Source organism: Bactrocera dorsalis, chromosome 2 (genome assembly GCF_023373825.1).
Source record: "Bactrocera dorsalis isolate Fly_Bdor chromosome 2, ASM2337382v1, whole genome shotgun sequence".
NCBI classification, from domain to species: Eukaryota; Metazoa; Arthropoda; class Insecta; order Diptera; family Tephritidae; genus Bactrocera; species Bactrocera dorsalis.
The window spans coordinates 24,408,984-24,552,533 of record NC_064304.1 but is presented as its reverse complement, the minus strand read 5'-3'; the positions used below and the strand labels follow the sequence as shown (position 1 = coordinate 24,552,533).

The following is a 143,550-nucleotide window of genomic DNA, read 5'->3' as shown; positions in this document are numbered from 1 at the left end:
TAAATTTTTTATAATTTAAAACAATGATTTTGATTATTTCCAGCGGGTTCACATGGAGAATGATATCATCACATGGTTAAAGGGGTTTTACAAACAATAAATATCTGAATTTCTTTAACAAAAACATGTACATATATTCATGAAAGTATTGCTCACCTGAAGCTGGAATACTTTTCTATGTTTCTGGCAAAGTGTGGAAAGAATCAAATACATTTTTGATTCCCTTTTCGGATGTGAACCTTATTAAGGATGTTAGTGAGGACCAGAATAAATTGTAAAACTTCCTGACCGCTGTTATCCAAATCGTTTCTAACCGATCTTGCAGCACAAGGCCGAGCGTTATCAAGATGGAAATTTTTTCCCACGTATCTAGTCACAAAATTCCGTGTATGGGCCATCGCTCGCTTCAGTTTTATGAGTTGTTAACGGTAGCGTTTCCCATTAATGGTTTCACCAGGTATTCATAATGCAGTAATCCGTTTCATCCTCTTAAGTACGGAGCATTACTTTGTCGTCATTAAAATCTGCTTTGTGGTTGAGTTGGTTGGTTGACCAGGTTTCACATATGACTGACTTTAACGTTTTATGTTGTCGAAATGGTTCGATTTTTTATTGTCAGTTACAATCTGATGCAAACGGGACTCCTTTTTGCATTCAAGCAGCATTTCTTACATGCAAAAACGGCTGTTCATTCATTCAATTCATATCCAGTTTCTTATCTTTTCAATGTATTCGGCTGTTTTTAAAAATTTGGAAATGGTTTATGATTCACAACAATCTTCTTCGAGTAAAAGTTCCAGTTGCTCATCTTTAATCTTGTTTGATCGCGCAGAACTTTTTTCATATTCTATGTCGGCAAAAAACCCCGTGAGCAGTATCTACGCCAGTAAAGAAGAAGAAGAAATCAAAATCACCACTTTTAAAAAGTGTAAACAAAAACACGGTTGCTCAGATATCATAGATAATGTTCACCATAAACTTTCACCAAAATTCGATGACTTTCAGCTAAGACTTTATTCATATTAAGATAGTGAAAAAAAAAACTCTAGGAAATAACACTTCTAAGCCTAATTCGCTTAAAAATTTATAACTTTTGAAAATTATTCAGGTGATTTTATTAAAAAACGTTAGCTTCGGCTGCACCGAAGCTAATTTACCCTTCACAGTTGTTCAGTTTGTATGGAAGCTATATGCTATAGTTAACCGATCTGAACAATTTCTTTGGAGAGTACATTGTTGTCTTAGAAAATAATCTATACCAAATTTTGTGAATATATCTTGTCAAATGCAAAAGTTTTCTATACAAGAACTTGATTCCGATCGTTCAGTTTATATGGCAGCTATGTATATGTTATAGTGGTCCGATATCGGCAGTTCTGACAAATGAGCAGCTTCTTGAAGAGAAAATGACGTTTGCAAAATTTCAAAACGATATCTTAAAAACTGAGGGAATAGTTCGTATAGTATATGCAGACAGACAGTCGGACAGACAGATATGGCTAAATCGACTCAGCTCAGCATACGGATCATTTGTATATAGTATATACTTTATAGGATCTCCGACGCTTCCTTCTGGCTGTTACAAACTTCGTGACAAACTTAATATACCCTGTTCAGGGTATTACAACTCCTATTCCAAATGTTTAACGTAATTATTAACAAGTATGACCTAATTTTTTAAACTTGCAAGGATTAAAGCCATGGAAATACCAGGCTCCAGATATGTGATTTCACCTAAAAATGCGGTCTGCCACGTACATCGTCCAATTTTGACACCGGCTCCTAAGAAGCCCTCCATACCAGGGAGGTACCTCCCTCTCGAGGGTAAAATTTAATGTATCTGGATGTATTTGATATTTATCGCACTTTTTGTTATTTTTAACAGTAGCTTTATAGGGGGAGTGAGCGGGATTATCATTCGATTTCATCCATTTTCTCACTGTCGGAAGAAGTTCCCATACTATTAGGGCTAAATACAGCAACTAAGTACTTTTAGTGGTTTAAGAGACTTACCTATGTGTATAATAAATACATAGGTACATATTTAGTATGTACCACTCCTGTTCTCATGCTATATCCCAAAACATGAATTTCGTCTAAACATCAATGCCAAATTTCAAAATAGTTTAGGCGAAAAATGGTCCATTTCATACTTTTTTCTGTAAAGCTTACATGAACAAAACATAACACGAACATAAAATCCCCTGTTGTACATAGAAGTTTTAAAGAGATGCCACATATGTTGCTAATACTACCATCTCTAATAGAGACTTCACTACCGCATAATGAAATAGGATTGACGTTTCCGCATTTAGTCACGCAAGCGAACCTCAATGACCTGGTTTGTGATGCAAAAATGGTAAAAGAGAAGAAAGCCAAAATAATTGGTTTTCGTTTGAAAGAATTGATGAATATAACAGTTTCTATTGAACAGCTATTGAACAGCCGCTTGTAGACTTCAAAATATCGAATAAGCTTTTTGCTAGATAGCTTTACTATTGCGATAATTACATACTGTATACTGTCTTTCTGAAAACTGTAAAAATAATACGACAACACTGGAGTTTATAAAATGTAGTCGAAATACTACTTACTGATATTGAAAAAATTATTTTAGTTTTTTTGCATATGGGAAGTAGGAGTATATCTAAATACAAACTGGCTGGGTTTCCATATAATTTTTCCGTTAGATCAGTTCTGACCAGCATTGCCCAAATACTTTAATCTGAATTGAGCAAGACAATTAGTCTCCTCTACACATCGTGCTTCGACTTCCCGCGTGAATTATATCACGTAATTTCAAAAAGGCCAGACATATATAGTTTCTACAAAATATGAGAGGTCGCCACTAAAGTAAGTTGTCTAATTAGACTTAATCCCCAAAACACGTGGGTAAATTTCACTACTATTTTTTGGTATCTATTCAAATTATTGTCGACATTGCACGAATTTTGCTGCATCCAAAGTGAGAAAAGCGGTAACAATGTACTGACAAAGTTATGGCTTCATGGAATTCAAATGAAATAATTTACATCAACAAAGATATACCAATGATTGAGTGATCGGCAGTACCAAAAGCGAAATTTATCTTCTTCTTCTGTAGCAATCCATGCACAGAAAGCAGCTTCCATAAAATTACTACAATTCAGTCCTTCAGGCCGAAGTTTATGGAATAATATGGTTTCTTTTCTAGACAAGCTGGCGCGATTGGGGGCAACAAGCAATGCAGTTGTTTTAATCTTCTCTAGACCAGTTTACTAGTTCCTTCAAGCGTTGCTTGAAACAATAGACTCCAAAGGAATACCTCAGGTCTTGGAATATTAGTAACACAGTGCATACCACAAAAGTACTTTGTGATATTGTTGATCACAGAGAGACCAAAAATCTTCTAATTATAGGTAAAAGAAAGCTAAGCAACATTAAAGGGGTCATCATAGAGAATCTATCTCTAAAATTGCAGAGCACGTCGATAAGACGCTAGAACAATATTTCTTTGAATCTCCAACCTTCAATCGTTTAAGACATGATATTTTGCCACTTAAAAGATATTCCGAAGTTAGGATAAAAATCTGATTTTTTCATATCTATTGTGTTGCTGAACAGAGCCTAATTGCTAACAAATTGGGAGCATCTTGGTCCTAATGATGACCGAAGAGCAGCCGCCTGCAGTTACACGTTCCTGCTTCTTCTTTATAAATCAATGAACTATATTAAAAAGCAATAAAAAACATCCACCACGAATCTTATTAGTGTTCATATATGAGTATATATAGTACATTAAAATAATGTATTTTGCTTCAAATCAATGAAAACGATGACAGAACTGCATGATTCGGGTTTTGATGGGGATTCTAGGTACTTTTCTCTGTCTTGAAGCTTGAATAAAATGATTGCTGGAGGATCCAATGTAATAGTTTTCTGCATTTTTTCAACGAAACACACTTGATGTGAGTAATTTTAGTCAGAGAATCATTCGCTCCATTCATTTTATATAGTACAATGATTGATTTGATCTTGAAACACTAACAAAATATTTTAAACCCTCCTTTTAGAATATACAAGTCTGGCTACTCTGCACAAAGCTTTGTTGCATTATAATAACAGACAGTTGTAAATAACGGCATTTATATTTACTCCCACATTCGTTTCCGCAATTGTCCTTTGGCAACGAGATCTGACAATATCATTTATTCACCTATCGAGTTTCATTTTATTGTCACGTGAAATTTATTGAACACATTCGGCCTCTAATGCCCGCAGAATAATATAAAAAATAAATAAATACTTTATGCAATAAAACTGTTTTTATCTCATGAGACAATGTTATTTCAGCATGATTTGTTGCATTTGCGAACTCCAGTGACGCACAAATTTCATGTCGCTGGCATTTATTGTAAGACTCACTAATCGCAGAGGCCTTTGCAAACATTTCACCACTGAGCCCTGCTCTATTGTCTCACTTTTCGCACACAAAAACCTTGAACTCTAATATTGTGCAGAACAGGAGAAAAAGTGAAAGCTTAAATGCTTTGCGGGAAATTAGTTCCCCCAGCCAACACATATTACACAAATAAAAACATATATATATGTGTGCGTGTGTGTGTGTGTAAGAGATGTCGCCCATCTTTTATTCACACGAATAAGCCTTGTTTGCGGACGTGCTTAATCTAATATTTTACTACCAACAAAAAAATTCGGAAAAACAAAAAGCCAAAAGTGTACTAGAAAAATGCCAGAGCAAACAATGAAAAACACAACAACATACGAGTCACTACTCACAGTTGATACAGCTGAGATAGTGTGCAAAACCCACCTTTACTTAAGTTGAAAAAGAAAAACGAAATACAAATTAAGTTTTCGCCAAATTTTTGGTGCAGACAAAGTGGTGATGGATGAGAGTTATAACGGGTGATTTTTTTGAGGTTAGGATTTTCATGCATTAGTATTTGACAGATCACGTGGGATTTCAGACATGGTGTCAAAGAGAAAGATGCTCAGTATGCTTTGACATTTCATCATGAATAGACTTACTAACGAGCAACGCTTGCAAATCATTGAATTTTATTACCAAAATCAGTGTTCGGTTCGAAATGTGTTTCGCGCGCGTGTTTTGTTCAGCGATGAGGCTCATTTCTGGTTGAATGGCTACGTAAATAAGCAAAATTGCCGCATTTGGGGTGAAGAGCAACCAGAAGCCGTTCAAGAACTGCCCATGCATCCCGAAAAATGCACTGTTTGGTGTGGTTTGTACGCTGGTGGAATCATTGGACCGTATTTTTTCAAAGATGCTGTTGGACGCAACGTTACGGTGAATGGCGATCGCTATCGTTCGATGCTAACAAACTTTTTGTTGCCAAAAATGGAAGAACTGAACTTGGTTGACATGTGGTTTCAACAAGATGGCGCTACATGCCACACAGCTCGCGATTCTATGGCCATTTTGAGGGAAAACTTCGGACAACAATTCATCTCAAGAAATGGACCCGTAAGTTGGCCACCAAGATCATGCGATTTAACGCCTTTAGACTATTTTTTGTGGGGCTACGTCAAGTCTAAAGTCTACAGAAATAAGCCAGCAACTATTCCAGCTTTGGAAGACAACATTTCCGAAGAAATTCGGGCTATTCCGGCCGAAATGCTCGAAAAAGTTGCCCAAAATTGGACTTTCCGAATGGACCACCTAAGACGCAGCCGCGGTCAACATTTAAATGAAATTATCTTCAAAAAGTAAATGTCATGAACCAATCTAACGTTTCAAATAAAGAACCGATGAGATTTTGCAAATTTTATGCGTTTTTTTTTTAAAAAAAAGTTATCAAGCTCTTAAAAAATCACCCTTTAGTTTGATTATATCTCATCCAATCCATTTAGACTAGTACATAACTGGCACTTGTCATGTTTTGTTTCAAGGCCTGAATCGAAGCGGGATTGTCCGCGTAGACTGTAGTCTTTACATATCGCAAGGAGAAGTCTAACGGTGTAGTATCACACGATCTTGGCGGCCCAAAACATGAAATTACCTGCTCAGCGAAATGTTCTCTCAATAAATCCATTGATCGATACGATGTGTGGGAAGTAGTGCCGTTTTATTGAAACCAAATATCGTCGAGATCACGAGCTTTAATTTCAGGCATCAAATAATCGGTTACTATGACGCGATAACGATCGACATTGACGGTTACGTTCTCCCCGGCATCAATTTTGAAGAAATATGTATCGATGATTACACCGGCCCATAAACCATACCAAACCGGTTTTAAAATCTCAGTTTAAAAGGGTGTCGATGTCATAACCTACCCCTTTTTCTACAATTCACCTGAGGGAGAGTGCTTGTTAAAAATTAAAGTCCTTAAAACTCTTAATCTATATATTTTCTACACTCACTTTCAATTAATCCGACTGCCTCTGAGTTTAATTGAATTCTTAATTATTCACAAACTTTCTAGCGTATCGCATTTTATTTGCTTTGTCTTAGAAACAGAGACTTTGATTAACGCTTTGACGCAATCGGATGGCTCTTCCGATGTAGTATACACTCGTGCATGTATATGGGAGAAAATGGTGCGCTACAAAGAGATTTGTTTATATTTTGTTTTGCTCAATTGGCCGGCAAAGTTTCCTTATCAGCAAAAGGGTTCTCACTAGCGTTTTTTGCTCTACTTTCGATGGCACTTTTTGTCTTCTTTGCCTTTATTTTTTCCTGGTAATCCAATCCACTTGAGTCCTGCTGTCGTCTGTTGTTGTTGCCTTTGCGCTTTTGTCTGTTTTTGCAGCACACTCACGACTTTGAAAATGCATCAAAGTTTTCTCAGCTTTTCTCTGGCTTTATTATCTTAAAAGTGTAACGGTTTTATTTACTGCTTCATCCACTTTTGTTGCTTTAACTTCAACTTCAACAGAAAAACTGTGCTTTTGATCTGTGAATTTTCGACTTTTTTTTGCTGATATCCCGTTTTATGATTTCTAAAGTGCGTGTGTGTGTGTGAGGGCCTTGATTCTTTTGTGCGCTCTGTTTTCTCGCTAACTGACTGCCGCATAGGTGCGTATGTGTGCATATATGTATTTGTGTCGTTTCAAAGTTGCTCAAATTGATTAAAAACCTTAAGGAGAAATCACTTGATTTACTCTTATCTGTTGGAACTGAAAAACATAATTAGGCAATTCACAAGCTTTGTTGTATGTCTTATGTCATATTTTAATATTCTTAAAAAATATGACACTTGTGAGCACCCTTAACTGTTGTATGTCATATTTTGTCATATTTCTACACTTAATCAGGTGATTGCATATTGCATACTTTTGGGCGCACTACTTTCCATCCTACCGTCAGCTGCGTGTCTTCGATGAAACGACCATAAAAGCTTTGAGCCGTTGGTTTCTTAAAAAAATAAAATATTTGACTTTGTTTTGTTTTTTTTAATTTTTAAATAAAATCATTTGCAACTACATAAACTTCAAAATATTTTCATATTTCACTTATATTCAACTTAATTTACCTGAATATCGTGGTTTCCTTCCATATTAATAACGAAATTTATTAAATTAATTAATTTCAAACATTAAATGCCAATAATAAGAAAGTAAACAAATACAGCTGACAGAATAGCGAACACAAGAAACATACCACGCCGTGTTGTATCAGTCATATTTTAATTTTGCATGTGAAACAACAACAGTGTTGTTATGACAGTCATAAAAAAATATGACAATATGACGATATGACACAATATGACACCTTGTGAATACCCTAAATATTTATTTTTTCTAGCACTCGGGAGTCAGAGTGGTTAGTTGCTGCAGCATCCAGAAAAATAAAGTTTCTTTTTATACAGCATTTATGTGTCCATGTAGATAAATATACATGCGTGTTGTCTAAAATTCGACCAGCTGTTGCTCTTTATTTGAAGAATAACCATTTTAATTCATTTACTCGTACTTTATTAGATGCGTAGCGAAGGCAAAGAGCTTCTCTAGAGCTCGAAATACGTACATACCAGAGATCTGCAACGGATACACAATTTCCGTGCACACTCGAACACTTACCCGAAACCGGCTTGTATTGCTTTCTTTGAACGAGCAGAAGGATTGCTTGTTAGCGACTGTGCGCAGACGAACGTGTTGATCACAACACTCGAGTGTCGTTCATACGTGTTTGTTTGGGTTCGGGTGTTTTGCGGATCAATATATTCGAGTGTCCGAGTTTAGGCTCGAGTGTGCAAAGCATTTTTTGTTTATGTGTAATCGTCAGTACAGTTGATTAATTTGCTTTGTGAGTGTTAAGAATGTTATATGATACGTATTACATGATATTTATTGAAACTAATGGCCGAAAAAAGAAGATTTTATTGGTTGCAAAATTGCGAATGGCAGTTACAGCTTGTCTGGTCTTATGTTATGGTTATGCAAATATATTTTTAATTTTAAAATGCGTCATTCCTTTGATACATGCATACATATAGTTTAAATGCTGTATTTCAATAATATTGACTGTTAAAGTGTATACAACAATAATAATTTCTCATATTTTTGCTCAGAAAAATTTGATACATTTCTTCTACACCCGTGTTCTGTCCGAGTATCCGTGGCAATAGTTGAACACATTTCGGGTTAGCTGCGGGTGTCGAGTGTGGACACTCGCTTGTGATCGTTTTGAAGAGAGTATGATCAAACAGACTCGAACACTCAGAAAGCAGCTGCCGGGTGTGCCACTCGATCGAACCCATTGCTGCCGAGTGTGGTGCTCGCTCGTGCTCGATTTTTAATGAGGGTGATCGAACAGGCTCGAACATACCCAATGCAGCTCTCTGGTACATACATACTTCATATCTCGGGGCTATTTATTTTACGGAAACCTCTTTAACGAGAATGTTTAGCTAAAATATAAATAACAAAGCTAAGACATTGTATGTATGTAGTTATATATACATAGCTGTGATCGTAAAGAAAGGTGAGAGGATTTCTGTGGTGTGGTGCACTATGAATTCCTTCCGTCGGGCCAAACTGTCAACAGAAAATGTTATTTAATCATTATTTTGCTCCGTCGAGTTATTCGTCTGAAATGGCCGGAATTATGGACGAAACACTCTTGATTACTTCATTAAGAAAATGGTCCATGACATACTGTCATTGGTTCTTTTTAACTTTTTTGCCAATAACGCGACACGTATCGTTCTGCAACCACCGTATTCGGCTGTTTGGGTTCCGTGCGACTTCTGAACATTTACAGAGTCATCAAGGGCCAGTGTTTATAGATGGTATGGTGAATCCAATCGAGGTCGTAAATCGCTCCTAGACGAATTTTATAAAGGTCACCCAAAATCAGTTGTCGCTTCGGAAACTATTGATGCTGTGCGCAAACTGATAGTGCAAAGTCGTCATGTAACCTATAGCGAGATGGAGGCAACCGTAGACATTAGATATATTCCATATTGCATGAAAATTTATTCAATTTATTCGCTCAAAAACAGATTCGTGACATGTATAGATCTTAATGGAAAATATTTTAAAAGGCAATAAAGCGATTTTCGAATATTAAAATTTGATTTTGTTCTCAAATCCCGAAATATAAAAGCAGCCTACGTATTTAGCAAATGTAAAATGTGAACGTGGGTACCCCATTTGGACACGATTGAGGTGATAAAAAACGACGTGAAGAAGGTCATGAAAATTATACCGCGAAAATAATATTCCGACTGTTTCGAGCACTGAGGACTGGAAAAGCGTTGATAAAAAGGTATTTTATTGGATGGAAATATCTTTGAACTGACATTTTTTAATCTAATAGTAACGGGTGATTTTTTTGAGGTTAGGATTTTCATGCATTAGTATTTGACAGATCACGTGGGATTTCAGACATGGTGTCAAAGAGAAAGATGCTCAGTATGCTTTGACATTTCATCATGAATAGACTTACTAACGAGCAACGCTTGCAAATCATTGAATTTTATTACCAAAATCAGTGTTCGGTTCGATCCGTTTTTTTATCGACAAATTTTGTTCAGCGATGAGGCTCATTTCTGGTTGAATGGCTACGTAAATAAGCAAAATTGCCGCATTTGGGGTGAAGAGCAACCAGAAGCCGTTCAAGAACTGCCCATGCATCCCGAAAAATGCACTGTTTGGTGTGGTTTGTACGCTGGTGGAATCATTGGACCGTATTTTTTCAAAGATGCTGTTGGACGCAACGTTACGGTGAATGGCGATCGCTATCGTTCGATGCTAACAAACTTTTTGTTGCCAAAAATGGAAGAACTGAACTTGGTTGACATGTGGTTTCAACAAGATGGCGCTACATGCCACACAGCTCGCGATTCTATGGCCATTTTGAGGGAAAACTTCGGACAACAATTCATCTCAAGAAATGGACCCGTAAGTTGGCCACCAAGATCATGCGATTTAACGCCTTTAGACTATTTTTTGTGGGGCTACGTCAAGTCTAAAGTCTACAGAAATAAGCCAGCAACTATTCCAGCTTTGGAAGACAACATTTCCGAAGAAATTCGGGCTATTCCGGCCGAAATGCTCGAAAAAGTTGCCCAAAATTGGACTTTCCGAATGGACCACCTAAGACGCAGCCGCGGTCAACATTTAAATGAAATTATCTTCAAAAAGTAAATGTCATGAACCAATCTAACGTTTCAAATAAAGAACCGATGAGATTTTGCAAATTTTATGCGTTTTTTTTTTAAAAAAAAGTTATCAAGCTCTTAAAAAATCACCCTTTATAACATGCCCAATAGCAAATATTCATGATTCTGCTGACGTTTGCGTTCGTCAATTCGCTGTCAACGGCAGTGCCCTGGTTGTCTACCGTTAGTAAACTCGCTACGTAACAACACACCTTTGGAAGCCACATACGCATATATGTATGTATGCATTTGGATATTAGACTATTGTTAGGGTGGGCCTAAATCATGATGAGTTCGGGTGATTGCTCTCTCTATCTCTCTCGGTGGACATCGTAATAGAAACTCAGTGGCGTATCTGCAAAAAACGAAATAATCTCTTTACACTTAATTTTCTTTTGAGAGGCCTAGTAGCTATTGCTATCTAACCGCTGAATTACCGTTAGTTTGACAAGTCCTTTTCTCTCCAAGAAGCTGCTCATTTATCGGACCACTATGACATTTGTATAGCTGCCATGTAACTAAAAGCCCAAAATGAAGTCCTTGTTTGGAAAATTTTTTTCGAGATAACGGCGTAAGCTTGGATATGACCTAAATTTTTACCTTCAAAGAAGTGCTCAGCAAGTCAACTAACAGCTAAACTCCACTTTTTTTACCAGAGGATCCTTCTTGAAAACGAGTGATCTTTCTTACTCAGAGAGTTAAGCCTTTTTATATAGGATTTTTCAATAGAGCACTACAAAAGTAGACCGAAGAGACAGCAAAAGTCACCATATTTTTTTCCGCTCTTTTGACATTTCTCTTCAGTAAGGTTTGCCAATTCATCATGGAAAGAAATACATTCCAACAACGAGTCAAAATTATTAGAATTTATTATCGAAAGTCGGAGTCAGTGGCCTTAACTTTTAGAGCGTGTTTTTCAATAAGAGCGCTACAAAAGTTTTTTTTTATAAAACAAAAAATATTTCCTTTGAAAGTACATTCGCTGCCATTATGTATGGAACTCGATTTCTTTTGCATGGCCATCATGAGCACTACTATAGAAGGAAATAATTGCACGAAGCACCCTGTATACACATACTTATATAACAAAAATGCGTAACTATGCTGGTGTCGGCAATTCGACTTTTATGAAATTTCAACTTGCACAATTAACGGCCGCTCTTTGCAGGACAAAAGGTGAGAAGTCAGCACGAAGGACACGTGCACCTCCAAATCTAATTACGCCCAAAACAAAAAGCATTAACCACTTCTCGTCGCACAATGTGACCCCTGCAACACTCTGCACAGGTTGTAGCTGCAACAATTGGCTAAAATGTGAATACTTTGACGCCTTTGTGCGCACCTGAATGTATGTATGTGAAAGCACAGATGCTTTCGCTTGTGTTGGTGAGTGCGCGATTTTGGCGAGTTGTTACCACTACATCTGTAAAAGGAAGTGCGTTGGTTGCATGTAGTGGTTTGGTGGTCGGTGGAGCATATCAGCTCACTATCGTAAATGTCTGCTATTAAACAGACGGAAAAGTTTTAGCAGCAATGCTGTCAAAATTTTGCTGCAGTGTTGCGTAACTTTTTTATTACATGCCACAAAAACATACACAGTAATCATAAAAGAGGATGTATGCTGCTCAGAATGTTTGCATTTTATATTCAAATGTGTTTCATTAGGGTGGGTCGCGTAAGCTACTGATCGGTCATAATATTTACTTCAAAAATTTAAAGTTCTCTCAGTTCGTCTGTATACATGTATTTTTAATATTGTAGAGACAATTTAACTTGAATAAAGATTATAAAAATTATCTGTAAAGATTTGTATCGTTTCGTAAGAAATATTAGTCTCATAGATGTTTTTCGTGAAATATTCGATTAGGGTGCTGCAACATTAAGAGTTTGGCTCGATAAGTACTTAGGTTCAGCGTTGTATGATGCCAATAGCGCAAGATGGCGCTCTATAGTGTACTGAATACAGCCGGTTTCGACTTTTAATTTTGTGGTGGCATCCTGTGGAAGCTGATGTGGCCGCGTATCAAAGAAAAATGGTAAAAGAGCAGCATCGGTCTGAATTCTTCACCTTCGAAAACGAAGACCCAAACGATGATGTTTCAAAATCCGTGTGGGCAGCAGAGGCTGGGAATGTAGTTAATTTTTGTAGAAAAAAAAACTAGAGCATATTGTTCCAAGGTACCGGGCTCCACCGATACCGTTTCCAAATGAGCAGTCAGTATCAGGTAGGAATTTGCTCTCGATCTCCCCCTTATATTCTTTACTGCATGGATCAGGTCCGAAATGAAATATTGGTCATGAGAAAAAGTCAGCATGATTGGTGCCACCTTTGCTCATTATGAAAAACCAGCGCATCCATGAGACTTTGCCAAAGCAGTGCTCTGACGCTTTTTAACTACCTAAGGAGTTGCTGCGTCGTTTTGTGACCGTTGACGATTTAAAAGAAAAAAGTAATTTCCACTAAGGCAGTTCATCAGTTTACACCGTCGGCATACCGCAGCTAATTTGGTCGCACAACTCTAATCACTACTGCTCTATTCACCGTGTTTTCCGAATTTGGTCATGTGCGACTTCTTTTCGATTTTAATCTTGAAACAGTCATTCGCCGTGCAGAAATTTTAGTCGAGGTTACCACGGAGACCTATTTTGTAACCTCATAAAAAACGTATTTTTCAGGCGGATGAATAAAGTTGGAGCGTCGCTAAGTAAAGTGTATCGAGTTAAACGCAATGTTCTAATTTTTCCTAAATTTTTTCCTAAATCGGTCTTCCTTCGTTGGCTAAGTAGTTATTGGATCGCCTTCGTTTGAAGTTCATACTAATTTTACTAAGGAACTCCGAGGCAACCTTATAAGCAAACAAAGAGGCACAACTTGGAACATTAATTATTATGATGAAACTGTTAGGTAGGGAAGTAGCAAATCAATTTAGTTAATAAAGTAGTATACGTTCTTCCCATATCAGTTGTTTAAAGGCATCGTAATCGGATAATAATTGCAAAAAAACCTACCTAAGTTTTGACTCATTAAAGGAGGTCTTAAAGTGAGATTTCGATAGTGTTAACGACTATAAAACCCGTGTGCGAGTTTTTCAGCTTGGGTAGTAAGTAGAGTTGGTTTCAATAATAAACCATAACTGGGGTTACTGGTCTAATGTGCGTTCCTAACATTAAAGCCAGTCGATTTAGGGTACGTAGATATTAAATTTCATTCGGTTTTCTCAAAAACTGACGAAAAAATTTTTATACACCCTAAAAGTTAAAATTCGACTTAAAATTCGCTAGCTTGAAATCAAGTTTAGACCTAGATATAGTTTCTTAAGTTACGTAGCTCACTATAATCGACACAACATTTTCTGCAGATGCGATGTTATAGAAGAAAATCGACCCACTCTAACGTATATACCCAAAAAGATACTCATAACTATAAAATTGTATAATAATTTTGTGCAGCAAGTTTGCGAACCCTTTCGATTCGCTGAAACCATCAAATTTTCAGTTTCTTGGTATTTTTATTTTAGTGGTTTTCATAAAGTTGTGGTTTACCACGCGATTTCAATTTTAACACCGCTCGGTAATTGCTCTTGGTAACGACACGTTTATAGAGATTGATATAAAGTTATGAAAATAAAATTATGTGGTTATGTAGAGGGATAATGCGGAATAAATATTTGTTTGCTGTATAATGGCAATTAGCGACGGTCTGCAGTTTATACAAATTAAAAAGTTTCGTTTCATTTCTGTGGTTTCCCTGTGAATCACAAATGAAAAACGCGTAAGTTGAATTGAACAAATATTTACTCGTTCAACTTAGTGCTTTTAAGAGAGTGATGAAGGTGAATTGACAAGGAAGTTTGGAGTTAAAATAATATTTTTTCCGACTATTGGTAGACCGGCATGTGGAATCTCATGACATCGCCGAGAAGATGGGAGTTAGTCCCCTACCATTTCAAAACATCTGCTGAAGGCTGGATACACAAAAAAACCTTGATGGACCGAATCAACGCATGCGATATGCTGCTGAAACGGAACGAACTCGACCCATTTTTGAAGCGGATGGTAACTGGTGACGAAAAATGAATCACATACGACAATAGCAAGCGAAAACGGTCGTGGTCGAAGGCCAGTGAATCGTCCCAAACAGTGGCCAAGTCTTGATTGACGGCCAGGAAGGTTTTGCTGTGTGTTTGATGAGATTTGGAGGGAATCATCCACTATGAGCTGCTACCAAATGGCCATACGCTTAATTCTCCCATCTACTGCGAACAACTGGACCGCTTGAAGCAGGCGATTGACCAGGAGCGTCCAGAATTGGCCAACAAGATGGGTGTAGTGCTCCACCAGGACAACGTCAGACCACACACTCGACTCGACACACCATGGCTCGTCAGAAGCTGCGGGAGCTAAGATGGGAGGTTTCATCGCATCCACCATATAACCTGAGTTCTTCGCAAATAAGGAGGGGGGCTTCTACGAGGGGGTATTATGAAGTTGCCGACTAGATGGAAACAGATTATCGAACGAAACGGCGCATATTTAAACTAAATCCGATCACTGTAAAACTTTTTATTAAGCATTGCATAAGGAGCAAAAAAGCGTATAATTGACAACCTTATATTCGAGCTCGTAGATTTACAGGGAGCCAAAAAACGAAAAAATTGCATATGTTCTACGGATCATTCTAAGCAACTTTGCCTAAGAGACTATAGGTCTAAAACCGTTTTCGAGCCAGCGATTTTTAATGCGAAGTATTTTACAGAAAAGAAGAAGGTATCTTTGGCACAACGGTCGATAATTCAGCTCCATGAAGAAACATTTACAAAGGGATGAGGCTTATCGACCTCGCCGTGGCCCGAAATATGGTTATTTGTAGTACAAGATTCATTGACTTCAACACCAAAAACAATGTCAGCCTCGAAATCCAACGCAGAATAACTCTTGCCAAGAGGTGCTACTTCGGACTGAATAGGCAATTGAGAAGATAAGTCCTCTTATCATTCCTAACTTGATCACGTATTGAATCACTAAGTTAATTTCGGGAAAATAACTTTGACCCAGACGTTTCACCTTCTTTTACACATACATTGATAGACTTCATGGCAAACTTAATACTTTTCTTCAATACAAAATTTTGCTGAACACTGAGTGAAAATACGCGTCTTATACCCGACTATAGGCTATAAAAATATCTGTTTTAATTGCCCCAGTTACCTCGACGCAGTGCTTTCGATTTCAGTTAATGGCTGTTTAATGTTCATGGCATGTGATGCGAACAGCTGTGACCAAATGAAATATTAATGTTTGAATATATAAATTCACAGCATAGTTACCAACACGTGAATAAATTACATTCTGGATAAATTTTATCGCTTAATTGCATATAATCAATTTATTTAATTGGTATTATATAAATACGGATTATAAGCAGCTGTAGCAAGCTTATGTGTTTTTGTGAATATTTCGACAAAATAAAATAACCAGCGGAAATGACTGAATTTTACTTTAAAATTAAATTTTTAGACATTAAAAATAACTGCAAAAAGAGAAAAACTGTTAATGTTCATACAATAATTTTCGAATTTCATTTAAGGGCGTATGCGTAAATTTAGTTGTTTATTTGTCGAAAAGGGTTTTTAAAATTCAAATGGCTTTCAAAGTTATAGCCGCTTTAGTGTCGTTGACACTTGGCCGGTATAGTTTTAACTTAAAGCTTTAAGCGCGATTTTCTCGAAACTGACTTCTTCAAAATGATACCCACGTTTTCTCAGGTTCTACTGGACCGATATACCTGAAATTTTAAAAAAGTCTTCTCTATAGACTTGTCTATGTTCGGAACTAGTCAAATCACAAAATTTAAAATTTTACTATTTTTAAAAAATTCGAAGCATCAAAGAAAAAAAAAATGGTGAAATTATGGTCTTTTCTTCGTGCAGTCGTCATTTCGTGATTTTTGTTCAGCTTTTCCAAAAATGGTAGTATTGATTTATTTTGTTTATTTTAAAAATTTGTAAACGATTTACACTGAGACAAAAAAATACACGAAAACTGAAATTTAAACTTACCGGGTACATGGCATGCCTCGTTCTGGACGACCTCCGATCTCTTTAACTGATGAAAATTTAAAAAAAAGTGAAGGATGTGGTGCTTGAAAATCGTCACGCAATGGTTATAGAGATTGCAAGAGAGCTCGACATCTCTCGCGAGTACGTTCAAATGATTGTGGTAGAGATTTTGAGTATAAAATGAGTTTTTGCTCGACTCGCCCCGATACAGCTGATTTTTTTTCAAAAAGAATACCCCAAACAGGTTTCTTTGTACATGCTTGATCATGCGAATTCCGATCTGACATTCATGAAGAGCACCACAACTGCTGTTGAGGCATGAATTTATGAGTTTGACATGCAAACAAGTCAAAAATCATCGGAGTGGAACCCGTTTTCATTCAAACGAAGACAAAAACAAATTTGTTTAATGCACTGAAAGCCATCCCAAAAGTGCTTAGGAAAAGTGTTTCGAGGACTGGAAAAATCATTGGCATGAGAATATTAAATCTGATGGGGATTGCCTTGAAGGCGACGAAATAAATGTCAGTTATCTTATTGATTCAGTTCTATAAAAAATCGGTGGCAACGCTTGTCAAGGCAGTATGTGTCTTGTCAATTTACTTTTATGGCACTTTAAAATTTCAAATATAAGGCAAGCTATTTTTTTTGTAATAAACTACTATTACTATTATTAAGAATTATTCAACTTATGATAATAAACGCAAAGATTTAACTATTTTCTCACTTTTAATCTAATTGCAGAAATATTTAAGTTCGAGGATTTGCCGATAAGACCGAAGATGTCCCTTTTCGGCGGCAACAGTCACTCCATTTCCGAGGAAGAGATCGATGAGTGAGTCCATATTACGCTTAACACATTTTTTTAAAACACAGCTATGCAAAGTTTTTTTGGTAGTCGAATTGGCATGTGCAAGAGCAAAATTATTTAGTGTTAGGGTTACCACTTTATGAATGATCTTTTTATTATACTATGGAACTTTTTCATATTATACATATTTGCATACTTCCAATACAAATAAACATATACACATACATCAATACCTACTTAATTACAAATATGCTGCGGAAACAGGTAATGGATTCATGCATTTCATTATGTGTTAAATTACTTATTTTTAGTTATTTTTGCAAGTAATTAATATGCAACTCTTTTGGTGCCTAAAAGCTTTTTACGGCAGAAATAAGTTCATAATTTTAGTTAGTTACTAACTGCTTGAACTATGAGTATAATATTTGTATATAGAAAAACTGTAGCTACCTTGGACCAGCTTGTGTTTAAAGTTGTTTATGAAAGTGTGCGTAATCAATCATATTATTTGTTTAAGTCGTGTTCATATTTTTTGATTGTTTGCGCTCTATCTTTATTTCTATACATGTTCTTTTATTTAGTACATTTTTAGTTGCCAAGGATCATTAGAATTACCACGACTTTGCAGGGTATGATTTTTATAATAGTGATTTTATAATAGTAATAACAAATTGTGTTCGAAAGCTAAACATTTAACAATCAATTTACCAACTAAATGCAATCACGCTGTCAATAAATCCAATACATACACATATAATATATATACAATATCCCACACAGAACATTGAAATCAAATACTGGAAAAAGTGAACAATACCAAATTGAATTGCAAATAAATAAAACTTAAAAGGAAATGAAAGAAATTACGCTACAGGTGGCTACATAGAACCTGCACAGTGCAAATTATTAAATTGAATAGCATATATTTAGGCGCGCACACAGGAGGACGACATTGCGTCGCCTATAAATGCCCTTCACATAGACTAACCTTCATAGATCGCTGATTTCCCTCGTCAACATATCCGCCCGCGTAATTGTGGTAATGCTATCAGAGAAACGCAGTCAGGCTGCTGCAACATTTACCCACTACACAAGTAGTCTCAGACACAGCCTGGTAAATATTGTCATGTTGGCATATGCAGTTCTTTGGTGTTTGTTTGGCGCAGCCTATGGGGATGCTTAACAGTTTGTAAACCTGTCAAGTACTCAGTCAATTGTTAAATTGAGTTCCGATCGAAAACAGAAAACAAAAGCGCACACGCTATATACATATGTATGTATACACACACGTGTGTACACACTCGGATGTTCATATATATGAGCTAATGCTTGCACATTGGATCCGCCTTTCAGACTTTTTCCTAGCATAATTTGCAGTTCCTGCTCGTAATACAACAAGCATAGAATAATGAGATTCGCCCACAGTATACAGCAGTGTGAGAAAAAAATATGTTGGCATTAAGGAAAATTGTGATCCTATTTTTTATTAATTAATAATAATATAAATCTAAAAATTTATAATAATAAAGAAAAAAATAGAAAATTACATTCAATTACTGATTGTTACCCCTGAACAGGACAGTTTATATCGTGACTTGTGGATACGGAATTCGCACGATCACGCATGTCTAAACAGACCTGTTTACGGTACTCTTTTGAAAAAAAAATGTAGCTTTATCGGTACCAGTCGAGCAAGAACACATTTCATACCTAAAATAACCACCAAAATCGGTCGAATGAACTCGCGAGAGCTGTCTTGCCATCTCTCTAACACTTCCTTTTTAAGTACCATATTCTTTCCTTTTTTTAATATTTTCATCTGTTCTGGAGGTCGAAGGTCGTCCAGAGCGAGGCATGTATTCAACGATCTCTCGTCCTTTTTTGAAGTCCCTGCATCACCCGTCGAAATACAAAATTTGAGAAAAATTATTTGTTCGACATTTTTATTCATTGTAAAAATCGCAACGCACTGCTGAGGTGTACTGACTCAAGCAACTGCTGTAAACAAATTGGTTAACAAATCGCGCTCATATTTGGCTTAGTGATTAAGAACAGTTCTACCAGCATAAAATAATTATACCCTGAACAGGGTATATTAACTTTGTCACGATGTTTGTAACACCCAGAAGGAAGCGTCGGAGACCCTATAAAGTATATATATAAATGATCAGTATGTTGAGCTGAGTCGATTTAGTCATGTCCGTCTGTCTGTCCGTCCGTCTGTCTGTCTGTATATATACGAACTAGTCCCTCAGTTTTTAAGATATCCTTTTGAAATTTTGCAAACGTCATTTTCTCTTCAAGAAGCTGCTCATTTGTCGGAACGGCCGATATCGGACCACTATAACATATAGCTGCCATATAAACTGAACGATCGGAATCAAGTTCTTATATGGAAAACTTTCACATTTGACAATGTATCTTCACCAAATTTGGTGAAGATTATTTTCTAGGGCAAAAATGTAATCTCCGAGAAAATTGTTCAGATCGGTTAACTATAGCATATAGCTACCATACAAACTGAGCGATCGGAATAAAGTTCTTGTATGGAAAACTTTCACATTTGACGAGATATATTCACGAAATTTGGTATAGATTCTTTTTTAAGGCAACAATGTAATCTCCGAAGAAATTGTTCCGATCGGATTACTATAGCATATAGCTGCCATACAAACTGAACGATCGGAATAAAGTTCTTGTATGGAAAACTTTTACATTTGACGAGATATATTCACGAAATTTGGTATAGATTCTTTTTTAAGGCAACAATGTAATCTCCGAAGAAATTGTTCCGATCGGATTACTATAGCATATAGCTGCCATACAAACTGAACACATAGTTACTAACAGAAATGCACCTGTGAAGGGTATTTAGCTTCGGTGCAACCGAAGTTAACATTTTTTCTTGTTTTTGAAATATCATTAAACCGGGGAATATAATTACAATTTCAGGCTACTTTTCTACAATTTATATCAAACACCTCATAAGTTAAGTGAACCTATTATATTAGACATAGTTCTTAAATTCATTTCGCATACTACTTTTTGTAACACATTGGGTGCATATTTTTGGTATGTACTGTATTCAGATATATATATATGTATGTATACTTATACGTATGACGAAGTGTTCCTCATATTGCTTTTATAAAGCCAGCCTCTGTTGGTAAATGAGTGCATGCACCTATTTCTATCGCGGACTTCTAAATAAGTGGTTATGTGTTTGTAGTCATACGTTCATACGCAGATGTCTATTTACACAATTTCCTCCTTATATTTTTAATACACTTTACATACATACACATTTGCGTGCCTTACTTGATGCATATAGGCTTAAATAAGTAAGTACGTAAGTAAGTAGGCTTCATATGCGCTTTAAAAATGCAGATGTGCACATGCTCCGGCCTTTTTATGCGAGGGCAAATATTGACCTGGTAAGGTGAGATGCACACAGAAACTGTACACATTGAAATTTAATACTTTATATTGCCAGTGACGTTCATTACAACAAAATTAATCAAATACAGTGTTGATAGTATAAATCAGAAATCTGTATGAAACGGATCTAAACAAAGTAAAATTTTAATTTAATTTTCAGTATTTTCATCAGCGGTTGGCAACTCTGTTATATAATATATCTAAATTGAAGACTTCTCCATGAGTTTCTTGAAAAAGTTTTAATCGCCTTACATGTGGCAACAATATCCAAATCCTTTTTTTTCAATTCATGAAAATTATATATTTCTCAAAAATTGCCAGACTAGTCACTTATTAGCCTGGTTTCGTTTTTTCTTTGGTGGGTGGCAACTTTATTTCAAAATATATTTAATTAGATGACTTCTTCAATAGTTCTTCGAAAGAATTTTTAAATGCCTTACATTTTGTATATACTTTGTAATATTTTTTAAAGATGGTAATAATTTCAAAGATTTTTTTTTTTAATTGAGGACAGTTAAACATTTCTGAAAAACTTGTTCGACGATTAGTTTAAATATTAATTTTTTTGATCGGCGGGTGGCAACTCTATTCCAATACATATATAATAGTATACTCAAACATGCTCTGAAAGTTCTTCTTTAAAGCTCTATACTTCAATATTACTGCTTTGTATGTGCATTATAGTACTTCCCTGGATATTAAGATATCTGAAATTAAAGCTCTCCGCAGCATCTTCCGTTTTATAACAGCTTTCAACAAATTTGTCCAAAATGGTTATTAGGGATTGAGATGCCCAAGTTTAAAAAACAATAGAAAAGACGTAGAAAAGTGTTAGATTAAGAAATAGTAAGGTTTATAGGTATCTTTATATTGGCTTTCTACTATACATATGTACATATGTATATCACTTACTCATTTGTTCGTCCCCCAGTACCTATAAAGGCAGCATAAAACCATTACGCAAAAGCTTTTAATAAGAGAAGTCATCAATCGACATTTAATGAAGAGTCATATGATTAATATCTAATTAAACGAATTACATTTCTTCTCTCTGTTGCTTGTCGTTTCATTTTTCTTATCGTCTTTTAAAATCATTGAAGCATGAAAGCTTTTGTATTTGGTTCTAGGAAGAAATGCGAATTTAAGTTTATTTTAATTAGGCCAATTAGCCTCAGTAAAGAGTATGATTGAAGATTCTTTCTTCATAATTACATATTGAGTGTTAGGGGTATTTCGCAGAACAATGAAAGTGGAAATGTCTGTAAAGTGGATTTACTTATGCTTGTACAGGGTGAGACACTATGATAAAGGAAAATATTAAGATTTAATTGTGATTTGGGTTTAAGGGGAGTAAAAATTGTATGTGCTTAAAAATTTCAAATAATAGCGAATTTCTTCATTATTTTCACCCATTTTTGAACAACAGTAACCTTTTTTCAACTTCCCTAATTTAATTACAATGTAATTGGTAGCACTAGAGATATACGATTGCAACGACATCTATTGACAAAATACGAAAAGACTTTTTCGACTATCTAATATATTGTTCAAGTGCCAATAAAACGAAGAACCGCTCGAAGTAATGAAAATATTGTTGCCGTTCAGGCAAGTGTTGCTGAAGACCGCAATTTGTCGTTTCTAGGGCGTTCTGAAGAATTAGGACTGTCTCTAACCACCACTTGGCAGATTTTGAAAAAGGATTTGGGCTTGCATCCGTATAAAATTGTTCTCACTCAAGAACTGAAGCCATTAGACCACCGTAAACGTCGTGAAACTTCTGATTTTGCCTTGGAACAACTTAAAAATTTATAATAAAATAACAATTTGAAAAAAATCATCTTCTACGATGAGACTACTTTCATCTGAGTGGTGCGGTAAATAAAAAAAAAAACTGTTGATTCTGGTGCGAAGAAAATCCATGAATAATTTATAAACAACCATTACATTCACCTAAATTGACAGCTTTCTATCTTTTTGCTGTGGTGGAATCATCGCTCCGCACTTCTTTCGAAATGAAGCTGTTGACACCGTTACTGTCAATGGAGAGCGGTATAGATCGATGATAATCAAAATTTTATAGGCACAATTAGAAGAAGTTGATCTTGACAACATCTGTTTCCAGCAAGACGTGGCTACGTGCCACACAGCACGTGCAACAAATGAATTTTTGCAAGAAAAGTTTTGAGATTCGATTATTTCCAGAAAATATGCCATTGAATGGCCTCCAAGAAATTGTGATTTAACGTCATTAGACTGTTTATTGTTGAGTTATTTGAAGTCCTTGGTTTTTAGCAATAAACCAGACTCTATTCAAGCTTTAGAAGTCAATATGGAACGTGATATTCATGCTACACGATTTGATTTAGTGGAAAAGGTACTCGAAAATTGGGTTCATTGAATCCGTTACTGCAAAAGAAGTCGTGAATGCTGATAGATTCAGAACTTAATTGTATTGATTGTACTTTACATAAAAGAAAAAAATGAATTTCCTTAGCAATTAGTGTGTTTTTTAAGAAATCATATCACTCTAGGATTGGAAACCCCTGTATATAAAGCATGCACTGCTGAAATTATTTGCTTTCAGCTTTGTTTATTTAAATTCATGCAAACTTGTTTATTTACACGAAAGCGTTCGTTATCAAATGGGTTTGTTTTTGAGATATTATATATAAGGCCCATTAAACATCCGTAGGAAGCAAGGGAATTCCCATTTAGTGGATTGCACGTCAACAATCTGCTTCTGCTTATGTCCATATATACATGTGATTGTACTCAAACAAAATTCAGTATAATATAAGCAACTCATTTATTTTAATTTATAAGGTCCATTAAAGATCCGTTGGAAAAAGGGGAATTTCCTTTTAGTGGAGTGCACTTATGCACTTATCTACTTCTATTTATGTCCATATATATAAGCTTTTTTTTTAGTATAAACCTTCAGGTCTGCTATAATTTCACATCCCCAGTTTATAAAAAAATATCTTTTTGATGGAAATGGCAAGCGAAAGACAAAGCAAGAATAAATATACACACATGAATATGTATGAAATTATGACCTATATACATACATAAATACCTTTGCTTATGTAAATATCATACCGCACTCATGGATTATGTACCTTACTTGGAAAATCCTGCGGTGCGCCATGAGGACACTGACGTTTTTTTCATTTGCATATTTTAATTGATTCCCCTTCATTTTGTTGCTTTATATCTTCATCCGCAGCTGCGTTGAATGACTTGATGAATAAAATTATGGAACTGGGAAATAAGACAAATATTGCTTGATGAATTTTCAATGTTGAACTTAGTAATACATACATACATACATACATACATATACATGATAGGGAATGTTAATGTTTCCGATTTTTACGATTCGGTGGTTTTCGATACTCGGAACGGAATTGTGGAGAATAACATTAATATGCCATTACTTGTTCTCAACTCAATATTTTTTATTTTCTCCATTGTTAACCACGTTGAGAACTAAAATTTTAGAAATGCAATAATTTTTCATACTTCATCGATATAAATCTCCATTATTATACACATAAGAAATATTTTTTATAATTGTCTTAAGTGGCGACAACTGAATTCATTAACAAAGTCAATTCAGATTAAAATTCCATTAACTACACGTTTACAAAAATAAACAAGCTGGTTGGATAACCCTATAGAAGATATAGATATAAATAACGAAATATCTGGCTAAACATGGAGAGGAAGGAAATTTGCATGGTCAGAGTTTAAAATGGTTAAAGTGACGAAGCTATTGCAAGATAACCTCACTTCGTGACTAAAGCATAAACACAGAAATTAATCAACGAAAATCGCTTTATCACTTTTAAAATTATTGTCCTTTAAGAACTAAGCACTTCGGCATGCGTTTGAACCAATTAACGAAGCAATTTTACCACTCTGATTGAGGTATCTCCAAAACATGTGTTCTGAACGCATCAACTGCCTCTTCAGGTGTCCAAAAGCATTGACATTTTAGTGTATTTTTTTAGGAACGGTGATAAAAAGAAGTCATTCGGTTCTAAGTCCGACCTATACAGTGGATGACTCATCAAACTGATGGTTTAAATGCTGGAAATTGCAGTTGTTTCTGTCGATGTGTCAGAGCTCGCATCGTCGTGGTGAAGTGATCCGTCGTAGGCGGTTGCTTTTCCAGATTTCTTGAAAGACAACTGGCGAACAAATGGTTGTATATCACTCAGAATTTACTGTACTGCGTTGTTCGGATTGTATGGTTGCGACATTTTTAGTTTTTCCAGTTTTCGCTTCGTACGCGAACAGCTGTGGTTGGATTCGGCTCATCCAAAACATCCATACAATCGACTGCTTTTACTTAGGTGTGCATATGCGTAAATCCACCTGTCACGATGTCATAGGAATTGTATGGGATCCAACGTGAACAAATTTTTTTACAGCCAAATATTCATGCGATATTTAATGTATGCTAGTCAAATTAATTTTTATAGTTGCCTGTATCGATAGGTCACATGACGAGCTTGCGCACATTATTAGTAGTTTCCCAATCAAAAACTGATTATTCGCAACCTTCACGAAATTCGTCTTGGAGTGATCCACGATCTCGATTTTATTCATCATATAAACATTGGTCGTTGATGGAGCTTCATCGTAAAACTTTTATTGCAATCTTGATGGGTTAATCCACCTAGAGAGTTGTTAAAAATAATGGTGCAAAAATTTTCCTGATTTAACTCCATTTTTTGGCTGAAATGAATATTTTAAGTAACTGTAAGCAATACAAATAGCGTTATGTAATGTCAAAATATTCTGAATGTGTTCTTCTTCTTCTTTATTGGCAGAGACACCACTTACGTGGTTATAGCCGAGTTCTGAGTTCCGAGAACCAACCAGATCAAATATATAGCTCATATGCAGTAGTTATCGTATTACGAACCAAATCTTTATATACTCGTACATACTTTTCTCAAAAACATGCTCATCTAACATCTCTCTTCTTATGGGCGGACCCCGTAGAAACAACTCGTTTTACGTTGAACACATAAGACTAGCCTAGTTGTAGGAGTTTTTAACAGACCATAGCCTTATTGGCGTCCATGCTGTAGGGTTGGAATCTTACCCGACGCCATCTGCAAAACTTGGGAACGCATACGTTCAGACATCCCACCAAACTGGCGAGAGTGGAAATTAAATGTGTGTGCAAATTTTTATTGGTTTCTAAACGTTTTACTAATTTATTAGTTCGAATACAACAGTGCTTGTTTTCTATGGCTTCACATAGGACTACATACAGCAGTCCACGTGCGATCTCTTTAGAACAGCAATATAACCTAACCTTACGTTGAATTCATAAGTTCTCTCCGCAACAAACCAATCTAAAACTCATTATGTGTTAAAAGATATCACCTTAATTTAAAACCTTTGTCTTAGAGACATAACCTTAACTAGAATACTGTCATCGGATCTTTTAAAATGAAACACTATGCCCAAAAAGGTCACAAGAGATCGTAACGTCAGTACCCATCACGAAAATCTGTGAATATTTTGTGGGTGACTGCAAAATAAAATTGAGTTTTTAAATTAACATCATTGGTATCTGAAAAGAACACGTGCATCTTACCAATCACAACTTTTTGCAAAGCAAAAGGTTTTGCCACGTTCAAAGAGCGATGTGGTATTGATCAATCGCAATACAAAGGAATATCTGCGGCGACTAGTGGCAATGATACATGACTGGTGACAATGATACATGAAACCACCTGATTTCAATCGGCAGTGATGGTGGTTTTCCGATGAAATTCGTACCGAAAACATAATAGTCGCCTAATAAGGTTTTAGAAAGTATGTATTTATTGGGACTATACAGTAATATTTTCTTAACTCGAATATGTTCACTTTCATAGAGTTCAGAGTCATAGGTAACAAATTCTTCAGATCAAGATTTTTTTTTTCATTTGAAGAAAGGTAGAGATAGAGCAAGTATGACATTAAACAACTTACTACTGGGTAGTCAGTAATTGAACATGGCTTCATTAATAAGTGAAATAAGCATACAATAATAATTGAATATTGAGAGAAAATTATGAAGCTTTCAAATTAATAGAGTAGCGTTCGGACCTTCATACAAACTGACATTTAAGATTGAGCACAAGTTACTTTATATGAGTCAATTGGCAATGAGCGTATGCAACAGATACTATATTTATATCTAAACTTGTAACAGGTCTACAGAGAAACGAGCGCTGTTGAAAGGACTGTCTCGTTCATAAGAAGAGCAATTTCATCATTTTCGAACCAGAATCTGGTAGTTTAAAGCGCCCATTGTTAATTATTACTGATGAAATTTCAACTTCAGTTCGGAATTAAAGAAAAGGGAGGGCTTATAATTCAATGAAATAACTTTGTGGGATTTGCAATGTTAAATTCGCCAACTGTTCACGCGGAAAAGAGCAAAACCAAAAACTAGTTGTGATGCATAGTGAATCAGAATCTAACCAGTTTTGAACTAACGTATTTCCCTGCCGGGCAGTTGAATTGCAATCGTACGCAACAGTAAATGGGTGTACTTAATAAAAAAGTACGTCACTATGACGTTTGCAGAAATGTAAGAAAATTGAATCGTGCTGATTTAATCAGTTTTTTCTTCATTTGCAATATCAGGGATGTTTGTCGGGCAACTATGCGACTCAATTAATCATATTGTATCGGTATATACATAAATGTTATGAATGAAGGAATGTATGCAACCGCACGTGTATTCAGTATTACATAAGATCTATGACATTAACCAATGGAAAGTGCATATCTTCGACTATTCAAGTAGAGTGTAAAGACAAGGCGATGTTTAGACGTTATGTAAGACATTGACATTCATAAGACATTGATGCAATAAATAGAAATCTTCATAATACATACATATGATATGTATGTACATATAGATGGATGTTTGTAATTGAAATTATAACTGTGTAAAAGTAATGACTATTCTTAATTAAAATTATTTATAATTTTACGTTTACACATGCATCTTCATCTTATCAAGCTGACTAATGATTTCTAAGAAATTATTATTGTATAATGCTGATATTTAATATTGCGCCAAAGCACGTCTTTGCAGCCACCTATGAATAAGAATCGGTGTATCAATGTATTTACGTTCATAAGTAAAAGAGCATAAGGCGATTTACAGTTTTCTTATGACATATAATGTCAGCTAATATGTATTATATGTATTTGTAAGCAATTTAGATTACGACAAAAAAATCATCGACTTCGGCTGCAATCCTCACAAGTGTATTTCTTTTAGCATAAAAGAGCAAAAGATCTTTGTTCTGATTTTCATCCGTCAGTTTGTATGGCAACTATATGCTACGGTAAGCCGTTCTGAACAATATGTTCGGACATTGTAGCGTTGCCTAGCACAAAAACTAATGCCATTTTTGAGGAAAGTATCAAATAAAAAAATTTCCATACAAGAACTTGATTGGGATCTTTGTCCCATCGTTGGGGGCATTTTTTTACATGACCGGTCCCAAGTCCAGCGCACAATCCTGTTGGGGAATGTTTCGCATTCTCACTTCAGCTCGCCTTCAAACGGATGTTTTTTGACTACCGAAAGGATACTTGTTCGAAGACCGGAAGTCGTGGGCTGCTTGAGCCATGTGTAAAATAATCGTTTCTGGCCAGTCCTAAGTGAATGGCGCTCAAAGTACTTTCCTCACTTGCGTGAACTTCTACACACAGCTCGATCCTTTAAACTAACTATCTACTTATTTTCGACTAGTATGTTATGGAACTGACATATTTTTATTTTTAATGTAAATTTGAACGAAATCTGGCAAGGCGAAATTTAGTCAATCAATAATTTGCATGAGCAAAAGACCGAGAAGACCGGCTGATTAGTTCGGTTTTGTTTCATACTAGTTGTAAATTAGTTATCAAGTAGTTAATTAATGACAAGCTTTATACTTCAGCGTATAAAATATGATAAATGAAGCAAAAAACGTAAACAATGCATTATGCCAACATTTCTTCGGTACTTTATCTACTCTTCAAGTTTGCTGAAAGAGCTGACTCATGAATTTTAACAGTTAACAGTAAAAATTATGAATGAGTAGCGACACGTACACATTATGTATAATACATACATATAAATATATGTATATTGTATATATGGAAGAGACGTGCAAAATATGATATATGTATGTGTATATATTTAAGCCAATTCCAATAAAAATGTTTATATATGTACATCTGAGGTATATATGAATACAAATTTGTATACCTTTTTGCTTTCATGCTGATATACATACAAGTATACATACTTATGTATAAGTACATGTGTATATGCAAGTAAACAAAAGCAATTTGTGAAACTTTTTCACAAACCATCATATGTAGTATAAATACAAACATATGTACATACATAGGTATGTGAGTTGTTAGCAGAGTCGAGCCCCTCTGTTTGATATTCACAGGTTTCGTGTTACCTGCTAATAAAAAGCGGAGAGCGAGAGATTATGTACTTTTGAAATCAAATAACGTTTAGCTCTTATCTGGTATACCCTCTAAGGAAGATTTTATACTTTATTTTTTAAATTATATGTATATTATTAAATGTATGTTAATATATTTTTGAACATACTTTTTTGAAAATTTATTATTAGTACAAAATTAATTTTGAAATGCAAAAACAAAAAAGAAGTTCTTTATTATTATATAAAAAATTAATAATATATAAAGTTGAAAAGTGAAGTTAGTTAAGAATAATGTGTGCTCTACTTGCACTCAAATTTGACACAAAGGTGTACCCAGTCCGAACCGATTTGATAACGTTTTATTAGCAAATATTGCCACAAAGTTCAGTACTTTGAATGGCAAAGAATTGTGTGCTATAATGAGGTAGACTTAACTGTATTCAATAATTCTATCGGCTTTTTTATAATAGAGTGACTAAACAAGTTTTAACTTTTTAAAAATAAAATAAAAATAAAAAAAAAAAATAAAAAAAAAATAAAAAAAATTAAAAACCGTTTCTGCTACCTATTAAGTGTGTGTTGTTCGTGTGTAGTTCTTAGGCTTGAAAATGCTCATCATTATGATTAAAACCAGTAGCGGTTAAATTGACAGACTCAAAGAAACTTGATTGCGAAAAGAGATACATTATTGAGCAAATAAGTGTACATATGTGTATGTATGAAATTACACACTACTACATGCATTTATACGTGTATATTCGGCCTCCTTTTAGAAGAAATAATAAGTTCTATATTGCAAGTTAACTGGTTTTCTTGTGGAATGCCGAAATAAAACCAGTTGGTGGCTAACAATTTCAGAATAAATGTTAATTATATAATTTGAGCAAAAAAATATTCAAACAAATACATATGTACATACATACATACATATGTAGCTAAGCTTCAATCAACATTGACGTAAATGAACGCGTAAAAAAATACACTGAAAATAAATAAAAGAAACAAGAAAAAAGGGAATAAAAATATATTTAACTTGATTTTGATCGGCCAGATTGTTATGCTATATGCTATAGTAATTCGATCTGAACAATAGCTCGTCAAATACGAAGTTTTCCATACGAGGACTGAATTTGGTTCATCAGTTTGCATAGCAGCTACATCTATGTTATAGTAAAGGGATCTGAACAATTTCTTCGGATATTATAGTGTTGCCTTGAAAAAAAGTCCTTCCAAATTTCGTCACGATATCTCGTCAAATAAAAATGTTTTCCGAACAATCTCATATGGGTGGTTCCGACAAATGAGCAGCTTCTTGGGAAGAAAACGATGTGAGCGAAATTTCAGCTTGATATATCAAAAACTTAGGAACCAGTCCGCGTACCGTCACACGAGATTTTGACAAACAGCGCAGTTCAAGCACAACGAGTAGAGAAGTGGCGAATCGAAAACGGCTAATGACTCGGCGTTCGCCAACAACAAACTGATTGAACCACAGCTTTACGTCTCTAGCACCAAAGTAGTTTTCCATATATGAACAGCTGGGGTTTTCCTACATTACTAACAATATCGGCATAATTTAAAAACGATTTTCGAAAAATCGATATTTTTTCCAAAAAAAAATTATTAAAAAGTTTGGGCTATTAAACAATGTTTTGCGAGAAAAACTGATTTAATTATACTGGAGCATAACGATTTTCTGTGGTGTACATGGGTCAAAACCCCCCTTTATGCACTGTACGTACATATAGAATTAATACAAAAGAGGTCACGAAAAAGCGAAGAAACATAATTCTAAAACCGTATTCGCAACTATAAGGGCATTCGAAGTGAGTAATTTTTTCTTCATGCAACCCCTAAAATACAAATTAGAAGTAGTTAAGTAACAATACAGCTGTTTTCAAGTGAATAGAGAACAGAAAATCTGCACAGCTGTTTGCCGGCTCAAAGTAATTGCGATTATTCAACTACCTATACCACCATACAATTGTCCGAACCAATACAAACAAAGGTAATCAAAACCGATAGTGGTAAGACGACAAATTGTTCGAAAAGAACCAGTTCTAGTCTGGTTGCCATTTGAGTAGTTAGAATTGGACTCCTTAAATTAATGAAAATCTGCAAAGCAAAAAACATCGATTGGATTACTTTATTGAGATTAAAGAGATTAATTCAAAAATTAACAAAAAAATAAACATCCTAGAAAAATTCTATAGAAATTTCGAACAACTCTGACCAACTTTACACGAAATTCTTAAAAACCTTTCCTACCGTAAGGCATTTCTCTTAACTTCTTTATTTTGGTATGATTTTCTAACCTAGAAATATATATAGATATGTATTAACAGACAAATTCCTGTCAGTATTTTGAAGATCCTCTGCGACATTTTAATTCAGTGCATTGTTCGTTTCGTACTCGCTTACAAACTTACCGGATAATTATGATAAATCGGCTTGTTGATTAAGTTCTTGTGTTGAATAGACCTTACAAAATGCAATTCCAATATTATATGACAGATACAACCATTGATAGGGTTATAATGACGGACCAACACCGGTTACGGTGCGAAATACATGATGACAAAACCAGGGTGACTTTTATATATTGCAGAGAGGCGACTACAGTGGTGATGCGGTGGAACCAAATACGAACCTCTTCTCACTGTCTGCGTATGTATATAACAAATACATGATTGATTTCTTTTTGGCTCTTTTGTAGACCCACCGCATTGTTGATCTATGTACAATGCACACATATACGTTTTAATAAAAAAGTTTTGCCGCGGCGAAAACTAATCAGTCGAGTTTGAGCGTTTGAAGCGTTTAAGTCGCTTATAGTATTGTGTTGCTTTCGGTAGTAATCGTGTACCTAGTTTGTGTTTTATATTTGATTTGAAGCAAATATTGCAGAAATTGATATTCTGTACAAAGTGTCCTGTTGCTTAAAAATATATCCTGAAAAGTGATTTTCAAAAAAAATAATAGTTTTGTAAAAACAACAATAGTTTTGTAAAAACAATTGAAAGAGACTGTGAAATATTAAAAAAAAAAATGCCACCAACTGGTCTAATTGCTGTAAATAGCGAGGATTGTGAGCGCTGCAATGAAGACTACGAGGAGGAGTATGAATTTCACGCTAGTGTTTGTGTTTGGACCAGGTAGAAATTATGTATTTGGTAGATGCTTGCGTATATTGGATAATTATAAAAAGAACTAACCGCTCTTATTTGGCGCGAATTATACCAGTTGTTGCCGAATTGAAATTGAAACGTATGCAAAATGAAAATATGATTTTTTTTTTTTTGAAATTTTTGGCAGCTTGCTGTTGTAGTAACCTAACTAATGATATTATGTATGTAGTTATGTGTTTAAGTAAACAGATCTGAAGTTTGTTTGCTTAAGCTTGCCTTTAAATGCTAGCCAAAGTCAGCGTCAACGAGGTAATGAAAAGCGCAACATTTTTTAGTGCTTTTAGAGAAAGAAACAAATTCCAAAAAGCATAAAACTTTACAATTTTTTTTTTGAAATGAAGTTTCGACAAAAACCTCAATTATGTGCAAAAATAGGGTTTTTCAATAGAGCACTACGAAATTAGACCCATAGGGACAGCAAACGACGTCGCATTTTTTCTCGCTCTTTTGACATTTCTCTTCAGTAAGGTTTGCCATTTTATCATGGAAAAATATACGATCCAACAACGCGTCGAAATTATTAAAATTTACTACCTATCCTTTTATCCTTATCCCTTAACTTTATCAAATTGCTACGAGGAAAACATTACAGTGATTATTTGATTAAAAAAAAAAACAAAAATTAATTTTATTTTGACTGAGGACATTATTTCTTAACGAAATGTCTATTAAAACAAAGATATCTTCTCACAATTTAGAATCGATTATTGTCTAAGGAATATTCTTGGCAGAAACTATTCAAATTTCATGACAATAATATATAGTTTCCAAACAAACTGAACCATCGGAATTAAGTGCTTGTATGAAAACCTTTTTCATTCGACAAGATATCTTCTCGAATTTTGGCATGAGCATTCTATTGATTGTTCTGAACCGATCACTATAAAAAATAACTACCACGCAATTTAAAAGATAGAAATCAGGTGCCCCGTATACCAGTTTTAGACCTTTTACTGTATATAAATAAACCTATATTTTATAATAAAATTTTTCTTTAGAACATGTCAAAGTAACGCTCCGTTCCCACCGATAGTAATTATTGCCAAGGTTTACTTACTAAATAAAACTACTATTATTGGGTATATTCTCGTAGTATATCTGGTTGACATTACTTATCTTGTTGAATTCATTTTTGCCACGGCGTCTAGCAGGTATTCTGCTGCTAAGAAAATATCAATTATTTTACGAGGGGTCCGCCTTAGTGAGGAAAATCTAATATAAAATCTTAATTTCTATAGCGAATGTATTGTTGAAACTTATAGAACTATTTATGGTATATGATTTTCTGCGATAACACTATAGTAATTTTTTCAAATTGTTGATTAAGATGTAAAAAAATATCTGGATATTTCGTAGAAATAAAAACTTAGCTGTACAGTAACAACGCTTGCCCCTAACATCAGCAAATCACAGTTGCTTGCTGTAGAAAACAAGTGATTTTTATTGTAACATGAGTAATATCTGCCAATAAGTTACGGGTATTTCCCTCTTTTTGTTTTTTCAGTAGCTCATTTGTTTTGAAAAAGTAATTTCGAGGCATCTTATTACTCGAAATTCGTGGAATTGATGCTGGTCGCTCATTATTAAAGCTTATCAGTTTATTTAAGAAGAAATTTTGCCTTAAATGCCCATTATTTAGGTCAACACTCTTTAAAAGAAATGTAGTTGGAAAAAACTGAAGAATTTGTAAATAAGAAATTTGCAGAAACAAACGAATTTCATCCGATTATTTGAATGCAAAACTATAGCGAGAATTTTATTTGTTAATAATTTGAATTTTATAAATTTAGTGTGCAATTTTTTCATGTTTTATCGCTATAATTATATTTATCTTTGCTATGCTTATGTTATAAGGCGAAAACAAAAATCGATCAGTGACCTAAATCTATGCTCCATTTGCTGGGGAAGGTTAGGTTAGGTTAGTCTGGTAGGTCAATGAGCAACGCGTGGACCAGTTTTGGTCCTTTGCGATACCAGATGGAGCTCTGTTACTAGGTCCATGAGGAGTAGTCATCCTTTAGAATGCCTGCGCTTGACGCAAATTTCAACATACTTTGTGGCTTCCCTATCGATACCTCTTCCAGTTCATCACACCGTGAGAACCGCAGATGCTTTTAGAATAGTCTTGCCAATGCGGGACACAAGACATAATCCATTGTTTCCCTAGTGCCTTGCTTGCATTTCCTGCAGTCTTCTCAATCCGTCAGCCCCATTCACTCGTCACCAGACAGTGACCAGTTAGTATTCCGATCATGTTCTTACAGTCCCTTCAATCGAGTGCCAATTGGAATTTTGAGCACATGCGATCTACCGTTTTACATATGACTTCTGCAGTTTTGCACCCACGTAGCTCGTTCTATTGGGTTTTGATTTTCTTTACCATGCTTCTGTCCAGATCGTCGTATAGACAATGTATGGCTTGATCACGTTTTCGGGTGTTTACCGAACGCCATTCATGCCTCTTGACTTGGCACCAAGTGAAGTTGCTTGCTTTTGGCAACACTTTCCACTGCAGCCCTGCTTCCCAAGACACTTCTGACCGATATGCGATAGGAAATTACTACTGTCTCGACTGCTGCTTGGCTGTCTACGTAGATGTTGACTCTGGAATTGCTCGCAGTTCCACGCTTTAGGCAATAGCAAAGACCTCAGCTGGAAATATAGTATACTGCACTGCTCCGGAAACTTAAAAGGCTACCTTATGCCTAACTGTGGACAGTATATCCCCACTCCAGCTCCATCCTCCATTTTCGAGCCATTTGTTGAAATGTTTACAGTGTTGCGCGCAGCTAACATACCTTGTTCTATGTTTACTTGGAACCTTCTTTCCCAGTTCAAAAGTGGGATCATGTAGTCGGCGTTTGTTATTATCCGTTATCCGAGCTATGTTCGAAGGTATCTAAAGACCCATTATCATTTACAAATGTGCATAAGTACTTAATTATCATAAATCGAAAAAAAAATGTTACGGATGTGACGTTTGATACCGTTATTCATACGCACATAAAAAATCGCACGTTTACTGTTATCGAATGTGTGACCTGTTTGCTGCCCCGCGTCATCATTGCCCATTTCCAGTACATATACATATGTATGTATGTACATATAAGTATGTTTGTTTATCGCGTTGCCATTAAATAAAAATAATTTACGCTTTCTTATCTTTTAATTGAACATATTCGCTTTTTAGCATACTTATGTATGTCAGCAAGCAATCGCTAAGGGGGGTGTGTCGCCCTAATTAACTGATAAGTAATTGAAAGGCCAAGGGCAATTAATAAAATTAACATTAACATTTTTAAAAGCGTCATTAATATGATTAGATATCTAAATAAAATAAGTACTGAAAATCTTGACAAGCGCATTTTTTTGACTTGGTGTTCATGTTCTAGTATTAATTTCTAGCCCCTATATGAAACAGTGAAAGCCTAGCAATTAAGAGATTTAGGTTTTTCATTAAATTTTTTTTTTTTTTACCACCCTAATGTGCATATAAGTCTATATACATATGTATGTGCAAATTTGGCAGTAGTTTGTATGTAGCATTTCTCACATTTCCGTTTGCACTTTCGTTTTTATCAATTTCGAATTGTTTATTGCCTAGAGCAATAGTTGCCGCTTTTGGAAATTTTCGTATGTCATAAATTTTGTTGCTTCAATGACCTTGCTGATGTTTGCCGCCGATTATTGAATGAGTTTGGATGTGAATGAGTGTTTTGAAATACTACACATTATCAATGACAAGTTTATGAAATGAAAAGGAACTGTTGCTCAAGCAATAAATATTTTATTATTTACATATTTTTATTTGTATATACATACATACATACATATATTTGCACATATATACAGTATGTCTTATCAGCTGTTTTTTGTTGGATTTCACACAACGTTTTTGCAAAAATATTTTCGTTTTGATTGAACAACTGTTCAATAATAATTTTATAATAAGTTTTGTTAGTTGAACTCTACAAATAAACAAATAAATATTATGAAAATTCTATAGTTTATATATACTCGTAAATAAATATTAAATGAGAATTGCGTAACAACTACGTATTTGGTAATGTAAAGTTTTCTGTAACACACAAATAAGATCTGTGATGATTAATAGCATACATTGTGACTAAAAAGCACCCGAAAATTGTAATTAAAATATTGAAAAGGCTCCCGGTGGGCTACATACTTTTATCAATAACGCAAGCCTACGTGTGGTATAAAGCCTTCAAAGATGGTCGAGAGATCGTTGAAACATGCCACGTTCTGGTCGAGCCGAAACCAAAAAAAAAAACACGCCAAAGCCGCTCAAAAATCAAGGATATGATCATTGTTTATATTCGTGGTTTGGTGCATCTTGAACTTGTTCCGGAGGGACAGACGGTCAATAAGGAGTTCTATTTGATCGTATTGTGGCGCTTGCTCGAAAACATCCGTCGAAAACGACCGAATTAAGGAAGAAAAATTCATGGAGTTTACACAATAATAATGCACCAAAGCATCGAGTCTCGATTGTGACCGAATATAAAACCCAAAACGCAATGAATACCATCGATCAACCGCCGTATTCACCAGATTTGGCTTCGTGTGATTTTTTCTTGTTTCCCAAACCGAAATTGCCGCTCTGAGAAAGCCGTCAGTTCATCAGATAAATCCCAAAAAGTGCTTATGAATAGTATTTCGGACTGAAAAATTCGTTGACGTAAGCGTATTACATGTGGTGGGGATTAGTGTGAAGGCGACAAAAAACTATTGATGAATAATTACAATTTCCGTATTTGTTCGTCACAATTTATGTTTCTGTATATTGAAATAATAGTGAAATTTTAAAAAGATTTTATTTCTATTTTTTGCATATTTCGATAGTCTACACCCTTAAAAATACTATATTCAAATTTCAAATGTATATCTCAAATACTTTTTCAGTTACAGGTTTGTAATGTTCAGCCACTCAGTTCACTCAGTGCATCATTAAATTGTTTTGGCAGACAAAAAACCACCAAAATTAATTATTTTTTAAACGCCGTCATTTTGTTAATTTTTTCGACACTGTTGTACAGACAATGTCTTCTAGAAACATTTTTTTTACGTTTCTTCCATGGAGGAGTTTGTAATCGCTACAGCAGGAGAGCACCTTTTGTTGAATGCGTGTACGAGTATATCGAAAAATATTGATTTTTTTTATAAAATTAATAAAAAAATTAATAAAAAAATATATATATTTTCATGAATAAATTTTATAAAAGTTTTTTATAAAACAAAAAAACTAATTTACCCTTAAAATATTAAAAGAATTGATACAATCGATTTTTTTAGTTTCACAAAATCGGCTTTTTTGTACTGTCATACTAGGCACGCCTTCTAAATAAGTTTTAAATTTTTATTTAGTATGTTTCCTAAATTTTAATGCTCTAATTTTCTTTAAATAGTAGTTTTAAAATATATCAAATAAGTCATATTTGACAAGCTGTAAGACATGAACTTAGCTATATAGAAAGGTCCTTGCACACTTTGAAATCAATTTAAATTTTAAGTACGGCATGTAAATGATTTTACTTTTTGTTATAATATTAGTATTGGCAGAACCACTTAATAGCTGATTTATTTGCATTTTTAATTTTTTTGCTTTTAGTTAAATTGTTGCACCGTTAATTTTTAATGTAAACCCTTTTCTAATTAATAGATATACCATATAATATTACTATATATAGTATACTTTATTGCTTTGAGTGTTCCTAAATAAGCTTACATAATACCAAGTACTGACAAGTATTAACATTTCAATGTGGCCTGATTATCTACTAACACATCTATGTAGAGAAAATAGTTTCAAAATTTTAATAACTTTTTTTATTTTTTTTACTCGCTTAGATATTCCGATGGCACCGTAAAGCTGCGTAATTCGAACATCGAACTGATGGATCAAGATATTCTCTACCATCTTGCTCTGGGCAGTGAAAGTCATGATTTGCACGAAATGTTCGGTGATGTTAAAGTAAGTAAAGAGATTTTTATAAAAAAAAATATTATTATATATATAATACTCTTGCTAACGTACAGAAGTTAAATTTATAGAGGACTTTATAGGGTCAATTGAGATTTCTCATACATTAATTCACTTGAAGTCTACCTGTTCGCTAAGTATGAACTTTAAACTTGTTTAGACAAATTTATATATTATAATATTTATATTAAGAGCAGCACCAAATTCACGGAAATGAGTTCAATGCTAGGGATTATTAGGGCTTCTCATGATAATGGTATAACCGCGTAATATTTTAAATTTCTTTAATTATGTCAAACTATTTTATTTATACCAGTTATTTGTTCGAATCGCATCATTTTTTTTTGAATCCGATAAATATTATCAGTACTTTAGCGACCAAACAGTTTTCCATTTATTTATGGATCAAAGAGAGAGTGGTTGGAGAACACTTTCACAATAGAGTTAAACAGATTACATATATTTTTTACTTTAACTGCAATATATACAACCAAGGCATCGCTCACTTCTAAGTTATATTTTAAATCTCCTCCCCTGCTTGACCAATTTGTACCAGATAAATAGATTAGATAAGTAAATGACGATTGTACCCCACCGACCTATTGATAAATTCTAATATACTGCTCGGTGCTATTGAAGCGATGTGATCCCCATTTGGAAACATCGATCCAAGGATAAATTGCGCCTACAGACTACAGACGGCTGCGCAGTCAATTAGCAGGTGTTCTGGAGTTTCAGGATCGGTCGCAGAACGGGCAAGTTAAATATATAAGTACTTCATGAGCTTAGGATGGCCAGTGTAGAAGGCGACAAAAAGCCTGAGTTTGTCACTTGAGAGTTTGATTCTATATTTAAACCTTGTGAGGTTGTAACCACCCATTATCAACTTGTCACGCCGCATGTCTGGAGTTGCTTTCAATGCCCCTCCCTGCATACTCCTTCATCTTGGCAAAGCAGCTCCTTTAAGGTATGGGAATCAAGCGCAATGAAAGGTTTTGGTCTTCGTTGCAGGTTTCTCTTTACGCACCGACTTATAGCAAAGACCTCTGATTGCTCGGAAAACTTCCCATATGTTGGAGAGTTTAGTGCTTGGTCTTGCGACTACTCCGTCAATTCCCTCCGACGTTTTTGAGCCGTTGGTGTACCATTTGATTGTTTTATCTCTAAGCAGTAGCTCGATCGCTCTATTCGGTTTCCTGATAAGGATAACCTTGAACTTCTTAAAGAAGTTTATACTTTTTGTAATGCTGTAACTTGCGAGAAACGTCAGTGGTATTTCTCCACTTAAGTCCTTCATGCGCTGGTCATTTGAAGCAGTGAGTGTTTGGCTATCTGATCGATTATTAGGTGAAGCGGTATAAGATCCAGCATGACTTCAAGTACCGGCTTCAAACGTGTGCGCATGGCACCCGACACGCTGATGAGTATAGATGAAGTTCTACCGGTGTCTGCGATGCTTTCGTCTAAGCCACTGCTCCATATGTGATAATCGGTTGCACGATCATGGTGTACAGCCACCTGACAATCCTTGGCTTGCAGCCCTATGATTTATCAGCTCGCCGATTGGCTGCTATGTCTAGCACAAGATATTTCTTTAGTTGGATTTAAAATTAAAACTATATAACGCGATTTGAAATCCCAACAGCCTATTTGACTTCGCATTAGTTCATTGAAGCGTCAATAAATATTTCGAAAAAAAAATTAAAATTTTATTTGTACTATAGTTTATATTCGTCAACAGATATCTTAATAAAATTAGCTAATTTTTTAAGTCGCATATTTACAGTTATATAACAGTATTTTTTGTATAAGTAGCAGCATTTCTTGTTTGCAAATAAATTAAAAGTCAAGTAACACATTTTCCTAGAAGCTTGTTAAGCAGGTCATGGATTTGAACCTTCATCATTAACATTGCACAATGTTGTTCTATAAATTTGCTACACTATAAATATATAATTAATAAATATGCAAGTATAATTATAGTAAACAAATATGTATGTGAATATATGTATAAGAACATTAAATGAACTTGAAAATGCCGCTCAGAGTTATTCTACCGGATCTTTGAAGTGCCTTGTAAATTCTGTGAATTTTGCTTGAAATCGAATCAACTTATGTTTGAAATAATTAATTCGCCTTTTATTAAACTAAAACGTAATTGATGTGATAAGCTATCATTTAAATTAAATACCGCTAATCTCGGCGCTAATATTCACTTACATACACACGCGCATACATATGTACATCTGGGCGTAACATACAATAACTGTGTCACAATTTACAAACAAATTAAAATGATTGCCGCTGATATGTGCATTTATAGTAGATAAGTATGTATATTTTGGCATTAAAGGTCAAAGATGAACAAACATGCCACGAGGAAGAAATATATTGCACTCACATACATATAATAAGAGATATTTTTATTAAATATGTACATTAGATGGCATTGCATATAAATAATGGCGAAGTCAGAGTTTCAAAAATAGAATTTTTCTAGAAATGCAAAATCTACCAACAAGCTTCATTAATAAATAACGCCATAAGCCATAATATTTGAATACTTGTATATATTTGTATTAAAATTAGAAACATTTCGCTGTACTGCCTCACCTTCAACTTGACCACTTTCACACTTGGCTCAAATATGCATAAATTGTTCGGCTATTTTGGGCAAGAACAAGTTTGAAATTCTGCAGTTGTGTATAAATTGTTTGCTAAGTGCAAATTTAAAGTTTGTATGTGTGTGCCAACAACTCATTACTCAAAAGAATCAAAGCAAATAGCTGATGTGAGTAGTCGGTTGGAAATTGTGCAATTAGAAGAGCGAATAACCATTTTGGCGCCTAAACGTATGCTGCAAATTATAGTTCATTTAATAAACATGTATGATAATACAGTTCACTCCAGCTAAAACGAACACTGTGTATGTTGGATTAGGTTAGGCTATTCAAAAGCAATTGCCTTATTTCTTTCCAAACCTGCAATTGCTACAGTCAAAGCAAATTTTAAGGACTTAGGCTAGTGTATTAGGTAGTAGGAAAACTGTAGATATTTGTTGTTGTAACGGTTACCGGTCATCTAAGTGTATGGTCCAGAAAAGAGCTGTAGGTAAGAACCATATTTTGTATAGAATTTATATATTATTCATGAAACGACTTATTCCGACAGGGTTGTACCGTAAGAGAGGGACGGGTCGTTATATTAGTGAACTTAACTAGAGATTTTGTTCGTTATAGATTCGGATTTTAGTACCCGATAATCATTCTTCTTCTTTCGAATTTACAACAGTGCGCTAGTCGTATTTCCTTATCACTATTTGGCGCCAATTTGAAATTAAAAGTGCAGCCAGGTCCTTCTCTAGCTGGTATTTTTAACGGAGTGGAGCTTTTCCTCTGCTTCTGCCGGCGGGTACTGCGTCGAATACTTTCAGAGCTGGAGTATTTTCATCCATTCGAAGAACATGACCTAGCCGCGTAGCCGCGCTCTCCTTAATCGCTGATCTATGTCAATGGCGACGTATATCTCGTACAGCCCATCGTTCCATCGTTTTCTCTAGAAAACTCGTAAGGCCGACTCATCAGATGTTGTCATCGCCCATGCCTCTACATCTTATAGTAGGACGTAGATGATGATTGACTTGTAGAATTACCCCTCTCAACCAACTTGAAGATCTTCGTACTCACGCGTTTCGGCCTCTTATTTTTTGTCCGCAAATGCATCCCGTTTCCATCTTCAACTCTCGGTATGATTCAATCCTTTAAGTGTTGTGGTTGATTGTAACGTTGCGAGGTAGGCAGTTAGTTTTCTCTCCACTAAAACATGACATCGTATCAGATGTTCTTTTGCCTTTTCGGAAAGCCAATGGTTTCTTTTCCAGCTGTACGTAAGGATATTGAAATGCAGTGCAGTGTTCCCTTATACCGAGTTCCTGATGAGTGCTCTCTGTTGTGATTGCAGCTTCTAGACGTTGACGAAATAGTAGTTCGAGTCAATGCCAGGACTTCGGAGCGTACGCACGCCTAAAACACTGAAGACGTGTCTGCCTTCTATCCCAGCATGATCGATCTGGTTGGTAGCTTTCGATCCGGAGACAGCCAGATGAATTTTCCTATGCTCAAATCTAGTACTACAGATAACCATAATCATACTCGTATACAGTAAGAAAATTAGGACAGACAGAAGGAAATGAAAAGATTAATTGATACAAAATCGTGATTGTAATAGACAGCTTCCTTTGAAAGTTGTGTATAAGGTCGGATATCATTCGAATGTTTTAGGAAATATTTTTGAATACTCTTGGGAGATGAACCGGAGGCGTAATTTTCGTAATATAAGACCTCAACGTTATGTTATCAATTTGATGGTCTACTGACAGCTTTTTCATCCAAGCTCCATAGGAAGAAAGGGAGATAAAGCTACTTAATTAATATAAAGTTTACTACCAGGCAATTGCCTTCTAATCAACAACATTTCTCTGACGCTTTCGCCATGTACAGCTAGATGAGGATCTAAGTTTTCATTTAGCTCTGTTATTTGGATCGTATTTAGAGTATATGGCATAGGTACAAACTTTCAAAAGATCGCATAAATAATCGACGGAATTTTGTACTCCTTCGGCAATTTGTCGAGGTGGTGAAAAGGGGTTACCGTGAGTTGTTGCGAGCCGAATTTTTCTATAAAATTGAATATGTGGGAAATATTCTACGAATTATTCTAAACAGCTTTGCCCAAGAGACTATAGGTCTAAAACCTGTTTCAAGCCAGCGATTTTTATGGCGAAGTTTAAAAAATTTGAAAAATCGTTTTAATGGAGATATGTGATATAGTTGTCGTATCTGGTTGATTCCAACAAATGTTCCATATAATATCAAAATGCATATATTTATGTATTTAATTTCATTCGGATATCTCAAAAACTGACGAAAACATTTAAATAATCTCTAAAAAATGTAAAAATTGTGTTCTTTTTTTCTTTCAGTTTGTTTGCATGGGCGGAACACCAAAGCGTATGGAAAACTTTGCACATTTCATTATGGGTGAAATTGGTTATAAATTACCCGCCGGTACAAAATTGGAAGACATCAGCGCCTATTCATATCGTTACTCAATGTACAAAGTAGGTCCAGTGCTTTGTGTTAGTCACGGCATGGGAACACCCTCTGTCAGCATATTGTTGCACGAATTGATCAAACTCATGTATCACGCCAAGTGTCAAGACCCCATATTTATACGTATTGGCACTTGTGGTGGTGTTGGAGTTGAGGGGGGTACTGTTATCATCACCGAAGAAGCGCTCGATAGCCACATGCGGAATGCGCACGAATTTGTAAGTAAAAATCCCATTGAAAAATTACTTGAAATAACTTGTGCTTACCAAAATTGACTTGCTTTTAGACAATTTTGGGCAAAACTGTTTTGCGACCTGCCAAATTGGATAAGAAACTGGCACGTGAGCTGAAAGCGCTCGCCAGTGAGGATGATCCTTATGACACGATTATCGGCAAAACGCTCTGTACAAATGACTTCTATGAAGGTATGAAGAATTAATTAACAATATAATAAAGGAGTCGAATTTATTTTCTCTCTTAACTTGTGTAGGTCAAGGTCGTTTGGATGGTGCATTCTGCGAATTCACCGAAACCGATAAAATGGAGTATTTGGAGATGTTGAGCAGCAAAGGTGTGGTCAACATCGAAATGGAGAGCACCATTTTCGCTGCACTTACATATCATGCTGGCATTAAAGCGGCAGTCGTATGCGTTGCACTATTAAATCGTCTAAATGGTGATCAGGTGAGTTGCAACGAAATTACTAAGAGATGAAAGTACTTCGTGAACCATTAGTTTCTGGTCCGATATTCTTTATCTCGTGAATACGAAGTGATAAATTAACGAAATACTATATCAAATTAGTTCGGGAGTTGTGATAATCATCGGTTTTTAATATGTTTTAATATGTCAAATTCAATGACAACAAAACTCTTTATGCCAAATTTTATGACAGCAACTCTCTAGAATTCATTGAAAGCAAATAACAAGCTTAAACCTCTCTAAAAATTGTTTAGCTTTCTATACAAAAATTGATAGAAATTTTAGTTGCTATATCAAATAGTGTTCCGAAATCGGCAGTTCTGAGTAATGAGCAGCTTCTTGGGGAAAAAAGGAAAAATCTCTGAGCGATATCTCAAAAACTGAGAGAGTAGTTCGCGTATATATAAACAGAGGGACATTGCTAAATCGGCTCAGCTCGTCACGCTGATCATTATACGATGTTTGCTTTTGGATCAACAGTCATGATCTAGATGGGGGGTTAACTAGAAGTAGCTCTGGTTAATTGGTCTGACCAGAGACCATGAGATGCTCATTTCGGTCGGCTTTTGGCTGAGCTTCATAATAGCTGTGATTTAAACCAAATAAAGGAAAAGAGCAGAACTTGTGTCAGTGCAATTTGGAGTCATATTGTGGCCGGGTGCCGAATCCAAAGTACGGCAGAGGTTTTAGAAAACCCTCCAACCCGATCAAAGTGGAATACATATTCATTCTCTCCAAATTTATATCAAATAATGCTCGCTGATCAGGGCGTTGTTTTAAGCACACTATGGTTAGGCTCTACTTCTACGTGTTTCAAGCTTCGTGACAAACTGTATACACGTTGTTCAAGCTATAAGAAACTAAACTCCAATGAATCCATTTATTTTTAGGTAAACGCACCCAAAGAAGTAATGCATGAATGGCAGAATCGGCCGCAAACGCTCATTTCGCGTTACATATGCAAAACGTTGGCGCAGAAAGGGCAACTGAAGTCACTCTCCCGAGGCTCAATAAAGTCGCCACGACGCTTCAAGCTGGTGCAACAAGAATCACAGGCGCATGAATAAGCATCACAAGTGTTTTATAAATAAAAATATATATAAACGAATATAATTACTTACATACCTAAATACTACATATATTGACGAAGATCATTTGTTGCCAGTTAACTTGCCAGTCATAATGGGCGGTGAAGCGCAACATACGCATTAGATACTATATACCATACATACCCACATATAAACATACACAATATTAAGATTGAAACAAAATACAATTAATTGCATATAGATGTATTTATAAATATGTTAACAAGTAAATTTAATAATAACAAAAACAAAATGTTTAAAGACACTCCATACGAAACATTCCAAAAAAAAAAGCAAAGAGAAAAAACGAAACGTTAAAGACCAAAAACTAATTGTTAGCCAGTGTTGCACATGCAATTTTTTTTAAGAAAATAAAAAACAATGAAACACAGCAATTTATTGTAGAAAAATCAATTTGCTGAAACGTTTAAAATATCGGAATTTATATATATGTATAGCGGTTTGTTTAATACACGCTTTATTGTGAAAGGAAAATGTAATTTTACTTTTTTAATTTTGTATTTATGCTTATTTAAGTTTTTAAGTTATTTATTTACGAAATTATTTTTAAAGTTTTCGAGTTTTTAAGCAAATAAATAAAATTTCTAAACAAAAGCAAGCAACGAACATTTTGCATTAATTCAAATGAAGCGATTGAGACACATAAATACCGTTACGAAAATAGTAAATGGTCATGTTTATGTTTAAAAATTACATATTATAAATATAAATAATTATCTCAAATATTTCTTGAAAAATGTAACCACTCACTTAAACCAGCTTAATCAGTTACCATAAGGTGTAATATGGAGTTAGAGGGTATTAAAAATCCAATTTTTAAAAATTTTTTCTTAGAAAATTTTAAATTTATTGATCCAAAAATTTACACACATACTATGGTATCCTTTAACTGTATTTGAAAACTTAGTATTAGTAAAAAATATTTATTTGAAAAGGAACTACGACGGATCTCTGCGAGCTACTCTCAATATATACGTTTTGCGGCGACCACTATAACTCTGAACTGGATCTTACGGAATTAAAAAATAAACAAAGAGATTTCGTGAAAGTTATGTTAGATCTAGTAGTTAATCGAAGAAGTAAAAAAAAAAAACAATTTGGCGACTTCTCAAAAAAAATATTGATTTCGGGCTTAAATTGCTTATAAATAAATATATAATGGGTTGTCAAAAAAGTCTTGCGGTATTTTCGCTAGTTGGCGCTGAAAGCGCGTAGTTCTAGTTTTATTCGTCGCATTGGGGCATGCTATACCTTTTTGGAAGGCTCATATCACGTGCTAACACGTGTTTGATTGGTTGTCGTTTCTTTTAAGTCGTTCATGAGTTATAGCATGGAGCAAACATGGAGCAAAATAAAGAGAAAATACGGCATATTTTACAGTACTACTACGATAAAGGCAAAAATGCATCTCAAGCCGCCAATAAAATTTGTGCAGTTTATGGACCTGATACAGTTTCCATTTCCACCGCACAACGATGGTTTCAACGTTTTCGTTCTGGTGTAGAGGTGGTCGAAGATGCGCCACGCTCCGGAAGGCCTGTCGTCGAAAATTGCGATAAAATCGCTGAATTGGTCGAAAGAGACCGGCATAGTAGCAGCCGTAGCATCGGTCAAGAGCTGGGCATAAGTCATCAAACCGTTATAAACCATTTGAAGAAGCTTGGAGTCACTAAGAAGCTCGAAAGGCGCAAACGGTCGTGGTCGAAAAGCGGTGAAGCGGCCCAGACGGTGGCCAAGCCTGGATTGACGGCCAGGAGGGGTCTTCTGTGTGGGATTGGCAGGGAATAATCTACTATGAGCTGCTCCCCTATGGCCAAACGCTCAATTCGGACCTGTACGGCCAACAACTGGACCGCTTGAAGGCAGCACTCATGCAGAAGAGGCCATCTTTGATCAACAGGACAAAGCCAGGCCACACACATCTTTAGTGACGCGCCAGAAGCTCCGGGAGCTCGGATGGGAGTTTCTTTTGCATCCACCGTATAGTCCGGATCTCGCACAAAGTGATTACCACCTGTTTCTTTCTATGGCGGATGCGCTTGGTAGTCTGAAGTTGACCACAAGAGAGTCCTGTGAAAATTGGCTCTCCGAGTTTTTTGCCAATAGAGAAGCGAGCTTCTATCAAAGGGGCATTATGAAGTTGGCATCTCGTTGGGAACGCGTCATCGAACAAAACGGCGCATATTTAACTTGAATCGCATTATTGTAACCAATTTTATGAACAATTAAAAATTCAAGCAAGACTGGTTTGACAACCTTATATGTATATCGATGACAAAAAATTAAAAAAAAAAATACATATATTTAAGATGGTCGTGCTAAAATTTGAGACTAATCGGTTTAGTCGTTTTCAAGTAATCTTGGTCACCGACTTTAATAACACTATTTTGAGAATAACGTGTTTAAAGTTTGGAATGCACTTCCAAGCACTCTGCAACGCCTTTCCAAATTAGCGTGTAACTTCGAAAATATACACGGGAACGAAGTGAAATTTGCTGGGTGTATTCTTAAATATATGCACATTAGGGTGATTCAAAAAAATTTTTTTTTACTCGAAAAAATAGGTTCCTAGACACATCTAAGAAAGCCTCTCCAAGCATGAGTTCTTAATTGTAATAGGAAGGTCCTCCTTCTTACAGTTTTTTTTCTTATTATCAGATTGAAAAATTTATATCTCGCTTCCAACTACTTGAAAAAATATCTTGTTCCTTAGATTTTGTAGGAAATTGAATGCTCTACAAAAAAGGTCTTCTATGATTTTTTCGTAAACCCAACCGTTTAAAGGATATTAAAAATCATTATGAATGATGAAACTCATAGGTTTTTGGAGAGGCTTTCTTAGAGGTGTCTAGGAACCTATTTTCTGTGTAAAAAAAAATTTTTTTTTGAATCAAACTAATGTACATTAAGAAAATGAAATTAAAAAAATCAAATTTTTGAAAATTTTAACTGTATATAACCCGAGCGAGTTTTTCTCAGATCAGTACTTTCGAATGTGCTGTAGTGATTACTCGGAGACATTTGATCCGATTACTATATAATGTTCTGGTAAGATTTTTTTCTGGTTTCATCTACGGTGATCCCAAAAATCACCTTTTTTAGGCTGCCACACAGAGTGTGTCCCTTAGTTACGTTTCAAATTAATCGTGCATGCTTGTGTGTCTCGCATAATAATTAAAAAAATTAAATAATAATATACTTAACTATATTTCCATAGTTGTATTAAGTCTATGTATTTGTTAGCAAGTGGCAAAAGAATGCACAGCTCGATTAATATTTCTCTAGACGTGTTTATCAACGGTTTATCAGCTGTTGGTATGTGATTATAAGCTGCAATTGCATAAAATTTTCACAAGAGAGCAACAATTTTATACAAGAGAGTAACACCTCTTCTCAATGGCAAGTTCCTTGCTATTCTAATTGATTTATGCGATTGTTTTTCCGTTTCTCCCGCTCAAAGGTTCTTTTAATAATTATTTCAAGGCGGTGAGCTCGCTTAATTTTTATCAATCTTGCAGAAATCGGAAAAAATTTCGATCTTTTGTTATTGTTCTAAGTTGAATTTTTTATTTTAGCGAGTATTCTTTTGCCGCTGGTGTACAACTATGAGAGCTCGATATTATTATTATTTATTTACTTATTTTTATTATTGTTAATAATATTAATTGATTTATGTATATATAAAAGGAAAGCAAAATTAAATTAATTAAATTAAACTAATAATTTACGTCTATGAATTTATATAGATATATGCATCATACACAGAATATATAATTTTTTGCAAGTTAAATTTGCAACAACAATATAAAAAACAATATTTTAAAATTTATTTTATTGTATTTATATTAAAGTAAATTAAACGAAATAATTGTTAAATAAAAAAATGTTATTTTTCATTTGTTCAAACGAATTTTCAAGAAAGAAAAACATAAAAAACTTGTGTGCTTTTTTTATGCACGTCACTGTAAAATAGCCTAAATGAAAGCAATTCAAATTATGCACAGTTCATATAAAGTTCTAAAATATTTACAATTATACAACATTTGAACATTTACAAGATATAATTATGTAATTGCAAAACAAAAACAATAGAGTAAAGTGTAAACAAATAATAGTATTAAATGAAAATAATTATATTTATAAAAAAAAATTAAATAAATAAATGGAATTGCAAATAATGTTAAGTTTTTAAATGAACTTATCGCTTTTGAACACCCACACATAAGCCTCACTATTTGTACATATGTACTTATGCCTACATACGCATTATATGTATGTGTAATTGATTAATTGTATTGTATTTGTTAGTTGTACCATTTAATTGTGAATTTAAACGTTGCTAATCTTATTAAACCAAATTTCTCTCAAATTATCTTATTCGTATTCTCTAATTGATCGATATGCACTGTTGAAAATACATAATATAAATACTAACTTAAATACATGCATATGTTTATCACAACACTACTAAATATTATATACTATATAATTAATATAATTAATATTGACGAGGAAAAATAAAACGGAAATTCCATAATTGGATAAACTAAATTATATTGAATTTTTATTTACAAAATTTAGTTCTGTAGTATTCTTTTTATGTAGTATCTAGTGACTTATTTTGCCCTCAGATCTCAAGAAAATGTACACTCGAAAGATATTTAGCGACAGTGTAGACAAAATTACAAAGGCTGAGGCTTACTTTGAAGCAAAACACGATTTTTTTCCTTAAAATGGCATCGAAAAGTTGGAAAAGTGGTCAAAACTAAACCCCAGTTTCGGAGTCATTCCATTAACACTTGTGCCAACGGTTTTTGCAATCCTCGAAACAGGTGTTCAAGTCAATTTCTGGAACAGCCTTCAATGCGTGTAGGGATTTACGTTTAATGGCTTCAATTGACTCAAAACTCGGGTTCCCCGAAAAAGAAGTCACACGGAACTAAATCAAAACTGCTACGGTACATTATCGTGGAGTTTTTACCTTGTCCGCCCTTATACAATATCTATCGAAGCCCAGAAAGAGAATTCTACTGATCTTGAGCGGGCCTCGAACGAACAACGCCACGTTTTCTTGATTTGTGGGTATTGTGATGTGTCGGAATTTTGATTGCCGGTATTACGTTATACACCCCAATCGAAGCACAGAAAGAGAATTATTACTACTAAGGGTTATGATCCTGAGCCACGTTTACTTGATTTGTCGGTATTGTGATTTGCCCGTGTTTTGATTTGTTGGTGTTTTGATTTGTCGGTGTTTTGATTGTCGGCATTACGTTAAACACCCGTGTGAGATATGCAACAGAATCCTTTTACTGCAGTGGTAATTTTGTGTATCCAAAATGAGTGGAATCGGGTCAATACTTCATTGAGCTCCCATATACCTGATAGAAAGATTTTCGAACTTCCTGCTGACCTTATGCTGGATATATCGGCCAAGATTTGAGTTATCGCAATGAGAATCTCAGAACGTATTTTATCCACAACAGTATATTATTGTGCCTAAACTGGATATAATTGGGCGAAAACTTAACCTAGCCTCCATATAACCATTACCAGGATTTTCAAACATCCGGCTGATTTTGTATAATGACTATGTATAATGATTTTAGTTTTTCTAACAAATCTTATGCCGAATATATATGTAGGTCAGTGTATAAGTTATATATGGTGTATGTATATATAAAATTGCTTAGATTCCGATCCTCTGGAAGAGTCATTGAAGCCGATGTGGATAAAATAAAGTCGTTGGTCGATGCAAATTATCGAATAACAACTCGAGTTTGCTGACAGTTTATATTTGTCCAAGCGACTGTTCACAAGCACATGAAACGTATGAGATTAATTTCGAAGCTTGATATTTGGGTTCTTCTCATGTGCTTCCATAAGGAAATTTTTGTCGCATTAACCACTGTGATTTGCTTGTCAAACATCAAAGAAGTGACCCATTTTTGAAGCACATTGTTTTTGGTGACTCGAAGTTGGTTGTTTAAAATAATGTAAAGCGCTAGAAATAGTAGTCTAAAAAGGATGAACTAGCTTAAACCACTTCGAAGGTCGATAGTCACCTAAAAAAGTTATGTTGTCTGTTCGGTGGGATTTTAAGGGGATCGTTTATTTTGAGCTTTTGACCGACAATACTACGATTAATTCTGAAGTGTATTGTGATCAGCTGGACAAATTGAGCGATGCACTCAAAAAGAAGAGGCCAGTGTTGATCAATGGAAGAGGTGTAGTGTTCCACCAGGATAATGCGATACCTCATACAATTTTGATATGGCTAATACACCTACCATATTCTCCAGACTTATCACCTTCGGACTATTACTTGTTCCGGTCTATGCAAAATTTTTTAAACAAGAGAATTTTCACTCCAAATCAGGACATCAAAAACCGGTTGGACAGTTTTTCGTCTGCAAGGATCAAAAAGTGTATGGGCGTGGAATCAATTTCTTGTACAAAAGATGGTAAAAGGTATTTGATCAAAATGACTAATATAGTACAATTTCATAAAATGTTATACGCAATAGAAAATCATGTTTAAAATTCACTAAAAAAAAGAACGAAATTACTTGGTGAACGACCGATACTCGTATTATTGGAATGTACACTTTGAATACAAAAGCGCACATATTTTATCTATAACCTTGACTTGGTCTTAACGACGAATCATGGCGACGGCCGAATAAACTTGAAAACCACTAAATTCTAGTAAAAGAGCTTATTGTAGTATAAATGTTTATCGCTCAATGGTGTGTCTTTTTTCTTTTAGGTATTATATGTATTAAAACATTTTAATTTTAAATTCGCTAGCAGTGATAAGGGAATCTGTTATAAAATATATTTATCGTCAAAAATCGTTTGCACTTACAAGTACATTAAACTTTATTTTTATTGTAAAGCAGATATGAAAGTGCATACGAATATGTATGTACATATATATATGTATACGTATAATCAAATTATTTATATAATTTTTGAAGGGATTTGGACGGATGAGTAAACGAGAAGGATGGCTTTTTATTTATAAATTATTATAAATTATTAATTTGATCTCCAGAAACAATGTCCAGCTAATTTAAGTCCACCGAGTAAGAAAAAGACTATCGGACGCCTTCAACTGCTTAACAGTTTTCAGCAAAAGAAACATCGTATTGAAAAAAAATTCTAAAAATATCAATAAATCTTCACAATATTGCTAAAAAATGTATAAAATTTTTATAACCCAAGAATCGTAAAATTGTTTGGTAATATAATGTGTTAAGTCCCTACAGTCAGTTGAACAAAAAATGACCTTTTAAATTGTTGTTACTTGCAATTGTGTTACTCGGGGCTGAAAGCTTAAATTGGTTTCGACCGAAGACAGACTCGTTTTTTAAATATGTTTTAAACATATTTTTTTAAATGTTCTCGTGATTTTGTAACTATTACGAAGCTTTCAATCATTTGTCAGTTACCGGTTAAATAAGATGTTAGAAAATGTTACATTTTAATTGGATCATTGCATTACTGACACTTAATGCCATATCGGAAAGACAAGTGAAAACCATTTTGCAAATCATATGGGCCTAAGAAAAATGAAAACACGATTGGTTCACAATTCTTGGATCTATGCTTGCGATCTGGAATCAGGCGATCAATCAGCCGAATATCGTGACAAAGTTGAAACCGAAAAAACTACGAAAAAGGAGGTCAAAAATCGAGGATATGATGACAGTTTTCTTCGATTGTTAAGGTATGGTGCACTCCGAATTCCTTCCGATCGGCCAAACTGTCAACAAGAAATATCAGTTTAGTGTAATGCGTCGTTTGCTCAAAGCTATTTTTAAAAAGAGGTCCGACTCCACCAACTCTTGGTTTTTGCACCACGGTAATACACCAACGCATGTTGCATTGATTCTTCGTGAGTTTTTCGCCAAATTTTCAACCAATATCGTGCCACAGCCACCATATTCGCCTGATTTAACTCCATGTGACTTCTAGCTATTCAGAAAGCTCAAACGGCCGCTCCGGTGAAATCGTTTTAAGTCAACAAAAGAAATTAAACATGAATCGTTACGCGGATTGAAGGATATTCCCGAAATTGACTTTAACAACTGTATCGAGGATTGGAGAAAACGTAGCCACAAATGTATTGGGATTACTTTGAGGGGACGACATAGAAGAATAAATTGAGAATTTCAAAATTATGAACAAAGTCTTACTTTTTTTTTGCTCATAGTAGTATATACTGTTCAATATGAATCATAAACAATTTCGAAGAGTTGCTGCATAATTTCTGAAATATTTGCTAAAAGATTCGATATGGACCTCTCGGTCCAGGAGACAATTAGTAAAACAAATCCTCTTAAGTTCTTTAATAACCATAGATATATTCGGAACCTAAGCTTAATTTTTAACAATAAATTGAAGATCAACCGACACAACCGGTTCAAAGGCACCCGAAGAAACGGAGTTTTTCTTTTCGGTAGTTAAGGGTCTGAAAATATAATATATATAATATAAGGAATAGGTAGGCTCACGTTGAAAAGAAGAATTAATCTTAATTTTGATCGGTCAGTTTGAAAGAAAGAATGCATGGCAGCTGTATGCTAGGTTGCCCTGATCCGCATATATATTCGAAAATTATAGCATTGTCTTTTACAATAATTCATGCTAACTAGGCGGTACTGACAAATTATCAGCTTGTTGGAAAGAAAAGAACCTGTACAAAATTTCAGACCCATAACTCACAAACTGAGAGACTAGAGGGCGTATATAAATCAACGCAGCCTATCAGGTTAGCCATTTATATATATATATATGTATGTATATACTGAGTCCTGTATATACTGTATCCCGTTTCCTTCGTGGCCAACTTAAAACCCCCATTCTGTGTACTCATACTCACAGTTCTAATAAAGTTTCCTATTGGGTGTGTTCCGTACTAACAAAATGTGCATTAGCACTTTCGCCAATTTTTTTTTCTCTCTGAATTATTTAATAAATGCATCACTCAAGGCACAAAAATAATTTCCTTACGCAAACTTCCTGACAGGCGATAGTGTAATATATCTATCAGTGTGAATGTTCATTCGAATACTAATATTATTAAATGTTATCAATTTGCGTTTTAGTTATTTAATATAATAATTAATCTGCGTGACAAGTAATTGTTGTTCTAAACGGTAGCTACTACGAATCTGTGTCATTATATGTACATATGTATATATAGACATGCTCGCATATAGTAAACATAGTCAGGTTTTTTGGTATGTAGTATGTACTAGATGTCATATAAGCCTTTGTGACACATTTGGTTACTTAATTGGTACATAGGGCAGAATTTTTGACACCGTCATAACAAAAATTTTCTGCTGTTGATATGCGGGTAATGTTGTAAAAACGTACATTGTGACAAAAAAGCACCCGGAAATTTAAATTAAATTCTCGGGTAAATGTTATTTCAAAAAAAGCTATTTTGCTAAGTTGGTTGGTAAGTAGGTAAGTAGTTTGGTGCGGATCGTTGATAAAAAATGTTGAGAAAAGCTTATGGTGATTCAGTTTTATCAAAAAAACAAGTTTAGCAGTGGGACAAAGCCTTTATAGAAGGTAGAGAGATTGTTGAAGATATATAGTACCTTGTTCTGGACGACCTTCGACCTCTTCAACTCATGAAAATATTTAAAAAAAAAGTTCATGATATGTTGCTAGAAAATCCTCAGAAATGTTTTAGCAAGATGGCTAGAGAGCTCGACATTTCTCTCGCGTTATTTTGAATGATTTTGTTGGATATTTTAGGTATGGAAAGACTTTCTGCTCAATTCGTCCCGATAAAGCTCAATAAAAAAAAAAAAAATTAACGTAAAACAGGTCTCTTTGTTCCAAAATGGCAATAAATACCATGGCTATCAACCACCGTGTTCACCAGATTTGGCTCTGTGTGATTTTTCCTTGTTTCCCAAACTGAAATTGCCGCTCCGTGGAACCCGTTTTCAGTCGATCGAAGAGATAAAACAAAATTCGTTGAAGGAGCTGAAGGTCATCCCAAAAAGTGCTTATGAAAAGTGTTTTGAGGACTGGAAAAATTGTTGGCATAAGTGTATGCAACTGGTGGGGATAACTTTGAGGCGATTTCTGGGTACTTTTTTGTCACAATGTATAGTAGGTCAGTAACTAAGAATTTTAATGTTTTAGATGGATTTGAGTGTACACAATTTATGACACTTTATCGACATTTTGGTAACATTGGAACAATTTTGCGACTATTTTGGGTTGTTAAACCCAAAAATTGAATCAAAAATTCGCTCACACGCAGGACTTTTTGTGTTGTAGTCAAGGAGTGTAGGTGTCAAGCTACCACAATTAAAATTCAAATCAATGCAATCAGGATATCTCAACTACCACACAGATTTATTAGCACATCAGTCGCAAATTTTTCCCTCAGATCTGTTGAGTAGTGTAATATTAATTAATCATTAAAAACTATAATTTCTATATTAATTAATTTCTATAATCTGCTTAACCGTAGGTCAAGAGAAATTCATTTAAATTGAATTGTCAAACATTCACAATTGCAATTCAATAATAAAATTAATAAACGTTTCCGATTGCAAAATGCTAATCTGTTAAATTGTTTTCCCATCAATCAGAAGTTGAAGTGCCAACACAGTTAGCACACTTTGTGACATGCTAGATTAGATTCAATTAAATATTCGCAATTATATGCATTTATAAATATAAGTATGTAAATAATTTCAATTTTGCTTAATCTTTGCGCATTTGGCGCTGATTTGGCGAACAAAAGCATATATGCGCCGTTAATTGCAGCTCAGTCGGTTATTGCCGTTGTCGCACATCATTTCGCCAATACAAAGTGGCATCTAAGAAATTTTGAAAATGTTAACTGAAATTTTGTTTTGTATTTGTGCTGTAGTTTGCCTATATTTATCCTATCGCTATGCGGTCGGGCGTCCTGAAGGCTTTCCGCCGGGTGAGTACGCCCATGTGCATGTGTGCGTGTGTAAATTTGTTTTTCTACCGTTATTTAATTAAAATTTTAATTTCGAATTTTTCATTATGTGTTGGAAATTGAATTTGTGTCTTGCCATTGCAGGTCCCCCACGCATACCATTCTTCGGCAGCTATTTATTCATGATGCTGGCGAATGCCAAATATTTGCACAAAGGTGTGTTGAAATTTAGTAAATGGTATAAATCCGACATTGTGGGCTTTCATGTCGGCCCATTTCCAGTGGTGGCGGTGCACAATGTGGAGGGAGTGCGTGAAGTTTTGAACAGAAAGGAGTTCGATGGACGTGCTCAAGTGTATTTGGGTGAAATGCGTGCACCGTGTAAAAAAATTTTGGGTAAGTACGGTCGTTGAGTGCTGAGACCACATTGAAGGTCGATAGTTACCTAAAAAGGTTAAAGTTTATGGTATTACCCAAAAAGGTTATGTTCTATGTTTGGTGGGTTTCCAAGGGCTCGTTTATTTTGAGCTTTTGCCCGACAATACAACGGTTAATTCTGGAGTCGATTGTGAACAGATGGGTAAATTAAGTAATGCACTGAAAGAGAAGAGGCCAGAGTTGTTCAATGGTAAAGGTGTGGAATTCCACCAGTATCATGCGAAACCTCGCATTATTTTGATCGCTCGCAGAAAGTCTTGCAACTTGATTGACTTGTACTAATACACCAACCATATTATCCAGCCTTGGCACTTTTGGACTATTACTTGTTCCGGTCTCTGCTAATTTTTTTGTAAGGGAGAACATTTTTATTTATACTTTTTTTTAGCAAAATATGCCTACAATTTTGACAAGGCATAAACATGCTACACTTATTTGTGTTACAAGAAGATCTACTATTTGTTTCATTTTACAGGCATTTTCTTCCGTGAAGGACCCGTCTGGAAGGAGCAACGTCGCTTCATATTGCGTTATCTACGCGACTATGGCTTCGGTCGCCGTTTCACCGAATTGGAATCAATCATTCAAGAGGAGATCACCGATCTGTTGGATCTCATACGTAAGGGGCCTCAGTATCCGCATGAACATGAACTCTCCAAAGTAGGCGGTCATCGCATTTCTATACCAAATATACTTAGTCCATTCGTGGCCAACTCATTTTTTCACATTCTCATGAATGAGCGCATCCCACGCGCTGAACAAGCGGTATTACTACAGTTGGTCAAGATGGGTATGCAGTTCCAGCGTCATGCTGACGATTATGGCAAAATGCTAAGTATAATGCCATGGATACGTCATGTCTTTCCGAAGGCCAGCTCATACGAAGCACTCATGGAATCGAACGTATTTATTTATGGTTATTTTGAAAAAATCGTTGACTATCACATACGCACCTATGATGAGTGTAGTGAACGCAATTTCATCGATTTATATATTAAACAAATGAAGCAGGAACACGCCAATGGGCATACAGATTGCTACTATCGTGAACAGTTCATTTTGAGTTTGGCCGATTTTTCCTTCCCCTCATTCACAGCTGTCGGTGCACAATTGGGCTTTCTCATACAATATTTCCTAATGTATCCGGAAGTGTTGAAGCGCGTACAAGCGGAAATCGATGCGGTGGTGGGTAAGGGACGTTTGCCAACATTGGAAGATCGCCAAAATTTACACTATACGGAGGCGACTTTGCGCGAAGGCATGCGTATTGAGACTTTAGTGCCATCCGATTTGCCGCACAAAGCTTTGGTGGACACTGAGCTTATGGGCTATAAGATACCAAAGGTAAGGGTTTACTTTGTGATTTATATAGTATAGTTGAACTTCATTTTTATTTTAGGATACTATTGTGATACCTGGTCTCTATGCTTTTCACTCGGATCCACGTCTGTGGGGTGACCCGGAGAACTTTAGGCCGGAACGTTTTTTGGATGACAATGGCAAATTGAGCTTGAAGAAAGATATTACGTTGCCGTTTAGTGCGGGTGAGTTGAATTTCTATCAGCATAACTATTGGGAGGTTGTCATGACTTTCATTTAGGTAAACGTCTCTGTGCTGGCGAAACTTTCGCTCGAAATATAATGTTTTTATTGACGACGGCGTTGTGTCAAAATTTCAACTTTGTTTTGGCACCCGGCGATAAATTGCCTGATATGTCAAAAAATTTTAATGGACTTTCTATAACACCATTGGATTTCTGGGTGCAAGTGGAGGAAAGAAACTGACGTATTGTTTTTGTTATTGTTACTTATATTTGTAAATATGTTGATTAATTCGAAAAGAAAAGGCTGACTGTTGTATTATGAAAGGTTTTAGATATATTCGTAGAGCGTGTTAGAGGAGCTATGTATGATATATAATATATAATAATGATAAATATGCGTATGCTCAGAAATTATAAAATTTATGAAATAAACTTAATATTAGAGGAACTTTGTTCGAATATGTCCATTTACTTAAACCCAATTGGTCTTACATTAAATTTGGTTGAGGCATTTTGCATAAAATGTAAAATTGTTTGTTTTAGAAGTCGACTTTATACTTTACATATCCCCACAGGAAAAAGTCTAACGGTCTGATATTACACGATCTTTATGGTCAATTGACCGCCCCAAAGCATGGAATTTTCTTCTCACGGAAGTCTTCTCTCCATTAATACATTGATTGATGCGATGTGTGGGAAGTGGCGCCGTCTTGTTAAAACCAAATGTTGCCGAGATAACGAGCTTCAATGTCGGCCATCAAATAGTCGGTTATCATGGCGCGATAACGATCGACATTAACGGTTATGTTCTCACAGGCATAATTTTTTGAAGAAATATGGATCATACTCATTGAACCGGTATTAGACCGGCCTTTGTTGAACAAAATTTGACTCGAAAACGTTGGATCTGCATGGAACTTACCAAGAGTACGCAGATCGAACCAATATCGCTTTGGAAGGTCGAGCGGCTTAAGTTCTTGCACAAGCTGTATTTTGTATGCTTTTAATTTAAGATCGCGACGCAAAACGCGGCAAGTCGTTCCATACGTCAGTCCGAGTGGTTACGAATCGACTCTCCACGGTCTTCGTGTACACTTTCAGCCACTGCGTCCAATATTTGGTTGACATAATCGCCTAGCAGAATTGACTCTAGTGGAAAGCCGCCAGACAATACGCACCGAAGACGCTAATGCTGCTGTGAAGCATAGCACCAGAGAAGACGCGAATGAATCCATCTGCCATCTCGCGGAACAGTTGGAGATGTGCCCATTCACTTTATGAAAGCCTTTGCGGCAGGATCATATTTTGCGGGCTTACAAAATCAAACTAGTGCAAGAATAGAAGTCGAACTACAAGCAAGCGCGTCGCACTTACGGTAAATGGATACAATACGTGATGGCCAGAGATCTCGACTATCACAGGACAGGTTCGATCAACGATGACTACTTTTGGTTGTTTTCATACGTTAATAAAGAAAATTGTCGCATTTGGAGTGATAATAATCCACAAGCCATTATATAGACGCCGTTACATCTTCAAAAAGTCACAGTTTGGTATGCTCTACAATAAGCAGAGGAAATCATTGGTCTACCATTGAACTTTCACATTTGACAATGTCACAAAAGTTGGCACAGCTTATTTTCTAAGGCAACAATGTAATCTCCGAAGAAATTGTTCAGATCGGTTAACTATAGCATATAGCTGCCATACAAACTGAATAATCAGAGTCAAATGATTGCATAGGAAACTTCCTCATTGACGATATATCTTCACGAAATTTAATAATAATAAATTTAATAATGATATTCAGCAAATTCACATGACCACTCCGAGGACACCGTTTTGACTCAATTGAGGATATAAAAGCTGAATCGAAGAGGGCTCTGATGGCCATCACGATGGAGGATTTTCCCAAGTGCTACGATGACTGGAAAATTGTCGAAAGTAGTCAGAAATTGGAACACTCGGCTGGAATTGCCCGAATATAGGACTGCCTATACCTACATACATATGTATGTATATATTCATGAGCATTTGAAATGGTGTCAATGTACCTTGTGTACCTTTTCCTTGATGTATTACTACATACAAAATTTGGCACGTGCTCTTTTTTATTTCGTCTCCTTAAAAAATGTTTTGCTGCTGTTAGAAGTCTCGCAGGTCATTAGCAGCAACAATAGCATTTTCAAAGAAATTACATATATATGCGAAGAAATTATATATCGTCACCTGAAATGCAAAATAACGTAACAACATTTTCAGAAATTTACAGTGGCATGAATGAAACACGGAATAAAATGGAACATGAGTGAAACAAAATATTAATATTGGTTAAAACTGGTTTATATATGACCGCAGAACCAGAAAATGATGAACATATTTAATATTATGTATGTAATTTGAAGTAGTGAAGCATAATCAATAAGACACTCAATTTCGAATTTTTTGATGATACGTTATTTTGCATTTCAGGTGACGATATAGAGTATTCTTGGCATGCAATTTGAAATATATACCGTCAGGCATATCTAGCCATGTGCCAATGCATATTCATACATACATTTAATATACATGCATACATATGTATGTATGTAGCAGTTGTACAGAAGTCGATATGTATGTAGGTATGCAATTAAAATTATAAAAAGCGGGTGAACGCGCTGTGTCGCTGCCAATTTCTCGCGTTCGTTAACTCATTTAAATGCTGACATTGCCAATTATTATGATAATTTAATAGGTGAAAGATTATTATCAAATGTAATACCCCTGTAGGAAAATTGTGTATTAGCAATACGAACATCCAGATCACAACGGCAAATTATTGAAAATGTTAAAAAAAATTTTATGGGAAAGACTTAGATAACCGTAATTGATCTATATACGAGATGTTTAGAAAAAAATAACGGGAATTTTCGTTTTTGGAAAAAAAAATAGTTATTCTTTCGTCTACATTAATGTTAATGCCCTCAAAATAGTTCGCATTCGATATTATACACTTATGTCATAACATCTTTCAAGAGCCTTCTCAAAATCGATTTATGGGATATAACAGGTGATCCCAGTAGAGGTACTTTTTTCAATAGCTTTTTTGGACATTAGAGTTGATTCTACGCTGTTCGCAGCAACGCGGACTGACGTACGGAACGTCTTGGCGCTTTTTACGTCGAGATCTTAAATTGAAACCGTACAAAATACAGCGTGTGCAAGGACTGAAGCCGCTCCACCTTCCCAAGCGACATCGATTCGCTCTATGGACTCTATGGACAGCGATGATGCCCATTTCTGGCTCAAAAGGTTTATAAACGAGCAAAATCGCCGCAATTGGGTCGAAGAACAAACTGAAGATATTCAAGAGCTACAATTTTCTCCAGAAAAAGCAACGGTTTGGTGTGGTTTGATGGGTTGGTGGAGTCATCGGCTCTTAGTTCTTCAAAAATGATGCCGGTGCGAACGTAACTGTCACTGGCGACCGTTACCGAGCCTTGATATCCAACTATTTGACGCCAGAAATTGAAGCTCGTGATCTCGGCGGCATTTGGTTTCACAAGACAACGCTACTCTCCACACATCACATCAGTCAAAGAATTTGTCGAAAGAACACTTCAAAAATAAGATCGTGCGATATTTTACCATTAAACTTTTTCCTGTGGGGATATGTAAAGTGTAAAGTCTATGCGGACCATCACGGTTCGCTTCAGGCCTTGGAGCAACACATCATGCGTGTCATTCGCTGGTTACCAGTCGAAATGCTCGAACAAGTCATCGAAAATTGGGCTCAAGGGATGGACCATCTGAGCTGTAGCCACAGTCAACATTTGAAAGAGATAATCTTCAAAAAATAGATGCCAAAGTACATATGTTCTTTCGAATGATAATAAATGTTTTCCATTAAATTTGAAGTTTCTGTGTTCTTTCTTTTAAAAAGTAAGGAACCTCGAAATGGATCAATCTTTATACCTTATTTTCTTAAAATTTATGAAAAAAAAAAATAATTCGAAACTTGAAATGAAGTCCTTCCACTCTTTATAGGAGTGAAATATATGTATATTCCATATAGTACAATGTATGTATACAAGTTTAAATTAATTTCGCATAATTTACTCTGTGAAAATAAGCACATACATACATACATACATACTAATATATACTAATTAGGTTCTTAAGTGTGAATGACCAGAGAGATCATACTTCTTAAAGAAGCGTTATCAGTTTCGCGCGTGGCTATAAATGCAGCTACAGGTATCTACAACCTCATAATGGCAAAATCGAAATGAAAGCAAATAAAAGCTATGAATGCGGCTTACAATAAAAATCAACTGAATTTTAAAGTAGAGTTGAGCTTATTGATGAAGATAACACTGATGGTGAAGATAAGAATGAATGATAGTTCAAATAATTCGTCAATTTAAGTAAATAAATAGAAAAAAAAGAAAAAAAGATGCTTAACCACCCACACGCCGTTGAAATTAAAGAAAAATGTTCCTAAAAATAATTTTTTTTTTTTTTTTTTTTTTTGAAGAACCAATTTTGACCCCGTACAGCATTCATACACGTAAGCTTTACCGAAAAATGGCTTTTTGGCCATTGCAATAAATAGAAAGCGTATATGAGGCAATAGTTTTATTTTTTTTTTTTATTAGGTTACTTGCGATAATTAATAATCATTATTACTATTAAACCTAAATTTCGAATTTCAATGTCAAAAATTGCGATTTTGGAAGCCAACTTCGAAAACAAAAAAAAATATACTTTTTTACTTACATAGGATTAAAGGATTAAATACAATATTTCGAAAAAATTGGGTTCATAGAATACTCAGACGAATGATGTACAACAAAGAGATAGACCAATCTACATTATTCTCAAAAAATTTAGATTTATTTTTACTCAAATGGTGGTTCAGGGTTCTAAAAAACTAAATTTTTTTCTTTACAAGTCCTTTAGTAAAATAAACGTTATCAATATTCCAACAAGTGAATTTCAATAGATAATTAAATTTAAATATTTTATTTAAAAAGCATTTATTGCAGAGTTCGTACATCACAAAGGTAAAAAAAACAAATGCTAAATGAGTTTCTCGCCTTTCTTGGCTGATTAATTGCCAAGAGACCAACACGTGTCAGCGCAAGACAAGCAATAAATGCAGAGAAAACATATGTATGTACGTTATTTACATACAATCATATATTGTATATAGGCCTATCGGTACATGGAATATATGGAAGTGAACTCTGCAGAAAGGAGCTAGATTGCGTCACGATCAGATTATTCTGCGCGCAGTCCGACTGCACTGGAAGCGCTGGCGTACAAAAACAAAGTGTCAACAAGTAGAGCAATTCAGTTGATCTTCAACATTCATTGCTTTGATTCGACGTGTTAATGTCATACAAATCGCGAAGTAGCATTTAGGAAATGTTAACGGAAATACTTTTATGCATTTGTACCGTGTTCTCTCTTTACTTATCCTATCGCTATGCAGTTGGCCGTCCCGAAGGATTTCCGCCGGGTTAGTTTTTTCTTTAAATTTAATTTTCTTTTTGGAAATTAATGTGAAGTTTTTTTTTGTGTTGATGCCACCCTTTAAGGTCCGCCGCGCATACCGCTCTTTGGCAGTTATTTATTCATGATGCTGGCTAATAAGAAATACTTGCATAAAGGTGTTTTGAAGTTCACCAAGTGGTATAAGTCTGATATTGTGGGCTTTCATGTCGGCAGCTTTCCCGTTGTGGCGGTGCATAATTACGAGGGCGTAAGGGAAGTTTTGAATAGGCGAGAATTTGATGGACGTCCAGAAATATTTTTAGCAGAGATGCGTGCACCGAAGGATGAATTGTTGGGTGAGTAGAGAACATATTATGCCATTAAATAAAGGTATCGCCAAAGATAATAAAAAATGGGTAATATTTAATAAGTTTTTCATATAACAATGTAAAAAAAATGAAGCAGTAGACACTTTAACACTTTACGAACACAAATTCTCGATGTTTGAAAAAATTTATTGCAACCTTGATGAATGTATATAACGATAACGTTTTTGTTATTTTTAACATTTTTTTTTTTTTATTATTTATTTCTGAATTTTTTACTTTATAGTTTCTTTGCGTGTATAGATGAAATTTTTGCTTTTTTAATAAAAAATATTTGAACAATTTTCATAAAAATTTTTTTTGGAAACATAAATTTTTTATAATAACCATTTTTCTCTAAATTTTCACATCTAATTTAAAACTTTTAAGCTAAAGTTCTTTTTACTTCATTGTTTTTTTATGATTAAAAATATTTTTAAAATTAAAACACTTTTTACTTTTTTGTTATTTATTTATTTTTTTATTAATAATAATTTTAAATTTATCGCCAAATTTTTTGTAATTGTAATAAATTTTAATAGGTGTCTTACTGTCGTTCTGTAAGCTATAGAAATTTAAACTACACATGAGTCTAAAGTGCATCTCTGCTGAAAATAATGTCAATGGAATGATTGATGGTGACATACGAAAAGATAGGGAGCAGGAATAAACACAACAGAAATTAAACATTTTAAATTAAATATACATATGTATACATGTATGCACATATAACAATATATATTTTAAAATATGTACATATATATTCATATACGTACATATTTTCGCTAATCACTAGAAACCAATTTTGAAATACAATTAGATAATGGGATTATTCATAATTAAATATATAAGCCTTCAAATGTTTGTATATTTTTGCATATACATACATATGTATGTATATATGTATGTGTATATGATCTTTCTAAACGCGAATTAGTTTATTTATGGAGTTTAAATTACAACATACAGACACACTTCTTTAACAGAGCACATAAATAACCAACCAGTAGAGAAACAAATGAAATATTTAAGCATATTATTTATGGCAGTAGCTAGTAAATTAGTAATAGGTTAATATACTTACAGAACTTTATACATATTCCTTTATTTTGTAGGCATCTTCTTCCGTGACGGTCCAGTGTGGAAAGAACAGCGTCGTTTCATTTTACGCTATCTTCGTGATTTCGGTTTTGGTCGACGCTACGCTGAACTTGAATCAGTCATTCAAGAGGAGATAACTGATCTTTTAGATCTTATTCGAAATGGTCCACGTTATACGCATGAACGAGAAATATCAAAGCCCGGCGGCTATAGAGTTTGTGTGCCAAATTTATTTAGCCCGTTCACATACAACTCCTTCTTTCACATCATGATGAATGAGCGACGGCCACGTTCAGAACAGGGCGAGGTATTGCAATTGATTAAAATGGGTATGCAATTTCAGCGCAACGGTGATGATTATGGGAAAATGCTATCTGTAATACCGTGGATTCGCTTTATATTTCCCAAATGGAGCGCCTATGATGTTTTGACGGAGGCGAATAAATTTCTTTATGAGTATTTCGCGAAAATTGTCGATGAACATATTGCCACATATGATGAGTGTAGTGAGCGAAATTTTCTCGATTTATATATAAAACAGATGAAGCTCGAGCATGCGGAGCAGCAAGTGGATGTTTATTATCGCACTCAATTCATAATGGGTTTGATAGATTTTGCTTTCCCTGCGTTTACAGCGCTTGGCGTACAAATGACATTTTTGCTACAACACCTTCTTCTTCAACCGGAAGTGATGAAACGTATACAAGCGGAAATAGATGAGGTTGTAGGTAGAGGGCGTTTGCCCACACTTGAAGATAGAAAGAATTTACACTTTACAGAAGCTGCTGTTCGTGAGGGCTTGAGAATTGAGACGTTAGTGCCATCAGATGTACCACACAAAGCATTGGTGGACACGGAGCTAATGGGCTACAAGATACCAAAGGTATTTCATACATTTTACATTCCATTTCAATAAATTATTTAGTGCATTTCTTACATAAACTTTATTTAGGATACCATTGTTGTGCCTAGCTTGTATGCTTTCCATGCTGATGAACGCACCTGGGGTGATCCACAGACATTTAGACCGGAACGCTTTCTGGATGAAAACGGAAAGCTCTCGCTGAAGAAGGATGTGTCACTTCCTTTCGGCGCGGGTAAGGATCGGCAATTGTTGCTTTTACATTTAATTTTTATAAATGTAACTATTTAACTCTTTTATAGGAAAGCGTCTTTGCGCGGGAGAAACATTTGCACGAAATATGCTATTTCTTTTGACTGCATCACTTTGTCAAAATTTCAATTTTACTTTAGGTCCGGAGGACTCGTTGCCAGATTTATCGAAAAATTTTAACGGTTTAATTACAACTCCCTATGATTTCTGGTTGCAATTAGAAGAAAGAAACTGATTGTTAAATTTCTTTGCTCTATATATTTATGTGTTTATGTAAAAAGATGAAATTAATAATAATAAACGAAAATAAATATAACGGAAAATTGTTTAGCAGACTTCCTTCCTGTGTGTGAATACCCAATTTTTCTCTCCTTTCAATCAGTTTAAGGGTGACAAAAAACATTTTAGAGTAAGGAAAAGAGTTATGCTGGAAGCTAATAAGCAACAACTGATTCCTGAGTAATCCTGCGAAGAATATATTTGTGTAATAAACAGTTTTAGGTCTTTGTGAACTCGCCTAATGGAAAAAAGAAGAAGAAATGCACAGCAAGTGCCGATATAATAGTATCTTGTATTATCACTGTGACTGATAAACGTCTACAGTTGACCGGGAAAACAATCGCTTTTTCGCAATAATGAAAACTGAAAATTTTCTGCAATGAGTGCAAAAAGTGTAACAAAAGCATTAGCAAAGAAATTGTCTGAAAAGGGCCGAGTTGTTCAAGCTGTTAAAGTTCAGGTGAGTATTTGTTTTGTGATTTTAGTTTTACATTTTGCGAATAACGGAATATTTGTTGGCTAAAGGACATAGAAGATGCTGTAAAATCACCGTATTTCTCACCTGTTCAAACCCGACATCAACGTAAAAACAACAAGAGCCAACTAAAAGGATCGGAAGCGCTAATCAAATCGGAAAAACCAACTTCCACCTCAGCGAACAGTAAACCCATTAAAGTAAATGCTTTTACTAATAACATTGAACTTCAAAGCGTTAAAATTAAGGAAAATGTCAGTGAAAGTAAAGAAGCAAATACTAAAACGGAAAGTCAGGACAAGTGGGAACCGCAAAATTGGCGGCTTGTTTTGGAAAATATTAGAGCTATGCGTGCTGACGCTGCAGCACCAGTAGACACAATGGGATGTCACAAATGTTCCGATAATGAGGCAGATGAAAAAGTATATTTACATAAATTTAACATCATTTAAATTTAAAACAAAACACTTTATTTTAATAGACACAACGCTTTCAAAAACTTGTTGCTCTTATGCTTTCAAGTCAAACGAAGGATGAAATTACTTACGAAGCAATGCAGCGGCTAAAAAGTAGTGGTTTAACACCTCAAGCTATTGTAGAAATAGAAACAGGAAAACTTGAAGAACTATTAAAACCAGTTTCATTCTATAAAGTAAAAAATTATTTTATTTAAATTAATTTGTAGAATATTAATTAATTTTTCTTTCAAGAACAAAGCCAAATATTTGCAACTAGCTTCAAGAATGCTTGTAGATAAATACGACAATGACATTCCTAGCACTAGTAAAGAGCTCCAAACTTTGCCCGGTGTAGGACCGAAAATGGCACATATATGCATGGCAACGGCATGGAATCAAGTAACCGGTATTGGCGTTGACGTGCATGTACATCGTATAGCAAATCGTCTTAAGTGGTTACCTAAACCTACAAAAGAACCTGAACAGACTCGTGAGGGACTGGAGTCGTGGCTTCCACGAGACATGTGGCAAGATGTAAATCATTTGCTTGTTGGTTTTGGTCAAACGGTTTGTAAAGCTCTGCGACCGCAGTGTTCTGAATGTTTAAATCGTGAAATATGTCCATCATCGACATATAAAAGTACAACTAAGAAAAAAATCAAATCCGAATCTGCAAACATTGCGACTAAAATATCAAAATTGGAGAATCCGTAAATGTAAATTGCCATAGAATGGAAAGTAAGCTTAAGAACAGATATATTGTTTAGAAAACATATCGCTATTTACTGTATTATTAGATTAGTAAAACATTTAGATATATGTTACATTGAACCTATACAATTTTGCGTTTTTTGTTTTCAAATATACGAGCTTGTGCAAAAAATGGAAATTGAATTTCAACAATTTGCTGGTGAAGGGACTCAACATTTTTCTCTCTCTGAGGAACCCAAAAACTAAGAATCGTTTGATTATACAATAAATTAAAATGACATTTTTAAAAGCTCCTTAAATATAGAAAAGTTAATGGGATTTTTAAATCTCTTAATTTTACAAATAATACATCAGTAATTTTAATAAAACAATATCAAAGATTCTCTTTATGTTACTCGGCATTACTCCAAAAGCCAAACATATATTTTCAAATAAAAATGTGAAGTGTGTATAAATATTACAGCATATTCAAACAAATGGACAAGTATTAGAACATTATCGAGTATATATAGAAGTGTAAATGTCCATAGAAATTTCGTAAAATTAAAATTAATTGACAACATATGTATCAATTATACTTTATTTCTGCTTAGTTTCTTGATCAGTTACATAACGCACATAAATAACAGGATTTGGCACATTGGCAGGTGGTTCCTCAAACTCATCCATATATGAACAGGCAATAGCCAGTGTGCTGCCATCATGACTGAAGTTTAGCGATGAGATAGAGGTGTCATATTGATGGAATTGACAGAGACGCTTTTTGTTAAAACCATCCCATATGTTCACCAAACTATCTGATCCGCCCGTCGCAAAGGTATTATAAACGTTGTGGAAACTAATTGCATTTACTGGATAAATATGTTCAATGCTATCCTCTTTGTTTCGGTGACACTTAAAAGCAAACTTTCGCTTTTGTACTTCTGGATCAGGATCCAAATACTCTACAGCAACGCGTCCTTCAATTGAAGACATCACATACCCTTCTTTATTTGGAAACAGTCGAATGCAACGTGTTTGATATTTGAGCGACGATTCACGTTTCATCATGTATTCCTCCATTTTTCGCAGATCCCAAATAAGAACTTTGCGGTCGGACGTCGCCACAACGATTTTCTCATCATTCACAGACATTGAATACACTTTGCCGTTGCTCTGTTCGAAGGTGCCAACGCAACGTTTCTCCCGCATATCCCACAATTTAATTGTTTTATCCCAACTGCCAGTCAAGATGCCATTTACAGATTCAGCATATTCAACACAGCTTACAGCATCATCGTGCGTACCAACTATGTTTTCGGTATGCGTATTCACATCGTACAAACGTAATTGTTTATCCAGCGAACCACTTACGACATGCACTATGTCCTAAAATTATACGTTACATAAATATTTGTTGGTATCTGAAATTAGCACACTAAATATTTACCATGAAAGCAACATCCATTACGGGCATATCCTCCACAAACTTCTGGCGCATGGCATTGTTTACGACATCGTAAAACCTCACCGTGCCGTCCCAGGCAGATGCGATTAGATATTGGTTAGTTTTTGGACCAAATTTGACTGCAGATATAGCATCCTCAGGCGGGTTGTTTAATTTTACTTCTGTTGGACGCATGCCCTTTATTTGCTCGTTTCTAATAATTTATTTTCTTCTAAATTTCCGCACTCTTACAACTAGCGTCCGAATTTCAGCGTTCTTGTTCTTCTGCTGACGGCAATTCACCATAAGCAGCAAACAGTTGATTTTCAAACTATTCTATCAGGGTTGCTGGGCAATAAAATAAGTTGATGCTGCCATATTGACGTAAGTAAATAGAAATCAGAGTTATTGATAAATGTTAAGAATAAAGATATTGAGGAATATCAATGTGACAAGCGCTTGTCACACGTTATATTATATTATTGTGACTTTTGGATTGTGATACATATTGATGAATTGCGATTGAATGCCACACGTTCAATTTTTATTGCGCTAGAATTTATTCGTAAGAAATGGGGGTTTTAGAAAGAAATATGAAAAAAGGATTTTGTTTTATTAATTATTTAATTATTCGTTTTTTTTTAACACAATATCCTAGAAAACGGAAGAAAAGTGTGTTTGACTTAAAAAAGAAACTCAAAATATTCACTAGAACATTTCTAATATGAATCTAACTATTTTAAATTTTTAACCAAATTAGCTCAACCATCAATATTTATCGCGCGATCTACAATCAGGGATCTTAATTTCAAATTATAAAATAGTTTGTGATTCGGATCACGATCCATCAATAATAAAGGAGTCGTTTTGTTGAAGCCTTTTGGCGCAATGGCAGCTTGAAAAATACTACGGGTTGGGGCTGGAGTCAATGTAAATAGGGATCAGGCGGATGTTGCTCCAATGATATCAAACTTAACCTGAAACTCACGGATCCAAATAGATTCATATCGCAAAAATTACACCTTTTGGTCCGATAAAATACGGGTAAATTTCGGTAACGTAGAAGCGACTGTCGTGGGAACTGTTTGTGGTTGTAACGGGTATCTAATCCCTGTTAGGATGGTAAGGATTAGCTAAGTTGCTGTCGACGTCATCTAACGGGGCTAAAGGATTAGCTAAATTGTCGTCGACGTCATCCAACGGTGTGCCCAAGAAACGTGCTGTTTGGACGGAGTCGGACCAAAGGGAGAGTGGTCTCAGATGTGTAGGGCTAGGGGGGCATGCAAAAAGTTCTTCAGTGTCATGCGGACTCATATATTGGATATGTCGAAGTCTATCCTGGATAATTATGAGTTTAACCTGCTACACTGTCCAGAATAAAGCTGCGCATGGGTCACTCTTGTTTCTCGTGGCAACCAGAGCTCTTCGTCTACAAAGGGTGATGGCTTAACTCAAAGTACCTCAGGAGCCGGTGAAGCTGTTGATGGCTCCACAGTGTTGTATTGTTTGATATCGCCGATATAGTTGAGGAGTCACCTCTTCATGCATCTAGGAGTTGACTGCAGAGATGATTTCTGCGAAAGCACCCCAGCAGGAACTGCTTGGAGAGGAGTCCATTATGCTCCTTAGCTTCGGGCTTTCGGAGTCCGTATTTTGGCAAGTCCGGAGCTCCCTTTTAGATCGGTGCACTAGACTCAGCGATGCTCAAACTCCTTTAGTCCTTTCAAAAAATACGTTTTCTTGCAATTTAGCAATCCGTGGTGGCGATGATCGAATTTCCGTGCACCGAGTGAGTCATCAATTTGGAAAGAAAACAGTCACACAGCGCCAAAACCAGAATACATGGCGGACTTCAAGCTTTTGAACCGTTTTTTTTTCTCGATAATTAATCAAATCAGTCCAGTAATACCGTCCTTTTGACATTGTCTCCCACTCCAGGTCCAGTAAGTCATCGGTGCACAATACTTTTCATGCCGATGGAGTAGTGCCACAGGTATTCGTGCGAAAAGCTATGAAACTTATGACGATTAGTTGGTGCGTACAGCAAGCACTCTATCTAGCGGAGAGACATGGAGGTCTTCTTTTGATTGGACTTTGGCAAACTCGTTTACTTTGTACGAATTCGTAGGTTTTCTATTCTGGAATCAAGTTCCTTCAGAAGGAAACCAAGTAAAAAAAATAAATTGGGCTTTAGTGGTTCTACGGTACTTATGTATAAAGAGTTTATGCTACGAACTCGGATTAATTTACAATAAGATGTTCCTTTATTTCTTGGAAAAAACAACACCAAAATCTAAAACTACCGTTAATTTAACCAACTATTATTTATAAATAAATTGACACATTTATAATACCTAGACTAACAAGATTAAATAAGTTAACATGTATGTATATATATAACATGTATGTGTATACTATGTATAAATACTTGTCGATAGTAAACAGTTGAATGCATGTTTATATGTATCTTATAAGTATGTACTTCCGAAATGCATGTGTGTATGTGTTTGTAGTATATGCTAAAGTAACTCGTTTTCCGCACGAAAATCTCCAGACATTAAAGGTACAATGGAAGTTTTTAGGGCATTTTAGTTCGTTTCGTATTTGTTGTTTTGTTGGTGGTGACTGTTCGGCGTAGGCAACGCAGTTTTACTTATGACAATGTTATTGCTTCGCAACTTGAGCGACACTTTTAATGGAGCGTAAATTGCTCGGTAACTGATCAGTCTTTTGTTTTGACGCGTTGACCTTTATGCGTCGGTTCGCTATTCCCCATATGCTTCCAAGGCCCTGGGCTGTCGTTGGCAGTGCTGAATGCAATGGCGAATTGAGCAGTGTAATACGTGGACATAATGATGATCTGTGAAAAGAATAAAACATAATAAGCTGAATATGAAAGTATTTCGAAAAGTTGCGGAACAGATAGTTCGATAATCTTAGAAAAATTAATATAATAATAATAATTTTTATGTATTTTAATGCGACCAAAGTTTTTTAAATCGAAATTAGTGATGAAATTGGTTTATACTGGGTGATCTATATCGAGGTTCCCTACTTTTTTAAAGAAACGCCACAGAAACTTTAAATTTAATGGGAAATGTTTATCATCTTTCGAAAGAACATTCTTTAGCATTCATTTTTGAAAATTATTTCTTTCAAATGTTGGCCGCGGCCACGTCTAAGATAGTCCACCCGTTGAGTCCAATTTTCGATTTCTCGTTTGAGCATTTCGACTGGTAACTCGACAATGGAAATAGATCATGTAAAATTTTATGAAGATATGTCGTCCACTGAATAAGTTTTCCATTCAGCTATATGCTATAGTGGTGCGATATCGGCAGTTTCGACAGTCTCTTCGAAAAGAAAAGGATGTGTACAAAATTTCAAATTGTTATCTCCAAAATTGCGGCACTAGTTCATTTATAAACAGACAGACGGATATGACTAAATCGACTTAATCTACGCCGCACTAATATGGTCGCCTGGATGCAGTGAAACGCAGACGAGGAAGCTTCAAACTTGTCAGAACACTGCACTTCGAACTACGACAGGATGCCTCTTGAACACCTGCATAGTGAAGCCAGTAAGCTCACAGTTAAGGAGCATAATGAATTCCTCTCCAATCGGTTTCTGCTGGGGTGCATTCGCAGAAATCATCTCTGCAGTCACCTGCATGGAGCATCAATAGTCATTCCTCAACTACGTCCGAAATCAAACAATACGCCGACCAGATTTCAGACGCAACTATCTTCGGACAAGCGCTAACCGCCATTCACAATGGAGCCATCAACACCTTCACCGACTCCCATCTCAGTGAACGACGTACTTACGGCCCTTGTACGCCCCCCACTAACCCCACTCATCAGACACCTCTGCCTTTGGCCCGACCCCGTTGAAACAGCACGTTTATTGAACCTACCATTGGATGACGTCGACGATAACTTATCTAATCCTTCCATCCTTACGGGGATTAGATACCCGTTACGACAACAACAACTAAAGCGACTCAGCTCTTCAAACTGAATATTGGTATACTTCTTGAACATCCCACATTCCTTACCCCCGTACAGGAAATAAAAAGTGTAGAATATGCGAACGGTTCCATTAACCTCTATTTTCTAACGAATTATAAATGGAAATTATCCTCTCGAGAAGAGACGAATCAATCTCAAATTCAGGAATTTAGATGTAATAAAGGTCAAAATAATTTATACTTACTCTTGAATACGGCACTGGTGTCAAGAACATATGAATGCCAATAACCGAATCGGATAGGAGAAACAGTACTGTACCCACAGCACAGAAGTTATTTAAGAAGCTGGAGTTTTGGAGAGCGCGAGCAAGGGCACGCCAACAAGTGGTCGTTAAAAGGGCAGTATAAATTGGAACGCCAATAGCAAGCACACCGTCCAGACGGGTGAAAGCCAACGAAATAGCTGAAATATTTAGAAGTAGAGTAGTTAATATTGTAAAAATGTTAAAAATTAGTAACTTATATAATTTTTTTTTTTTTTTATCCAAAGTGCGGGCTGTATTTTTCGGAGATTTGCGATATTCACGAGTTCAATATCCATAACTTAGTTCCATCTACATCTAGCGTTAATTTCTTTACTAAGTAATGTTAAGTCAGTAATTGGAGCTCACATATTAATATTTAGATGTATGCTAGCTAGGAAAGGAAGGTAAGCTAGGAGGTAAACACACAATTACCCTGTCAGATATGTCAACGGATTGCTCTTTCGAGGTTACCAATTGCTGTTGGTGAGCCTTTCCTTCGAACTTTCACTTGGTATTATCTACATAACTTACCCAAAGCACCGCAAATGTACAATGCCACACCGATTGGCAGTCTCAAAGGTTTCCAACCAAACGCTGATATGTACCAGATATGACCGATAGCAAATGCACCCATGCCTTCCAGGAAGAGATTAATATTGAGCAACGCATCGCCAGCGCATGAGCAAATTAAGCCGAGCAGTATGCGCTGAGAGTAGTTATAACTACGTAAAGTAAGTGTAGAAAAATAAATTAGTGGCAATTTTAAAGCAGAAATATACGGAATTGACTTACGCGGGCGTAAAGGCAAATCCTTTGACCACAACATACAAAATTAACATCACAATCGGCAGACATTTTAGAACTGTTGTCCAGAGTTCCCCGTGTGGATCTTGTACGAAGGCAAAGTAAACAAAAACTGCATTGAAGAATGGCATCAACTTCAATGTTTGCGTTCTTAGCTGAAATTAGAAGACAACAAAATTGTAAGAAGGCATGATATATAACTACATATTAGTTTTAGATATTTGTTTGTTAATTAGAATGACAGAACAGTAGATTTTGCTATAAATAAAACAGTTATTAGCTGTTACTTTTAGAATGTCAAGCCTTTGTTAAGAGTTCAAAGTCAGACCAATCTTTCTAAACCCATGACTCTGGGAATCAATAATCAAGAGAACAAAAAAGCCTTAATCGTAACTATATAAAAAAATATCGACTGACCACGGTTTCACAAGAACTATGGCCTTCCTTACTTCTTTCTATTGTTTTCTTCCTTAACTGTCACTTTATAATGCGCCCGAAATTTCCTTTTCTTATGTTTTTTTTGAAATTCACATTCGCACAAACCAATTAACCGAGAGCTACTCTTTTAAAAGTTAGTGCTAAGTACAACCAGTGGCCGACGACGGGGTTGATCAGGGATATTTCCTCCCAGGCCCGGTATTCTCATGGGGGCCCGGTACTCGACAACTAATGTACAAATTACTTGTTGATTTGCAGCTTTTATGGAACTAATGGCGCGAGATATTGAATGAAGGTCGAATATTTGGCAATGGTGCTTAGCCAACTTTATCGGTCAACAGTAAAAATAACTCCACTGAAGAGATTGAAATTACAAGAAAACTTTCCGTGTTATCATGGTCTCGGTAATCTCGAACAGGTTTTTGTGACTTTGGAAACAGAAGAAGTGGGTATGCTCAAGTTCGCTAAAAATTATCCTACTAACGATATATGTATATATATATTACAGGTATCGTTGGAATAACGAAAAGATCATTGAAACCCATTTTTCAATACCATCTGGGACTAAGGGTAATGAAAGTGAAAGAACGATTTTTTCTAAAATCACTAAATTTTTTCGAAAATTTCGAGTTAACTTAACAATGCTTTCCAATTCGAAGTTTGTCATGAAACAAATTATTACTGGCAACCAGTCTTGGATCTATACTTACGACTCGGAAGCAAACGATCAATCGGCCAAATATCATGGCAAAAGTGAGCTGAAGCCGAAAAAACCACGTTAAATCAGGTCAAAAATCAAGGTTATGTTGACAGTTTTCTTCGATTATCGAGGTGTGGTGCACTCCGAATTCCTTCCGACCGGCCAAACTGTCAACAGGGAATACTATTTGAGTGTTATGCGTCGTTTGCGCGAAGCTATTCGTAAAAAGAGACCGAAATTCTGGGCCGACAACTCTTGGATTTTCTGCCATGACAACGCGCCGTCGCATACTGCACGGATTCTTCGTGAGTTTTCAACCAATACCGTGCCGCAACCACCATTTCGACTGATTTAGCATCGTGTGATTTCTGGCTATTCAGCAAATACAATCAACCGCTCCGGGGAAGCCGTTTTGAGTCAATTGGAACGGAAATTGACTTTAATAACAGTTTCGAAGATTAGAAAAGACTTTGACAAAATTGTATTGACGAGATTACTTTGAGGGGTCGGCATAGATTTCGAAGAATAAATTAAGAATTTTAAAATCATGAACAAAGTCTTACTATGTTTTGCTCATAGTAGAGTATACTATATATAAACATTATGAATTAAAAGTTTGCTAATTATTGACAAAGTGTTTTCTAAAGGTCTAAGTAATAAAAAGATTCTTGTGGATTTCAAAATTTCAATAAACTTAAAACAATATTTAATTTTAGAGTTTTTCAAAAAAGCCTAAAAACTATAGAATATATGAAAGTCCTTTAAGGGTCCAAGAGAAACACGTGGATATTTTATAAAAGGTCGAATATTATAATTTCAATTATCATTGTGAAAAATGTAACCTTTATTATTTCAACTTTACTGTTCTTCACAAAACGCGTGAAGGCACACAAGTACAACATCTAATTATGAATGGTATGTAATACAATATGTATGTATATATGCAAGCACATATGTATGTATGTATATTTGAAGATGTAACAACAATTTCACTGAACAATTCATCCACTGATATGGACGCTTAACGTGAAGCTAAAAAAAAACACAAAAGGTTGCCAACGACTTAATGACAGTCCAGAGCGCTGCGAACGCAAATCAAACTGACGAATTGGTATGGGAAAATACAAAAACGCGCGCACTCACCTGTCACTCAATTCACTGATAATTTATCATGAATGTGCATATAAATGCAAAGTAATTGTATCAATTGTTAGTGAAATTGTCAAACGCAAATACAAATAACGAATCTAGAATAAGTTCTGTGGCAAGCATTGGCTTGTGACGGCGCGAAGGCGGAATAGCCCGCGATCGCTGAAGCGTGTAAATGTGCATGTTAGAGAGGTTTGGTTCTTCACTGCTTGCTTTGTTTGAGCTCTGCTCTCTTGTAGAAAAAAATATATGTGAAAGCAACAACAAAATTATCCATTTGATCACAACATGAAAGCTTACGGGGATATTTCTTTTAAATAAGTAATTATTTCTATTCTATCTCCATTTCATAAAGCTTGTCTATGATTTGATTCACGCCACATGTTCGATTGGCCACTCTCCAAAATATAATGACAACAAGAAAAGACTTCGTTTGCACCGATACCTTAAAACCTTTTACATATTTTATAACATAAAAAGCTATTTATTATGATTTTTATCGGCCCGTTTGGGCTATAAGCTTTGGTAGTATGATCTAAACGATTTGGTCACGGATTCTGACGATGCGTTGGATAATAATCTCTAGTAAAAGTTTTGAAGATACTTCGTTAAATGAAAAAGTTTTCCATAGAAGCATTTGATTCGAATGGTTCAGTTTGTATAGTTGTCCGATATCGGTGGTTTCGACAAACGGGCAAATTCTTGGTGAGAGAAGGACGTGTGCGAAACTTCAGATCAATATCTTAAAAACTGAAAAACTAGTTCATGGATATACAGACGGACAGACCGGCGGATAGGCAGACGGACATGGTTAAATCGCCTCAGCTCGTCACGCTCATCATTTATGTATGGTATATATATTTTGTGGGGTTTCCGACACTTTCTACTGATTTTAACCAGTGGGTAGGATGTCCACAATTTGCCCGCGGTAAAGTATCCCTGTCATAAGAGGCGGCTAAAATCCAATATCCATTATGTCTGATTTTTGGCTTGCTTTGAAATTTCAACATAACTTTGTCCTAAATGGTGCTATATTACTCAGCTTGAACTGATATTAAAGACTTTGACTGACAAATGCCACCAGACATTGAGTTTGATGGGTGATCAACTGGTAGTAACAAGAGCTACAAGGTCTGACCGGAGACTTAAATCTGCTCATTGGGTTTGGTCTTTTGGGGAGATTCTTGGTGGCTGTGGTTTACGCCTAAAGGCAGGTAGAATTGAAAATTCAGTTCAGTGTGGAGTCGCACTGCGGCCGGGTGTTGAACCCATAGCAGGGCAGGGATTTAAGTTTGCCTCGAAACCGACTAAGGTGGAAAAGGTCAACTAGAGTCAATAAAAATATGCAGATCAACTTCCGATATAAATGTAAATATATATATATATAAATGTACTATCTTGTAATACATTTCCGTAGACGACTGCTTATTACAGTATTGACCGCGTCTGGAAAGTGGTGTATACGCGGATTTTAAAAAGAAAAAGGAACAATATGGGAGACTCGATTTTTATTTTTTGGAAGGAAAATGAGAAAGTCAAGTAAAATAGCGCTTGACTCCTGTGTACGGTACTTTTTCTCCTCTGATGGCGACCATCAAAAATTGGTTTCTCGAATTACAACATGGTCGTACATGGGTTTTGATCAGAAAACGACGATTACTGAAGAAGTTAAAGGCAGTCCTATCGGCTGAAAGGATGGTAGCCACCGTTTTCTACTATTTACAGGCTATGATCTACATCGACTACCTGTAGAAGTGCCAAACGGTTACTCGACTCACTATACTGAATTATTGGGCCGATTCAGAAAAATCAATAAACCTACGCTTTCCTCGCGACCGAATCCGCCGGAATATCTAAGATCACCATTTTTCAAAAATGTTCGATATTTGCAAAATTAAAAATAAAAAACAATAAAAAATCTATGAAAATTGCATACACCATTACTTAAAAAGCCGAATATCTCGAGAAGTATTAATGATAGCGATTTTGACCTCCGACCTTTTTTTATAACAAATAAAATATCCTACAAATTTCTCATGAACATTTTTTCTATAGCTTCTGTCATTTACGAGATATATACAAAAAAAAATGCAAATTTCGTGGAAAAATCGGATTTAGAGCCCCGTACTACCTCGCCGGTGTGAGTTGCGACTTTGTTGCACTAGGCACTTTTGTAGAGTGAACGATTCTGAGAAATATGCGTCTAAAGTCAAAGCGATGCCATAAAATACCTCTGAGCTGTAGGAATTTAAAGATAAAAAATCACGATTGTAGTGTATTTTCTATGGAAAATTTTTACATGCCTTGGTCCAGTTCTTAATGTTAATATTAAGGGCTAAAATTTTCAGTGAATTTTATTTAGGGTATTTCCAAGGAAATCTCGTGACCAGATTGAAAAAAATTAATGATTCAAAAAAAAAAACATCCTAATGTACATATATACCTACAAATTCAAAAATATTTATTGATTATTAATTTTAAATAATTATCGAAAATATACAAACATATGTACAGCATGCAAGCTACAAATTCTTATATATACATACATATGTATGTATGTATATTATCAAAAAAGTCCAAATTTCGGTGCATCTCTTTGGCCAACTTTTATTTTCATCTGCTCTCATTCGCTGGAGCAAATAAAAGCTTTATCTCAGCGCAGCATTGAAAATGTTCTCCATAATCTTGACACAATGCACAGCCGAAACAATAACAAACGCCCTTACTCTCAGGTAAACGAAGTTAGGGAGAACGCAGTGACACAGGCCTAAAAGCGAATGTGTGCACTGAGCAAATATAAGAAAAAAAAGACAACAGAAAACGGAAAATCTGTAACGACAAGGTCAAGGACATGAAAAACGCAAGTGGTTGAAACATGTGGCCCTATAGTTGGCAGGAACACAAATATGGCAGTGTGAATGTGTATAAATATTTATGTGCATACATTGCATAACTCTGACAGCAAGTAAAGTGAAACCAATGAAAACTGTAACTTTTTTAGAAAAGAATGTTTTGCATATAATTGGAAAAGTTTTATAATAATTTTTATTAAATCAAAAATAAATGAACAAAATCATACATGTATATAATGGGTGGTCCAAGTAGAGGCACTTTTTTCAATAGCCTTTTTTGACAGATCATGCGTTAATCGTGTCAAGCTGTCATGTTTTATTTGTTCCGTATTGTTTGGCGTTTCATCATGGAAAGACTTACCATTGAACAACGTTTACAAATCGTTCAACTTTTACGAAAATTCATGTTCTGTAAAGTAGTATTCGCAGTAGTACCATCACCCAACTTGGTTTATTATTGGATAATATTCTACCGACTAGCCCACGTCCAGCACCCAGTGACGAAAATATAGCAGCCGTAGCTCAGACACAAAGACTATGGAGAGTTGATTTGACGCCGTTCGTAGCAACTCGGACTGACGTATGGAACGATTTGCCGCATTTTACGTCGAGATCTTAAATAGAAAGCGAACAAAGACACAAAAACTGAGGAGAGCCGATTCGACGCCGTTTGCAGCAACTCGGACTGACGTATGAAACGGTTTGCCGCATTTTAAGTCGAGATCTTAAATTGAAAGCGTACAAAATACAGCCTGTGCAAGAAATGAAGCCGCTTGACCTTCCCAAGCGACATCGCTTCACTCTGTGGGCTCTTGAAAAGTTCCAAAAACATCCTCAAGCCAAATTTTGTTCAGTCATGAGGCCCATTTCTGACGCAAATTGAACCCTTTGGAATGAAGAGCAACCTGAAGAGATTCAACAGCTGTCATTTCATTCAGAAAAAATAACGGTTTGGTGTGGTTTGCGGGCCAGTGGAATCATCGACCCATATTTCTTCAAAAATGATGTCGGCGAGAACGTAACCGTCAATGGCGACCGTTATCGCGCCATGATAACCGATTATTTGATGACTGAAAAAGAAGCTCGTTATCTCGGCGATATTTGGGCTCAACAAGACAGCGCCACTTTCCACATATCGCATCAATTAATTAATTTATTGAGAGAACACTTCTGTGAGCAGATAATTTCACGTTTTGGGCCGGTCGATTGGCCACCAAGATCGAATAGACCTTTTTCGAAGGCTCAATACTTGATTACGGCTTTTTCATATTTCTTTCAGCAAGACATCCCAATTCACAACCGAATTATGCACGGACCACAGATCTACCGTTCTTTGATAGTGAAGAACGTTCACACCGATAACAGGACACTGATTTTAACCTTAAACTCACTTGATATTAGTTAAGGCTGCGTGCCTCATTACCAATTTTATCAAAGAACTGCCAAATGGGGTAAGTAGCGTTGACTGACCACAACGTAAACGTAAAGTATCTGTAAGGAAGGGCTCTCTCTTCTTTTTGGGAAAAGCGTTCCCAAGATGCTTCAGATTCGAGTTAAATCGTTGGAATTCCCATAAACATGTAATCCTTAACAAGCACTGTTCGGCGAGGTGATCTATCTTAAACCGCATTCAACCGTTGATCAATGATGCGATGAAGATCCTTTGTCGGGCTTATATCAATTTTTAAATATTTTCGCATCACAAAACACTTTTCTTTAGTTGTCTTCAAATCTTACAGAACTCGAGAAAAAATTTTACCACATCATTCCAATAATTTTATATACATATGTATGTACATACGTATGTAACCCTATATATCTGTCTTTCATTGGTTTATGACTATGTAACTATAATTATGATTGAAAATTTCATTACATACAATAATAATAAAAACATAAATTAATTTTCGTACAATGACTGCGTCCATTTAACGGTTAACTAAAATCGAAATAGTCCCACAAAAATCATAACCAAGCTAAATTTTTGCATGTTGGATATAAATACTTATGAATGTACATACATATGTATTTACAATACATTTTATGAAAATTACTCGAAATTATTACAATAAATTGACGAATAATAGCTTGCTCCCAACAAGCAAGCTCAATCGTTTAAGAAATGTGTGTGTACTTTTTGGGGTTGTGGGAAGATGACATCGCGCATTCTTTGTAAGGATTTATGCAATCTACACACGAAAGTGGCGCTAAAAAGCGAAAGCGCCAAATAAAGCAATAAATTAGCAAAATTGCTTGCGGTTCCGGTGTGCTTGACTTAACTCATTTGCATAAGAACGCGAGGAAGTGCGTTCACTGAAGTAGTATTTGCTCAGATATTCTTTTTGAGTTGAGCATGTAACCAAAGATTATCGTTTTATTAAATCGAGGCATCCATCAAATAAAATAATTGCGTATGCGCTGTGATAAACACTTGGAAGGTAGATACCAGTGGACTACTAGCTCACGTGTAAGGTCTGTAGTTCGTTGAATGGAGGCATTGCAGGGGATTGGTATGCTATAGGTGTGTCGGAAATAAATTTTTGCTTGTAAATTGGCAAGTCTGCTTATAAGCCCTTTTTAAAGGTGTATATTTCCCGTGTTAAGCCCAGAAAATTCGTTTGGGTCCTTGAATACAATTGAGAAGTGGTAAAGTACATAAGGACTGATAAGTTCTGTTCTTTCATTATCCTGAATCAATACCTACTAACGGGTTCAATATGGAGAGCGAAGTAGACGGAGTAGAATTGCCAAACAACTAAATATCACTAACTCTTTCCTTTGTCCATTTTTACCGGTACCCTGAAAGTACTAAACATTAAAACTTAAAGAAGGTCGAATTAGTCAAGTAGACAAAAACATCTGATATAGTCACTGTGTAACATATTTTTTCAAATATAATTAATTAAATTAAAAGCTGAATGAAATGACTTTTTTAACCATAAAATTGGCACAGTTAAAGTAAAATTCATTAGAAAAGTAATAAAAATATTTTTATAACAACTAGTTTGCATTAGAATATTTCGGGATATCGATTATTTTTCAATATATTGTTCATTTTTTATCGAATTAATACAAGTCTTCAAAGAATAAAACAACAATATAAAAACTACCAATTTTATTATCATATTTTATATTATGGATTTATTTTTAATAATTAAAAAATATCGTTTTATTTTCAACAACTAAACTATCGATTATTTTCTATAAAATTATCAAGAATCTTTAAATAAATAAAATTGGTTAAACAGCCACTAGTTTGTATTAGAGTGTTTTGATATATCGATTATTTTTCAACGAAAACAAAATATCGATTATTTTCTATCGAATTAATAAAAATCTCCAAAAAATGAAAAATATAAAAATCAACCACTTTTAATTATAATATTTCAAATTATCTATTTATTTTTAACAATTGCAAATTATTTTCTATCGAATTAACAAAATAAAATAAAAAGTCCTGAATATTAAATCCACACTGGGATATGTCGGAGGCCCTATAAAGTATATGTATGTATATATGTACATGTATAAATGATCAGCGTGTCGAGCTCAGTTCATTTAGTCAAATCCGTCTATCCACCTTCGTACCTAATGTACACGAACTTGACCCTCAGCTTTTGAGAAATCGATCTAAGATTTTACACACGAACTTTTCTGCTCAAGAAGCCACTCATTTGTTGAAGCCGTCGATATCGTACCACTATATAATATAGCTGCCATACAAACTGACCAATCAAAATCAAGTTCTTATATAAAAAACTATTTTATTTGACAAAATATCTCCGCAACAAAATGTCTCCACTTAAAAAATATTCTCCGAAAAAATTGTTCAGATCGGACCAGTTTAGCATAAAATTTCCATATAAACTAACCGATTCAAGAAGGAAATCGTGTATACCCTTATATGCCATTATAAATGCACCTGGAAAAGGTATTATAGCTTCGTTGCATCGGAAGTTAACGTGTTTTCTTATTGAATCATTCTGCTACCTGAGTAAAAATGTACTGTGTACCAGGATATACATATGTACATAAGTATGTACATATGTGTATGTAATAGGATGAGTGGTCTTCTTGAGCTTTGAACAACGGTTTTCGATATATCTAATGTTCAGCTTAACACTGATCAACTTTAAACTTTCAAACTCTCTGGTCTACTAATAGTAAATTGTTAGTGCTTATTCAATGCCAAAATATACCTTCAAGTTCTTGTCTCTGGTAATACTTGTATGTCACCTACTACTACTTAATTATAGAAAGGCCATGTGAGTAACACTCAAAAATACTAATAACGAAGTTAAATAGAATAATTAATAGACTGTGGAAATTAGTTTTATCAGCGGTTGGCACTGAATGTAACACTCTTTCTGCAACCTCATTTAAAAATAAGGACTAACGGAAAATTTCTCTTTATATTATGACACAGGCTATGTATGAGTACACGCGTATGTGCTTATGTGTGCTAGGTGATTAAAGAGCGAGTCCAAATACTGCAAGTGCAATTGCACGCTTTATAAGTGAACATATGTGCATATCACATTAGTTATGTGACGGCTTATGTGCCAATGCCAGTAATGTATGCAAGTATGTAAGTACGTGTATGTGCATGTTGGTGCATACCTGCACATGTGGCGGATGAAAACTTACAAGATGCATTATATCAGCCATGACGCCTTTTCGGCTAGCAATTACTTCGATAAGCTGCGTGTTGGGTGGCACACCCGCCCCCTCGTTAGAGGTGAGGTGTTGCGCAAGTTCTAAGCGTTTTGTTTACAAGCGTTTTGGTTTTTCACGACTACTCATTTGCGCTGCTTTTGTACAAAACTTCGTTTTCTTTGTTTACTCAAGTGCTGGCACAATTTAATTGTTTTTTTTTTTTTTGTTAGGTGGGTGATATTTTTTATATTATTTATACTTCATTTGTTTTGATTTCAACCGTTTTCGCACTTTGTACATAAATGAAACTCTACACAAAATCAGCGCGTCGTGTGAATATCCGTGAATAAAGAAAGCAAGCAAACGCACATAAATAGACCGAAAAAAAATTATTTATTTACACAAACGTCCAGCCGCCCCGCCAACGTGCGCCGTTTTGCAGTATCCAATTAAAACTGAAACGTGCGAAAGGCAATTGAGTGTCTCCAACAGAGATAAAGAGATCCCCAACTCTCCTGTCACTGGAAATGTGAGAGCCGCTCACCTACCGAACTTTGACAGTTGACTGGATTGGGTAGGTGTTGACGTTTTGCAATTGGAATGACTGGAACGGCCAGATTGAAATTATACCAAAAATATATGTGAACGGAGGAATTTGTTGCCGCTGTTCAAGATCGCTAATAAAAATTTAAAACAATGAAAATCAAAGAAAATGCGAAATTTAAATATATTTCATGAAACGTTTTCTAATTTGATGCATAATAGAATTAATTTTCTATTAAAATTGATTAAAAACATTTATTAATTGAGAGCTAACAGGCTTAATTCACCTTATTAAGTATTGAAGATCGAAAGTCAGTTGTTTTAATACAGTGGATCACAGCCAAAATGATGCAGCACTGATATGTTGTAGCACTTGACAAAAAAAACAATTTCATCTTAAAAAAATGAAAAATTTAGCTATTTTGTTATTTTATATAAGCATGTATTTTCTTGTAAAACACGAAATCAACTCAAATTTAAATTTTTTCGGCAACGGTTAGCAAAAATTCACACACTTGCAGAAAATCAAGCTCACAGCGAAAGTGATGCACTGTAGTTTACCGTTAGTCGCGACGGCTTGGCGGGAATTTCCAAATGTCAGCTATTATGTAACATTAAAATAACTGAATTAGAAACAATATTTGATAGTTTTTGCATTCAAGTGTCGACATTTACACAGTGCAGATCAAAATGGGTCGTCAAACAACAGTTGAAGTGCGCGAGAATTAGTTTTAAAACATTATAAAGATGGCAAAACCCAACGAAAAATCGCAGAAGCAGTGAAATTGAGCCACGGAACTGTTTCAACATATCATTGAACGCTACATTCGTGAAAATCGTGTAGAAAAATAAAACTAAAAAAAGGCCCATAATAAAATTTTTAACGAAGTTGATTCTCGTTGGATAGTTTCGGAAAATACGGGAAAACCCTCATTTAAGTGCTCCAGCATTGACAAAATGATGTGGAAAAATATCTCGGAAAAAGTGCCACCCGGAAACCGTGCGAAGAATCCTTAGGGAAGCCGACTTCAAGGACGCACAGCTCGTAATAAGCCATTATATCAGCGCAAAAAATCGAAGTGCACGACTAAAATTTGCTAAAGAGCATTTATTTAAGGATGAAAGCTTCTGGACTAGCGTAATTTTTGCAGATGAAAAGTAAAATTCAACCTTTTTCGATCAGATGGTAAGAGCTACGTATGGAGAAAGCCAAATACAGAGCTTCATCCACAGAATTTGGCGGAGCACTGTAAAACACGTTGGAGGGCATGTAATGGTGTGGGGTTGCATGTCCTCTGCTGGTGTTGGAAAATTTGGCTTTCATTGACAGTACTATGGATAAAACTATGTATTTTGAATATCTTGAAAGCAAATTTGGTTACAAAGTGCCTCAAAATTAATATTAGAGAAAGTTTTTCGATTCTACCAGGACAACGATCCAAAGCATAAATCGGGCGTTGTCCAAAGTTGCTTATTTGGAACTGCCCACATGTGGTACAACCGCCAGCACAATCTCCAGATTTAAATGCTATTGAGAATCTGTGGTCAGTTTTGGAGCGAGAGATTCGAAAATATGAAATTCGAAATCAGGCTGATCTGAAAACTGCTTTGGAAGCTGAATGGAACAAAATATCCACAAACTACACAAACAAAATGTTAAAATCGATGTCTAGGCGCATGAAAGCTGTCATAGATAACAAAGGTTATCCTACGAAGTATTGATCAACCGAAAATTTAAGTTTTGTCAAAAAAAAATCTATTTATTTATTTATGTATTTGCTTATTTAGAGATTGCATCATTTTCGCTGTGAGGTAAAATTTAAGGCTGAATTCGTTTTTTTGTTTTTATTAAATGAAATAAGTGTAAAATGTGAGTTTTAAAAATAATATTTAAAAAAATACATCTGCCACTAATAATTGGCACTCATAAACAAACAAGTTTTGGCTTTTTATTTTTTATTAAGCATGTTTTAAAATTTCTCAGATGGCTGCATCATTTTGGCTGTGATCCACTGTATACCATAAAATCATAAAAAAGGAATTAAGTAGTTTCGCCATATATTAAAAGTCCAATTTATAATAATTTGCAATCGTAATAAATGTTGGGTATTTTAATTTAAAATGCCCAAAAATTCTTATTTTGTTCGATCTGGCCATAATGGAAAATGTTATAAAAAACGCTTATTTTGAGGCGCTCTCACACTGGAATAAGTTGGGCATCCCATTATCCCTGGTCTCCAAGCTCGCCGAAACAGATGAGCGCCGTGCGGTGCAATATGCTCAACGACACCGAAAAACGTCGTCAGTGCCAATGTTGATACCGATGTCGAAATCAGAGCGGCGACGATGATAAGCGACCGACCGACCGGAGTGCAAATTGCAAAGCAAATGTAACTGACATTGCACTTCATTTCGTTGGTTTACAGCTGGGATTTTGAGCTTATCTACTCGCATATATTCACATATTGCGTTTACGAATCGTTGTGTATAGGGTGTGCCATATGTAAATTCAAATCATTGAACAGGTGATTTTGAGACTTTACCAACGAAACAACAACAACAACAAGTGTTTAAACAAAGTGTTTAAAAAATTCCAGATTTTTTTTTTTTTTAATTATTTTCAGTAAATTTGAAAGTAGGAAAATTAGACAAAAACTAGTGAATATTATAGTTTAAAAAATTACATTTCTTCTGTGGCTCGGTTAAGCAGTTAAAAATATGTTTTGAGGTCTTTTAAGGATAAAGACATACTAGAGCCCTCAAAACGAGAATAATTTTGACAATTTGAAAGCAAAATGTCAAAATGACGGCTACTGCACCAACTTTCGAAATAAAATTTTTTCGAAAGAAGCTCTTATGATATATCTTGGCTTTGACTTCTACTTGTCTGATTTTGGAGTTTCGTCTTTAATAAAAAATATAGCAAATTATCGATAACTCTTTAACAATCACAAAATATCGATTATTTTTTACCGATTAAAATAAAATATTTAAATAGCAGCTAATTTAAATTAAAAATGTCAAATAAATCTGATTATTTTTCAAAACCACAAAATATCTATTATTTTTTATCGAATTAATAAAATTTTTTTAAATACAAAAATACTTAAAAATCAACTGGCTTGAATTAGAATATTTAAAATTATCGATTATTTTCCAACAATTACAAACTATCGATTTATTTCTATCAAAAAAAAATTGTAAAAACCAAAAATAACCTAAAAATTTGCAATAACTTCTTAAGTTTTCATGAAACTTGCATTTGAACCACCCCTTACTCGTTTATGGATATATGAAATTGCATTCGGAAATATTTCCACTCGGCTGCTAAGTGAAAGCTTTTGACAGCTGTTACTGCTCTCCGATGCTCTGTTTTGTTTACACACAATCGATAGGTGGGTGGTGTGTCGGGAAAGCTGCGCGAAATCACTTGCATCGGCACGAAGCTCTGCTTCTTTGTTTTTTATCAATATTGCACACACACAGTTTGCTGCGTTGATATGCAACAGGTTGTTATGATTTGTTACGCTTATCGGTAAGTGGACTGAGGGCGAAAGAACAGATAAGTAATTTATTGCTGTTGTTGTTGTTGTTGCATATTCGCATTTCTTTATGTTGGCGATGACAGTCGAAAGCTTGTTGGTTTCGCAACGATAGTCGATTGTAGTGTATGTGATGAATGTTTACATTATTTTTAGTATATTAAATATCACTTGTTATGAATTGTAGTAGTATTTGATATTATATACTTAAAAATATTTGAAAATGAGTGTTAATAGTGTATAAACTTTCAGCATATCTTTGTTTTGTATATGTTATATAAACTTTCGAACTGGACTTTATAGATAATACTTCACTTAGTATTCACTGTTCTACTAAAATGATCATACAACCAATGCAAGATGGTTGATTGTGAAATAGTTGCATACATTTAGGCAACCACTTAAATTAATTTACTGTATTCTTTCTACCAAAGCGGATATCCTACGCTAATTAGATATTACTTTTATAGTTATATAGTAAATAGTTGGTATAGGCGCGCGAAATCGTCTCTCTGGATGTCAATAGGCGGCATGCTGTCTCGTATTTCGCTTGAGGGGTTACATGGGTTTCAAAGGCTCAAAAAATGGGTATTTTTTAATTTTTTAATAATATTTGTAATGAATTTATTTATTTAACAGTTTGGCATATTTAATAAATACTTTGTGAAATTTTTACACAAAAATATTGAATATTCAGCACTTCAGAGCTCATGTCCCTCGCCCTCTCAAAAAAAGTGCTCTCGCCGTGGACAGGATAACTCACGACTGATTCATCTAAAATTAAAAACCCAAATATTTTTAGTTAGTACATAAATAAAACTCGTACTTGAACGAAGGAAAAAAAATTGAAATTTGAGTTTTTGGCGGAGTTGTTAACACAGAACTACACTTTTTGGTCAAATTTTAGGCACATGTTGTCTCGTATAATAACTTGTAATAAATAAAAAAAATCCTTCGTTCAATTACGAGATAATATTATTTTGAAGAAGTGTGCAAAATTTTAAGAAGATCGGTTCATAACTTTTCGAGAAACCGTGTCCACCGACTTCAAAAATCGAGTTTTGAGAAAAATGCGATTAAAAGTTCAAGGCCAGACTGACTTGGTCTGATGGGCGGAACTGTCGAAGGGTCTAGCTCTTAGAACTTTGATCGGATAAATTTAAAATTTTGGGAGAATATTCTACACATATTATACCTACTATTAAATAAGACGAAAAAAAAATCGATTTTTTGAAATTTTGAAACCCATGTAACCCCTTGATATCGTTCGGACAGAAAGCCAATGCAGCGCCTTTATTGATCTTGCAGGTTGAAGTTGACTTTTTAAAACAGTTGTAGAAGCATACATTAAAAACTTATTGGAATTTTTTTTATAGATATCCGATATTTATTGTTTTTTGTTGCAATAAAAATCAATCTCGATCATTTCACGATTTACGGACTCTCAATAGTCTGCTATCGATTAAGAAAGTAAACATCTTCTAAAGTAAATAAAAAAATAAAAAGACAAGCAAATCTCATGAGCGAACAAAACAACGAGAGAATAAGAAACTGTGCGCCGAAGCAAATTTTAAGTTCACATAAAGCTGCTCAAATGCGCAGCTTTAAAGCTCCAGACAGTAACAGGATACGAATAGGAGTTGGCCAGCGTTTCAGTAGCAGTTACTCCTTCGTCAAATAAACAGCAAGTTGTCGGTGAGCGCATACCTAGTATAACGCCACCATTAACAACGGGTGCGGATGCAGCACCGAATTGCCTTCATATAAAAAGTGCAAGAAATTGCTGCATTTTCGGTAAGCGGCTTTCGAAAATAAATTTTTTGAAAATTTTCCCGTTGCATTGCTAAAAATTTATTCCAAATTCTCGTTTACAAAACTTCGAGCGAAAATGTGTATTCGTTGCAAGTTTTCATTTTGGGATACAGAAAGTGAATCGGCTTAGCGGCCGATTTGTGTTATGGCCCGAGGTCAAGAGAGGCACGACAGAAATAGTTTGAGTGTGTAGAATAATGGCAAATTCATTTAATTGTGCACTTTATTGTGTGTGAATGGAAAGTGTTCAGTAATTTGTAAATTATGGGCTATTTCCATAAAGGATGTTGAAGTTATTTAACTGATCAATTGAGCTTTATTGTGTTCGTGAAATTTTGTAATAAAGAAAATTGCAAGGCGTGGATTAAATTTGATAAGCATTTGAACTGTGAGCTAAAAACGTTATGTTTTAAGTATAATAATATTTTAAGTATAATAATATTTTATAGCGTATTTGTTTGTGAATTATACGTAGGGAAGGGATGAGAACCTTCAGCTTATGAAAATGCCGTTATAAATGTGCTGTGAACAATCTTTCTTGTTTACTGACAAGTTTTGTGATTTTTTCCGAACCATTCTGGAACAATATTTTGCAAATAACAATATCTAAAACATATTTGAAGTCGCTTCCGTAGGCTTGATGCATTTTTCTACTGTTTTCAATTATTATATTTGTATATTTAAAGGAGCGAAAGTGGAAAATATAAATTTACTCGAGATAGGTTTCTATCTGAATCACCAGTTTTATAGCCTGAACAGAGAATTTTAAGTTCAACCTAGGTACCGTATATTTAGTCCCCGATATATATAGTTGAATTTTGATAGAAAATTCCTATATAACTAATATTAGGATTTTCGAAAATCGAGCTGATTTTAATCTATATGATTGGTTTCGCTGGCTTTGATTCCTGCATCAGTTGTATCCGAACTTAGTCCTCCCTTACTTGTTATTAGATAATTTTTTTGGTTATGAACCATAGTAAAGATAGTTAAATAATTCGGGAATTGAATGATAAGCGGAGCAAAATATTCTCATAATAATATCTTAATACCTTTAATATAGCTTTACTACTATAAAATATTGATGACATCGAAAAGCTTGCATTGTTCTGTAAAAATATAGAAAAAAGCTTTCCTAAATACGATATATGCAATATTATTTAAATATCATTGTAACTACATTTATGGCTGTCAAATCAAATTAAGTTCGTTTCACTCTATAAAATCGAATAACTTGCTTTAAACCGCTATTCATGTTGCAATGTAGGCGTGAATGTCGGTGGGTGTGTATATATACTATGTACTATGAACCTATTCAGTCTCACGTGTCCCTGTGTCGTGCCAATGAGGAAAAACCTTCAGTTGTTTGCAGGTCAAATAGATACTTTTACTATTTTTTTTGTTGCAGCTGGCAGAAGCACAGAAAAATGTCATACATTACAACAACTCAAATAGTCATAATCACATTTTGTCACTGGAATATGACCTAAGTGCACATTGAACTTGGTGAGCCGACATCTTAGCGACACTTTAGTCACATAAGCCCATCCACTATGACAAATTGATTGGGAGGCTTTCAAAGTGTCGCAAAGCCGCTGTGGCCTGACTTACCGCCCGCCGTTTGCCTTCGCCGTGGCCTTACAATGTGCGCCGTCATTTATTGTTTTGCACTTTTACTTTTTGTGTGTTTGTCTTTGTTTGCGCTTTTCCGCTTTGCTTTCCCTTTCCAAATGAGCGACAATAGACACTAGCATAATATGTGTGTGTACAATTTTCATTTCAACATTTCAGTGTCAAGTCGTTGCAACCCTACCACGGCTCACTTGTGTGCGGTTAGTCATAATACTTGGCAGCGTACGGCGTGGCGTATACGCAACACAACAAACCTACAGACATAATTGGCGCGCAAACTTGAAGCCTACAGCAGCGCAGTACGCACATATTTCCATTGTAGGACATTGAAAATGGCTTGCCCCTTTTTTCGTCGCAGCGACTCGTTGGCGCGTCAGCCATCGGTTTGTGCGGAAACGAGCAACAACACTTGGCAATTGGAGGATGAAGAGCAGCCGGGCGATGCGTTGACACTGACACATTTGCAAATGGCCATACAGCTGCTCACAGCGCCATCGGTAAGTGAACAGATAAACACACTATACTATACTATACTATATGGTACTAAAAAGTATTGGCAGGTTACTTTGTAATTACGTTAAGTCTCGATGTTTAATAACCAATAATTATTGCAATAGTATAGAAGTTATTTTGGGTCGTCAACGTTTACGTGCTTAATTATTATTACTAGGGTAAATTAAAACTTTTGTATTGGTAACTTCTACTGCATTGTCGCCTTACTCCTTCTCCAATTATCATAAACACTCGGCACGTGGGTTCAAAGAGTTCAAAAAGTGGGCTGAAAGGTCTTTAGTTATAGTTACGAGGTTAGATATGTCAAACAAGTGAATTCATGCCTAAGATCTATTGCTTTATTTCCATAGACGTGAAAATAAGTAATAAGTTTGGAATTATATGTAGAAAGCGAAGCTAAAGGGTCTGAGGGCAAGACGAAATATCACCGGTCATCAGACAAACAGTCGTTGCACTCACGACTCGGCCCCCATGTCACTGTTGGCAATCATAATATCAAAGTCGTAGATAATTTCGTCTATCTTGGAACCAGTATGAACACTAACAACAACGTCGGCGTCAAAATCCAACGCAGAATAACTCTTGCCAACAAGTGCTACTTCGAACTGAGTAGGCAATGGAGAAGTGAAGTCCAAAGTCCTCTCTCGTCCAATAAACACCAAATTCTATAAGTTCCTCATTATTAACGCCCTGCTTTATGGTGCAAAGGCATGAACGATGATAACATCTGATGAGACGGCCTTTAGGATTTTTCGAGAGAAAGGTTCTGCGGAAGATTTATGGTCCTTTGCGCATTGGCAACGTCAAACGATGAGCTGTACGAGATATACGAAGACATTGACATATGTAGTTCGGCTGCGCTGAGTGGATTATGTCGTCCGAATGGATTAAATGACTCCAGCTCTGAGAGTATTCAACGCAGAACCCGCCCAGGGAAGCAGAGGAAGAGGAAGAGCTCCACTCCGTCGGAAATACAAGGTGGAGAAGGACCTGGCTGCATTTAGAATCTACAATTGGCGTCAATAATCAAAAAGGAAGAACGGGTGGCGCGCGGTCATAAAGAAGATGAAGATATGTAGAAAATACCGAAATTTACTTCCTGGTATCTAGTCTATTACTATAAGTAATTTGCAAAACTACATATTATACTCTGTTGCAACATATTGCAAGATTTGAAAAAGTAGATATTTTACTGTGAAGCTACAGTTCAAATTTTCAGTAGTCTAATCTTTTACATATGTTTCTTACAGAATTCCGACCTGAATACCGCTGTTACGTCGCTTATTGCCAAGTACAGTCAAAGTTGGCCGAAGATTTCCAAATTGTGAGTATAAGCAAAACATAAGTAACGGGTTTGTGTTAGTCACAGCAATCTACTCTCTTTCTAATTTCTAATTTTCAGACGCATTGATTTGGACACACTGAAAAGTGTACCCAACTATGATTACTTGGCCGATATACAGGATATACTGCTGGAGATGGACGAATCGAGTGCTAGCGAAATTCTGGTGTTGCTCGGCGAGGAATTGATCACTTCATGCTGCACTGGCATTATCGAGCGCGCCTTTCGTTGCCTCGGCACTGATCTGCAAGAGTTCCTTGGCTCACTAGATGGCGTTTATGATGTGCTAAAGTTGCAGGAGGTAAGAAGAATTGAATTCATTTGCTATATGATTCAAGGACTTGAAAGTTCTTTAAAGCTTTAAATTACAGTGACAGTAAAAATATTTTCTGTTTGTGTAGAATTCAAAAACTTGTAAAACTATACGATTCCATGGGTAAATCCCTCTGCAGAGAAGGTTGAATGCAAAAATAGTGGCAGACAGCGGATTAATCGATTTTTATCTCGAAATGAGTCTCTTCAGCCCTTTTAAATATATTTTAATCTCATATAACAGACTTTATATACTGAGCAATATTCTTCTGAACTCGAACTATGGCCAACTGCCAAAGTGAATCTAACCAAACGCACGATGGTTATGTATTTCTTCCGAAGTTGACGTTAAGACAACACACTCTAGTCTTTCTAAATATTTTTTCCACTAACAACTAGGAAAAAGTTTTTAGCAAGAGCTTGCTACATGCAAAGGTCAGCAATACATCAACAATGCAAAAAATTTTCCCAACTTGCGAATTGGTTTCTCAAATATATTTATTATCAAAAAACATCAATATATATACTTATTGGTTTTTACTCTGTGGCACACGCAAAATATTAATTTATTAATTACCCACATAATTCTTTCAGGAAGACGTCACCGACACCGGTTTCGTGTGCGCAGGCGATGGTGAGCTAATATTCACCTCTGAACGTCCTGTAATCGCTTGGCTGCTACTCGGCTCATTGAAGGCTCTTACCCGAATGCTATACAATGTGCAGGTCAATATTAAAATAGAACCGGTCGAAGGTGATTCGCGTCGCTATCGTTATTTATTTTCGTTGGTTAAGGAGTACACTGGTTCAGCGGTATCGTTGCAGCGCAGTAGCGTCGAGATGGTTAAACCAACCGTTTTGCCAGCGCAGCGGAATAACTCGAGCAAAGCTGCCGATTTGGCGATGAATTCGCACACCTTTTGCAAGGCATTCCCCTGGCATTTCATTATGAATGAGAAACTGGAATTGCTGCAAATGGGTAAGTCCTCGCTTGTAACCCTGATCTATAAATATATATAAAGGAATTTATTTATACTTTGTTATTTCTAGGTCGCGGTTTCAGCAAACTGTACAAGCCACATATAGCCGAACACGGTTGTCAGGCGACCACTTACTTTGATTTTAAACGACCCAAAGGTTTGACCTTGAAATTCCGCGATATCGCTCGTCGTACATATACACCATTTTTGATTGCTTTAAAGAGTCCACCAAACATCAGTGAGTTTCCGGCGAAGGTGAGTTAAAAAACCATTTGAAAATTTACATTTTCGAAAAAAATTAAAAACAGTGAATGCGTGACCAAAACCCGAGGGGTTCTTTTATCAGAACGTTCGGTTCTTTGCTGTCGTCCGTAATGTCATTAAATGAGAGGAAAAGAAAGGTACGGTAGCGATATTTTTAACAATAATCTTGGTCAAATATCTTATTGAATGAAAAATTTTACCTTATAAGAAATTGATTTTGAACGACCAATTTGTACTTCCTCTTCTTTATTGTTGTAGACAATTGGATACTCTAATTGTATCCAGGTCCTTCTCTACCTGTTCTTTCGGACGGAGTGAAGGTCTTCTTCTTTCTCTGCTTCCCTTGTGGAAACTGCGTCGAACACCCTCAGAGCTAAAATGTTTTATCCATTCGAACGACATGACCTAGCCACCGAAGTCGCTGTCTCATAATTCCCTGAACTATGTCAATGTCGTCGTTTATCTCATACAACTCATCGTTCTATCGACTACGGTATTTGCCGTTGCCAATGCGCAAAGGACCATCAATCTTCCACAGAACCTTTCTCTCGAAAACTCGTGGGGACTTTTGAACGACTTGTAAAGCGTGAGCTTTGTTCATCGAGATAGAATTTTAGTTCTCAATTATCTACTCGGTTCGAAGCAGCAACTGTTATTCTGCGTTGTTATTCGCGGCTGACTTTTTTGTTGATGTTAATGCTGGTTCCAAGATAAAGGAAATTATCTACGACTTCGAAGTTATGACTGTCAACAGTGACGTGAGAGCCAAGTCGCAAGTGCGACGACTGTTTGTTTGATGACAGAAGATATTTCGTCTTGTTCTCGTTCACTACCAGACCCATTTGCTTCGCTTTCTTATCCAGTCTGGAGAAAGCAGAACTGACGGCGCGGTTGTTGAGGCCAATGATATCAATGTCAATGGCGTACGCTGGCAGTTGTACACTCTTGTATGAGGTTGAACCTTCACTATTCAGTTCTGCAGCTCGAATTATTTTCTTTAGCAGTAGATTGAAGAAGTCATACAATAGGGAGGCGCCTAGTCTGAAACCTCGTTTAGTATCGAGAGGTTCTTCCCGATCCCGACGGAGTTTTTGCTATTTTTCAACGTAAGTTTACACAGCGGCATTAGTTTTGCGGGGATATAGCAGCTATACGATGAGCTGAAAAAAGACGCTTGAGAGGAAAAGTCATGTGCAAAGTTTCGGATCGATATCTTAAAAACTGAGGGACTATTTCGCGGGTATACAAATGGAATGACAGGCATGATGTATACTCAGCACCCCACGCTGATAATTGATATATATATTTTATAGGATCTTCGACGATTTCTTCAGGGTGTAAGTAGGTAGTTAGAATAGCTGTCTGATGTGGCACGCAGGTCTTTTGGCAGGTCCATTGTGATAACATCGAGACTAATATAGCCTCATTCTATTGTCTCCTCTCAAAACCAACCCGAGCTTCCAATGAAGGTCAATTATATACCTTATACAGAGTATAAAAAGGTGTGGAGAGATTTCAATTTTTTTCAATGAGAGTTTTTTTAAATCCCAGGTGAAATGAGAAGGTCTAAACTATTCTTTAATCTCATATGCTATATTCATGAGGGGTTATCTCAGCCAAATTTGAAGTACACTGCAAGCCTCGTATTAATTACTGAGTTACAACACTTTAAGTAACAATAATACAATGATTTGGGATTATATGGTATAGGATAAAGTGGCATAAGTTTTCTAAACATATTATTTCGAACATAATACTTTTGATAACTTTTCAATAACGTAATTTTATTTTCACCACTCGAGGGTTTGGAAATCAAAGGACAAATGGTACATTGCCCTGAATCCAATTCGTTACTCTTCATGGGCTCACCATTTCTCGATGGTTTGGATGGTCTCACTTGTAATGGACTCTTCATATCGGATATTCCACTACACGATGCTACACGCGAAGTTATTTTGGTCGGCGAACAAGCACGTGCTCAGGATGGTTTGCGTCGTCGCATGGACAAATTGAAAAGCTCAATCGAAGAGGCCAATGCCGCCGTGGCTAAAGAGCGTAAAAAGAATGTCAGTTTATTGCATCTAATATTTCCAGCTGAGATAGCAGAACGCTTATGGTTGGGTGCCAGTATCGATGCCAAAACCTATCCGGATGTAACAATACTGTTCAGTGACATTGTTGGTTTTACCAGTATTTGTTCGCGTGCTACACCCTTCATGGTCATCAGTATGCTCGAGAGCTTGTATAAAGATTTCGATGAGTTCTGTGATCTCTTCGACGTGTACAAAGTGGAGACAATTGGCGATGCTTATTGCGTGGCTAGTGGTTTGCACCGTGCTTCGATCTATGATGCTCACAAGGTAGCATGGATGGCATTGAAGATGATTGTAGCTTGTGGCAAGCACATAACCCATGATGGTGAGTTAAAAATAATTATTAACTAATGTGGATTGCTTTTTAGTATCTTTAATGGCACAGATTTTCTTATCTGTAGCTGTTTGGACACTCGCGAGGTCCGTATGTCCATTGCTACAGCGCAAGGTGACAACGAAGCTCCGACTTGTTCCCGCTCCGATGTGAGCGGGGTAGACGTGCACCCGCATGCTAACTCATCGGCTTTGCGGTTTCCAGCGATTCCGTAACTACCAGTTACCTACATGACAAACAGAGACCCCACGATTAATTTTGGGCGCACAGTTTTCTGTCGGAATAATGCTCACCTCGCTGAAAGAGGCTAGACTCCGAAGCAGTAAATTTACTGCTATCTTAATAGCAGCTACTTCTCCCTGAAAAATACTAGAGTACAGTAAAAGTAAAGCTAAACTTGAGGGAGAACTTCCCTCCAATCTTGCCTCCCAGCTTCGAACCATGCGTGGAAAGGCACATTGCTCCTTTTCTCCAGCGACTTCTGCTAGTCCACATACCCTCGAGGGTATATGAGCGCAGAAAACGTCGCCAAGAGTAACCTCTATAACACAGTTATTCGGTGATAAAATTGAAGAGAAAAAAATTTTTCAGCGAACTCTGTTCTTTCTTCTTTAATATTATTACATCTTCTCTGAGCCTTAGAACGATCTTCGCAGCAATTCACCTGCCGGCTCGAAGTATGTGTAGAATTTTTGGTGATAACGGAGATGCGGGGGTAGCCTTTTCGACCGCCATCCACCAAACGAATACACCATAGAATATTACTGGATTGACTCCGATTTCCCTGAGCCAAAACGGCACCTTTGGTGACAGTTCTCAACTTTTCCTTATAATTTCTTTAAAGAAGCATAAGGCAACCTGTGCCTTTTTACTCTCTCTGCAATATTTGACCTCCCTGAAAGCTTTTTATCAAGGATAAGCCCCGATATTTTACTTTATCAACAAGTTGAAATCGTGAGACTTCGAAAAAGGAGAGCAGAACGTCTATGGTTTTGTGCCTCATGGTAAATAAAACAATTTCAGTTTTCTTGGGTTGACGGCTAAGTCACTTTTATTATCGCCACTTTTTATACCGATCCTTACTAGTCTACTGTAGAAATTGGTATTTTACAACGTATTTATAAAGTTTGTATTTTCAGATCAAGAAATTCAGATGCGCATTGGTCTGCACACCGGCACCGTATTGGCTGGAGTCGTTGGTCGAAAAATGCCGCGTTATTGCCTCTTCGGGCATAATGTCACCATAGCCAATAAGTTTGAGTCCGGCAGCGAGGCTTGCAAAATAAACGTCAGTCCAACAACGAAGGAGTAAGTTTCAATTTCTATAAGCCACTCATATGAAATATCTAATCTTTCTACTTTATACTCGTAGCTGGCTAGTCAAATATCCTGGTTTCGAGTTTGACTTGAAGGCACGAGATCCTTCCTGCTTGCCCAAAGAGTTTCCGGATACAAGCGGTGACAAGACATGCTACTTCCTTGAAGGCTATCGTCATCCAACACTAAGCGCGCATTCGCCCCTAGTGGAGCACATCAGCGAGGCGCTGAAGTCCATTTCGGAGCAATAAAGCAACAAAAACAAAAAAGAAAACAGTCAAAGAGAAACAATATTTACGATAATGTACGTTATTATATCTAATAAAACAAGCAAAGCTGACGAATAAGTGATTGAGGCATGCCACATAACTAACTGTCGACACAATGTCGCACCCTGTAAGCAAAAACCGAAACTTTCAATGTTAAATTTATTGTTGTTTGCTCATAAATATCGCCGATTAAGCACAATCCATTTTGAGCTGTTAAAGGAAGAAATCAAAAACTCAATAAAGCATAAGTGGCCAAAGCCCAAATAACAAGTACCATATAGAAGATGTGATAATTTATTTTGAAGACTATTCGTTTTGGCAACCGTTATTTTACAATTTTATTTAATAATCACTCATTACTTGATTCCAATATTGGAGCACAAATGAGTAATCGTCAGGTATATTCTTCGTCAGACATGTCGTCATTTGTTGTGCCATCTCCTCGCTATTTTCACCCAGGATGTAATGTGCGTTAGCAAGATGTGCGCAGTTCTTTATAATCCGCTCGTTGCGTGCCGTTAAACGGTCCGATCCTGCAAAGCTGTGTATAATTTCCGACACCTAAAACAATGAAGGCAAAGAAAAGAAGAAGTTATTAAACCCTTGCAACATAAATTAATCACTATATTAAAGTCCAGTCAATTAACGGTTATGGGGACTGTAGAACTCGAAATAATCGAGGTATGTATATTGGTATTTATGTGTAACTAAGCGATCGGAGTGATGATAGATAATGATTTCGGGACGTCTGTCAACCCGTCTGTCTGTCAGTGTGTGCCACAACTCGAGTTGGCATATTTTGATGTAATTCCTTAAGAGAACATTTCGGTAATTGCTTTACCTCAGAAAGGAAACTGCAAAGCGAAATCAAGAGCCGCTAGGATGCTGTATACGGCGACACTTTTTCTTCTATGACGACCGTAAAAATTTGGTTGAACAACTTTTCACGGAAGATAACATGACGAGATTTAACTCTAGATTTTCGGAACGCTAATTTGATTGGCGAAATAGAAGAGACGGTAGACAGCATCGCAAAAAACAGGGTGGGAGTCTTGTTCGATCCCATCGGACAACAAGCGGACATGTTAGACCTTTTTACAAAAAAGTATTAAATATAACCGCAATCCGAAGAAGATTGTACATAAAGTCTCGCCAGCGCGAAAAACAGGATCCACTAAAACACAACAGAGACCAATTAGTAGTCGACTCAGTGGACTTCCACCCGGTGTAAATGCTTCAAGAAAGCTAAGAATCGGCCGAAAAGGTGAGATACGCCATTTTATGGGATAGATATGGAGGGCTCTAATGCCCAATTCGAATCCAGGTCGAATTACAAAACAAACGATCCCACTTGATGAAAAAATATTATATGTAGAGGCAATGCACCCCGCTCTCACTCCAACTAAATTTGTAGAATTTAAACGCATTCCATAGAAGATTACACATAAAGTCTCGCACGGCTAGAAAAATTGGATCCACCGAAACACAATAGAGACCAATAAATAGTCAACTGAATGGACTACCAGTTGGTGAAAGCCAAGAAGGTGAAAGATCGACCGAAAAGGTGAGGGCCGCCATTTTATGGGATTTGTGCGATCTATATCTGAAGGGCTCTAATGACCAATGCGAATCGAAGTCGAATTGCAAAAGCAACGATCTAACTTGGTGAAGAAATAATATAAACGGCACCCGCTATCGACCCAAGAAGTAGGCTACGAACTGCAGACCCATATATCGCATTCTCCAGATTTGAAAAAGTCACACGTCGGGCATAAATTTGAGCCAAAAGTGAAAGCCACCTATTTCTGATCTGATTCTAATTTCTAATATAATATATATTGTAAATATATTTGTATTCTATAAAACGGAAAAACTTACATCAATTCGTCCATAACTGTCAATATAGTGTAACTGTAAATATATACAAAGCGTAAACGCTGGTGATTTCATGTCCGCAGAATCTTCCTGTAACACAGCGGAACAAAATCGATATGGTTCAACACCAGGTTCCCGATATAGAGGTAAGGGCTTTGTAGTAATAGAAAAAGAAAAATGTATATATGTATGTACTTAAATAACAAAGGTAAAGCATCGCCTACTTTTTCAAATGGCAACTCCTCTAATCGCACGTCATAGTAAAAGAAGGCATTGAAACCTAATAGACAATCTCGACGGATCTTCATCCACATTTTGTAATATGGTTCACATTTCCCATTCATTTTGCCTGTCTTGTGTAAGGCATCTAAGCAATTCGTTGGCAGGTTTTGATGTCCACGTAAATTCGAAAACATCGCAAGCAATCGGTTAGACTACATACAATAGTACGAAGATAAGTTGGAATTATTAAATGAGTTACCAAACCCAGCGTCTACTTACATACTTACATCCCAACCCAACGTGTCCAGGAGGATGAGTCCCACGCGACGCAGAAAACATTTTACATAGCAATGTGTGTCGTGTGCCTCCGCTTCGTTACTGAAAATTTGCACTCCCCAATTGACATTCGCTCTTGGCAGATCATAGCTGCATCGATACTTTGCATAACGTACAACCTCTGGCATTAGACCCAGAAAGGAACTCGGCTCCTCAGCGCCACTGAAAACTTCATTTTCTGCTTCCGTCGCTAGACTAGCATTCACATAATCCGCTTGTATTTTGCTCAGACCTGCGCTATTGGAGTTCTCACTGCTCATGTGGAGCGCCAAAGCGGTATTGGGTAGGTTTAAAAAAATATCCGAAAGGCAAAAGAAAAGTAACGCGTTCATTTAAGCGACTGATGACGGAAGTGGAGATTTCAGTTTTGTGTCTGTTAAAATTGGAAAACTTCAGAATATTTATTTCATATTTCGGAGTTGACATATGTACATATGTATGGGGTTTGAAAAGCTACTCTTTTCTTAAGTGTGCTTGTAGAAACTATTTCTGATAAATGTTATGTGTTTCATAGTTCATAATTCGTTAGACAATTGGTTCGTCAGTTTTTGGTCTTTTGAATAATAAAAATGGACATGAAAGAGAGGATTGAGAATCAGTCAGCTGGAATAACTACGGCACCAATAATTTCATGTTAATTTTCATCGAATATCTCAAAAAACGGAAAATCAGAAAGAAGTCTATCAACTATGAAGGCGTAACTCACAGAGTAAGGTATATTTTGAAATGGAAAATAATACAAAAACGGCATCGAAAAGTTTGAAGATCGCTATATTTCTTTAATCGCTTAAAAAGCATCTAACGAGTGATCCTATTACAGGTATTTTTTCCATAGCCTCTTTTTGACAGATCACGTGTCAAGCTGTTTGTTATTTTTGTTTGGCATTTCATCATGGAAAGATATACGCCTGAATAACGTTTACAAATCGTTCAACTTTATTACGAAAATTCACGTTCTGTAAAGAATGTGTTTCGCGCTTCATTCAACTTATGTTCGACGTAATTGGCCTACTGAGCGTACTATTCATTATTGGATAAAGAGTACAGCAGCCGTAGCTGAGAGTGTACACGAAACCTGTGGATAGTCGATTCGGCGCCGTTCGAAGCAACACACACTGACGTATGGAACGACTAGGCGCATTTTATGTCGAGATACTAAATTAAAAGCGCACAAAATACAGCTTGTGTAAGAACTGAAGCCGATCGATCTTCCCAAACGACATCCACTTTCACTCCACTATCTTTGGAATCGCTTCTCACTCTCTTTTCAATATTTCGAATAATCTGTCGAATTTTTTTATTTTATGATGCTGTACCTTTCATCAGCTGAGGTTATTGATATGACTTAGATCTGGACTGCAAGATAGACAGTCAAAAACAGTAACCGAATCGTCCCAAAACCATTGCTTAGTGCGTCGACCTGGTTATTTCAAATTGTTATGGTTCTTGTACGTGTTTCGAGTAAGTTATCGTAAGCAAATTGTACTCGTACTATGGCTATTATGACGTCGCTCATAATCGATATGTACTTAAAATGGTACTTAAAAAGATACCACTACCAAGTATAAAATTATCTGGTTTAAATAAAGAAGTGTTTAGGCTATTGGTTGTAATGATTCCAAAATTTTGACATCATGGAAGTTAATGCTCCGATTGAATTTTCGGAGATGTCCTTGACAATTTTTCCTTAAAAAACTACTAAACTACTTCAATATATTCTTTGTATAGTACGTAACACCTTTTTTTACCGATTTTTAGTAACAATTTTAATAATTTCTGAATTTATTAGAACACTTTGAATGTATTAGTTCTTGAAATGAGTTTTTTCCTAAACAGAACTTTTCGCAAAATAATGGTTTCACAGTCACAAGTAACTTATAACTGAAACTTTGGTATGAATTTTAGAATTGTATCCACATTTTATATGAAATATGTTTTAAGATAACAAAGATAACAACATGTAGTGTACTGTCAATAAAATAAAATGTGTTTTGTGTTTATATTTATCTAGGGAGCACTGTGCGAAATGAATAAACACAAGCGTTGAGTAGTTAGAGAACTTGTTTCAAGTCAAACATAAAAACATGGCATTAAATAACAAGTTATTCAATAATTCCAACTCGTGAGATAAAGCTTAATTCAAACGCAGTTGAAGATTAGATGGCCAAATTGTACGAACCTAAAAGTGGACGCATGTTTAATATTACAGAATTAAACGGTTATAAATTATTATTATAAAGGTTCCTAATTTTTTAAATAAAAAAGCACAGAAACTTCAAATTTAATCACGAATGTGTAGTATCATTCAAAGAACATTCTTTGGTATTCATTTCTTGAATATTATCTCTATCAACTAATGGCCGTGGATACGTTGTAGATGGCCCGTCCGATGCCACCATTTCGATGACTCGATCGAGCATTTTGACTGAGAAAATGCGAATGACACGCATGATGTTCTGCTCAAAGATCTGAATCGAGGCGGGATTGTCCGCTAGACTTTAGACTTTACATATTCTCACAGCTAAAAGTATAACGGTGTGAGATCATACGATCTTGGTGACCAATGGACCGGCCAAAAACGTGAAATTATCTGCTCAACGAAGTATTTTCTCAATAAATCCATTGATTGATGTGAAATGGGGAAAGTGGTGCCGTCTTGTTGAAACCAAATGTTACCGAAATCACGAGCTTCGATATCAGGCAAAAAATAGTCGATTATCATGCCGGGATAACGATCGCCATGACAGTTATATTCTCATCGGTATTAATTTTGATGAAATATGGACTGATGATTCCATCAAACCAGATCAAACCGTTGTTTTTTTATTGATGAAATTGCAGCACTTTTTTCTTAGGTCCTTAACATTATGTCACAACGGTAGTTTGCAGCGAGGTACACTTTAGACTGGTTGTCGGCATTCTTTATCGACACTGATAGCAGATACCAATTTCATGCTGGGGAAGTGGGTGAATAATGAGTAAGGAATAGTGCTAAGTGCAAGCTATTGGCCTGATCTCATGAGAATCTTAAATTTTTTTAAGGTCTCATGAGAAATTTAGAATTTTAAGGCCATTCAAAGTTCATTCAGTGACTGTGCCGTGGCTGAAATTATAACTGAACTGTAGCACAGAACTCAAATGTGAGTTCATATATGCTATAGACAGCACATGATACGTTTATGGTTGCTTTTGGGCTTCTATCGCAGGAAGTATAGCCCCTGACGGAATTGAATTCGAGCACAGGACATAAAGTACTAAATTCTAAATTCGATGTAATTAGTTAAATAATTTAAGATTTAAGACTTCTATGAATCTTATAATTTTTTCGAACAGAGAATTCTTGTTTTATCACTCATTATTAATTGATAATAAGTCATTAGTGAGCAATTTATTAAACGTCGTCCGAACTCGGTGATCACTTAGAAATGTATAATGCAAACACAGAAACGTCAGAGCGGATTGATAACATTCTATTTTGTTTCTTAGGTTTTTTTGTTTTTGCAAAAACAAACAAAACAAATAAGTATTATTGTAGTTATAATTCAGGCATAGGTGGTAAAGGTGCACTAATTATAAAGCGAAAAGTAGTTTAATCTCTGTTTGATAATCACTATTTTGCTTCAACACCGTAAACCAAAAAAAAAACAGTTATTTCTGAAAAATTTTCCTATTCTCATAATGATGAGTACATAAAAACGAAATAAATACTTATATATGCTACTAAAATTTATTTTAATATTATATTTATAATTAGTTACTTTAACTCACCTCAGTATTTTGTTGACTGATGCTCCAGCTGATACATTTACAGGGTCGTTGAAAAAGATGTATGTTCCTTTATGCAGAAAAGAAAGCACAAAATTCTTCTATGTACTCGTTCCCTTCGATAAATGGGACTTAACACTCTCTCAAGGAGCGCACCAAGTACTTTGGGGTAGTCTTGGACAGAAAATTGCTGTGGCAGCCGTACGGATATCCACCTACCAGAAGCCAATAGAAAGGGTACAGAGTCTCGCTTCGCTGTGTATAACAGGAGCTTTAAGAACAACTCCAACGGCGTTTCTTGAACTGGTGCTAAAACTGCCACCTAAAGACCTCTTCGTTGAAAACTATTTAGCAGCATCGTCGGTACGACTACTGACTGTAAACAAATTTACATATAGAACCTACGGGCATAGCTCGGTGGGTAATGGCATTTGGGCAAACATGGACTACATGGTCCCACTTTTCAACTGGAAAAGTAGGTTCAAAGTAAACATAGAGAAAGATGACTGGCGTAATGGTATGTTAGCTACGCAAATTTGACCCAAGTTGTATTGGACTTTACTACTGTTGCAAGCGAAAAATTGTACGAGATACGGTAAAATTATTTTTTACTGAGTTTTTCATTGTCTTCTTCCTTTATCTCGGGCGGTATACCGGGAGTTTCGACATGAATATTTACATTGAGCTCGTACATGATCCGAAGAATGCTGGCGCTAACTTTGCCTTTACCTCCACAAATAAGTTGAATCTGGGTATCGGGCTGGATAGTCAATGCAATTTTTTTTTTGCCGTCAGATTATTAGAAATGTTTGCTGTAGTAAAAACTATTAACAATCAAAATCTTTTTCTAGCATTTGTGGTCAGATATTATGAGCAATTAATCTGTAATCTACATGAGTTTCCAACGACTGGTATTGCCTTCTGAAAAAATATGAGGGTTTTGGTCATGTGTCTATTTAATGGCGTTTATGAATCTGGAATCGATTTTTGTTTTCCCAAACTGAAAATTTTGATTATTAATATCATCAAAACCGATTTGTGGTTATCAAAGAATGCATATCTTTTACACAGCGATATAAAGGAAGATGTACCCTATATACTAACTCAAATGGGGTTACCAAGTCAACATTACATCAGATTGAATTAAGCCGCGAACCTTGCAAACATAAACAATAGTTCGCTGAAATCGATAATCAATAAACATATGTGTACATACGAATCTATATGTATGTACATGTACATATATATGTATGTATATATTTTTTTCCATGGTCCCTAGGTGAAACATATGGCTATAATCTCTAATCAGTTCACCGGTTAAATAAATGAAAAATTATTGATGACCTACGAAGGTAATTAATACTAAGGGGATAAATGTAGTTATCAACCTGCAGCAGTATAAATAGGAGGCTACATGAAGGAAATCGTCAGTTCATTAAGTGAAGTTGTCAAACGAGAATCTCAGAATGAAATACTTTATGTTTATTGTGATCCTTGCAGTGGTTGCTCTGGTGAGTATATTGACATAATAACAGCTTCAAATATCCTTAAGGGATAATAAATTGTGAAATATCCCTCATTAGGTACAAGCCGATGACTGGAGTCCAAAGACCGTTGATGATATTAAAAAAATTCGCGAGGAATGTATGAAACAAGTGCCATCTAGCGATGAAGAGTTCCAAAAGAGGAAAGAAAATGACTATCCCGACGTAGAGTCCGTACGGAAATATGCGCTTTGCAATAGCAAAGGATGGGGCCTGTACAAAGAGGGTAAAGGTTTTTATCCCGACCGTGTTGCCGAGCAATTCAAAGACGATATGCCGGAAGACGAGATCAAAGCCATTGTTAATGATTGTGATGAAAAGACCAAAGAGGAGACCGATGATGAAAGATGCTACCATTTATTGAAATGTGTTATGTCAACCAAACTCGGTGATCATATTAAAGATCTCGTAAAGCGATTAGAGTAAGCACTGGAGGTGTACTCTTTAAACTGTAGATTATCACTATTATAGTTTGTGATGAATAAAACAATAAAGCAATTTTGGTAAGTGAGCAATGAAACTTTTTGGTAAGTTTTTGGAATTGCATAGGTCTTTTAGAGCTTCCACTCGTCATCCCTAGGGAATACGGTATTTTATTTGAGTGAAGAGGGTATTCTGGCAGTATAATTAGTTAAAATCCTCAAAGATGCTGTAAATAATAATTAGAGTCTCATGAATTAGAATTTTAAATTTTTTTCTCGTGTTTCCGTTCTACGGACGGAATCGTAGAAAATGTTGCAGAGTTGTTTTGAGGAGCTTACTTTATCACAAACATAGAGTAGGGCACATATTAAAGTGTCATGAAGCATTCACTGAAAGTTGTGAAGTCATCGAAAACTTGTCTCGTGCTAGTCGTCCAGCCATCTTCGCTAATGACGATAATATCGAAAAAGTTAAAAAACAGAACTTTAAAATTTATGTGTTTGGCATCAGAGAGAGAGGATCTCAACATCTCTTATGAATCGACTCACCACATTTTGGTTAATATTTCGGGTATAAAGTGTGTCAATGCCAAAATTCATACCAAAAGTCTTGAATCTTATGCAAAAACGAAGGTCGAAAGAGAGATGTTTGACAACGTAGCTGAGGCCCTTAGATCAAACGCATCATTATTGATGACGTGACTCGGGTCAACGAATATCGCTATAAAAACGAGCCAAAACCACACGGAAGTCGGTCAGTCGGTGCTTTTACTAGTCGATTAGATGAGGAAATTGAAATGTGTCAAATCATACAAATTTGTGTCATCATAAAAATTAAAGTGCTGTTAGTTAGGTACCGTTAAATGCTGTGAACCAAGTTTTCATAACTTAGTTCCACCTAGTGTTCATTTCTTCATTGTGTTAGGTTTTCAGTGGCAACTGATCGAGCTACCTTGGTAGAGCCATGATTGAGGTATCACCATAACATTTATTTTGAACGAATCAATCGTCTCTTCAGGTGTTCAAAAACGTTGACCTCTTAGTTTATTTCTTACGAACAGTAACAAAAAGAAATCATTCGATGCCAAATCAGGCCTATACGCTGGATGACTTATCAAATCATAATGAAGAGGGATCCGTCTTCGGCTGTTTGTCGGCTGTGGAATTTACTGCCTCGTTTTTCCAAAAAAGCAGGCAACCATTTGCTTGGAAGTACTTCGTGCGCGAACAACTTTTGTTGGATTCGGCTTATGAGCCCATACAATCGAGCGCATTTTACTTTTTACTGCTATAGTTTGTTCAACATTTTTCTCGCGAATCCACACAAGCTTTTGTTCTAGCGATTGACAAATTTTATGGGATCCAACGTACACAATTTTTTTACGGTCATACATTATAGAATGTATACTAGTCTAACTAATGTCCATAGTTGTCTCAATCTCACGGTAGGTCACATGACAATCCTGCAATATCAGCTTGTACTTAATCGGAATCAATACTTTCCGGAACAAAAACTGATTTTGGACGACCTTTACGAAATTTATCTTGAAGTGATCTATGACCTCGTTTCAAGTTTCGTTTGGCGTCAAAAATGGAATTAAGTTCATCTAAGCACGCTGTATGAGTTAATTCAAAATGATAATTTATTTATTTATTTATTTAACAAATTAACGCCAATCGGCAATATACAACAGTTACTTTTATAAGTAAAAGAAAAAGAGAAAAAAAAAATAATAATAAGGGCAATTGTATTACAGTGATCAAATTAATGGTATGGAAGGAGTTTGTCCTTTATATTATTGATGAATGAACTGAGCGAGCCTCCATAGAAATCGATGTTCTGGTGAAGTGAATTTACATAGTTAGCAATCCTGTTGTGAGGTCCATGGAAGACATAGTTTTTCTGTGTCTTTGTTGTTTTAAGTTTCCGTGATTGTCTCAGCGAGAATGCCGTAGGAGCAAACTCAAAACGACGTGTAGCTAGGCTGTTGATTTTATAGCGTGAACGAATATCATCAGTGGAGAGTACCTGCGACCTCAGGTTGTATGAAAGGATAGAGACTTACACAATTTATTTTGGACCTTCTCCAATCTGTTGATTGAGACATCAGTGTGAGGAGACCAGACTACAGTGCCGTACTCGACTATGGGTAGAACCAGTTGGCGATATAGACGTATCAATGTGTAGGGATTGCGAAACTCTTTGCCTGTTCTCGTGATTAATCCAAGAACCTTGAAAGCTTGAAGTGCGATCTTGTCTATATGCTTCGAGTAAGTGAGTTTGCTGTCTATGATGATGCCCAGGTCTTTGATGTCGGGAACTTCTTACAGGTTGTGACAGTTTAGTTTATGACTGGTGGCAATATTGCTGTGAAAGCGCGAGTACGAGACTACCGCGCATTTATTTGCGTTAAGGTCAAGTTTATTATTAGTACACCAGACCGAGAGTTTGTCAATGTCATCTTGAAGCAGCTAGCTCATTTTTGATGGTTCTGTAGATCTTGAGGACATCTGCGTATAGCAGGTATTCTGACAAGACATTTTTGCTAATATCATTGACAAAGATGTTGAAAAGCAGAGGTCCTAAGTGGGATCCCTGTGGCACTCCAGATGTAACCTTATATTCCTCAGACATATATCCATCAACTTTAACTTGCAGGGATCTGTTTACCAGGTAGGAATATAACCAATCCAAGGCATTGCCGTCCACTCCGTAGGCTTGAAGCTTAGAAACAAGAATTCTGTGATTTACACGATCAAAGGCTTTGCTAAAGTCAGTACATATGGAGTGAACCTTGAGACCATCATTCAAGGTGTTGAGTAGGAAATTAGTGTAAGAGAAATAAGAGATAATGTTCGAGATTAAAATTAAATTTTTAGATCGAGTAGAATATTTTAAGTTACTGCAAACAACACAAATAGCGTTCGTTTGTCAAAACATACTGAGTATGTATAACATCAAAAATATCAAACTTTACGAAAAAACAGTGAGTTTCCAGATTTTAACATTAGTATTGCCAAACTCCGAAATATAAAAGGCAATGTACGCACCAGATATGGAATTTAAGCAAATTCGTTAATAATAACTCTTCGACTTCTACTATCTACGTTGTAATACAATCGGATCTTCGCCGTCGCTAAATTTCTTTCTTTTGACCTTATTGTAAGCTTGCAAGAAAAATTTGCCTAGAACTTTCGTACCCCAAAATTTTTATGAGCAATGTGTACAACGTTGTACAAGTAAGATCAGCTCATTAGGTCCCTGGGTTTTGTCCAAGGCTCTTTCTATGATATGGTGCAGTAAAATGTTGATAGTGACTACGCTAATTATGAAGCGATAGATCTGATTGAAAACGCTAGAGAAAATCTGAGACTTGAGTTAATAGAGAGCTTGTGGCAATCTCCAATTTGGGGTTCGATGGATGAGCAATTGATCTCCTTACCCCATTAGACGTTCATCACGGGAATGAGGCAGAGTTGAAGCCACCATGAGCTTGGCGGGGATTCGCGAAACTGATAGCCTTAACAAATAGTTTCAAAAGTAAATACAAACTACAACAAAAACTATTAATTGTTACAAATATTATACATAAAAAAAAAACGAAAAATTAAGTCAATTAGAAATATAAATAGCCATTTTATAGATAAAGATTCAAGAGGAAAATTTAACTATTATTACTTCTAATAAAAATTCCGTTATTTTTTTAACATTATTATTCCACAGCAGAACTGCCTAAGCACAAAAGGCTACTTAAAGATAAATGGAATTTGTAATATATACATACATATATGCATAATATTTGTGTAATTTATAAGTAATACAATATGTAGTACAATATCGCTAACGACTCAGTGCCAGTTCAGAGCGCTGCAAATGCAAATTGACGAATTTGAAGGGAAAATGCAAAAACGTGCAAGTCACCTGTCACTCGTTAAGCTGATAATTAATTTGTCGTTAATGTCTAAATAAATGCAAAGCAATTGTTGGTTGATGTTGTATCAATTGGTGCATTGGTCAAACAAATTGCCAATTACGAACCCAGAATAATTTGTGCGGATCGGTGAAGCGTGTAAATGTGCGTGTTCGATTCGTCGCTACACGGCATGCTTTATTTGAACACCAGAGAGAGAATAGAGGATCTCAACATCTCTTGCGGACATCATACTTCTGATATTCGTTTGAGACAATGCGAAAATAGGGGAAATCATCGTATTGACAATACCTTAAAGAAACTCTGGGAGCATTTCATTAGTCTGTGGCATGTTAATACATACTTGTAGTATGTAGTATTAACAAAACAAGATAAAATCGAGTAAACACTACCACCAATTCCCTTATACTAAATATACTATATTTTCGTTTTTCTAAGAAGTTTTATTCCAAAACAGGTCTATATAGGATAAATTAAAATTAAATTACCACTTCCACTACATTAAAATACTTAATAAAATATTTTTTATTGTTCAACGAATAACAGTACTTATAATTTATTGCTTGTATGACTACTCCCTGCTTTTAGCCTTCACCCGATCACCGATCTTGCTTGCCATCACACACTTGCGACAACGATAGACCCACACATCATCGCTGCTACCTTCTGTGTTTTTATCCACGCAACCCTCAACAATGGCAAGGGCCTCAGCCTCATCCAAATCCATTTTAAATTGCTTGGCAACACGGTCAATATTATAGCCCTCACCCTCGCGAAAGATACCAAATCTCTTTACGGTACAAAGCAAGTACTTACGTACGGGCTCTTCATCGGGATATTCGAAATTCTTCATTTTTTCGATGTATTCATCGTTGAGTGGGAAATCCTTAAGGCATTCCTGGCGGATAACATTAAGCTCTGCCATATTTTTCGGCATCCATTCATCTTCAGCGTATGCCTAAAAAAGAGATTATATAATGTATAGTGACGGTGTTATTTATTTGTGCGATGAACGTACCAGTGCAACGTGTGCAAGGATCACAATGAAGAATTTCATTTTGCCTTTGTATTCGTTCGACTTCTCTCGCTGGACTCAGAGCACAACTGAAGTACGGAACTATCGAAACTTCATATTTATACCACATTCAGTTCGATTGGTGAGCCAACAAGTGCATTTGTTTCATACTTTGTTTGCTGCTGGATTGCTTTATTCTCCATAATGACACACAACCGTTAGGTGAACAAATTTATTAAACTGCCCGCAACTTAATGCGAGGGTGTCATAAGTAAGGAAGCAGTAAGTTCGGGTGGAACCGAACATTTAGTACTCTCACAATTTATTAAGATATATTATAGGTCGTAGATTCACTTATGAAAAGGTAATCGCCGAAAGTGAAGAAATTTAAAATTGTGCTATATGGAAAGCAGGCGTGGTTGTGCTCCGATTTCGCGCATTTTTACAACGTGTCATAGAAATGTGAAAAAAATACCATAAACGAATTTTTCGAAATCGGTCAGTCGGGTTCCGAGATATGTGATTTCATGGGATTCATGGATGGGAATTTTTTTCCTCAGGTGCCCTAGCTACTGCGATTCCCTGTGCCAAATATGAGTTTTATATCTTAATTTGGTGTCTAATTATGGCACTTTATACATTTTCCGTTGTGGGCGTGACAACCGTCCGCTTACGCCCATCTACGAGCTCGAACTTTTTTGTACTAGGAAACCTGCATACCAAGTTTCATCAAGATATCTCAATTTTTACTCAAGTTACAGCTTGCACGGACGGACGAACGCACGGACAGACAGACAGTCAGTCGGATTTCAACTTTAGTCGTCACGCTGATCATTTATTTATATAAAAATAATCCTATATCTAACTCGATTAGTTTTAGGTGATACGCGCAACCGTTAGGTGAACAAAACTATTATACTCTGTAGCAACTGGTTGCAAGAGTATAAAAATAATCGAGACAGACATCTAATTATATACAGGGGGCGGATCCAGAAATAGCTTTTTGGGGGGTAGGAGCGGTAGAAATAAACATGTACTGTAATATGAATGTTATGGTATTAAATATAGTAGTCTTTCTACAGTTTGATTCATGGTTGAAAAATTGACCTTCTAATATCTAATGTTGGCCAAGTTTTCAGAATCTTTCGCGAACTTCTTCTACAGTGACTTCAATATCATGATGCGTGTGCAGGTCCATCAATCTATCTTGAATGAAGTGGTCAAGTTCACCTTTGAGATTCAAACCTCGCACGATGTTGTCATTATCCAAAAGACCTTTGAATCTATTTATCAAGCAGTCAATAAGATTTCCATTTCTTTGGTTTTCAAAGCACATACTTTTTAGGAAGTAGCAAACTCAATTGAAATCCATCCAATACTGCTCTAGAAAAGCTCGTCTTCAAATCTTTGCCGATTGTATTGAACAGAAGAATGTACATTGAGACCTCGTAGTATTCTTCGCAAGTTCTCGGCCGCAGATTATTGGTGTGTCTTCGCCAACTTTCCGTTCTGCCGCAATTTTTTCGTGTCTGAATAAATGTATCGAAAATGAGCCTCAGAATTTTGTCTTCGATTTCGGTACGTTATAAGCAGCGTATCTATCATATTTGATGCCTTTGCCACATCGATCGATACTTTCTGAAGAGTCACGCAGAGTGAATGAGTCATAATTATATACAATTATAAATTCATATTTTCAGACGGCGTCGATGAGTATAGTTGCGATGTCTGACAGCACACGCATCTGTTCCGATAGACACACACACAATTTCAAATTAAGATTAATTTCTTCAAGAATGATTCGTCGAAGGGCAACTCTAGTGAGAGATGCCTCTTCGTTAGTTTGGGTGTGTTCGCTAACAGTGGTAGTTTGAAATGTTTCCCGTTTGCCACTTCGGAATCTGCCATTGGTATATGTATGCATACTTGCATATAATTGATCAGAATGACAAGCCTGAGTATCGATTCACACGCTTTTGGAAGGTGAAGAAAAACCCCCCCAATTAATCCATATTTTCAATCTCTCATCAAATTTGCGAATAAAGCATCCAAAAGAACTACTAATGGGAATTTAGATGGACCGAATGTAGGTACCCTGTCAATCGAAGAACCCTTTATCCCGAACATTGATATTGGACAGACAGTCTAAACACATAGCATTAAGCCGATTCTTCGGCAATAAACAATCCTTACCTAAACAACAACACAAAGTAAATGCGAAATTTAATAAAACGACCCAACATTATTAACCACACAATGCATATATCAAAATCGAATGTATAATTCAAAAATTACTTAGAACTCTCGACTCTACAAGTATTACCTCATCCAACATACGATCCCATGGCAGAGCCCGTAGCATCACTTCAGCATCAGAAAACGAAGCAATGTCTCGACACACGAGTAATGTTTACCACCACACGATCCGAGCAACCACCACCACCCACGGATAGTTCTATCAATACTCACTGTTATGTAGGTTGCGAAGTAAGCGGGGTGATTGGCAACTTGCTCTACAAACTCATCATTGCAAAAACCACAAAAACTACTAGATCACCACTAAACATCGCTATTGCGTTAATTGATTAACTGAGTTACATAAAATGAAAGGATATACAAGCAGGAATTTGTATACCACCTGCAATGAGAAGAATACTCTTCCACCGTTATTCAGCCAACAAACTAAAAGAAAGAAACTAAAACTTAAACTTTTCTATGGAGACTCAATCTCCATACTTACTCGCTCTTGAAACTCTTATAGACAAAGTGAATATCTATTTGTAGTGCGTTGACTTGTAAAATAAGGTTCTGCGCACTTATAATCCCGAACTTCAAATGAGGATGAGTATCTTCATTTGGAAAGCTGCTCGATCATCACACAAGTACTACCCGATGGGTGGAACTTTGGTGAATAAGTTCTGTTTGACCGTCAATTTAACAGCAAGAATTAATGTTGGAGCCTGAAGTAGATTCTACCCACACATCATCAGAAGCGGATTGCTTAACCCAGACAATTTCAGAGTAAAAGCGCAAAGTAGAGCATCTGGCTGGACATTAACTGGTCCATATAATAGTCAACAATCCTGAGTATACTCGCACTTTTGATCACTCAAACTGAATTTTATCAATTAGTACACCCCACTAAGCTAAATTAATTTCGGCGATACTACAAGGTGGTCGGGACGATTAAGGCAAAAAATAAACACAACAAATAAGGCAATGAAGAAACATTGTTTACACATACCCACACAAATATAACCAAATGTGTCTACACTACCCATAATATACCACAATATTGAATTTTATAATGTTCACACTAAAACTAATTGTCTTTATTTAAAATTGGTCCCATTCGTCGTGTAGTTATTTATTTTTTTGATTTAAGAAAGTAAGCCTTCACACGATCACCGATCTTGCTGGCCACCACACACTCGTGACCACGATAGGCCCATACATCGGCACTGCTGCCTTCTAAGTTTTTATCCAAGCAACCCTCAACAATGGCAAGGGCCTCAGCCTCATCCAAATCCATTTTAAATTGCTTTGCAACACGATCGGCATTATAGCCTTCACGCTCGCAGAAGACACCCAATTTCTTTACGGTACAAAGCAAGACCTTTCGCGCCGGTTCTTCATCAGTATATTCAAAGTTCTTAATTTTTTGGAGTTGTTCCTCGCTGAGTGGGTATTCCTTAAAGCATTCTTGGCGGATAGCATTAAGCTCTGCCATATTTTTCGGTCTCCATTCATCTTCAGCGTAAGTCTAAAAGATAGATTACGTAAAGTAAATTAACGGTGTATTTCAGTTTGTATCTATGTAAGTACATATGTATGAGGTGTACGTATGTATGGCATGTATGTTAGAGCGGGTCGATTTTTATCTTTAAAAACGCGTATGGGGTTAATGTTCTACGGACAGACAGTTTTAAAAATCTATATGAACGATTGTATGCGAGATATGTGATACAGTTGTCCGATTTTAATGATCAACGATAAATGATCATATAATATCAAAGTGCAACTACGTAGTAAATTTCATTCGGATATCTCGAAAACTGGCGACCAAAGTTTTATGATTCTTTAAAAGCCGCCGATTTTAGACCCATATTCTCTTAGACGAAGTTGTTCAGAATGATTTGTAGAACATTTCCCACATACGCGATTTTTTTGTTTTTGTTTTTGGTTCTTTGTTAATCAACAGTACCTGTGTAACAACTGCAAGGATCACAAGGAAGAATTTCATTTTGGATTTCCTTTTTTGAATTTCGAATGACTATTCGCGTTAGACTTAATGCACAACTGATTAATGGAATTATTGGCATTTCAAATTTATACATTCAGTTCGGTTGATGAGCGAGCAAATGCACATTTAATTTTTCTCATACTTTGTTGTTTAAACGATCTACGATCACTAATGACGCGTAACCGTCAGATGAAGAAAACAAGTATAGTCCCCGCAACTTAATTCGAGGGTGTAACGAGTAAGGAAGTGGTAAATTCGGGTGTTACTGAATATTTTTTACTCTCGCAATCTGCAGGGATCAAATGAGGGGAAATACCTTCGGTGTTGGGAAGTACTTTACATTAAAAAGTGTTGCGAAAGAATTAAAAATTCATTATTTAAAGAAATTGTGACTGAATTACAATCCAATTTGGTCTGTTATTAAGTTATATTATAGGCCACAGACTCACTTAGTTTTATTACTATATACTCGTATTACTTCGCGTCAACTAAATACGCTTATACCTGCACGGACACACAAGCAAATAGTCACTCGGTTTTCAAATCGTTTCGTCAAAGTCACCATTTATATATAAACTATATCTATCTCACTCTGTTTTAGGTGATACAAACAACCGTTAGATGATCAAAACTATTATACTCTGTAGCAACATGTTGCAAGAGCATAAAAATGTTGCGGAAGTATTCAACCTTAATTATTCGATAAAAGCATGAAATGATTGCAATCAAATTCGGTATATTATTAACTTATATTACAGCTATTTTAGTCTCATTACGAAAATATTGTTTAATGTTTTTGCAAATTAACACATGTTCAAGTGTGATCACTGATGCGTATTATTCGGTCAGCTTTTTTTCGATGTGTCACATTGTGCCGTGAAGTAAGAGAAATAAGTTCCCAGTATAAGAAACGTTTTCCTTTCTAACGAATCATCTGAAATATTAAAAAACTTCAGGTGTAACCGAATATTTTACATTCTTTCAAATTAGAGTAATTAAAAAATGTTGCGAAAGAATTCAAGTTGTTTTATTTTACAAAATCGTGAATGAATTACAATTAAAAGTATATTCTTATTAACTTACTACAAAAATACTAATACTTTGATCATAATTTCTAAGTTCTTAATTTATTCTTCGAAATCTATATCGTCGCCTTCAAAGTAATTCTCCTTGGTCCAAACACACTTGTGTCAAAGTGGTTGCCAATCTTCGAAGCAGTAGCTACAGTCAATCTCCGGAATAAAGTTCTCAAAAACTATCGCCGAAGGCCTTTTCCAACATTGTGAACGTTTTGGCATCAAAAATTTGACTTCCCACACAAAATATAATGGAACTTCTTAGTTGAATAATTTCACTCATCGACGAAATCGTGAATTATCGTGTTTCTTCGAGCAAAGTTTTAATATTCCCAAATATAGAGCCTTCCTTATCACCTATTGAACAGTCGATAAGTTCATTTTAACACCAGTATTTGCACGGATCATAACGGTCGATGCATGGGAGTTTTAAAATAAAACTTAACCACGCAATTATACTACTTAATAAAATATGCTTTATTGTTCAACGAAAGGCAATTCTAGTAATTTAATGTTTTTTGGCTTCCTTCTTGAGATTTTGAATGTAAGCTTTCACACGTTCACCGAGCTTGCTGGCCATCACACACTTGTGAATACGATAGGCCCATACATCAGCGCTGCTACCCTCGACGTTCTTGTCTGCGCAACCCTCAGCGATGATAGTGACTTCAGCTTCATCTAAATTTATGTTGAATTGCTTGGCAACTCGATCGGCATGATAACCCTCATGTTCGGTGAAGATACCCACTGCCTTTGTGACACAAAGCAAGTACTTGCGTAGGGCCTCTTCCTCGGGATATTCGAAGATCCTAAATTTTTGGAGTTGTTCCTCGCTAAGTGGGAAATCCTTAATGCATTCTTGGCGGATAACGCTAACTTCTGCATCATTTTTCGGCATCCATTCATCTTCAGCGTATGCCTAAAAAAGAGATTATATAATGTATAGTAACGGTGTTATTTATTTGCGTGATGTACGTACGTACCAGTGTAACGACTGCAAGCATCACAATGAAGAATTTCATTTTGGATTTTGGCTTGATTGACTTTCTCCGCTGGACTCAGCGCACAACTGATGTATATAACTATTGCAATCCCATATTTATACCTCCAACTCGGTTGGTGTATTTAGCGATCTTCTTAACTTAAGCTTGTTTTGATTATTTTTTTTAATTTATTCACTTAAATTTATATACCACAACATACATACTTACGTACACACAAACCTTATCTCATTAATAGCTTCCAAAAAGTGACTTGAGCATCGGTTATTGATACATTTCTAACCGAATTTCAAATTTGTGGAATCGTTGGGAATGGTGGAAAATGCTTATGGTAATTCAGTTTTATCAAAAGAAAAACAAACCTACGAGTAGTGCAAATCCTTCAAAGGCGGTCGAGAGATCGTTGAAGATATGCCTCGTTTTCGACCTCTTCGACTGAGGAAAGTATTAAAAGAAGAAGGATATGGTGCTTAATATGAGCTCGACATCTCACACGAATCCGTTCGAATGACTTTGGTGGATACTTTGGGTATGAAACACGTTCTTGCTCGACTCGTCTCGTTAAAGCTCAGCCTTTTTTCAAAAAGAGAACCGTAAACAGGTCTCTTTGGGTTTGCTTGATCGTGTGAATCCGATCCCACATTCATGGAGAGTATTCTATCTGCCCATAAAACATAGGTTTATGAATTCGACATGCAAACAAGTCAACAATCATCGGAATGGAGCGAACAAAACGAGCCGAAACCAAAAAAAAAAAAACAAAACATGCTAAACCCGCTCAAAAATCGAAGTGATGGTCTTCGGTTTTTTCGATATTCCTGGTTTGGTGCATCATGAATTTGTTCTAGAGGTACCATCGATCAATAAGGAGTTCCATTTGCCGTATTAAGACGTTTACGCGAGAACATCCGACGAAAACTGCCGGAATTGTGAAGCAGCAATTCATGGATTTTACACGATGATAATGTACCATCGCATCGAGCCACGATTGTGAACGAATTTGAAGCCATTGATCAACCGGCTTATTCACCAGATTTAGGTCCGTGTGATTTTGTCTTGTTCCGAAACTGAAATTGCCTCTCCGTGGAACCCGTTTTCACACCCGAATCGAAATATACACACATCTAGTGGGGTTACTTTGAAGAAGGCGACAAAATAAATATTGAAGAATAATTAAATATTTTGCTCTTTATTTGCAATTTCCAGGTATCACAATGTAAACTCGGCTATAAACGCGTAAGTCCGATATTGGAAAATCTTATTGAATCCAAGTGCGATATGGGTATTGAGAGCTTTTCTCTTGCAAATGTATGAATTTTATCGATAAATTTAAATATTAAAAGAACAACGAAGTTGTCCAACCAAAAAGCTGGAGGCATTAATTCAATTTATTGAAAATAAATCTATGTGCACATTATTTATTCAACAGAAAAATAAGCTTGGGATTGAGATAATACTTTTTATTGGTATACGCATAAAACGCAAATTTTGATTACAAATGAAAAGTTCAAAGATTCTTAAGTGGAAAAAAGTCTTCTACTGGAAATCTTTTAATCACAATTACTGTGAAATACACTTTCGCCTCATATCAGGGCACTTTTATTCATGGTAATTATTTAATGGTTCTTAGAAGCAATTCATTGTTGAATGCTTATTTCACGTGAATATACAGTTCCAAGAAAGACATCGGTTCAAGACAGTTTATCAAACAAACAGATTGGTCAATAAATTTATAATTTATGTATGTATATACATACATACATATGTATGTATGATTTTTTTGAGACATCAATAATTGCTAACTATGTAAACATATATGCCGATATAGTAGAGCAGACACATCTGTTTTTTTTATTTTTTATTTTTTGTTAATTTGACCTCACGGCACAAGCGTCTTGGACCATCAAAAACAAATAAACCGCCAAGAAATAATGCGTCAGAATAAAATATGTATGTATGTATATGAAGTGACAGTACTTGCTTTTAATCATATTCATTTTATTATGTCTTATGCACATGTGCATACTCGCCTATTACACACGGCAACTTTTGTTTCGGCAACTCTTGGTTTATAGGCGAGGGGGCGACGAGGAGAGGAGAATCGCGCCGAGTTTTGTGTTCTTATTCGTAACAGTTCGCTGCGACGTTTTTCGGCATTCGTGTTCTTTCTTTCGTAGTACATAGTTGCATTTGAGTATATTTTTTTGAAATTAATATTTTGAATATATTTAAAAAATTTAATATCATCTTTTGGCAAATAATTTGCAAATATGTATACAGATATACATAATATAATATAAATATTTTAGAAAATGGAGTATGACGAAAAAATCGAATTAATTATAGATATTGTGAAATGTATGGAGAAAGCCATACAAATTGATTCAGACGATAGTGAAAAGGGTGATATACATATGTGAAAGTCTGTCATATAATCTTTGTTTCAATTTTGAATTATAAATAACATGTCTTTCTTAATTGACAGAACTGATTAATATATGTGGTAGAGTGGAAAAATATCTATAAGAAAAAAGAAACGACAATGGGTTAAAATAAAGAGTAGACAATGGGTTAAAGCAAGGTGAAAGAGAATGAGAAAAAAACTCGAACAGAGTTGCGCAACACAAGTTGTTCGTGTGAAGGTAATGGGCGACAGCAAAAGAGAATCGCCCGAGAATTAGCAACTTTTGTTGCCGCGTCTAATAATGGACATACATACATACAAACATACATTTAACGCACAGCTGTTCCCATAAAAGTGTGCAATTTAATTATTTTATAAAATTGCTGTTTGGAAAAATAAAAATATAATGACAAAACGTGCAGATACATACATATGTCTACTAATACTTTTATTCTTGCAAAATCTTGAAAATACAATAAGAACTATTTACACGCGGTCATTGTTCCGCTCTTAAATTGTTGCACGGTTATGACGTCATATGCATAAACCCACACCTCGTCGATAGTAATGATGCGTTTGATGAATGTAGAGTCCTCAATTAGCCTTCCTTTTGTGGCCTCTTCTCGACGACGAGTTTGCAAAAGATTTTTGGTACAATTCTACTATTGACATGCTTCATACCCCAAATATTAACCAAAATGTGTTAAATCGATCCAAAAGAGATATTGAGGTCTGTTGTTATTGCCAAAAGGATGATTTTCAAGCACTTTTTCTTTAAAGTTTTTATGTTATCGGCATTAACAGAGATGATTGTACGACCAGGTAAGCTTTTGATGACTTCGCGACCTTCATCGAAGGCTTTGTGCTACTCAAGTACTCGTATTCGTGATAAAGTAGACCCTCCCAAACTATTATGCAGCATTTTCAACCATACAGTAGCCATGATTTTATTTGAAACCCAAATTTTCAAGCAAACTCTTTCATCTCATGGTTATCATTGACAGACAAACTTGTCGCAACGCAAACAGCTGCGAAACTCACTAATTGACATATAGAGATCCCATAAAAGGTTGTACCAATCTGGGACAAAAATTTATTCATTCGGTTTACTGCCCGCAGTTTTTTTGGCTACCACTGGCACATTTTTAGAAGTCCAGACGCTGAACTAAATTTTCGACGGATTTTAAGCATAAATCGTCCGATACTTCTACAATTTCACATTCGATATTCGTACGAAGTTCATCAATCAACGCTGGCTTGTTGGCATAGATCATAGACTTGACGTAGCCTCACAGGAAATAGTCTAATCAGAGAATGTAAAGTATATCATATGTTTTAAGTTCTCTGGTCTAATGGTGTCAAACCGTACGACCGAGGCGGCCAATTGACTTGGCCATTTTGTGAGATAACACCTTCAACAAACTTGGTTTTCAATTAATCGATTGGGGCATTCGTTGTGTGGCTTGCGACGATCTCCTGTTGAAAACAGATATTATCCAAGTCCTTATCATCCAATTCGGGCCAAAAAATATTCGGTTGTCATTTAGCGGTAGCAATACCATTCACAGTAACGTGCCGGTCTTGATCATCATGGAAGAAGTATCATGATCATAATGCCCGCTCATAAACCGCACCAAACCGTAATTTTTTCGGGATGCAATTGTGACTCATGGAGTACGTGTGGATTGCTGCCACATATTTTGCTTATTGGCGAAATCATTTAGCCAGAAATGAACCTCATTGCTGAAGCTGATTTTTCGATGAAAATCCGGATCATTTTCAAGTTTTTGCTCCGCCCAATTCACGAACATACGACGATTCTGGTGACCAAGCGGTTTCAGTTCTTGCTCGACACTACGGGCACCTATTTGTCTCACTGGCACGGGAACATTTTTTCTATGTCTGTGGATGCACGAATATAACGACCACAAACATGAACACCTAGCGCACTTAAAGTTGAGGCCACTGACTCCGAATTTCGATATTTATTTTTAATAATTTCGACTAGTTGTTGGATCGTATATCGCATGATGGAATGGCAAACCTTACTGAAGAGAAATGTCAGAAGGGGTGCCGCTAACGGTCTACTTTTCTAGTGTCCTTTTGAAAACACCAACTATATTAGGCTGACGTTAATAAAATATACTTTATTGTTCAACGAAAGGCAGTTGTAGTAATTTAATGTTTTTTTGCTTCTTTTTTGAGATTTTGAATATAAACCCTCAAACGTTCACCGATCTTGCTGGCCATCACACACTTGTGACCACGATAGGCCCACACGTCAACGCTGCTACCCTCGGCGTTCTTGTCAGCGCAACCTTCAGTGATGACAGCAACCTCAGCTTCATCCAAATCCAATTTGAATTGCTTGGCGACACGATCGACATGATACCCCTCATGTTCGCTGAAGAAGCCCACTCCCTTAGCGGTACAAAGCATGTACTTTCGAATGGGCTCTTCATCGGGTTGTTGGAAGGTTGTGTATTTCTGAAGTTGTTCATTGTTAAGTGGGAAATCTTTGAGGCATTCCTTGACGATAACTTTAAGTTCTGCTTCAGTTTTCGGCACCCATTCATCTTTAGCGTATACCTAAAAGAGATATTATATAGCGTAAGTAACGGTATATATATAGTTTATATATGTATATATGTATATATATATAAATATGTATATACATATATATAAATATGTATGTATGCGGTGTACGTACCAGTGCAACGACTGCAAGGATCACAATGAAGAATTTCATTTTGAATTTTGGCTTGATTGACTTTCTCCGCTGGACTCAGCGCACAACTGATGTATAGAACTATTGCAATCCCATATTTATACCTCGAACTCGGTTGGTGTATTTAGCGATCTTCTTAACTTAAGCTTGTTTTGATTATATTTTTAATTTATTCACTTAAATTTATGTACCACTACATACATACTAACGCACTCACAAGACCTTATCTCATTAATAGCTTCCTGACTTGAGCACTGGTTATTGCTAGTACATGCGTATATTAAATATGTGTGAGTAAATTGCTTTTCTAGCTAATTCGGGTCAAAAGTGTACCTGATAAGTTTCTTGGTGAAGAAAGGTGAGATTAGGACAACTATAGACATTAGTGGGACTAACATACATTCAATGTTGCATACTCTAAATATTTGTAGATCCCACAAAATTTGTCAATCACTCTAAAAAAGCTGGAGTCGATTGGTCTAAAGAAATGTTAATAAAATACGATAGCAGTGCTTCGAAACCAGAATTAGACAACGTGACAAATGATGAATCGCGTATAAGTCGAATCCAACAAAATTAGTTCCAGCACGAAGCACTTCCAAGCAAATGTTTGCCTGTTTTTTTTTGGAAAAACTGGTTAAGACGCAAACATACCACTACGTAGAAGAGGAAATTCTGAATAGTATAGAACCATTTGTTTGCCAGTTTTCTTTCAAGACATCAGGAAAGCAAATTACAAATACGGATTCATTCACAGTATAGTCCTGACTTGTCACCGAATGACTTATGTATGTCTTGAACTAAGACATCAATGTATTTCAACACCTGAAGAGCTGTTTGATGCGTTCAGAAAGCGTGTTTTGGAGATACTTTTCTCAAAGTGGCAAAAGTACTTCGAATATAGGTTCAAACTCATATCATGTCATATCATTTTTATGTAGAAAACAAGTAAGGAAGGGCTAAGTTCGGGTGTCACCGAACATTTTATACTCTCGCATGATAAAGTGATAATCGAAATTTCATTATCCGTCATTTACCTATCATCATCGGTTCCTAATGTATATATTATACAGAGAAGGCATCAGATGGAATTCAAAATAGCGTTATATTGGAAGAAGGCGTGGTTGTGAACCGATTTCACCCATATTTCGTACATGTCATCAGGGTATTAAGAAAATATTATAATATCATTGAAATCGGTCGAGTAGTTCCTGAGATATGGCTTTTGGTCCATAAGTGGGCGACGCCACGCCCATTTTCAATTTAAAAAAAAAGTCTGGGTGCAGATTCCTTCTGCCATTTCATCCCTAAAATTTTGTATTTCTGACGTTTTTTTTTTAGTCGCTTAACGCACTTTTAGTGATTTTCAACATAACTTTGTATGGGAGGTGGGCGTGGTTATTATCCGATTTCTTCCATTTTTGAACTATATATGGAAATGCCTGAAGGAAACGACTCTATAGAGTTTGGTTGACATAGCTATAGTAGTTTTCAAGATATGTACAAAAAACTTGGTAGGGGGCGGGGCCACGCCCCCTTTTCCAAAAAAATTACGTCCAAATATGCCCCTCCCTAATGTGATCCTTTGTGCCAAATTTCACTTTAATATCTTTATTTATGGCTGAGTTATGACACTTTATAGGTTTTCGGTTTCCGCCATTTTGTGGGCGTGGCAGTGGACCGATTTTGCCCATCTTCGAACTTAACCTTCTTATGGAGCCAAGAAATACGTGTACCAAGTTTCATCATGATATCTCAATTTTTACTCAAGTTACAGCTTGCACGGACAGACGGACGGACGGACAGACAGACATCCGGATTTCAACTCTACTCGTCACCCTGATCACTTTGGTATATATAACCCTATATCTGACTCTTTTAGTTTTAGGACTTACAAACAACCGTTATGTGAACAAAACTATAACACTCTCTTTAGCAACTTTGTTGCGAGAGTATAAAAACGTGCACAAATGCCACTAAACATTTTTAGAAAATACAATAACAATTATTGCACATGTCCATTGTTTCGCTCTTAGATTGTCTCACAGTTACGACGTCATATCCATAAACCCACACCTCGTCGATAGTAATAATGCGTTTGATGAATGTAGAGTTCTCAATTAGCCTTCGTTTTGTGGCTTCTTCCCGACGGCGAGTTAGCAAAAGATTTTTGGTACGATTCTAGCATTGACATACTTCATACCCCAAATATTAACCAAAATGTTTTGAGTTGATCCAAAAGAGATATTGAGATCCGCTGTTATTGCCAAAAGCATGATTTTCAAGCACTTTTTCTTTAACGTTTTTATGTTATCGGCATTAACAGAGATGGTTGTACGACCAGGTAAGTTTTCGATGACTTCGCGACCTTCATTGAAGGCTTTGTGCTACTCAAGTACTCGTATTGGTGAAAAAGTAGACTCTCCAAAATTACAACGCAGCATTTACAATTATGCGGTAGCCATGATTCCATTAGCAACCCAAATTTGGAAAAAAATTGTTGATTCGGTTTTTGCGCGCAGTTTCTATGGACCTGTCCGGGTTAATTTTGATCACATAGTATTTTTCGAAACTAAGTATAAAATAACTTGCAAGAATCAAAGCCTGGGAAATGCTTTAAGCTGTGACACATCAACCAGAGGATGAGAATGCAAGGTATTTTATATATACATACATACATATGTACGTGTACTACGAGTATATATAACTCATACACTGACCGAAATATTCGACAAATGGTTTGGTAGAAAAACGAAAGTAATTATATGTTGTATATGGGAGTTGGGGTAGTATATATATATATATATGGACGTATATCTATATCGCTTAGTGAACAAAACTATAATACTCTGTAGCACCAAGTTGCAAGAGTATAATAAAACATAGCCACACAATTATAATACTTAATAAAATATAGTTTATTGTTCAATTTTTTGGTTCCTAGCCTTTAAACGTTCACCGATCTTGCTGGTCATCACACACTTGTGACCACGGTAGGCCCACACATCAACGCTGCTACCCTCGACGTTCTTGTCTGCGCAACCTTCAGTGATGGCAGCGACCTCAGCTTCATCTAAATCCAATTTGAATTGCTTGGCAACACGATCGACATGATAACCCTCATGTTCGCTGAAGAAGCCCACTCTCTTAGCGTTACAAAGCATGTACTTTCGAATGGGCTCTTCATTGGGTTGTTGGTAGGTTGTGTATTGCTGGAGTTGTTCATTGTTAAGATGGAAATCTTCGAGGCAATCCTTGACGATAGCTTGAAGTTCTGCTTCAGTTTTCGGCACCCATTCATCTTTAGCGTATACCTAAAAGAGATATTATATAGCGTAAATAACGGTATATATATAGTTTATATATGTATATATGTATATATATATAAATATGTATGTATGTGGTGTACGTACAAGTGCAATGACTGCAAGGATCACAATGAAGAATTTCATTTTGGAATTTGGCTTGATTGTCTTTCTCCGCTGGACTCAGCGCACAACTGATGTATAGAACTATTGCAATCCCATATTTATACCTCCAACTCGGTTGGTGTATTTAGCGATCTTCTTAACTTAAGCTTGTTTTGATTATATTTTTAATTTATTCACTTAAATTTATGTACATATGCACTCAAAAGACCTTATCACATTAATAGCTTCCAAAACCTGACTTGAGCATTGGTTATTGCTAGTACATGCGTATGTTAAATATGTACGTGTGAGTAAATTGCTTTTCTAGCTAATTCGGGTCAAAAGTTTACCTGATAAGTTTCTTGGTGAAGAAAGGTGAGATTAGGACAACTATAGACATTAGTGGGACTAACATACATTCAATGTTGCATACTCTAAATATTTGTAGATCCCACAAAATTTGTCAACCACTCTAAAAAGGCTGGAGTCGATTGGTCTAAAGAAATGTTAACAAGTAAGGAAGGGCTAAGTTCGGGTGTCACCGAACATTTTATACTCTCGCATGATAAAGTGATAATCGAGATTTCATTATCCGTCATTTACATATTTTTTTTATTTTGCTGTAAAATTAATTAGATTATTAGTTCCTGAGATATGGTTTTTGGTCCTTAAGTGGCAACGCCACGCCCATTTTCAATTTAAAAAAGAGCCTTGGTGCAGCATCCTTCTGCCATTTCTTCCGTAAAATTTAGTGTTTTTGACGTTTTTTGTTAGTCGTTTAACGCACTTTTAGTGATTTTCAACATAACCTTTGTATGGGAAGTGGGCGTGGTTATTATCCGATTTCTTCCATTTTTGAACTCTGTATGGAAATGCCTGAAGGAAACGACTCTATAGAGTTTGGTTGACGTAGCTATAGTAGTTTCTGAGATATGTACAACAAACGGGGCGGGGGGCGGGGCCACGCCCACTTTTCCAAAAAAAATTACGTCCAAATATGCCCCTCCCTAATGCGATCATTTGTGCTAAATTTCACTTTAATATCTTTATTTATGGCTTAGTTATGACACTTTATAGGTTTTCGGTTTCCGCCATTTTGTGGTCCATCTTCAAACTTAATCTTCTTATGGAGCCAAGAAATACGTGTACCAAATTCCATTATGATATCTCAATTTTTACTCAAGTTACAGCTTGCACGGACGGACGGACCGACAGACATCCGGATTTCAACTCTACTCGTCACCCTGATCACTTTGTTATATATGTTTAACCCTATATCTGACTCTTTTAGTTTTAGGACTTACAAACAACCGTTATGTGAACAAAACTATAATACTCTCCTTAGCAACTTTGTTGCGAGAGTATAAAAAAATACGGTAGCAGTGCACAGTGGTCGGTCTTGCATGGAATCAGCGGCCAAAAATACTTCCACTGCCTATATTAAAGTGAAACTTTTGCCAAAGCTTTTTAAAAACTTCCTCTCCCGTTTCCCACTCCGCCACCCCCCGATGGCAACAAATTTTAATTAATTATATTAAATTAAAAAAGTTGATGAACGAAAAAAGGAATTTTTCGAATATTATTCAGCTAAATCAAAAATTGATTCTAATAAAATTGATTTACTTTTGCATGATAGTTTCTTTGACTGGTAACGAAAGGATCTAAGCTCAAAAGCAATCGGCTTAGCAAGTCCTAATTTGTTCTTTCGGGTATGATGGAGTCGATACATCTTCACGTCCTTATTGCTTGACTTAGCAGATTCTTATGAGAGTTCTCCAATTGAAACTGGTGCATATTGAATAACATCAGGACTATTTTGAAGTTAATCTAGCAGAAATCTAGTGTATTTAGGGTTTGATTCCTTTTGAAATTGAGTTCGAATAGGATGGCAATAGCGGGTGGACGAAGATCTGCAGTTTTTCTAATATGTAAAAAAAAGTTCTTCTGGAAATCTTTTGACCACAATTACTGTGAAACTACACTCTCGCTCATAGTGGCAGTTCACAGCAGGCAAGTCTTATCAGAGCACTTTTATTCATGGTATTTATTTAATACCATAGTTTTTAGAAGAAATTCATTGTTGATGGCTTAGCTCACGTCGTTATATACTTGTAGTTCCAAGGAAGACAGTCCATCGGTTCGAAACAGCTTATCAAACAAACAGATTGGTGAATAAATTCATAACTCATATGTGCATATATGTAAGTATGTATGAATATATTTTTTGAGAGGTCAATAATTGCTAACTGTATGCATATGCATACATATGTATCTCACCAACAACAAATAAACCGCCAAAAAATAATTCATCAGAATAAAATATATAAACTGACAATATTTGCTTTTAATCGCATTTGAAGCTGATATATTCTTATTAAGTCTTATACTCATATACATACATATGTACATCCATATTTAAGGCACAGCTGTTCCCATAAAAGTGTGCAATTTAAATATTTTCTAAAATTGCTGTTCGGAAAAATAAAAATATAACGGGAAAAGTGCACAAATGTCACTAAACATTTTTTGAAAATACAATAACAATTATTGCACATGTCCATTGTTCCGCTCTTAAATTGTTGCACGGTTATGACGTCATATCCATAAACCCACACCTCGTCACCAGTAATGATGTGTTTGGTGAATGTAGAGTTCTCAATTAGCCTTCCTTTTGTGGTTTATTCTCGATCGCGTTTTTGCAAAAGATTTTTGGTACGATTCTACTATTGACATGTTTCATACCCAAAACATTAACCACAATGTTTTGAGTTGATCCAAAAGAGATATTGAGATCCGCTGTTATTGCCAAAAGGATGATTTTCAAGCACTTTTTCTTTAAAGTTTTTATGTTATCGGCATTAACAGAGATGATTGTACGACCAGGTAAGTTTTCAATGACTTCGCGACCTTCATTGAAGACTTTGTGCTACTCAAGTACTCGTATTCGTGATAAATAAAATATAGTAGACTCTACAAAACTACAATACAGCATTTTCAATGATGCGGTAGCCATGATTCCATTAGATATCCAAATTTGGAAAAAAAATTGTTGATTCGCTTTTTGCGCGCAGTTTCTATGGACCTGTCCGGTTTAATTTTGATCACATAGTATTTTTCGAAACTAAGTATAAAATAACTTGCAAGAATCAAAGCCTGGGAAATGCTTTAAGCTGTGACACATCAACCAGAGGATAAGAATGCAAGGTATTTTATATATACATACATACATACGTGTACGACGAGTATATATAACTCATACAGTGACCGAAATATTCGACAAAAGGTTTGGTAGAAAAACGAAAGTAATTATATGTTGTATATGGGAGTTGGGGTAGTATATATATATATAGATATATATGTATGGACGTATATCTATATCGTTTAGTGAACAAAACTATAATACTCTGTAGCAACAAGTTGCAAGAGTATAATAAAACATAGCCACACAATTATAATACTTAATAAAATATATATAGTTTATTGTTAAATTTTTTGGTTCCTAGCCTTTAAACGTTCACCGATCTTGCTGGTCATCACACACTTGCGACTACGATAGGCCCACACATCAACGCTGCTACCCTTGACGATCTTGTCTGCGCAACGCTCAGCGATGGCAGCGACCTCAGCTTCATGAAAATCTATTTGGAATTGCTTAGCAATCCGATCGGCATGATAACCCTCATGTTCGCTGAAGAAACCCGCTTTCTTAATGGCACACAGCATGCGCTTGCGAAGGGACTCTTCATCGGGATGTTGGTAGGTTGTATATTTCTGGACTTGTTCATTGCTAAGTGGGAAATCTTTTATGCAATCTTTGGCGATTACTTTAAGTTCTGCTTCAGTATTCGGCACCCATTCATCTTTAGCGTATGCCTAAAAGATATATTATATAGCGTAAGTAACGGTATATATATAGTTTATATATGTATATACATATATATATAAATATGTATGTATGCGGTGTACGTACCAGTGCAACGACAGCAAGGATCACAATGAAGAACTTCATTTTGGATTTTGGCTTGATTGACTTTCTCCGCTGGACTCTGCGCAAAACTGATGTATAGAACTATTGCAATCCCATATTTATACCTCCAATTCGGTTGGTGTATTTAGCGATCTTCTTAACATAAGCTTCTTTTGATTATATTTTTAATTTATTCACTTAAATTTATGTACTACCACATACGTACTTACAATACCTTATCTCCTTATATTCCCATAAAACTGACTTGTGCATCGGTTGTTGATGTACATGTGCATATTTTTACTAAGGGTAAGTAAATTGCTTTTCTAGCTAATTCGGGTCAAACGTGTGCCTCTTGTATCAAATTTTGTATTTCTTACCAAATTTCGTTTGCGGAATCGTAACGTTGGAATGTTGGAAGATGCTTACGGTGATTCAGTTTTTCCGACCTCTTCAACTGTTGAAAATAGAATATTAAAAGATTGAAAGAAATTGTGCTTGAAAATCGGCAGGCACGTCTTAGCGACATGGCAAAAGAGCTCGACATTTCTTGCGAGTCCGTTCGATTGACTTTGGTTGGTATTTTGGGTATGAAACACGTTCTTGCTCGACTCGCCTCGATAAAGCAAAGCCTTTTTCAAAAAAAAAGGTCTCGTTGGGTTTGGGTTTGCCATTCCGATCTCACATTCATGGAGAGCATTCTATTTGCCTATGAAACATGGTTTTATCAATTTGAAATGCAAACAAGTTAACAATCATCGGAATGGAGGGAACAAAACGAGCCGAAACCAAAAAAAAAAACATGCCATCACCTAACGTTTATTTATAACTCTTTTTCGAAATTTTAAGCAATCATCCCATTTGGAAAACTTCCTACACTGATGGTCCAAAGCACAATAATATTGTTAACACCACCATCCTTCGTCTCGGTTTTTACAACAGAAGCAATCCTTCCCGCTTGCCAGATAGCATAAAAGAGTAGAGACAAGCATATAATCTTCAGTGACTCTTTATATTCGCTCAAAGCTATCCTTAACGTAAATTTTTCTGACCAAACGATTTGCCAAACCAGAGATATACTTACCGCCAATGTAGAAAACATTAAACTCGCACGGATTCCCAGTCATATCGGCATACCAGGGAACACTCAAGCAGAGTCCAAAGCAAAATTAGCAACTATATCTCTCTTAGAACTTATAAATAGCATTGACAATAATGACATCAGAAATGTAGCCAAAATATTTTATCGTGAAGCCGAAATAGCCAGTTACTCGCACTACTACAAAAACATAAAGCCCTATCGATGTCCTCCAATCTTTCCTAAAATAATATCCAAGAGACACACCAGACTAACTCACAAACATTTATTGGAAACGACCCTACAGCTAGTCTGCCTATACTGCAACTTGGAGAATTTTACAGTCCAACATTTAATAGAAAACTGTCGATCATTAGAATATGTCAGACTAGAGCTAAATAACCCTAATTTAAGTGAATTGTTAACAAATTTAACACATTCTAACATTAGAGTCTTTATTAAATTTATATGTAAGTTAAACATCTATTTTGAAGTGTGATAATGTAATACAATTAGTTCAGAAGATTTATCTAATAAGTTATGAAGTTATGAAGAATGAATGGCTTTAATCACTAAAGCTAACACTTTTTGGTTTGTTAAGGTTTAATTTTATTATTCTTTTCATAAATAATAATAATAACAAAATTCAATGAAGGAGCTGCAGGTCATCCCAAACAGCGTTCTTATTAAAGGTGTTTCGAGGACTAGAGAAATAGAATCATACTTATAACATCTGGTGGTGATTACTTCGAAGGCGAATAAATATTGATAAATAATTAAAAATTTTACGTTTCATTTACAATTTCGGGTATCACAATGTATGTGATATTAACTCAACTTAACCTATTTTTATTATATATTAGCATTAGTGGGACTAGCATACATTCAATATTGAATAAACATTTGACTCTAAATATTTGTTCACGTTAGATTCCACACAATTTGTCAATCACTCTAAAAAGGCTGGAGTTGTTTAGTCGAAAGAAATGTTAAAAAATACGAAAGCAGTTTCGAAGCACATGGATTAGACAACGTGACAAATGATGAATCGCGAATAAGTCTAATCCAAAAAAAACTCGTTCGGGCGCTTCAGGCAAAGCGTCTACCTTTCGTTCGACTTCTTCAATATTCTCTTTGAGAAAATAATTCGAGCTGCAGAGCATAATCGAGCAGGTTCAATCTTCTGTTACAAGAGTGTACAGCTGCTGGCGTACGCCGATGATGTTGATATCATTGACCTCAACAACTGAACCGTTAATTCTGCTTCTCCAGACTGAATAAGGAAGGTAAGCGTATGGTTATGGTTGTGAACGGGGGGAAAAACGAAATGTCTCACAAACACTTACCGTTACAAACGGGGTTAGAACAGCCCTTGGTTGAATAAAATTCGAGTCAATTCCGGTGCGTAGAACCGACTGTCGTGGAAATTGTTGCAATAATTATCCGCATGACACTGGCCACCTCTTTGCATGCCCTGCCAGCCCTACTCATCTAACACCCCTTTACCTTTGGTCCAACGCCGTGGAAACAGCACGTTTCCTGTGCCTCCCGCTAGATGACGTCGACGACAACATGGATAACCCTTACCATCCTAACGGGAATTGATAACCGTTAGAACAACAACAAACAAAAATTCGTCGCTGTAGGGACTTCGCTCCCACGTCACTTTTATAACTTCAAAGTCGTAGATAATTTGGTCTGTCTTGAATCCAGCATTTACACCAACAACGACGTCTGCTTCGAAGTCTAACGCAGAATAATTCTTGCCAACAGGTGCTACTTCGGACTGAGTAGACTATTAAATAGCAAAGTCCTTTCTCGACGATCAAAGATCAAAATCAATAAGTCACTAATTATCCCCGTCCTGCTATATGGTGCAGAAGCATGGACAATGACAAAATGTGATGATTTTTATAGAGAAAACTTCTGCGGAAGATTCATAGTCTTTTGCACATTGCCAACGGTGAATACCGCAGTCGAGATATACGACGTAATTGACATAGGTAAGAGACATTGGCTACGATGGCTAGGTCATATCGCCCGAGCGGATGAAGACACTCCAGTTCTGAGAGTATTTGACGCAGTAACCGTTGGGGGGATGCAGAGGAACAGGAAGGCCTCCACTGCGTTGGAAAGACCAGGTGGAGAAAGACCTGGCTTCATTTGGAATCACCAATTGGTGCCACATTGCGAAAAGAAGAAACGACTGGCGCGCTATTGTTAACTCAGCTATAACCGCGTAAGCGGTGTCTACACCAGTAAAGAAGGAGAATACTTTTAAAAATAAAACGTAACCACACAATTATAATACTTAAGAAAATATACTTTATTGTTCAACGAAGGGCAGTTCTAGTTATTTAATGTTTCTTGGCTTCTTCTACGCTCTTTTGGATGTAAGCCTTCACACGTTCACCGATCTTGCTGGCCATCACACACTTGTGACCACGATAGGCCCACACATCAGCGCTGCTACCCTCGACGTTCTTGTCTGCGCAACCCTCAGCGATAGCAATGACCTCAGCTTCATCCAAATCCATTTTGAATTGCTTGGCAACACGATCGGCATGATAACCCTCATGTTCGCAGAAGACACCCAATTTCTTAGCGGTACAAAGCAAGTACTTGCGTACGGGCTCTTCATCGGGATATTCGAAGTTCTTCATTTTTTGAATGTATTCCTCGCTGAGTGGGAAATCCTTGATGCATTCCTGACGGATAGCCTTGATTTGGGCAACATTTTTCGGCACCCATTCTTCGTCGGCGTATGCCTAAAAGAGATATTATATAACGTAAGTAACGGTGTCTATATATTTTATGTATTTATATATTTATGTATATATATAAGTATGTATGTATTTATATAATATGTATGTATGTGGTGTACGAACCAATGCAACGACTGCAAGGATCACAATGAAGAATTTCATTTTGGATTTTGGCTTGATTGACTTTCTCCGCTGAACTCAGAACACAACTGATGTATAGAACTATTGCAATCCCATATTTATACATTCAGCTCGGTTGGTGAGCAGACAAATGCATTGACTCAATTTCATATTTTATTTGCTGTTTGATAGTTCGTCTGATCGGTTTGCTCTCACTACATGCCATACATGCATATGTATGTATGTATGTATGTATGTGTATACAGTGATCTTCTTAACTTAAGCTTGTTTTGATTATTTTTTGATTTATTGACTTAAATTTATTTACTACTACAAACATACATACATACATACTTACAATACCTTATCTCCTTGATACTCTCCAAAAACTGACTTGAGCATCGGTAACTGATAGTACACTCATATACGTAAATACGCATGAGTACTTTGCTTTTCTAGTTCATTCGGGTCAAAAGTGTACCTGATAACTTTCTTTTGTGCAGTGATAATTGAATAAATACGTATAATATTATGAGGCGCACACAGCGGTGTGCAAAGAAATAAGATCACCGGTTTTCAGAAATTGTACACGGTTGAAATGGCGAACAAATCTTCGAAAATTAGTCATTTGAGGTCTTTGTTCATAAGTTTTTCGCCCACAAGCCTTTTTAACCGATAATTGAAAGCTTAATCAAATTTCAGTAGAAGTCTATTACCCTATATACTATAGTTAATACTCTTTTAATTTTATGCGTCAGTTCCTACGGGGCAGCTTTATGTTGTAGTTGGACAATTGACATACATACATATGTATTCGTGGTGATAACTCGCCAAATAAAAGTGTTTTCCATATAAGGACTAGTTTCTGATTGTTGAGTTTGTATGACAGCTATGTGCTATAGTGGTCCGATCTGAACAATTTCTTCGGAGATTAACTTATTTTATTAAGTAATAACCCAAGCCAAATTTCATGACGATATCTCTCCAAATAAACTAGTTTTTCATATAAGGTCTAGTTTCTGATTGTTCAGTTTATATGGCAGCTACATGCTATAGTGGTCCGGTAACGATGATTCCGACAAATAAGACGCTTTTGGGGAAGTAAAGGATGAGAAAAAAATTTCAGACATGTATGTTTGTTCACGTATATTCAGCCGGTCTCATGTCTACATCGACTCAGCTCGTCGTGCTGATCATTTGTACTATATGTATTTTATAGGATCTCCATCGTTTCAGTGGCTTACTCATTTGGCCGTGCGATTTTCTAGCGTGGAGTTCCACTGTAGGAACGAATACATTTTTACCTATACAATAGTAATATGAGCACCAACAGCTATCCCTGTGTGATCCATTGATTTGGCATAAACCTCAAGACCTAAACTAAAACGTATTTCTGTTAATGGTTATTTTATATTGCACACTGCTGTATATAGAGAAACGAATACCAAAGAGAGTTGGTGGAGTTCTTGATTATTGTATGGTATAATAAACATACAAAGACAACAAATACGGCAGATGCAGACTTATAATGCCAGAGAGATAATGAAAAATTGACGTGTCTTTTAAAACTCGTTGCAGAGCATGTGTGAGTTATAGTTCCTTTGTTTAAATAATAATTTTAGTAAAACTCTACAAGAAGTCATTTGATTTTTAAAAGTAGAAAACTAAAAATGAGCAACAAAAGCCCGTTCGGGCCTTTGACCTCTTTTGAAGGGCTGATTTATTTTTTATTGCCATCGATAATTAGAATGCAAGTTTCACTGTATTGTTGTGAGGCTATGGTGCTTCTTGTGCCTAAATACATCGACCGCTTTTACTTTTAACATAGCTCAGCGTAATTAAGGGAAACGAGATATGTTTTTTAGTGATTCATGGATCCATTTTTTGAAATCATTACTTTTGTTCAATATTATAAAGTGCATTTCTCTAGATTGGACTGTAACTACATAGGTTAGAATTGCAATATTCCCGGAGCAGAATTTGTTTAAGACTTGCTGCATACCTTTGTTAATATATGGGTTATCTATTGGGAAGTAATGGCAGTTGATGGGATTCAAAAATGCCCTTTTTGAAAAGAGAGTGGTTGTATAACGATTTCGCTTGTTTTCGAATATGGTTAGATTGCGAGAAATATTTTTTGTTTGCCTAAAAACAATTGAATTAATTGAAATTCGTAAATAATCTTCTCATGACAATTTATGAAAATTGGTTGAATCGCGTCAAAACTTCCCTTAGCTCCCATATACCCAATACAACGACTTTCGAACTTCCAAGTGATTTTATACCGCATATATCAGCCAACTTTTGAGTTATCTCAATGAAAATGAGAGAGCGTGTTTTACTGCTAACAACGTATCTCTATGCCTAAAATAAATAAAATTGGTCAAAAGCCTAACCTAGCTCCCATATAACAGACCATCTACATAGGTATATCGTGAAGTCATCGAAAACTTTCCCGGTCGTACAACCATCTCTGTTAATAACGATAAAATGAAAAATATTAAAGAAATTGTGCTTGAAAATTGTTCTCTTGGCAATAACAACAGGCCTCAATATCTCTTTTGGATTAACTCAAAACATTCTCATTAATATTTAGGGTATGAAGATTGTCAATAGCAGAATCGTACCAAAAATCTTTTGCAAAAACGCCGTCGAAAAGAAGCCACAAAACGAAGGCTAATTGAGAACTCTACATTCATCAGACGCTTTATTACTGGTGACGAGTTGTGGGTTTGTGGATATGACGTCATAACCGTGCAACAATTTAAGAGCGGAACAATGACCGCGTGTAATAGTTTTTATTGTATTTTCAAGATTCTGCAAAAATAAAGTATTAGTAAACATTTGTGCACGTTTTGTAGTTATATTTTTATTTTTCCAAACAGCATTTTTATAAAATAATTAAATTGCACACTTTTATGGGAACAGCTGTGCCTTAAATATGTATGAACATCTGTAAAAGACAATAAAAACATATCAGCTTCAAATGCGAATAAAAGCAAATATTGTCAGTTTATATATTTTATTCTGATGCATTATTTCTTAGTCGTTTATTATATAAGCATCCAAGACGCTTTTGCCGTGAGGTCAAATAAACAAAAAATAAACAAAAACAGATGTGTCTGTTGTGCTTTATCGACAAATTTATATTATATTTGTACATTTAGCAATTATTGATGTCTCAAAAATAAACTTATCGATATATACACACATGAATTATGAATTTATTCACAAATTTTTTAGTTTGATAAGCTGTTTTGAAACTATGGACCGTCTTGCTTTGTCATCAAATGAGCTAAGCCATCAGCAATGAATTTCTTCTAAGAACTAGTAAGTAAATACTGTAAATTAAAGTGCTCTGATAAGGCTTGCCTGCTGTGAACTGCCACTATGAGATGAGAGTTATTTTCATAGTAATTGTGGTAAAAATGTTTCCAGAAGAATATTTGTATTTTTACATAAGAATCTTTAAACTTTTCATTTTTAATCAGAACTTGCGGATAAATAATATCCAAAAGCATTTTTTTCAATAAATTGAAACAATGCCTCTTAAATAGATATCAACGTGTAAAATCCATTAATTGTTCTTCCACAATTCCGGCCGCTTTCGAAGGATGTGCTCACGCAAACGCCTCAATACGACCAAAGAGAACTTCTTATTGACCGTCTGTCACTCCGGAACAAATTCATGATGCACTAAAACACGATTATCGAAAAAAATAATGAGCATTCCCGTGATTTTTGAGCGGTATATTGTGTTTTTCAGCACGTTTTTTCCTTCTCTCCCGATGATTGTTGACGTGTTTGCCTGTCAAACTCATAAAGCCATAACTCATCGGCAGTTATTATAAGTCTATATGAATGTGGGATCTGAATCGCACCATCAAGCAAGTCCAAAGAAACTCTTTTTGAAAAAAAACGCTCTGTTTTATCGAGACGAGTCGAGCAAGAACGTGTTTTATACCCAAAATATCCACCAAAATCATTGTTCGAATGCCCGAGAGATGTCGAGCTATTTTGCCATCTCTCGAACACTTGCTTTTTAAGCATCATATCCTTCACTTTTTTTTAATATTTTCATCAGTTGAAGAAGGTCGAAGGTCGTCCAGAACGAGGCATGTTTTCAACGATCTCACGACCGTATTTGAAGGTTTTGTACCACTCGTAGGATTTAGCACACGAAATAAACCAACTGGTCTACAGATTGCGCTCATCTTTGGTATAGTAATTAAGGACAGTCCTACTAACTAAGCAAAATTTTGAAATATCATTTACCCGAGGAATTTAATTACAATTTCCGGGTGCTTTTTTATCACGATATATGATTTGTAATAATACGCCCTCCAACTTCTGGTTTGTGGTTACGTATAGATTTCTCTTGCTGGAGTATAAGTAGGTAGTCAGTCACTTGCAGTACCTGTTTTTCTATTTCGGAGAACATCAAAAATATCGAAATATTTTCAGCCGTGAAAAATATTTTTATAAGACTAACTTATAACATAGGAAATGTTTAAAAATGTTCATAGATTCGAAATATGGTACATCTCTGTTTCTGCCAGATGAAATGCAGAAACGTTATATCCATTTAAACAAAGAAAGGCCAGGACTTGGTCAAAAACGTTGCTCTCCGTTGGCCAAAAATTGCATACATACATATAAGTATTTACGATGACTGTCTATGTAGAATGAGATCACGTGAGATTTGTCAGAAAAAAGGCTCTGAAAAGGATACCTCTACTTGGATCACCCTTTAAAATGTGAAGATTGGTTATTTCTTGGTTTTCTGCGACAAATAATTTCTTTAATATTGATTGTGCGATTTAACTTCCTGCATCGCTTCAGCTTCTATTGCTTGCTGTTAACAGCGCCATCGTGCGGTCGCTAGACGTAGCGATTTGTATATGCAATAATGGTTGTTGAAATCGGAGTGAATCATGCGTACTTCGTACACTGTAAAAATTACTTCGAAAATAGTTTATAAAAAAACAGAAAAATAATTAACGATTGCACCAAAGTTAGAATACCCTTCAGAAATAAAGTAATTTCAACACCAGAACTTGACCCCGATAGTGCAGTTTGTATGACACCTATATTATTGTTGTTGTTGTTGTGGCAAAAAACATTCCTGATGTAATTTCGAGGCATGGTGCCGAGTTGAGAGTGCTTGGCCGGATAAAAATCCGGGTCCAGATCCATTTATAGTTCGATAATTAAAAAAAAATGTTTCTTCAGATGTTGTAGCGTTTTCTTGGAAAATAATGTATGTCAAATTCCGTGGAGATATCTCGTAAATTTAAAGAGTTTCTCTAACAACAACTTGCTTTTGAGCATTCAGCTTGTATGGCAGCTACATACATACATATATGTTGGTTAAGAAGAAAAGTACGCGTGCCAATTCTCAAAAAGATATCTCAAAAACGGGGTACAAGTCATATATATTTTATAGCGTTTCAGATGTTTTCTTCTAGTTGCCACAAACTTCGTGGCAAACTTAGTATACCCTGTTCAGGATATAAATATTAGTATCTATTAAATAATTAAAATAATAAACTAAAAAACTTACTAAACATTTTATGAATCAATTCACTTCAGTTCCATAAACTGTAAAACGTACCCTCGTATACAGAAATTATTTGTAATTCATTCTTACATATGAACATATATATGTATGTGTGTATGTATATATATTCATATTGCTGCATCCACATGCTAGTGATGGCATATAATTTCAATAGCACACTGCCAGCAGTTGCTCGGCACAAGGAAATACAATTTAATTTAATTTCAATTAAACAACAAAAACTGAAGCATCGAATTCCAGGAGGAAGTGCGCGCAGATTATATTATATACAAATGTATGTATATGTTGTTGTATATCGATTACAATATATTTTACAAAAATCAATATCCAATTGCATGCACAGGATTTTTGTTCAATAAAAGCGCAAACAGATATACGCACACACATATGTATATATATATATATACATATGTACATATAAAAAAAATATCAATATATCACTGTAAGCATGTGCGTTCATTTCACCTTCTTCAATAAGGAACAAATAAAGGTGTTCCATTTCAAAGCAGCCTTTATGCATACACGCATACATACATTCATCTGTACACGTGTATGTGTGTTGTATTGGATAAAATTGCGAAAGAAGGCGCAAAAACACTTTGTTGCTAACTAGTCAGGAATCAAATTTGCTAAAACACATACATATATACACACACACACATACACATCTACTCATGACTATATCATTGCCAAAGTCGCAGGAAATCAATTTGACACCATCTTTGTTGCAATTTCACAAATTCTCATTCAGTAGCTTATTAGTTTTTGTTGTTTTTTTTTTTGCTCGAAAATATTTGTATACTTTGTGTTATTTGAGGCCAGCTAGCACTCGATGGCACAATGCGGGCATTCTTTGTAGGCATGAGTATGCCATTGAAGAAGTTATTGTAATAACACTATTTATGGCAAGTAATAAGGGTGTTAATTCAATAAGAGTTTCAAATGCCATGCCACACCAATAATATACACGCACACACACACACACAAATATCTACATACATATTACCTTACGCAATTTTTTCCCGGAATTGTTGTTGTTACTGTTTTACCTTGTGAAATTTATGCAATGCTCGCCGGCTTTGACCTTTTCGGCTCAGTCGACGTTGTTGAGATGCTAATCAGCGCTTTGTTTGCCCATTTATGGGGTAAATACTGTTTCCGATATCTAAGTAGGTACTTCAGTGTTGTTGCAGTGTTTGTATGTTTGTAATCAGCATACAGTATAGAGTATTTTAGCGCGCGCATATCCGCCCGGGGTCTCATGCACGCCAAATGCAATATGCAACCGGTTGACGCCCATTTCGCGCCCTTCTCTGTCACGATACTGTTATTAGTTTTGCAGACAATTCTTTTTTTATTAATTTATTTTCCATTCAAATGACATTTGAGTAGCAAAGTAACTATTAAGCTGCAGTTTCGGCCTCTCTCATAATTTCATTAGTGCGAGCGGCACTGGGGAGTGGTGCGAATATGGCGCATTTGCCGAAAGGGTGGGTACTTAAAAAATATATATATGTACATATATTCATGATTTCTAATCCCTCTTATTGATACGTATGTGTGCACATATACATATATTATTTATATGTATGTGAGTATAAATGTAATTGTCTGCTTATTTTAACTCTGTAGCATTGCATGAGTAGCCATGTGATGTGATGTGCCCTCAGGTTATGCCAGAAATGGTGCGACAATGGTGGTTTGTTGTTGCTGTTGCTTAATTTTTTGTTTTTTAATTTCATTATATAATCCAGCTGTGAATTTTATTTGAATTTTATTAGGAAAGTTTTACCCCCTCGTGCGATTGTGTATGGATTATATAAGTATGCAGTTACTATATATTAATATGCATATGTAAACACATATGAAAATATAATAACAAAATAACATAGAATTTAAAAAGTATATATTTATATTTAAACACACATATGTACACATAATATTTTTCCGTTCCGAGGTCCTAAAATTGACTCTGACCACTATCTTTTTGTAGCCAAGATATGCACCCATCTCTGCGCAGCAAAAAATACACGTCAATAAACACATGGAAGGCTCGACATCGAAAAGCTGCATTCACACCGATGCGCAGACCATACTTAAATTAAAGAAAAACACTTCTCCAGCCTGCTGAATGGATGTGAAAGCATAACAAGAGGAGATGGCAAGCCCCATTCTCGAATCAATGACGATGGAGCACTCCGTTCCATTGCCCGAACATGGAGAAGTTCGAATAAAAATTACCCGTAAGAAGAACAACAAAGCGACGGAGACATTGGATCAAGAACTGACCAGATATAGAGGGACTTCTCCATTCTACAGTCATTACTTCGAAAGCGTAGATAATTTCGTCTATCTTGGATCCAGTATTAACACCA

The 143,550-nt window shown here is 35.8% G+C and overlaps 15 protein-coding genes across 22 annotated transcripts in view; 6 read left to right on the top strand and 9 right to left on the bottom strand.

The window, feature by feature from the left end:
* Positions 1-49,653, top strand: part of LOC105231050 (uridine phosphorylase 1) — a 54,188-nt gene extending 4,535 nt beyond the window's left edge. For 2 of the 3 annotated variants that reach the window (XM_019992022.3, XM_049447103.1), the window contains 6 exons: positions 17,432-17,522; positions 38,467-38,590; positions 43,581-43,928; positions 43,997-44,135; positions 44,201-44,394; positions 45,303-49,653. In XM_019992022.3, coding sequence (XP_019847581.1) covers positions 17,470-17,522; positions 38,467-38,590; positions 43,581-43,928; positions 43,997-44,135; positions 44,201-44,394; positions 45,303-45,479 — 1,035 coding nt within the window. In that variant the 5' untranslated portion in view covers positions 17,432-17,469 and the 3' untranslated portion in view covers positions 45,480-49,653. Of the gene's footprint in view, positions 1-17,431; positions 17,523-32,191; positions 32,566-38,466; positions 38,591-43,580; positions 43,929-43,996; positions 44,136-44,200; positions 44,395-45,302 lie in introns of those variants that run through there. The other variant, XM_049447102.1, reaches the window with a different exon arrangement.
* Positions 49,654-56,266: 6,613 nt separating this feature from the next.
* LOC105231049 (probable cytochrome P450 304a1) lies at positions 56,267-58,899 on the top strand. The gene is made up of 5 exons (XM_011212138.4): positions 56,267-56,490; positions 56,614-56,865; positions 57,383-58,251; positions 58,307-58,451; positions 58,508-58,899. The coding sequence occupies exons 1-5, from the start codon at positions 56,397-56,399 to the stop codon at positions 58,690-58,692; spliced, it is 1,545 nt and encodes a 514-aa protein (XP_011210440.2). The 5' UTR covers positions 56,267-56,396; the 3' UTR covers positions 58,693-58,899.
* Positions 58,900-63,625: 4,726 nt separating this feature from the next.
* LOC105231048 (probable cytochrome P450 304a1) lies at positions 63,626-66,828 on the top strand. Its single transcript, XM_011212137.4, has 5 exons — positions 63,626-63,957; positions 64,037-64,288; positions 65,413-66,281; positions 66,351-66,495; positions 66,563-66,828. Exons 1-5 carry the CDS (start codon positions 63,864-63,866, stop codon positions 66,745-66,747), a joined length of 1,545 nt encoding a protein of 514 aa, XP_011210439.2. The 5' UTR covers positions 63,626-63,863; the 3' UTR covers positions 66,748-66,828.
* Positions 66,829-67,093: 265 nt separating this feature from the next.
* LOC105231047 (endonuclease III-like protein 1) lies at positions 67,094-68,630 on the top strand. The gene is made up of 4 exons (XM_029552353.2): positions 67,094-67,251; positions 67,317-67,688; positions 67,748-67,918; positions 67,977-68,630. The coding sequence occupies exons 1-4, from the start codon at positions 67,171-67,173 to the stop codon at positions 68,436-68,438; spliced, it is 1,086 nt and encodes a 361-aa protein (XP_029408213.2). The 5' UTR covers positions 67,094-67,170; the 3' UTR covers positions 68,439-68,630.
* A 185-nt stretch (positions 68,631-68,815) lies between these two features.
* LOC105231046 (mitotic checkpoint protein BUB3) lies at positions 68,816-70,186 on the bottom strand. Its single transcript, XM_011212135.4, has 2 exons — positions 69,865-70,186; positions 68,816-69,803 (listed from the first exon to the last, which is right to left on the bottom strand). The coding sequence occupies exons 1-2, from the start codon at positions 70,054-70,056 to the stop codon at positions 69,015-69,017; spliced, it is 981 nt and encodes a 326-aa protein (XP_011210437.1). The 5' UTR covers positions 70,057-70,186; the 3' UTR covers positions 68,816-69,014.
* Positions 70,187-72,104: 1,918 nt separating this feature from the next.
* On the bottom strand, positions 72,105-85,221 carry LOC105231045 (lysoplasmalogenase-like protein TMEM86A). 3 transcript variants are annotated; one of them, XM_049447896.1, is made up of 5 exons: positions 84,679-85,221; positions 74,932-75,098; positions 74,671-74,861; positions 74,080-74,297; positions 72,105-72,721 (listed from the first exon to the last, which is right to left on the bottom strand). In XM_049447896.1, exons 1-5 carry the CDS (start codon positions 84,748-84,750, stop codon positions 72,584-72,586), a joined length of 786 nt encoding a protein of 261 aa, XP_049303853.1. In that variant the 5' UTR covers positions 84,751-85,221; the 3' UTR covers positions 72,105-72,583. The 3 variants fall into 3 exon arrangements, with proteins under 3 accessions (XP_049303853.1, XP_011210434.1, XP_011210435.1); XM_011212132.4 differs by having other exon boundaries at positions 84,703-85,221; XM_011212133.4 differs by having other exon boundaries at positions 84,730-85,220.
* Positions 85,222-90,461: 5,240 nt separating this feature from the next.
* Positions 90,462-99,974, top strand: LOC105231043 (head-specific guanylate cyclase). Of its 3 annotated transcripts, none has more exons than XM_011212126.4 (9): positions 90,462-90,617; positions 92,427-92,764; positions 94,031-94,104; positions 94,183-94,423; positions 95,029-95,413; positions 95,485-95,669; positions 97,481-98,096; positions 99,245-99,413; positions 99,478-99,696. In XM_011212126.4, the coding sequence occupies exons 2-9, from the start codon at positions 92,600-92,602 to the stop codon at positions 99,671-99,673; spliced, it is 2,031 nt and encodes a 676-aa protein (XP_011210428.2). In that variant the 5' UTR covers positions 90,462-90,617; positions 92,427-92,599; the 3' UTR covers positions 99,674-99,696.
* Positions 99,821-104,017, bottom strand: LOC105231044 (uncharacterized). Its single transcript, XM_049447732.1, has 5 exons — positions 103,441-104,017; positions 102,076-102,497; positions 101,791-102,000; positions 101,570-101,719; positions 99,821-100,252 (listed from the first exon to the last, which is right to left on the bottom strand). The coding sequence occupies exons 2-5, from the start codon at positions 102,454-102,456 to the stop codon at positions 100,034-100,036; spliced, it is 960 nt and encodes a 319-aa protein (XP_049303689.1). The 5' UTR covers positions 102,457-102,497; positions 103,441-104,017; the 3' UTR covers positions 99,821-100,033.
* A 3,224-nt stretch (positions 104,018-107,241) lies between these two features.
* LOC105231042 (general odorant-binding protein 99a) lies at positions 107,242-107,953 on the top strand. The gene is made up of 2 exons (XM_011212125.3): positions 107,242-107,400; positions 107,473-107,953. Exons 1-2 carry the CDS (start codon positions 107,356-107,358, stop codon positions 107,857-107,859), a joined length of 432 nt encoding a protein of 143 aa, XP_011210427.2. The 5' UTR covers positions 107,242-107,355; the 3' UTR covers positions 107,860-107,953.
* A 4,256-nt stretch (positions 107,954-112,209) lies between these two features.
* LOC105231040 (general odorant-binding protein 99a) lies at positions 112,210-113,049 on the bottom strand. The gene is made up of 2 exons (XM_011212123.4): positions 112,806-113,049; positions 112,210-112,745 (listed from the first exon to the last, which is right to left on the bottom strand). Exons 1-2 carry the CDS (start codon positions 112,842-112,844, stop codon positions 112,359-112,361), a joined length of 426 nt encoding a protein of 141 aa, XP_011210425.2. The 5' UTR covers positions 112,845-113,049; the 3' UTR covers positions 112,210-112,358.
* Positions 113,050-116,014: 2,965 nt separating this feature from the next.
* LOC105231041 (general odorant-binding protein 99a) lies at positions 116,015-117,167 on the bottom strand. The gene is made up of 2 exons (XM_011212124.3): positions 117,007-117,167; positions 116,015-116,565 (listed from the first exon to the last, which is right to left on the bottom strand). Exons 1-2 carry the CDS (start codon positions 117,043-117,045, stop codon positions 116,170-116,172), a joined length of 435 nt encoding a protein of 144 aa, XP_011210426.1. The 5' UTR covers positions 117,046-117,167; the 3' UTR covers positions 116,015-116,169.
* A 1,407-nt stretch (positions 117,168-118,574) lies between these two features.
* Positions 118,575-119,191, bottom strand: LOC105231039 (general odorant-binding protein 99a). The gene is made up of 2 exons (XM_011212121.3): positions 119,105-119,191; positions 118,575-119,040 (listed from the first exon to the last, which is right to left on the bottom strand). The coding sequence occupies exons 1-2, from the start codon at positions 119,141-119,143 to the stop codon at positions 118,630-118,632; spliced, it is 450 nt and encodes a 149-aa protein (XP_011210423.1). The 5' UTR covers positions 119,144-119,191; the 3' UTR covers positions 118,575-118,629.
* Positions 119,192-123,647: 4,456 nt separating this feature from the next.
* On the bottom strand, positions 123,648-124,390 carry LOC105231037 (general odorant-binding protein 99a). Its single transcript, XM_011212119.4, has 2 exons — positions 124,237-124,390; positions 123,648-124,115 (listed from the first exon to the last, which is right to left on the bottom strand). Exons 1-2 carry the CDS (start codon positions 124,273-124,275, stop codon positions 123,705-123,707), a joined length of 450 nt encoding a protein of 149 aa, XP_011210421.2. The 5' UTR covers positions 124,276-124,390; the 3' UTR covers positions 123,648-123,704.
* Positions 124,391-127,148: 2,758 nt separating this feature from the next.
* On the bottom strand, positions 127,149-131,789 carry LOC105231038 (general odorant-binding protein 99a-like). Of its 2 annotated transcripts, XM_049448243.1 has the most exons (3): positions 131,635-131,789; positions 131,267-131,537; positions 127,149-127,297 (listed from the first exon to the last, which is right to left on the bottom strand). In XM_049448243.1, exons 1-3 carry the CDS (start codon positions 131,671-131,673, stop codon positions 127,173-127,175), a joined length of 435 nt encoding a protein of 144 aa, XP_049304200.1. In that variant the 5' UTR covers positions 131,674-131,789; the 3' UTR covers positions 127,149-127,172. The 2 variants fall into 2 exon arrangements, with proteins under 2 accessions (XP_049304200.1, XP_049304199.1); XM_049448242.1 differs by lacking the exons at positions 131,267-131,537; positions 131,635-131,789 and adding an exon at positions 127,668-127,822 and having other exon boundaries at positions 127,149-127,568.
* Positions 131,790-135,011: 3,222 nt separating this feature from the next.
* LOC105231035 (general odorant-binding protein 99a) lies at positions 135,012-135,756 on the bottom strand. Its single transcript, XM_011212118.4, has 2 exons — positions 135,598-135,756; positions 135,012-135,477 (listed from the first exon to the last, which is right to left on the bottom strand). Exons 1-2 carry the CDS (start codon positions 135,634-135,636, stop codon positions 135,067-135,069), a joined length of 450 nt encoding a protein of 149 aa, XP_011210420.1. The 5' UTR covers positions 135,637-135,756; the 3' UTR covers positions 135,012-135,066.
* Between the last annotated feature and the right edge of the window lie 7,794 nt (positions 135,757-143,550).

Bases quoted from the DNA above. Each gene is read 5' to 3' on its own strand.
- LOC105231049 (XM_011212138.4), top strand. From the start codon at position 56,397: ATGTTAACTGAAATTTTGTTTTGTATTTGTGCTGTAGTTTGCCTATAT. The intron at 56,491-56,613 runs GTGAGTACGCCC...TTGCCATTGCAG, and splicing joins TCCTGAAGGCTTTCCGCCGG to GTCCCCCACGCATACCATTC. The intron at 58,452-58,507 runs GTGAGTTGAATT...ACTTTCATTTAG, and splicing joins TACGTTGCCGTTTAGTGCGG to GTAAACGTCTCTGTGCTGGC.
- LOC105231048 (XM_011212137.4), top strand. From the start codon at position 63,864: ATGTTAACGGAAATACTTTTATGCATTTGTACCGTGTTCTCTCTTTAC. The intron at 63,958-64,036 runs GTTAGTTTTTTC...CCACCCTTTAAG, and splicing joins TCCCGAAGGATTTCCGCCGG to GTCCGCCGCGCATACCGCTC. The intron at 66,282-66,350 runs GTATTTCATACA...AACTTTATTTAG, and splicing joins TGGGCTACAAGATACCAAAG to GATACCATTGTTGTGCCTAG.
- LOC105231047 (XM_029552353.2), top strand. From the start codon at position 67,171: ATGAGTGCAAAAAGTGTAACAAAAGCATTAGCAAAGAAATTGTCTGAA. The intron at 67,689-67,747 runs GTATATTTACAT...TTATTTTAATAG, and splicing joins ATAATGAGGCAGATGAAAAA to ACACAACGCTTTCAAAAACT. The intron at 67,919-67,976 runs GTAAAAAATTAT...TTTTCTTTCAAG, and splicing joins AACCAGTTTCATTCTATAAA to AACAAAGCCAAATATTTGCA.
- LOC105231046 (XM_011212135.4), bottom strand. From the start codon at position 70,056: ATGCGTCCAACAGAAGTAAAATTAAACAACCCGCCTGAGGATGCTATA. The intron at 69,804-69,864 runs GTAAATATTTAG...GTATAATTTTAG, and splicing joins TAATGGATGTTGCTTTCATG to GACATAGTGCATGTCGTAAG.
- LOC105231045 (XM_049447896.1), bottom strand. From the start codon at position 84,750: ATGGCTGATATAATGCATCTTGTAAGTTTTCATCCGCCACATGTGCAG. The intron at 74,862-74,931 runs GTAAGTCAATTC...TACTTTACGTAG, and splicing joins GGATTTGCCTTTACGCCCGC to TTATAACTACTCTCAGCGCA. The intron at 72,722-74,079 runs GTAAGTATAAAT...TTCTTTTCACAG, and splicing joins CACCAGTGCCGTATTCAAGA to ATCATCATTATGTCCACGTA.
- LOC105231043 (XM_011212126.4), top strand. From the start codon at position 92,600: ATGGCTTGCCCCTTTTTTCGTCGCAGCGACTCGTTGGCGCGTCAGCCA. The intron at 94,424-95,028 runs GTAAGAAGAATT...TAATTCTTTCAG, and splicing joins ATGTGCTAAAGTTGCAGGAG to GAAGACGTCACCGACACCGG. The intron at 95,414-95,484 runs GTAAGTCCTCGC...TGTTATTTCTAG, and splicing joins ACTGGAATTGCTGCAAATGG to GTCGCGGTTTCAGCAAACTG.
- LOC105231044 (XM_049447732.1), bottom strand. From the start codon at position 102,456: ATGAACGCGTTACTTTTCTTTTGCCTTTCGGATATTTTTTTAAACCTA. The intron at 101,720-101,790 runs GTAGGCGATGCT...ATTACTACAAAG, and splicing joins AGGAGTTGCCATTTGAAAAA to CCCTTACCTCTATATCGGGA. The intron at 100,253-101,569 runs GTAAGTTTTTCC...TCATTGTTTTAG, and splicing joins ACAGTTATGGACGAATTGAT to GTGTCGGAAATTATACACAG.
- LOC105231042 (XM_011212125.3), top strand. From the start codon at position 107,356: ATGAAATACTTTATGTTTATTGTGATCCTTGCAGTGGTTGCTCTG. The intron at 107,401-107,472 runs GTGAGTATATTG...ATCCCTCATTAG, and splicing joins TCCTTGCAGTGGTTGCTCTG to GTACAAGCCGATGACTGGAG.
- LOC105231040 (XM_011212123.4), bottom strand. From the start codon at position 112,844: ATGAAATTCTTCATTGTGATCCTTGCACACGTTGCACTG. The intron at 112,746-112,805 runs GTACGTTCATCG...TCTCTTTTTTAG, and splicing joins TCCTTGCACACGTTGCACTG to GCATACGCTGAAGATGAATG.
- LOC105231041 (XM_011212124.3), bottom strand. From the start codon at position 117,045: ATGAAATTCTTCCTTGTGATCCTTGCAGTTGTTACACAG. The intron at 116,566-117,006 runs GTACTGTTGATT...TCTATCTTTTAG, and splicing joins TCCTTGCAGTTGTTACACAG to ACTTACGCTGAAGATGAATG.
- LOC105231039 (XM_011212121.3), bottom strand. From the start codon at position 119,143: ATGAAATTCTTCATTGTGATGCTTGCAGTCGTTACACTG. The intron at 119,041-119,104 runs GTACGTACGTAC...TCTCTTTTTTAG, and splicing joins TGCTTGCAGTCGTTACACTG to GCATACGCTGAAGATGAATG.
- LOC105231037 (XM_011212119.4), bottom strand. From the start codon at position 124,275: ATGAAATTCTTCATTGTGATCCTTGCAGTCGTTGCACTG. The intron at 124,116-124,236 runs GTACGTACACCG...TATCTCTTTTAG, and splicing joins TCCTTGCAGTCGTTGCACTG to GTATACGCTAAAGATGAATG.
- LOC105231038 (XM_049448243.1), bottom strand. From the start codon at position 131,673: ATGAAGTTCTTCATTGTGATCCTTGCTGTCGTTGCACTG. The intron at 131,538-131,634 runs GTACGTACACCG...TATATCTTTTAG, and splicing joins TCCTTGCTGTCGTTGCACTG to GCATACGCTAAAGATGAATG. The intron at 127,298-131,266 runs GTTGCGCAGACA...CCATCACTGAAG, and splicing joins GGTCGCTGCCATCGCTGAGC to GTTGCGCAGACAAGAACGTC.
- LOC105231035 (XM_011212118.4), bottom strand. From the start codon at position 135,636: ATGAAATTCTTCATTGTGATCCTTGCAGTCGTTGCATTG. The intron at 135,478-135,597 runs GTTCGTACACCA...TATCTCTTTTAG, and splicing joins TCCTTGCAGTCGTTGCATTG to GCATACGCCGACGAAGAATG.